Source organism: Aspergillus nidulans, chromosome III, assembly GCF_000011425.1.
Source record: "Aspergillus nidulans FGSC A4 chromosome III".
In the NCBI taxonomy this organism is placed as follows: domain Eukaryota; kingdom Fungi; phylum Ascomycota; class Eurotiomycetes; order Eurotiales; family Aspergillaceae; genus Aspergillus; species Aspergillus nidulans.
This window is the reverse complement of record NC_066259.1, coordinates 3,107,025-3,244,059: the sequence shown is the minus strand read 5'-3', so window position 1 is coordinate 3,244,059 and position 137,035 is coordinate 3,107,025. Positions and strand designations below refer to the sequence as shown.

The 137,035-nt window shown below is 52.0% G+C and overlaps 34 protein-coding genes and 1 pseudogene across 35 annotated transcripts, besides 3 other annotated features; 21 read left to right on the top strand and 14 right to left on the bottom strand.

Annotated features, from left to right (window-relative positions):
• Nucleotides 1-114,400: part of a sequence feature (contig 1.158 1..283337(-1)) that runs on past the window's edge.
• catA (catalase catA) lies at nt 3,216-5,639 on the bottom strand. The gene is made up of 2 exons (XM_676814.2): nt 5,067-5,639; nt 3,216-5,017 (listed from the first exon to the last, which is right to left on the bottom strand). Exons 1-2 carry the CDS (start codon nt 5,611-5,613, stop codon nt 3,330-3,332), a joined length of 2,235 nt encoding a protein of 744 aa, XP_681906.1. The 5' UTR covers nt 5,614-5,639; the 3' UTR covers nt 3,216-3,329.
• On the top strand, nt 6,161-7,076 carry ANIA_08638 (protein cetJ). The gene is made up of 2 exons (XM_676815.2): nt 6,161-6,552; nt 6,599-7,076. Exons 1-2 carry the CDS (start codon nt 6,211-6,213, stop codon nt 6,941-6,943), a joined length of 687 nt encoding a protein of 228 aa, XP_681907.1. The 5' UTR covers nt 6,161-6,210; the 3' UTR covers nt 6,944-7,076.
• ANIA_08639 (trehalose-6-phosphate synthase) lies at nt 7,848-9,410 on the bottom strand (the record flags this gene model as incomplete). Its single annotated transcript, XM_676816.1, has 3 exons — nt 7,848-8,248; nt 8,323-9,063; nt 9,128-9,410. The coding sequence occupies 3 exons, from the start codon at nt 9,408-9,410 to the stop codon at nt 7,848-7,850; spliced, it is 1,425 nt and encodes a 474-aa protein (XP_681908.1).
• Nucleotides 10,040-10,528, top strand: ANIA_08640 (protein conF). The gene is made up of 3 exons (XM_676817.2): nt 10,040-10,117; nt 10,176-10,331; nt 10,392-10,528. The coding sequence occupies exons 1-3, from the start codon at nt 10,077-10,079 to the stop codon at nt 10,468-10,470; spliced, it is 276 nt and encodes a 91-aa protein (XP_681909.1). The 5' UTR covers nt 10,040-10,076; the 3' UTR covers nt 10,471-10,528.
• On the top strand, nt 10,693-11,313 carry ANIA_08641 (uncharacterized protein). The gene is made up of 2 exons (XM_676818.2): nt 10,693-10,910; nt 10,964-11,313. The coding sequence occupies exons 1-2, from the start codon at nt 10,789-10,791 to the stop codon at nt 11,235-11,237; spliced, it is 396 nt and encodes a 131-aa protein (XP_681910.1). The 5' UTR covers nt 10,693-10,788; the 3' UTR covers nt 11,238-11,313.
• On the top strand, nt 11,729-13,070 carry ANIA_08642 (Gfo/Idh/MocA family protein; the record flags this gene model as incomplete). Its single annotated transcript, XM_676819.1, has 3 exons — nt 11,729-11,861; nt 11,916-12,229; nt 12,291-13,070. The coding sequence occupies 3 exons, from the start codon at nt 11,729-11,731 to the stop codon at nt 13,068-13,070; spliced, it is 1,227 nt and encodes a 408-aa protein (XP_681911.1).
• ANIA_08643 (bZIP transcription factor) lies at nt 13,197-14,481 on the bottom strand (the record flags this gene model as incomplete). Its single annotated transcript, XM_676820.2, has 1 exon — nt 13,197-14,481. One exon carries the CDS (start codon nt 14,479-14,481, stop codon nt 13,402-13,404), a length of 1,080 nt encoding a protein of 359 aa, XP_681912.1. The 3' UTR covers nt 13,197-13,401.
• On the top strand, nt 18,249-19,524 carry ANIA_08644 (bZIP transcription factor; the record flags this gene model as incomplete). Its single annotated transcript, XM_676821.1, has 3 exons — nt 18,249-18,947; nt 19,008-19,385; nt 19,498-19,524. 3 exons carry the CDS (start codon nt 18,249-18,251, stop codon nt 19,522-19,524), a joined length of 1,104 nt encoding a protein of 367 aa, XP_681913.1.
• ANIA_08645 (uncharacterized protein) lies at nt 22,167-23,555 on the bottom strand (the record flags this gene model as incomplete). The annotated part of the gene is made up of 1 exon (XM_676822.2): nt 22,167-23,555. One exon carries the CDS (start codon nt 23,553-23,555, stop codon nt 22,167-22,169), a length of 1,389 nt encoding a protein of 462 aa, XP_681914.2.
• Nucleotides 29,484-30,337, top strand: ANIA_08646 (uncharacterized protein; the record flags this gene model as incomplete). Its single annotated transcript, XM_676823.1, has 2 exons — nt 29,484-29,876; nt 30,149-30,337. 2 exons carry the CDS (start codon nt 29,484-29,486, stop codon nt 30,335-30,337), a joined length of 582 nt encoding a protein of 193 aa, XP_681915.1.
• On the top strand, nt 32,518-33,585 carry ANIA_08647 (nitrite transporter nitA; the record flags this gene model as incomplete). The annotated part of the gene is made up of 3 exons (XM_676824.1): nt 32,518-32,802; nt 32,875-32,995; nt 33,059-33,585. 3 exons carry the CDS (start codon nt 32,518-32,520, stop codon nt 33,583-33,585), a joined length of 933 nt encoding a protein of 310 aa, XP_681916.1.
• ANIA_11626 (putative extracellular exo-polygalacturonase) lies at nt 34,031-34,327 on the bottom strand (the record flags this gene model as incomplete). Its single annotated transcript, XM_050611837.1, has 1 exon — nt 34,031-34,327. One exon carries the CDS (start codon nt 34,325-34,327, stop codon nt 34,031-34,033), a length of 297 nt encoding a protein of 98 aa, XP_050467819.1.
• ANIA_08648 (uncharacterized protein) lies at nt 35,735-40,773 on the top strand (the record flags this gene model as incomplete). Its single annotated transcript, XM_676825.1, has 2 exons — nt 35,735-36,944; nt 37,238-40,773. 2 exons carry the CDS (start codon nt 35,735-35,737, stop codon nt 40,771-40,773), a joined length of 4,746 nt encoding a protein of 1,581 aa, XP_681917.1.
• On the bottom strand, nt 41,517-42,312 carry ANIA_08649 (uncharacterized protein; the record flags this gene model as incomplete). The annotated part of the gene is made up of 2 exons (XM_676826.1): nt 41,517-41,535; nt 41,654-42,312. 2 exons carry the CDS (start codon nt 42,310-42,312, stop codon nt 41,517-41,519), a joined length of 678 nt encoding a protein of 225 aa, XP_681918.1.
• ANIA_08650 (uncharacterized protein) lies at nt 43,486-45,365 on the bottom strand (the record flags this gene model as incomplete). Its single annotated transcript, XM_676827.1, has 4 exons — nt 43,486-43,880; nt 43,940-44,938; nt 45,156-45,246; nt 45,360-45,365. The coding sequence occupies 4 exons, from the start codon at nt 45,363-45,365 to the stop codon at nt 43,486-43,488; spliced, it is 1,491 nt and encodes a 496-aa protein (XP_681919.1).
• Nucleotides 44,302-45,784, top strand: ANIA_08616 (annotated as a pseudogene). Its single transcript has one exon. A coding segment is annotated over exon 1 (1,483 nt).
• Nucleotides 46,851-48,130, top strand: ANIA_11094 (zinc-binding alcohol dehydrogenase family protein). The gene has a single exon (XM_050611836.1). The coding sequence runs from the start codon at nt 46,907-46,909 to the stop codon at nt 47,951-47,953; it is 1,047 nt and encodes a 348-aa protein (XP_050467818.1). The 5' UTR covers nt 46,851-46,906; the 3' UTR covers nt 47,954-48,130.
• Nucleotides 48,400-49,145, top strand: ANIA_11096 (uncharacterized protein; the record flags this gene model as incomplete). Its single annotated transcript, XM_676828.2, has 3 exons — nt 48,400-48,666; nt 48,706-48,867; nt 48,945-49,145. 3 exons carry the CDS (start codon nt 48,400-48,402, stop codon nt 49,143-49,145), a joined length of 630 nt encoding a protein of 209 aa, XP_681920.2.
• Nucleotides 50,236-51,828, top strand: ANIA_08652 (uncharacterized protein; the record flags this gene model as incomplete). The annotated part of the gene is made up of 5 exons (XM_676829.1): nt 50,236-50,274; nt 50,433-50,581; nt 50,736-51,325; nt 51,366-51,504; nt 51,711-51,828. 5 exons carry the CDS (start codon nt 50,236-50,238, stop codon nt 51,826-51,828), a joined length of 1,035 nt encoding a protein of 344 aa, XP_681921.1.
• On the top strand, nt 53,203-55,327 carry ANIA_08653 (glutamyl-tRNA(Gln) amidotransferase, subunit A; the record flags this gene model as incomplete). Its single annotated transcript, XM_676830.1, has 4 exons — nt 53,203-53,494; nt 53,547-54,924; nt 54,962-55,077; nt 55,140-55,327. 4 exons carry the CDS (start codon nt 53,203-53,205, stop codon nt 55,325-55,327), a joined length of 1,974 nt encoding a protein of 657 aa, XP_681922.1.
• On the bottom strand, nt 55,837-59,204 carry ANIA_08654 (GcvT family protein; the record flags this gene model as incomplete). The annotated part of the gene is made up of 5 exons (XM_676831.1): nt 55,837-58,082; nt 58,161-58,467; nt 58,574-58,705; nt 58,918-58,999; nt 59,125-59,204. The coding sequence occupies 5 exons, from the start codon at nt 59,202-59,204 to the stop codon at nt 55,837-55,839; spliced, it is 2,847 nt and encodes a 948-aa protein (XP_681923.1).
• Nucleotides 59,900-62,664, bottom strand: ANIA_08655 (putative C6 transcription factor; the record flags this gene model as incomplete). The annotated part of the gene is made up of 5 exons (XM_676832.2): nt 62,232-62,664; nt 62,027-62,082; nt 61,563-61,972; nt 60,520-61,523; nt 59,900-60,436 (listed from the first exon to the last, which is right to left on the bottom strand). The coding sequence occupies exons 1-5, from the start codon at nt 62,403-62,405 to the stop codon at nt 59,900-59,902; spliced, it is 2,181 nt and encodes a 726-aa protein (XP_681924.2). The 5' UTR covers nt 62,406-62,664.
• ANIA_08656 (aromatic ring-hydroxylating oxygenase subunit alpha) lies at nt 63,168-64,569 on the bottom strand (the record flags this gene model as incomplete). Its single annotated transcript, XM_676833.1, has 2 exons — nt 63,168-63,636; nt 63,743-64,569. 2 exons carry the CDS (start codon nt 64,567-64,569, stop codon nt 63,168-63,170), a joined length of 1,296 nt encoding a protein of 431 aa, XP_681925.1.
• Nucleotides 64,750-67,175, top strand: ANIA_08657 (NAD(P)/FAD-dependent oxidoreductase; the record flags this gene model as incomplete). Its single annotated transcript, XM_676834.1, has 4 exons — nt 64,750-64,985; nt 65,370-65,584; nt 65,707-66,841; nt 66,914-67,175. 4 exons carry the CDS (start codon nt 64,750-64,752, stop codon nt 67,173-67,175), a joined length of 1,848 nt encoding a protein of 615 aa, XP_681926.1.
• Nucleotides 68,605-70,329, top strand: ANIA_08658 (uncharacterized protein; the record flags this gene model as incomplete). Its single annotated transcript, XM_676835.1, has 5 exons — nt 68,605-68,857; nt 68,952-69,298; nt 69,355-69,459; nt 69,594-69,965; nt 70,015-70,329. 5 exons carry the CDS (start codon nt 68,605-68,607, stop codon nt 70,327-70,329), a joined length of 1,392 nt encoding a protein of 463 aa, XP_681927.1.
• ANIA_08659 (uncharacterized protein) lies at nt 70,805-72,131 on the bottom strand (the record flags this gene model as incomplete). Its single annotated transcript, XM_676836.1, has 5 exons — nt 70,805-70,950; nt 71,039-71,116; nt 71,264-71,319; nt 71,355-71,449; nt 71,652-72,131. 5 exons carry the CDS (start codon nt 72,129-72,131, stop codon nt 70,805-70,807), a joined length of 855 nt encoding a protein of 284 aa, XP_681928.1.
• Nucleotides 74,134-76,877, bottom strand: ANIA_08660 (flavin-binding monooxygenase-like protein; the record flags this gene model as incomplete). Its single annotated transcript, XM_676837.1, has 4 exons — nt 74,134-74,229; nt 74,288-74,646; nt 74,896-76,803; nt 76,844-76,877. The coding sequence occupies 4 exons, from the start codon at nt 76,875-76,877 to the stop codon at nt 74,134-74,136; spliced, it is 2,397 nt and encodes a 798-aa protein (XP_681929.1).
• On the top strand, nt 78,943-80,580 carry ANIA_08661 (uncharacterized protein; the record flags this gene model as incomplete). Its single annotated transcript, XM_676838.1, has 5 exons — nt 78,943-79,080; nt 79,155-79,387; nt 79,496-79,730; nt 79,797-79,910; nt 79,993-80,580. 5 exons carry the CDS (start codon nt 78,943-78,945, stop codon nt 80,578-80,580), a joined length of 1,308 nt encoding a protein of 435 aa, XP_681930.1.
• Nucleotides 82,354-83,681, bottom strand: ANIA_08662 (uncharacterized protein; the record flags this gene model as incomplete). The annotated part of the gene is made up of 3 exons (XM_676839.1): nt 82,354-82,743; nt 82,801-83,043; nt 83,106-83,681. The coding sequence occupies 3 exons, from the start codon at nt 83,679-83,681 to the stop codon at nt 82,354-82,356; spliced, it is 1,209 nt and encodes a 402-aa protein (XP_681931.1).
• Nucleotides 84,326-87,893, bottom strand: ANIA_08663 (putative C2H2 finger domain protein; the record flags this gene model as incomplete). Its single annotated transcript, XM_676840.2, has 4 exons — nt 84,326-84,516; nt 84,584-85,938; nt 86,169-86,695; nt 87,661-87,893. 4 exons carry the CDS (start codon nt 87,891-87,893, stop codon nt 84,439-84,441), a joined length of 2,193 nt encoding a protein of 730 aa, XP_681932.1. The 3' UTR covers nt 84,326-84,438.
• ANIA_08664 (dienelactone hydrolase family protein) lies at nt 88,627-89,813 on the top strand. Its single transcript, XM_050611835.1, has 5 exons — nt 88,627-88,652; nt 88,716-88,835; nt 88,885-88,955; nt 89,004-89,051; nt 89,121-89,813. Exons 2-5 carry the CDS (start codon nt 88,807-88,809, stop codon nt 89,729-89,731), a joined length of 759 nt encoding a protein of 252 aa, XP_050467817.1. The 5' UTR covers nt 88,627-88,652; nt 88,716-88,806; the 3' UTR covers nt 89,732-89,813.
• On the top strand, nt 92,913-94,428 carry ANIA_08665 (uncharacterized protein; the record flags this gene model as incomplete). Its single annotated transcript, XM_676842.1, has 3 exons — nt 92,913-93,064; nt 93,494-93,531; nt 94,022-94,428. 3 exons carry the CDS (start codon nt 92,913-92,915, stop codon nt 94,426-94,428), a joined length of 597 nt encoding a protein of 198 aa, XP_681934.1.
• On the top strand, nt 97,658-98,888 carry ANIA_08666 (putative C6 finger domain protein; the record flags this gene model as incomplete). Its single annotated transcript, XM_676843.1, has 2 exons — nt 97,658-97,775; nt 97,837-98,888. 2 exons carry the CDS (start codon nt 97,658-97,660, stop codon nt 98,886-98,888), a joined length of 1,170 nt encoding a protein of 389 aa, XP_681935.1.
• areA (nitrogen-responsive transcriptional regulator areA) lies at nt 107,529-110,220 on the top strand (the record flags this gene model as incomplete). Its single annotated transcript, XM_676844.1, has 2 exons — nt 107,529-107,968; nt 108,030-110,220. 2 exons carry the CDS (start codon nt 107,529-107,531, stop codon nt 110,218-110,220), a joined length of 2,631 nt encoding a protein of 876 aa, XP_681936.1.
• ANIA_08668 (protein ipi1) lies at nt 110,992-112,337 on the top strand (the record flags this gene model as incomplete). Its single annotated transcript, XM_676845.1, has 3 exons — nt 110,992-111,039; nt 111,087-111,159; nt 111,331-112,337. The coding sequence occupies 3 exons, from the start codon at nt 110,992-110,994 to the stop codon at nt 112,335-112,337; spliced, it is 1,128 nt and encodes a 375-aa protein (XP_681937.1).
• Nucleotides 114,401-120,568: a sequence feature (contig 1.209 1..6168(1)).
• Nucleotides 120,569-137,035: part of a sequence feature (contig 1.159 662..58286(-1)) that runs on past the window's edge.

The window sequence follows — 137,035 nt, the reverse complement described above, 5'->3', positions numbered from 1 at the left end:
CTTATGAAGCTAGTGAAGGCGATGGCGCCTGATCGCATCCCGGATAACTGTTCCCAGCAGGAGGATGGGTATTTATCTCGATCAGGGCCCATCGTACGTAGGTTCCAGACTCTTGGTATCCTCCAACCCAAGGCCTTTGCTTCAAACGAAGCTTGACCGACGCCCGCACGCCAATCACTGACCGAAGGTGGAAGAAAGTGCGAGAGCGAGCCACAGAAGCCAAGGTCCCACGGAAGCTGCCGCCGACTTTGCAGCGTTCTCACTCCAGGTGATTCGGCGTACGCTTCCGCCAATCAAATCAAAGGGGTTTGGGCCCTTGGGTTCGTTGTAGGAGTGCCATATTCAGGTCAATTCCAGGAAAATTCCAAAAGGTTGATGGGATAAAGCGAATGGGAGACATTGCCCGATCCTTTTCATTAATGTGCCTGGTGCGACCCAAAATATCCCGTTTCCTAACAGTACTCTGAAAATGTCAATCAACAACCGATGATGTCATGCAAACCGCCCACTTTATATTCTCACCAATGGGTTCTTAACTTCGAGATCAATGCAGTCCACATGATTCCCCACAGGCTGCTAATAACCCGAGTGATGTCAGCCCTGGATCAACCAACACCCTTAACTTGGACTAACCTAGAAAGACCTTTCTGCAGTACAGGCCACGTCCTCAAGGTTCCACGATGTGCATGATCGAGTGCTTTTAGCTCGGGGTCTGTCCGCAGTGGAGAGCAACGCCAATCATTACCATTGGCTTATCTTGCAAAGGTACATCTAGCGGTGATGTCATGCCTTCGGGCTCCCAAACGTAGAGGGTAAATATACACCGCGGGGTATACTCGAGCTCAAGATCTCCAGGTGTGGGTCTTGGCGGCTATTGTTGATTGATAAAAAAAAATAAATAAGTAAAGAAAAAAAGGAGGGGACAAAGAGGGAAAAAGGGGGCGGGAAATCAATTCACATGCACATGCACATGCTGATATTTGTTCCGTCTGGGATGATTGGTCAAAACATTTAACGAGCCCCGAAGCAGAACTATATCCAATTTTGCAACTGACCCCTGTCTGAGACTAACAGATTTCAGAACAACGTCCCATCCCCTGAATTCAGAATCGGGCTCGATCTCGTCTCCGGCCGATTCTGGGCCGCAAGTTCCCTCCCGGCCTTCCAGGACCCAGCCTCCAGAATCTGCGGCAGGGATAGCCTGACATCGCCAAACTTCCCGCTCTCCAGGATCCGCTGGTGCAGGACATCCAGGAGCGCAACCGTCATCGCTCGCCACTCCACGATCTCGTCATCCCCGGCACCAAAGCAGGGTAAGGAGCCGCCCGAATTCTGGAGTCCTCGTTCCATCGCCTCGCGTTTCAGCGAAAGCACGCCCATGTCGACAAAGAGCCCGCCATTGCGGTACTCAGGCAGTCCAGTGCCCAGCTGCGCGTTCGCCCATGTGGTGCCCAGCAGCCGCTCGAAAGGGACTTTGAGTGAGTAGGCCAGCCACTGGGTCAGTTTGTGGAAGGGAGCAATTGTCGCTGTCTCGACCGGCATGCCGGCGGTTGACTCGTGCTTGCGTAGTGCCATTAAAGGCCAGGCGTCGCCTACGGGCTTTCCGGCTACCTTCGTTCGGTCCGACGGCCAGATCGGGATGAGGAGTGTCTGCAGGGTACTCCAGAGCTCGGCGTAGTCGAGGCTACTGCTTCCATTGCGAGTTAAGTAGTCTTCGCATGGGCCTGTTGTTAGTATAGCACTGCTCGCCCGCATCATAGGAGGCAGGCCGTGACAAGTGTTGACATACCGACAAGATCCCCTGGTCTTCCCGACGGTCCAAAAATATTCTTATTCTCCAGCAATGACGCACCTAGCTTCTGGAGAATTTCGACTCTCGCCGCGGCCCCGACAAGCGGATTTGTCTGATCATCGATCTGGAATCCGCGATAAAGTGCTTCGACATCAAACCTCTTCAACCCCTCACCGGTAACGAGATCCCCCCTTGCCTCTTTCCTATCCTTGTCACCCGCAAACTCCCCATTACGAAACATATACAGACTCGCAACCGCAATCCCCTCACTTCTGTTATAAATATTCCCGGTCTCCGGTTCAGTGAATTTCCAGGAATCCCCCGCTCCGGCATCAAGCAAGACCGATACAAAGAACAAATCGAGCAGACTCCGCACCTTCTCTGTATCGTCGTACCCGCGCTCAGACCATTCTGTCAGCAACCGATCCACTCGGGACACACCACCGACATCGAAGTGCTGCCATCGGCCGTGGGGCGGGATTGTGTTATAGGCGTTTGGGCCGAAGTCTCTCTATATTCGTGGAGATATGTTAGGGAAATTCTGGTGACGAATGGGATATTTACTTCTGGCGACAGACCTGAATAATCCCAGTTACATACTCGACTGTCTCGTCGAGACGCTCGGGGTGGTAGTCGAAGTGGTTAAGGGCGTTCCGGTTCGCAAGGTCAAGGACAAGATGTGCTTTTGAGCGGACGGCTTGGAGGGTGAGGAGGCGGTTTACTTCGGATTCGGCCATTGTATCGTGTTCAATGCTCTGGCAGTGAGTTTGCAAAATGAAGAGAAGAGGAAACAGGAAACGATTGATGTGAGGGTGGCAGGCAGCAGCACAGCTGGAATCGAATGTAATGTAAGGCTGTCCAACGTGCGGGGTTGGTTACAGTTGGAGCTTATCAGTACCTTATCGGTACGATATCAACTCCGGCTAGATATACAGGTTGGAGACGACGACGCGATAAGACCATATCCCGCTTGCTCCTTAGTTGATTACTTCATTGCCGGCACTCTCCGCAGCGGAATCTACCGTAAGGCGCTGTAATGCCGAGCTAACATCAAGGGTCGAGTCTAGTTGCCTCACCGAGCTATGTGCTAGAATGTCAAATAGTTGCACCCCCCTCGTGCATTGTTTTGTGACAGCGCTTAAAGCGCGTTCCAGTATGAAGAGGCGAAGTATCATGTTCTAAGCATATTATTGAGATCGTCGCACTTCTTCGCAAAAGGATGATCTCCTATCCTTTGCTCTAAGCGACTGGGATCGAGTTGCAGGAAGAGAAGCCGACGTCTAGAGACAGCTAGGGTGAGACTGAAAATTGTGAGATATTGAGTATTAAGAGAGCTGTTAATGGAGACAAATGGAGGAGACGGAATACTAATGTGACGTTCAAGAATGGCTAGTTATCGTGAGAAGAAGATTTGAGTATAGTAATTATGATATACTGCATTCAGTCATATACTTCGTTACGATACATATAGGTCGAAACAGCCAACGCCTGGGGGGTAATCCATAATAAAGGAAATACAAGTACCGAGGCAGTGAGATTAGAACGCAACCGTCGAAGCCAATCCATCCAACTCACGCTGCCAGTTGCGGTGCTGACTGATCTGGTAAAAGAACTTGCTTGTGAAATCACCGGCGTCCTTGAGCACCTTGAAGCCCTCACTGAGGCTCTCGGCGCTCTCTGGTCCACGAGCTGTAACAACACCATACCATTCGACGGGCTCAGCAGAGTCCGCACCGGCAATTTGGACGCCCATCACATTGCCCAGAACTTCCTTGACCAGCTGCGCGGCTTCGCCCATGGCACCGAGCGCCTTGAGGTGCCCGAATGTCTCGGCAATCCAGTACCGAATCTGGCCGTTCTTTTGGAGAGTCTCAATGTGCGAGCCGCCGGGGATGAAGGTCGCGTCGAACATGGTGGAGCGCATGCCGTCATACATGTGGTCGGGAATCACACCCTTAGAGCTATTCTTATCCTCGCCCTGTGCGTAGATGGCGGAGCGTTTGGTGCCAATGACGAAGGGGAGCGCTTGCGCGGCGAGAATAGCGGCCTTCATGCCATTGAAGGCGATCTTGTCGTAGCCGTCACCGATGATGATGGCAATGCGACGGCTGATAATGCCAGGAGCCTTAGGAGTGAAGTCGAACTGGGAGAGACGGACGGAGGTCTTGCCGTGGTTATCACGCAGTGCCTTCGTGGGGATGGGCGCGCCGACCATCTCGGCCACGGCTTGAGCCAGGGGGAGATCGATCTCTGCGAGGCGCTGGCCTGCGAGCCGCTCGTAAACGATCGGGTCGTCACAGTGGTCAAGCTCGAAGGAAAAGGCCTTCTTGACGTGCACCTTCTCGACTTCGGAGAGGGAGTTATAGAAAAGCTGCGCCTGGTTGTGGTATTCCTTGAACTTGGGTGTGAGATCGCGGCGCTTGCGGCCTGTAATCGGGGCTGGGTGCGACTTGAAGCCCTTGTCGCTAGCTGGAGGGTTGGCCTCGAAGCGGTTGGGCCAATAGTTCACCGTGCCCTTGGTGATGCGGTGGCGTTTAGCTCCGTCCCGGTTATGGTTGAGGAACGGGCAGACAGGTCGGTTGATGGGTATTTCTTCCCAGTTCACACCCAGACGACTAATTTGTGTATCCTGATATGAGAAGTTGCGGCCCTGGAGAAGCGGGTCGTCAGAGAAGTCGATACCAGGCACGATATGGCTAGTGCAGAAGGCGACCTGTTCAGTCTCGGGGAAGAACTCGTCGATGTTGCGGTTCAGTTCGAGCTCGCCGACCACACGCAGGGGCACCTGCTCTTCCGGCCAGACCTTGGTGGCATCGAAGATGTCAAACTCGAACTTGTCCTGGTCCTCCTCGGGGATGGCCTGGATGGCAAAGTCCCACTTGGGATAGGCCTTGTTATCGATGGCCTCCATCAGGTCCTTGCGGTGGAAGTCGGGATCCTGTCCCGCCAGCTTCAGGGCCTCGTCCCAGACGAGCGAGTGCACTCCGAGGTGAGGGATCCAGTGGAATTTGACAAAGTGGCGCTTACCCTCCTTGTTGACCAGCGAGAACGTGTTAACACCGAAACCCTGCATCATACGGTAGGACCGCGGGATGGCGCGGTCAGACATCGCCCACATGAACATGTGCGTGGCTTCGGGGTGCAAGTACACAAAGTCCCAGAAATTGTTATGGGCCGTCTGGGCCTGGGGCACTTCGTTGTGAGGCTCGGGCTTGACAGCGTGGACTGCAGGCAGTTAGCATCACTCAGTCGCGGTCATTTGGGGGGCACGTACCAAAGTCAGGGAACTTGATGGCATCCTGAATGAAGAAGACGGGGATGTTGTTGCCGACAATATCCCAATTTCCCTCGTCAGTGTAGAACTTGACAGCGAACCCGCGAACATCGCGAACGGTATCAGCACTCCCCCGGCTGCCCTGGACAGTAGAGAAACGCACGAACACCGGGGTGTTGCGCGAAGTATCCGTTAACACTCCAGCATAGGTCAAATCTTCGATGCTCTCCTTGAGGGTGAAATTGCCGTAGGCGCCCGTTCCACGGGCATGAACAACGCGCTCAGGGATGCGCTCGTGGTCGAAACGATGGATGCGCTCTCGCGCGATGTGGTCTTCTAGCAGCGAGGGGCCCGAGTGCGTCTCGTTGGTGACGCGCAGCCAGTGATCAGGGTCGGTGATCGCGACACCAAAATCTGTTCGCTGCTCCTGGTCTGTGTGGACATTTACTGTGTCGTGGCTAATATCGACAATCTTCTTGTTCTTGGTGGCAGTGTCCTGCACTGCTTGCTGGGCCTTTTGTAGGCCGGCGGTGATACTAGTAGCCATGAGGATCGATCAGATTGTTTAATGGGATAAAAAGACCAGATAGTAAAAATCACTACGAACAAAAAAACTGGCTGCAGAAAATTAAGGTTATTTCACTGCCTGGCGACCTTTATATCCTGTTGTTGCAGGATCTACGGATGGCTTGTCGTGACATCACAGCCCTAGCCCGATGATGTGAGGATGATGAAAAACAGCGGCAGGACCAGCTTCGCTTGCTCGATTTCAAAGACAGTCAGTTCCAGGCCACGGCAACCCATGCAGCCGATCAGCAGTAATTGTTTCTTGCTCATTGGTCTCCGCATCCGTTCAGCTTCTCCCGTTCGTGACGATGACGCTGATTAAACAGTCGGTCCTCACTGGCCGGCGCCGTACACCACCGGCCTGAGACGACTCTAGACCCTGCTCTCGCGATCGGATCCAGGCTTTTATTGAACCGAGTAGTTATCGCATCAGACAGGCACAATCATGACGTCTAGGGTTCAATCCTGCATAAAGCGCCCGTCGTGTGATCATCTGTAGCACTTTGAAGCAGCGTGTAGCGCAAGACCCAAATAAGAGATATAAACCAACCACATTTACTCTCCCAATTCTCGAAAAATGTCCATCCGCTTTCTAAACCCAACTCGCCCTCTCAGACAACTGTCTATCACTGCTCCCAGATACATTACACCTCTCCAGCAACGGTTCATCTCTCAGTCGCCCATCGCTATGACTCGCATCATCGACGCAATCAAGCAAGATCACCGCGAGATCGAGGACTACTACAACAAGATCCTCTCCGCAACCACCGAAAAGGAGAAGATCCAATGGCAGAACCAGTTTACCTGGGAACTTGCGCGCCACTCCATTGGCGAGGAGCTTGTCGTCTACCCGGTCTTTGAGAAGAACCTCCCCGACGGCCGCGCCATGGCCGACAAGGACCGACACGAGCACAACACGGTACGTCTCGTTCATTTCCTAAAGAAACAATACTAACAAACGACAGGTCAAAGAAAAGCTCAAGCAGTTCCAGAACATGAAACCGTCCGACCCCAACTTCGAGCCAACGCTCAAGTCCCTCATGAGCACGCTCTCTGAGCACATCCAGGAAGAAGAGAGCCAGGACCTCCCGAAACTTGAGGACGCTATCTCCAGCGAGGAGAGCGAGAAGCTTTCTAAGAGCTTCGGCCGCACCAAGATGTTCGTCCCCAGCCGCAGCCATCCCAGCGCTCCCGACAAGCCGCCCTTCGAGACCGTGGTTGGGCTTCTGACTGCGCCCATTGACCACATTTCCGATCTGTTCCGCTCGTGGCCGCATACGAAAGGGATGCCTAACCCTAGCACCAAGTAAGGGATCTACTGGCCGAATGGAATCGATTGGGAGCTGGGATGCGTACGGCGTTCTTGGTCGTGGCTTGTACATTATGTTGAAACCTAGGTGATTAGTGCTCGAATGAAGGTGCGAATTCCATTGCCTTAATTGCTAAATGCGTGTTCCTTGTCTACTATAGTAGAAGTATCCTGTTAGTAAATCAATGTACCTGATAAATAGAAGCATAGCTATGCTAAACTAGCTTACATCTGTTGTATCCTGAAGCTTATACTATACTAGTTAAGATGTATTCCTGGTTGAACAGCAACGATGCATAATCCACCCCACACGGCTCATAGAACAAGTATGTCAAAATTCATATTCTGAAATCCAGTTTCAGAGCTAAATGTCAAGGAATTCAAGCGCTTTTTAAGCCTAGTCAATGAAGTGGGCCAATACCCACTCTGCTGTCACCGTCCCGTCACCGCAAGACCGCAGGTTGGTGTCCACTGATTGGTTTGCTAAAAAATGCAGAAGGTAGCGCAGAAACATATTTACAGTGATTACTGACTTATTATTCATAACCTTACTTATCTGCGGAGGTTCGGGAGCATGTAAGAGTGAATGAACGATTCATAGTCAAAGATAGCAAAGAAAAAGCGCGCTTGGATCTTTGATGTGCATTCCATGTACTTCGTAAGACACCATGACTGAGTGCAAACATACTACCGCTAAGCTGGAACATCAAGTCTTGAGTTCGAAGGTGAGAATTGAATGTGAACTCAAATCCGGATTAAAAGGTCGGGCCCGCCTGTAGAAGAGAAAAAACAGATTCCGCAATGCCTGGTAAAAGCAAGTCAAGTCAGGTCGAGATTGAGCAAACAACATTAAACGCAGCCAGCAAGAATTTTTGTAAATGTCTCGCCCCATTTCGCACTACGTCTCACTGGTCAGTATACCACAACTGTTGGGCTGATGAGGTAGGAAGATGCGGAGCATACCTTGTATTGTTGGTAATGAACTCCTCCAACTGCAGGTACCCCTGCTTCTTCTCCTCAGGGCTCATTGTCGCTGCCTTGTAAACCGCGTCTGCCAGCTGCTGCGCACTAGACGGGTTGAAGGTGATGCTTCCCTTGCTCATGAAGGAGGCCGCGCCTGCAAGTTCCGACAGCACGAGGACGCCAAACCGGTCTTTCTGGCAGGCAACGTATTCCGCTGCGACCAGGTTCATCCCGTCGCGTCGAGAGGTGATGAGGCAGATGTCCGCGATGCGGTAGAGTGCCGTCAGGTCAGTGAAGGGGACGGAGTGGTGCAGGTAGATAATTGGGGTGCCGTCGGGCGTCGCTATCACTGTCAGTACACCATCTCCGGCAAGCAGCGAAGGACGGTCTGAGGGAAAGGAAAGGTTCGGTACGTACAGTGTTCTCCATTAATCTTGCCCACAAGCATACTCAGCTCCCTCTCCAACTCCTGGTATTCTTTTACATCCTCGCGGCTCGGAATGGCCACCTGGATGAGCCTCACCTTGTTCTTGAGCTCTGGGTGCTGCCGTAGGAAGTAGTCGTATCCCTGCAGCTTCTGCACAAGGCCTTTCGTGTAATCGAGTCGATCCACGCCCAGGATCACGGTCTTATGCTTGTACTCATCCTCAAGTTCCTTGATGCGGTTCTTCACCTCGGTAGTCTGCAGCCCATCCGTGAACTTGGCCGGGTCGACGCCGACGACGAACGTGCCCGTACGCGCTGTGTGGCCCTGGTAAACAATACTGTCATCCTTGACGCTGACGTCCAACCCGCGCGAACAGCACTCGATAAAATTCCGCTTATACTCGTCCGTGTGGAAGCCGATGAGGTCGCAGGCTAGCACACCAGCTAGCAACTCCTTCTGCACTGGCAGCGCGCGCCAGAAGTCCTCTGCTGGGAACGGCGTGTGCAGCGTGAATCCGATGGGGCACTTTTTGCCCTGCTTCTCGAGCCGGTCGCGCAAGTACGCTGGAAGCAAAAGGAGGTGATAATCATGTATCCAGATCAAATCGCCATCGGACGCCGACTCGGCGACAGAGTCGGCGAAGATTTCGTTGACTTTCTTGTATGATTTCCATGCGTCCTCGTTGAAGTCGACACCGGATTGGTAGTGGAGGATCGGCCAGGCGATCCCGTCTAGACAGGTTAACATTTCTGCTCATTTCCCCAGAACTGGAGGAGTGTGAGGGAGAAAACACACTTGAAAACACATTATAATGGCTGTGTGCCAGCGCTTCATCTAAAAAGATCCCAACCGCGTTGTTCTCGGCCAATGCCTCGTTGGCGGTCTTGCGCTCCTCGGGATCCTCGATGTTCGAGCCCGGCCAGCCGAACCAGCGCACGTTGGTAGACTTGCTAACGCCTGAGAGTGCGGTGACGAGGCCGCCACTGGAGAGCGTGGACTCGTACTTGCCGTCCACCTTTTGAAGTGAGAGGGGGAGCCGGTTAGAGATAATAAGCAGCTGGCGCTTCTTGTCAGCCATCTTCAGCTTCGGTTTTTGGAAGTGTGGGTATGGTCGGTATAGCTTGGAGATAATCGGTCAGGTGAGAGAGAGGACGATCAGCCTACGGGATTTAAGCTATGATTTGAATTTGTGATTTGAACTGTCGTCTTCAGAGGTTATGAGTGTCACTTTGTCAGGTTGGCTGGTTCTGGAAGATCTCCTTACGCCGGTTGTTGCCAGGTCATATAATAATGTTACGTGGAAAGCAGACTGATTGATGTCAGGGACTCAGATTATTCTTCACCATTATCGTATCTGTTATCATGCCCGTTATCCTGTCAACCTAGAATATTCTTGTCCTGACCTGTCAACGTGAGCGATGTTCTCGGTGCGGAGATGATGCGGGGATGACGTCACGCAGCATTGCGTGGTGCCACTCTAAACCCTTGACAGTACGCCGCACTAGGGACAGCGCTGGGAGTTCGAGGTGTTTGCAGTCCACAATAAAAGTATGGAACTGACGTGAAACTGACTGCATGACGACGTAGAAGCCTCAAGCGTACAGTAACCGGCAAGGTCAATTGTATATAACCGCCGTCCTTAATGGAAAAATAGATAATATATGCAACGCCATACACTCAATTTATACAGTACCAAATACCAAACCATCTCTATATTTAGCACCACTTTTTAGTACATTACAAAATGGCCGACGAGCGGATCAACCAGATGAGAGGCTACAAGGCGTAAGCTTGCTCCTAGCTCTGTCAAAATAATCAGACCATGCTGACCGAGCACGATCAGCACCCTAAATAATCCCCGCGTCTCTAACGAAGCCAAGGAGCACGCTCAATCGGTCCTAGACAACGAGCTTGGCGGCGACCAGCCTCATGAAGACATTTTGACAGCCCAGGGCGCTCGCAACAAGTCCCCAAACCGCGTAGCCGGGGGCTACAAAGCGTATGTTTCATTGCTTTAATCTATACTATTTCTATTCGCGGTGTCTGACTGATTGTGCAGGGCGATGCATAACGACTCCATCTCGAAGCAGGGGAAAAAGCAGGCGCAAGAGAAATTGGGCGAGATGCCGCAGGAATAAATGAATTGTACTTATTGGGATATTGAATTACTGAATAATGTTTCACGAGCATATTCTGCATCTGTTACTAATCCTCGTAATATTGAATGTGTGGAGAACTCGATACTCTGCGCATACATCATGACCGCTCCAACTATGACATCATTCCTGGTCATGCCATAGCTAGAGCTATATACTGTTCCCCGTCTCTCAACACTTATTTTTTCTCTTGACAAGACTAAAGAAAAATTCTGAACATCAATTGAGCTTTATATACAAACTCTTCACTTCAATTAACGCCTAATACTCCTTGACCATTTTTGAATCACTCATCGCACAATGTCCTTTACACGCACCCCCCTCCGCCTCTCGCGGGCTATCAAGACCACACGCCCCCAAGTCACCCGCCGTACATACGCCTCAGAGCCTGCGCCGCAACAGGGCGGCAACAACTCGACATGGTATGTACCAGCACTGCCCGCATCATACCAACTCTTGCATTTACACTATCTAGGATGATCATTACCGCCGCCCTCGGCATCCCTGCCGCGTATTATCTCTTCGCGGGTCGCGGAGATACCCACCCAACCCCCTCTGAGAAGGACCAGCCAGCGAGCCGAAAGGCTCCTGCTGGAGGGAACAGCATGTCGTCGAAGCAGGAAGGTCTGAGCAACAAGGATACGAGCAACCCATATATCAACGAGCCCGGCAAGAGTATAACGGGCGAAGGCGAGACAGAGTCGGCCAAATTCAAGGGGACGGTTTCGCCGCAGAGGCCGCAAAACTGAGCACGTGCTCTTTGTATGATACGAAACTATTGAGGGTCCAGTAATAGAATAAGCAATTGTACACATTTGCATAAACCCCCGGGGCTCTGCTCGGAATCTGGAGCATGCGTAGTTAGTCTTGACCCAGTAATCGATCCACAGCACCCAAGTAGAGAGGCTTGGGTGTCCCGGAGGGAGGACTTATCTTGTACCCACCATTACCACATCATCACGTTTGGCTGAGCGCAGGGATAGTAAGCGGGACTTACCAAGCTTGACGTCAAACTAGACTCGCGGTCCCTCAGTGTTGAACATGTCTGGGCGACCGTACCAACGTTTGTGCCGTATATTTAAGTCGTATGTTTTTGAATGGCATCACGTTAGCACCAACGTTAACGTCCAGCTCGAAAAACAGATTGATTTCTGCTAGGGACAGATTTCGTCGTACTTAGGTACAGCAACCGTACTCGTATACACAGATTGGAGAAAATCCCAACCGAGGAGAGAAAAAAATGGCCCTCGTCCTCCAAACCGCAACCTTTGCCCACCAGTATCTCAACTCCTTCCTCTACTCCCAGCCCAGGAAGTCCGCCGACGCCCTCAAACTAGGCGTCTTGTCGTCTGCTCAGATCAATGCGGCAGCCAGTAATCGTCCCTCCCTCCGCTTTCACTCTGCTGTGATGAACTAACAAATGCTAGTAATTCACCCCGTCGAAACGCACCCGCACATAACACTGTACGGCATCGCCTCTCGCAACCAAAGCACTTCACAGTCCCAGGCGAAGAAATACCACTTTAAGCAGGCTTATGGGTCGTACCAAGCTCTTTTGGACGATCCCGAGATCGACGTGGTTTACATCTCTACGCCAAACGGGCAGCACTTCGAGTGGACCACGAAAGCAATCAACGCAGGCAAGCATGTCCTCTGTGAGAAGCCGTTTATGAGTAATGGCGAGGAGGCGAGGAAAGTTGTCGAACTGGCAAAGGAGAAGGGGGTAGTTGTTGAGGAGGCGGTACTATGATATCCTTCCCCGTTCGCTTTTTGATAGAATAACGACTGATTAGATTGCTTAGTTCCATTGGCAATTCCACCCTGCCGCACACCGATTCCGCGCTCTCCTCGAATCAGGAGAGTATGGACGGGTTCTGCGCACCAAGGCGCTCATGACTGCATCACCAGGTGTGCCAGAAGGCGATATCCGATGGCAATATGATCTAGCTGGTGGATCAGCAATGGACATGACCTATGCGCTGTCATTTACGCGGTACGCACTGGAAACATCTCACCCAAAGCATATCCACAGCGTAGCTATGAAGCCATACAACCATGATCCCCGCGTCGACGAGGCCATGTACGCATATCTCACCTTCGAAGCCTCGTCCAATGTCGGCGGCGGCGACGTCCAGAGCCAGATCTATACGGACATGGCGCGGTCCTGGACGCTAGGTATCATCCCACGGTTCTGGGAATACCCGAGCATCGAGGTTGAGACGGAGAAGGCAATTATCTACTTCTACAACGCAATGATGCCGCATCTTTACCACTATATCAGTGTCAAGGAGAAACTGACGGGGAGAGTTAGTACGTATCGGCAGTATGCGGGAGGTCCCGTCTGGGGTTCCCATGAAGTGAGTGTTGGTGGGAAAGGAGGGAAGAGCGGGTGGAGCACGTATCGGTGGCAATTGGAAGCGTTCGTGGAGAAGGTCCGTGGGGGCAATCCGCCGGTTTGGGTTGGGAATGAGGAAAGTGTGGTACAGATGGAGGTTATTGATCAGTTGTATAAGGCCGCGGGAATGCCGGTAAGGGGAGAAAAGACTGGATCACAGAGTGGGGACCGGGAGAAGAGGGGGTAGACTGGTTCTTCCATAGTTACTTAGGACATTCTGGCAGAGTTGCTGGTAAACTATTATATTGGTCGGTGCTATAATGTAGATTCTGTAACCGGATGGTCAGTCCAACAGACGCATATGTAATGTATCAACCTACACCTATACATAAAGCGTCTATCAAGCTATTTACTGAATTCGTACTATATAATGACATGGTAGAATGGTAAGGGCCGTGATAATGTAGAGCCGAACGCTTTTCACACAGAGACATCCGCCCGCTAACCGTGTGCCGCATACTCATAAAGATCGTACAGAAGGTAATCCGTGAGAGAAGCCGGAGAGAATGGATAAACGACTAAGAAATGCTAATTTGCAGGTCGAAATTATTCGGATCATGCTGTGAGAACATCTGATTCATTATCGGTTTCTCGACGCCGCACGGCAATCCAGATCCATCGCCCATCCGCATGGGTCCCTGGTGCGCGTTTGACAGGTCCATACCGGCTGGGTTGAGACTGGTACGGGAATGGTTAAGATTGTGATGGTGAGGGGGTCCCTGGGTATGAAGGCTGGTCACAGTCTGACGCGGCGAGATACACTCTGAACCGTGACGCTGGCCAAACGAGCGGTCACCCTCGTCGTCCTGTTCTCTGCTGGAAGCTGAGGTCCCGCTCGAAGCCGACGAGATGGAATCATGCTTTGTTGCCTGCTTGACCATACGCCCCAAGTACAGGTGGATAGCCTCATCATCGCACCGTGAGTGCATGAGGATCTGGTCTTTCAGCGAAAGCAGTTGGCTGTGCAGTTCCTTGATTTCGATCTCAAGGGTGGACTTTCTACGCGACACCTCCTGGAACCGTGTCCGCAATTGGTCCGTCTCTCGCTTCTTCTTCTGACGCGACTTGCTCGCAGCGGCCCGGTTGCGCTCGAGGTGCTTGGCTCGCTTCTCTGCGTCTCCGGTCTGCCAGCGTAGTGGCGAGGATGACTTGTTGCTGCTGATATCCGAGTGCGGCGAGAACCGGAACTCTGGATCTTGTTCTGCGGGGTTAAAAGTGGTGGAAGTAGAGGAGAAGGATGAGAAAGAGGGCATTGGCCCGTAAGAATTGAGGAAGCCCGGCTGGTTGAAGTCGTCGGTTGAGTCTTTACGGGTGTCGCGGGGCGCTGGGCGGAGGGCGCGGGTGCGGTAGCGAGGACGCATCATGTCCTCGTTTGCATTTGTGCTTTCGCCCTGCATGGCCCGTACGGAGACCATAGCGGGTTGGTGGGGTGAGAATTGCATGTGTTCCAGCGGCAGCTCGTGATGATGCCCATCTTTTTCGAGTAGAGAGAGAGGAAGAAATTCTGGAGAGAATTCCTGGCCCAGAAATAGTGACTCGGGGGCGATCGCGGAATCCAGGCTGGGATCGGGCTGATAGAAAGTTGTTTGGCTGGTCATGCTGTTGGTTACCAATACTGTTCCTGCTCGATTTTGGTAGTCTTGATATGGATGTTTTAGCCAGCTGGGTCTTTTGATATGGTGCAATAGCACTTTCCCGGCCTATCGGGAGATGGTAGGGAGCGTTAAGGTCAATTGAGAGGTTAGAATGAAGAAAGGCTGTATTGATTGGGCGTTACAGATACTAAATAGCTGGTCTGAAGTTGCAAATGTTGGATGGATCAGCAATTGAATATGAAGTTAGAAAAGAAAAGCTTTAAGGTGGCCCGTAGCTTTGCCATGGAGCTATATACCGATCCACGAGGGCATCGAGTAAGCGGGGAAACCAGCCCTCAGCGCAGGTATTGACGTTTTCCAAGGAAGGATCGCGATAACCAGACTCAAGGAAAGTTGATCTTGGCTACCATACAAAATAGCAGTTCTGAAGGTCCATGGCTGTAAGTAGATCAGTGTCAGAATGACGCCTGCACTCCTGAATTCGTGCAGGTGTCATGTCTCGAAACAATCAGAGTGGCGGGAAGAGAAATACTGCTTGGGTCCCGCTGCGATTGGTACCTCCACTTTACTAGCACAAGCTGTACTAGGAAAGGTATATCGTAGCCTTGTGAATCAGTTAGTCTTTGAACCCTTCCTGCACCGGGTTTGGATGGTGCCATTCTGCCGTTTCTCGCGCAGCGGGTACCCGGGGGGGTAGCGATTCCGGCGACCCAGCTAGTGTAATTGAGCAGAATTGTGAAGAAGTACTGGTAAGTACTGGTGCAGTAATCTCGTAGGATCAGTCTCGGGAGAAACGTCCGGCAAACGTGCTGATGCAATATGACATAGAGCCCTGTAAGGCCGTTGATCTTGGAGTTCTTGTTATCATCCCTCGCTCAGCTCCTACCCCAGCAAAAGTCCAGACCATGTCTCAATCAAGCCACTGCGAACCTTGACCATTGGAGAGTGATGAGTAAACTTGCCACCTACCCTTTTGCCTAAAAGGTTAATAGCCCTGCATCCGCCAATCATGGAAAATAGATCGTGAGTCAGGCCGCCCGCACAACAAGCAGTGCCGTTGCCCGAATGCGGCGAGAGATGATCGATCCAAGCCTTGTAAGCGTACACTAGGCTTTAGCTTCGGCCAATGAAAAGCAGCTGGAAGTGGTATCCGGCTCATGAGGCGGGTTTTGATATTTTATCTTGACCCTGCCAACCGGTTGCATCACCATTCATTGGTGGGGCACCGGCAAGTGTCCAAGTTGATAACTTGTTTCCTGACCAATCCTGCAACTCACTACATCCTGGAATTCTCGATCCTTGTGCTGGGAAGACTCGGGGCGGGAATGTTGTTTGCCATCCCGGGATTGTGATCTATCAAATCCATGGAGACCGCACGCTATTCGCGTGCAACCGCTGGGCGACCCTGCCTATCAGCCATCACATTCCTGGGTTTGACGTCTTTCCGCCATGGACCTTTGGAATTTTTGGTGATTGTTCTTGAATGCATAGATGGCAGAAATCGAGCTTCTAGGAGGCAGGTCAATATCCCTTGGGAACTTTGGCTGCAGAATTCCAGCACACGGCTGTCTGGAATGTGAGAAAGTAGGAAAATTTTTGGAGTTATATTTTAACGGGCGCTTACCTTCTTCGATTCAATATCATCGTGATGGACAGAGGAGCTTTTAGGAGTGAATTATCTCCCTGCGGCACTTGATATCAAACTATACTGCTGAAATGGAAAGAGAATTGAAGGATAATGCGGTTGCAAGCAAGCCCGAGCTCTCGGTACGCTCCACCCAACATTTCTCTTTGAGATATAGTTAACCTTGCGACTCTTTTGAAATACTCAGAGCGACGTCATTGAAGCCAAACCCTCTGATTTTGCCTCAGAACAATCCGCGGTGCCAATTAGATCGCAACGCAGAGAAAGCACCTATTCCACATGCTTGAAAACTCCACGGGCCTCGAGACAGAGTCTGCAATCTCTGGTTACCAGTCCCCAGCACAATCCAGAGAATAACTATTACCGACAGCCTGGCTGTCGCGTGTTTCGGCGAGTGTCGCATCTCGATCATGCGACCAGCTCATTATGCCGTGACCCAGAGAGCCCATTGTCGCGAAGTCGGGGGTTCTTGAGGAATATGAAATCAAAAATTCGCATGCCGTCTCTATCCTTGAACCATCAGGACGTGTCGCAGGAGATCAAGCCAAGGCGTAGTAGGATGTTCGTTTTGTTTTCTTCTCGGGCGCTATTGTTTGCAGAGGGTCGCCGCGATTATTCCTCGAGGAGATATTGAGTTTATATGAGGTGTGCTTTTGGTGGTGCTCACAACTACCAACACTTCTTATATCGCTCCAGCGCTTCTGGCTTGCATCGAATAATCAGGTTGCCTCTGACACGCATTGTTGCTGGATTTGACATGCGGCATCACAAACTCGAAATAACAACATCCTCTGGCAAATCAATCAGAGATGTCGTAAGCTAGAAATAAAACCTGGAGTATGGTCTCGCCCTGCGTGAGCAAATCCAAACGACTCAATAGGAGTCGGGTTCAAGATCCTGTGTGGGTCATGTACGAGAGCTTCGCGTCGCAGAAAGTTCCTACGGCCTTGATTGGTGGAAGAGATCCAAAGAGAGAAATCAGTTCATTTTGGGAAACCAGCATCCAATGACGGGCAATCTTTGGGCGCTTTTCGCTAATTGAAATTATTGTGTCATTAGTGTCCTTAGTTTCAATAATGTCTTGTCGACGTCGACCACCCGGGACTTCCATTATCCGAGGCACGTGCTCGAGGGCATATCAACCATGGATTTGAGTCTCTCAACCACAAAAGCGTTTTGCCTCGCCGCATCAACAGTCGCAATGGGGAGTATCAGTGTCAACTGGATTTCCCAGCGAGTCATCGTGACTAGACGTTATTGAGAGCAGGCCATGGTTTTTTGTGGACTGCCGCAATCAACCTGGCCGCTTCATTTCGGGATTTGACACCATTAATTATCCCCCTCGCAGCCCGTAATTGCATGGCAGAGGCGTAACGCGAATCACGAGAGGCCACAATCCTTCGTATGTAGCTTGGAGTAGTGCTGGGGTACTGATTGAAGCCCGTAATAACGAGACGCCTATGGACTCGTGCCAGGATGCGCGTCACCGGGTTCTTCCGACAACCACAGCCACCGATATAACCATTATCCACATTGATCCATCCCAAAAAGGCTCAATGCGTCTTCGCGCGCTGCAGGGGCGGGGCAGGGTATCGTCGGAACGGGAGCAATCCGGGGTAGCTAATGGAGATTGAACGAGATCTGTAGATCTAGCTGGATCGATGACTCAAAGCAAATGCTTGCTATGATCAGGGATACGGTAAATTGCTTGATAATTCGACGGTCCCTAGTCGAGGCGCGAGTCAGTAACACGGGGCAAGCTAGGAACGATCGCGGAAGACCCGCAGGAACAATCCAAGGTTGGTTGATCAGGTGCTCAATGAAGGGCTGGCCAGAAGCACATACGTAGGCAGACTCAACTTCAAGGAACGTGAAACGGCATCAGGATCGAAATGACGTACGCGTAGAGAGTCCGAGGTTCGAATTTTGGATAGCCTCGTGAAGTGGAAGCGAATCGAGTGGTCGCCGACCGGAAGCCAAGCTGAGAGAACCCCGTGGGCAGCCAGAATGCGGGGTTGCCCTGAACCCGCCTGCAGCCGGGTCTTATCTAACTCTGGTATCCTCCACCTGTCTTCTCAGCCTTCTAGCTGAATCCAAGCTCTGAATCCGAGAAAGGAAGTTGAATATGGAGGTAGAACATTCAACGCCTCCCACGCCTACCGAGGGCGTTCAGAAGAAGCGTCGACGGACCGAAGCCCAGCTGGCGCGCAAACGACAGGCCGACCGTATCAACCACAAGGCCAAACGCGAGCAGCAGAAGCGGCAGATGGAGAACCTGGAAACACAAGTCACCAATTTACAGCAGGCCGTCCAGTCGCTCACCGATCAAGTTCGCGTCCTCAACGAAAGACTGCGGGATCAGTCGCGATATTTCTCTTGTTTTGATCTCGCGGAAACGCCCAGTCCCGTCGGTACCGCCGGCAACTCGTCCACCTCGCTTCCGCAACCGCGGCCGCTTCCCAACGCGCAGGACATGCTTCTCCTCCCCGCAGATAAGCTACCCATGCTCGTTCCTGCGCCAGTACTTGGGGAACCCGATAATAATGTCCCTGTCGACTGCCGGTGCGGAGTAGACCATCGCTCGTACTACGAATGCCTCGAGTACTCGACCTTTTCCATCCTCCTCCGCGCTCACCAGGGCCTCAACACAAGCCTCTCGAATCCGACGCGGCTTCCTCGCACGCCGTCTCTAATACATGTCTTTCGCCCAGCGTCGACCGACAATCCAGTCATCCAGATCCTTGGCCTCGTCTTCAGCCAAGTGCGCCCGGCAAATGTCCGTACTCTGTTTGCTTGCTATGTGGTGATGTATCGCTTTCTACGAGTAAGCTCCTCCTACACAACTGGCAACCATATATTTTCTCCCGCCTAACATCCTGGCTAGTGGCGCCTCTGCCCTGACGAAGAAACCCAACGCGATGTCCCAACCTGGCTATATCCAACCGAAATTCAAAAGACCATCCCGCATCCCGTTTGCATCGACTTCCTCCCATGGCCGGGCCTCCGCGATCGTTTGATACACAAGGCGCAGCAGATACAAGACCCCCGACACTCAGTGATGATGTACATGCGCTCAATCCACTTCCGGTGGCCGGGGGACCAGGAGTTTATCTACACCAATGAGAACGGGGAACTGATGCCGACGCCGAGTTTCGAGGCCGGCTTGTACGCGTACGAGAACTGGCAAGTGTCGCGCGAGTGGGCAGCAACGTTTCCGAAATTGAAAAAGTACGTCAACGTTGGTGATGACGAGGGTGTTCTGGTATGAAACGCATATATGACCATCCACATCGTCGCTGGCGTTGCCGAGCTTTCGGTCATCGTGGTTCTTATTTAATGTTGCCCATTGAGCAATCTGTGCAATCTACTTGCAGGTGTACATCATGGGTCAAAACAACTAGAATCCGCAAGTAGCGCTGCTGCAGAGCATGTACATTCCTCATCAAGCTTACCATGTTCTTGTATTTAGCTGCGGCAATAGCCTACAAACAACATCATTCTTACACCTTCAGGAATTCGTACCCGGGCGTTTCTGAGCCCAGAGTCATATAGTCCCGCTAACCTTATAAAGTTGCATACAAACTATGTAACCCCATTCCGGGCACCAACAGTGCCAGCAATTGTTTCTTTGAGTTTGGCGTGGCACCATAGCGGGGTTCTGAGACTTCGAGGACTAGACTCTTCGGCTTTGTTCCTCGTGGTCAAGTGAGCGAGCCTGACATGCATAGTTGTCCCGCAACGGTTGCAATAGCGGCTGTACTCCGTTTCTTTACAAATGGACATGGGTTCTTCGAGCCCGTTTCCTGACGGCCATCCATGTCTTGCCCAGCCATCTTAGTCTGGTTCTTGAGTGGCCACTCACATCGAGTGTTGTCTCACTCATATCACAACAGCCATCCATATCGTTACCAATCATCCTAGCCTTCTTTCCCTCATTGGCCACTCACATTGACTGCTGTCTTCCCTTGCGCTTGTCTTCGGATCCGCCAGTCTGATATTCGAGTTACAGCAGATAGCCCCTGCGCAGAAATGATCGTATGATCACACTCTCCGCATCGTGCACAGTGTCTTCCCAAATCGACCTGACCGTTCAGCCTGCCAGGGCGTCAGCTCCCTAGACGAAGAGTGTGCTAGTGTTCCTGCTTGAGGCTATGGTAAATAATCCATGCCCCCTGACATGAATCGGCGAACTTAAGTCCTGCATGTGTTGATTCAATTTCCCGAAGGCTTCGTTGAACGAGTTAGGGCCGTCTAATGCCTTAGATGAGGCTGTCGATCCACGTTCGCCGTCTTTATTCCAGCGGGGTCTGAAAGCCGGTGCAAACGTCGTTCAGTACCATCGCAATGAGCCTGTTTTAATGAAGCTCGACAACTCGCTGTTCAAACAGATAATGGCCGGCGCGTTTGAGAAATGCGGATATGTACCCCATCCAGCAGTATCAGGCTTGATTGTAGCCCTTTACTGAAGTGTTAAGTAATGAGTTGTCTGGGACGAACAGCCACACCATCAGTATGTTATGTTTGAGGAATGCCATTGGAGATTACGAAGGGGCTTTACATATTATCGTTCTCCTGTCCTGAAAGGGTAATCTGCAGAAAGCCACACAGATGTGATTCTCCCATTTTGTCACGAGTGAGAAACTTTGGAGATAATCCATTAATTCCTCGAAGTCATATCGGAAGGATTTAATGGTGTTTAGGGAGTAGAAAGGTGGCCCTGGATGATTAATCCCTCAAGCCCAAGGGAGCCACGTGATCGTGACTGGCATCAAGGCGACGGCATGAAGGTCCTTTCTCTCCCCTTCCGTAATCTGCCTGACCACATTTCACCCACGAAACCTCCTCCGAGATTCGAACGAATACAGGAACAATGATGCTCTGCGTGCTGTCTCAGAGAGAAGAGATGAATGAAACCCTTGCGAGTGCGGTTCGGCTGAATCCGCTGCCTAAAATCCAGTCTAAATCAATTCTAAACAGGCAGTACTTGCTCTGAGATGCAGAAAAGCTCTAGAGCCGCAGGGGCCACGATTTGACCTCAGCCTTGGAGAGCTTGGCAGAGTGCCTTTGTGACTTGTGCTGGTACTGGCACATCCTGATATGTCGCAAGGGTCGACTAAGCACGACTTTTTGTGATTCCCGGTTGCGACTACCATTTACCTTGAGCGTCTGTGAGACGACTATGGCCTGGTTCAGTTCTCTGCAGATAAGATCCCCTTAACTAGATGTGAATGCTCCAGATTGACCAAGTGTCCTCGCATAGCCGAGGTGTCAGTTCCAAGAGAGATGAACTATCCTTGAAGAGGGCCAAACCATGCATACGAATTCGATTGTGCGATTGGGTGAAGGGTGATTTGGCATCGAACCTAGTGATTATACGAACACTGAATCCTTGTCCACGTCGAAATCTGAAATTCTTAAGCGGCAAGATGCTGGCCTCGACCGCAAGGCAACTGGCCCATCATATTCTCACTTTGCTGGGACAAGTGTGTTATGTTTCCGCCCGAGGAGTGTACTGTAGAGCCCGCACAGGCTTCAGTATCTGTGGGTGAAGTATTTATCATGCAATCACCGGGCGTCTCCTGAACATTAGGGTCGCTTGCCCAGCGACACGGATAACCTGACATTTTTATCTGAACCCATACTGAAGATGTTATGAATATGGCTTAGCGCTTGGAGTTGGAGTAATTGCTTGGAGTTGGAGTAGTTGATACTCCAATATTAAGGGGCTATATAAGATGACACGTGTATCTCCCATCTTTCTGTTCTGTAACTAAGTCCATGAGCTCGCTCCCTCAGACAATGATCACTTAGTTCTCTCTATTCTATGCCAACTTCCTCTGACCAACTGTGGATTTCACTACAGAAGACAACGGCTCAGCATCAGTTTCCGGAAATAAATATCATGTTGTTTGAAGGAAAGAGTTGGATTTTACTGAACTGGTGCGTTTGAGCTCTGGTGGATCTACCCCAACCGCCCGCGTCGAAGTTGCCGCCCAATCTATATACAAAGGAATGTACCGTCAGCGTAGATATCTGTTCATCATCATGCCCGCCGGAGAATTTCGATTGTTTCAGAAGATACGGCGCGAAGGCGTTTACGAAGGTCATCCTCCATTTTGGAGAACGTGGAACCTGATAACGGCAATATGCGTCTCGCAGCAAGCAACGGGTTCTCAATGATGCTATCTGTGCTGTTGGGGCCGAAAGTAGAAGCCGGCGAAAGACACGACCTTAGGCGAACATTTTCTAGCCGTGATGCAAGGACGTTGACAAGCCGCTGTACGCGGTGTAATTCGCTCAAGACAAGCTGCGCTGCCATACGATTTTGGTTTCTTCCTTCAATAGAGTAACTGCCTACCGGGCCTGGCGAGCCCGGTAACTGCTCGTCGAATGGAAGGAATTGCCTAGATCTATCTGAATGCATAGAGACCTCCTGTCCCCAGCCCCTGGTGTCCTCCGTAGCGGGTATTTGTCCCCTCGCTGCGGCGATATACCTACCCATCACTTTCAAAACAGCAAGTGAGACAATGGATAGTATGTATCCGTCGTGAGAGCAAGGGCAATCCATAACAGCGCTGAGCGTGTCGATAGCCTCTCTATTATCTGACACAACGGACTCTATCGTTGGGGCCCTGCTGGAACTCTGCTGTCTATCGGCTTTCTTGCACGGCGTCGGCGTGTCAGCAAACACGTCCCTGAAGACATCCAATACAGAGATCAGACAGGACTTCACGTGATTTGATGTGGTTTCTGAAGTGTCTTCTGATTTCGGATCCGAAAGCGCTGGCGTCGGAAACAACGGATGCTCGGTGACCGACACAGATTCCCCGATTGCCTGAGCTGGTAGTGAGTCAATATCGCAGGTATCGAATAGGGGCGATCCCATGACTGATCCAAACAAATTTCCGACATCAGGGGGCATTGATATCAGCGACGACAGATCCCCAACATCTGGGTTGAACGCGCTGGGAGACAAGAAGGACCGCCAAACGTCTGGAGTTTGGGGTATGCAATGATCTGGAGAAGGCTCTGACGTCGGGATAGGGGTTATCGGCGTCAATAACGGGGTTTGCGATGGTCCGCTGGTGACAGGGTTTGATGGCAAGACGCTTGAGGTTGCGTTGCCGCCGGTATTTGCCGGATGGATTGCTGGGGATATTGTTAATGTTTCTGTCGTTCTTCCTGTGGATCCCGATCCCAGGAGCTGTGCTATGCTGCGTGAAGTACGGCCAGTCCGGCGGGATACTTTATACTCGCAAGGCAGCCGACGCCGAACACAACGACCGCAGATAGGCTTCTCCTTGTTGCACTTGACCTTTGAATTTGCACAGTGGATGCAGCTATCCCGGAGCTTTCGTGGTTGCTGTCCGTTGGGAAGGCGACGAGAACTCGACAGTGAGCAAACCGAGCTCGACGGGAAGGGCTCCGTCATCATGAATCACGACGTTTGCGGATGTCGGGGTTAGGTGAGTCTTCGGGGACATTAGACGACTGGGAGGATGACTACGCTGAAGAGGTAGGAATGAGCAACAAGAGGCTCGTGCCTTGTCGGCCAATGTATGGTATTGTGCTGTCCGAGACTAAGACAGCTGGGCATCACTTTGACCCGGGGCTCTCTTCCGTTTATCTGACTTCTTTGATAAAGTGGCCTTTGCTTCTGCTCACGAGGGAAACTCGATCCATGTTACGAAAAACGTGACTCTGCAATAGCAGGCTGATCTGGGATCATGGTAGGTCAATCCGACCTGGGGCTGCAGGTTTTGCAGGGGCTAACGCAAAACAGGGCTGATAAATCCCAAGACTCGAAATACAAATACCGGAGTTTGCTCTAGTCAGAATTGTTATCCGCTTGGTATTGATGAGCTGGCATGGGCCGCCATCTCAAGTCAGTGTCTCCTGTTGAATACAGCCACCTTGGCGGCAATGTGTCGCCTCCATGAGCCAACCTAGGATTGACTAGCACAGTATCTCAGAACGGCTTTGATAGTACCTGTTCTTTCCCTATCGGAGCTATGACCTTGACGCCACTAGTCACCTTCACTTCACCAGCCCAAAATCCAAAGGATCCATACTGTTTTGGCAAGGTATGCGTTTGTATGACTAGCTTGGCGTCTTTGTCGGGGAATGGAGGCCGCTGGATGGACCTCACTGCCTCGGTCCGCACAGTATCTGCACTCGTTTCCGTTATCTTTACAGTCAAATCGCAAACGAATTATTATCGCCAGCTGCACAGTCAACCCCAAAATACTACATAAAGAATACCGAGAACAATGGCAGCGAGATGCACTGAGCACAGCCATGGATATGTCCTCTTGGTATGCAGTATAAGGAAAAACAAGGCACGATTGGAATACCAGGTGTAGTCTCGCATCACCATTGGCCCTATTTTTTACGATGGAGCGATCGCCTTGGGCCCTCAATTCAGACCAGGAACAGCTTCCGGAGGCAGATCAATTTCGGGACCCCCAAATAGCTAGCCTTCTGCGCTTACCTCCGTCGCAGTTTTCAACCAGGAAAAGACAAAAATGATCGATGATGATACTTCACAAAAGATGTAAATAATGGATGATTAGTACGTTACTTACACTCTAATACAGCTTCAGCTTTCTTCTTTTTATTCTGCTATCACTTGGGGCACAGCGTCTCTATTGGAGTGCTGGAGGATCCGTCATATCACGTCAGCGACTTACTTTTGCCTCCAGCGTTACTTGCTCTAGCAGCATCCCAGAAGTACATCGTCGCTGTTCAACTGACCATAATTTCGGCTTTGAGCCCAACTACAGTTCGATTTCAGACTGCCCACTCTGGATATTCCAATCCCAATCGATGATAACTGCTTTGCGGGCAGAAACAAGGTCTGGACGCCAGCAGTGTCTTGGTGAGCTTCAAGCTTATCTGCTTATGACGTCTCCTGCATGATATCGCTGTACCGAGTGTCTTACGGCAGGATAGTTCCAAATGATCCTGTGCTATCCGTCAGACCGGCACTTTCTAAAGCCTGATTACTACTCTTTTTTGATACAGTTCTCAGTGTGAAAGTCAACGATGCTGTGGCTGGCCTCAGTGCCGCAGTTTCGATTTTCTCTTAGAGACCGAGTATTGTTGCACTGCGTCAGAGCGCTCAGCGGATTGACCCGCTGACATCCGGCAGCGAATATAAAATGCAGCTAAAATACTAATACGCTTACACTCAATACGCCTGCGAGCTGTGTATATCTGCTTCTGGCGCTCGCAGTAGCGTACAGTATTAAGTACTGAAATAGGCTCATCGGAGCCTGTGGCTGCAGATGACGTATCGAGGCGCACGCCCAGGGCTCATGTCCCACTAGCAATACTTCACCGAGGCCCATCCAGATCTTTCCCTAGCTACAGGGCAAAGACCGGATCAACGCAGAAATCCATGTCACTCCGGACTTCGTGGTGATCCATCCATGTTGCTTCTTTGACCTAGAAAGGGTCTTTGATGCTTGCGCATCCCTGACAAATTCTGCCTGAAAGTGTCAAGCACTCCCTGGACTTATGCAACCATGAGGCTCACAGCAGTGATGATACCCAGCATCTGATAAGTCTTTGCAGCATTCGAATGTACCAGCAATTTTTTCCTTATCAATTCGGCTACCCTATGACGCAGCGGGATTTGGTCCTTAGCTTGCTGGCCTATAGAGTTCACTCCGCCTTACTCAGAAGGTCATACTAATCACGACAATCACAATCTGCAGCAGAGCACCAACGAGGCGGGCCTGGTCCCTAGCACAGAATAAAGTTTAAGATATCCAGGTTCTGGGGTGGTTTGTGGAAGAAACTGCCGAAATTCCTGTCCGCCATGCGGAACTGATCCGCCTGGTAGGCATCGCGGCTATTATACTGACAGTACCTTGCATCACCTGGCACCTAGGGCTAGGGTTCTATTGGGTCATTTCTTGGGTGTCAAAACACTCGCCGCATAGAGTGCTGTTGCAAATCAACAAGGATGGCAGGACGAGGAACAGCGGCCCCGCGCCCTTGGTGTACCCAATCGCCCAAATGCGTGTCATACGCGGGGAAGGCGGCTTGCCCGTCAGGTCTGGACCATTCCAAACGTAGGGAAGGAGGAGGGAGGAGGGACCACTGGGTCTTGAAGATGCGTATAACAGCCACTCGAGACTATGTCTGTTCGTTGGCCATGCCACTAATGGGGCCACCGCCACTCTAGGGCTCCTGCAATACTCATGGAGGAATCTAGTTTTACGGCCTGACCGGTTGTTATCCACCCGCCTGGGCCGATTGTCAAAGCAGCGACCCAGGAATCCCCGTCAAGTAACCCCACTCCCCGCCAATTCCCCGAATATCCGATTGTACAATGGCCAAGGCCAACGATAGCATTGGACAGCTAGCATTGTGACCATGAAACATTAGGCGAGTAAATGCGCTGGACCTCATTGGTCATGGACCATTAGGAGCCCTGTACAACCCCATGACGATGTCCCAACAATAGTAACCCATGTCAAAGGACATCGGCTGCTTGAGTATCAGCCCGGAATTAACACTCGGTCCCTGCTAGACAGGAATGACTGAAACTATCCACACTTTCTGCGGTGACTTCGAATGGCTTGGCTTAGGGAATAGTATATTCAATCGCGGTTGCACAGCCAAGATGCACTTCGCCAGAAGGGGGCGTTGCCAGAATTTATCAGCTCAGGGGCTCAGCATGCAAACATCTGGCGACACACACTCCCGCTATAAGACTGCGACTGAGTAACCTCGCTCGACCTCCTGCCAAGGTCCCTTACATGTGCGGTGTGTATCGACGCTCAGAGTACTTTTTGGCGGAGGTTTGCCATCCCTGGCCATTCAGCTCATACCTAAGCTATCGATAGTTGTTTTATTCGGTGTGGTTCTGGGCGCGATCAATGACGCGTCTCAAGGACTTACGCCCATCAGTTGCTAGAAAAGCCGGTTAGGAACAACCTCCTTAGCTGGTTGTAACCACCTCCTGCAATCAGATGGTCAATGCTACGTGATGACCGGCCACATTGAAATCGATTAGCCAACGGACCCGCACTCCAACCATGACGAGCGGCTGCAGTCAGATCTTTGAGCTGCAGTGCAATATCCTCTCGAAGGCTGTAAGTAACGTCAGCCTTGAATAGATCAAAATAGCCGAGGATCAGCCATCCCTTGCGTATATTCATCTGTCGCCCTCTATCAGAAATTATATGACCGGTCCCCTAATAAGACCTTGCGGCGACAAGTACCACCTACAGCTAGGAAGATCTCGTTCGCTACTCATAAGGCGTCTGTGGAAAGCTGGAATTCGTTCTAATCAATTGCGGCATGGCTGGCTGTAAAGGTATGGCTTCGCAGATCTCTGTATTACCCGGCTGAGGATCACGACATGATCTTTCAGCATACCCTACAATTGACGCGGAGTCAGGGGCATTTGCCTTTCCCTATAACAGAAGCTCTCTAGGTAGTGGTATCCAGAGCTTAGGCAGCTGGAAATTCATTGCCTTGGGGTCGGCTGTCAAAATAGGGCGTACTCGTCCGCCTGTTTGAGGGAGCCCCAAAAAACGAATCTGCACCTCATCAGTTGGAGTGGTTTGGGCCGTCGACTGAGGAACATAGTCGCCTTGAGAGATATCTTGATGCTGTTTCACAAGTTCCAGGAACGAGGTTCTGGGTGTGCACTTGATGTCGAAAAATGAATCCGCCAAATTAGGCACTGATCAAGGATACTACCATCTTTATCGCCAGCCATCCTCCAAAATGTCCTTCTTTCAATTTTATACGACATAAGGGCCTGACTTCCCGACGACACTGCGCTGAAATGCTGAGCAGATCATATACCACTACTCTATGCTCCGGTAACCTCTAGCGAGATATAGGCAAGTGCCACTAGCCACTTTCCCCTGTGGACTATATGGCCAATCAATCACGGATTTGAGCATTAATCTGCTTCCCGTCAAGCCTGATCCGATGTCCCTGTGTTGACTCTTGGACTGGACTTGGCCGAGACAGTAACATAACGACGACCCATTAACGATGGCTACGTGTCTCAAGCCTGTGCTTGATACCCAGGTCGGGCATTTTTTTTCGTTTCAAGGAGAGAAGAAGTATGAGAGAAGCGAATCTGCGCCGGAAGGAATCTCTTTGTACTTTGAGCAGCCTTGCAGCCTTTAGGCAAGACCAGAGCCGCGTCACCCTCAATCCCTTACCTTCTTCTTCTCATACACTCCCTGTTGGTCTATTGCATTATACGATCTACCGCTGCGCCCAAACAAGTGTTTACGTCACTTTTGTATCTGAAGTGCCACTCCCGACTGAGCTAGGTTAATGGAGCATTTTTATGAGCATGGAGTGTTGAGGGTTGTAATTTTCGGATAGCTGGGTTGCGAGACGATTCTCCAGATTCCAAACCGTCTACGGCAGAGAGGAACAACCATGTCCAAAAAGGCCATTTCCGGGTTTTTCGGTTTATATATGTCAAATGTGAAGCAAACTACACGGCGCCGTGGAGATGTGTATACACGCCTAACTAGCCTGAAGGAGAAAGTTTGACCTCACGGTGCCGTTTGCGTAGCAGCAGTTCCGTAGATCATCTTTAGCCCAAGCGGAAGCTGGGAAGTGCGCGAGACTCCAAATCCTGACAGGACGGATATCAAAAATGAGACACCCTTTTCATTGAGCGTACTTGTCGTGAACCCTTCTCTCTTCGTTTTCTTGAGTGGTGCGCAATATCTTTTCCCGGTCGTTTTTTTCTGTGTATACCTTATCCGAAATAGCACGAGCCAAATGAGAGTGCCCTGCGGAAAGGGAAGCTCCATTGTTTCACGATTTCGAGACAAACAGAGCTTGATATTAATTCTGACGTCTCGCTAGGTATTTACCAAAAAGAAAAGATGGTACTCAGACGGGAGGGCTGGTTATGAGACTATGGAAGGCCGTGGCGGATGAGAACTTCAACTCCATCAGCCTCAATAGCTACCAAAAGATTGAAGAAAAGAGAATAAGCTCTTTCTTATCAGAGTATTTGGATACTTATTTTCGAACACCCCTGGCCTGCCCGCCAGCATCTGTAGAATGGAACTGCGCCGCGGGAACCCAACCCGAGAACGGCGGGAAGAGTATCCGTAAGTATAGAGACAACCGAGTTCATGCATGGGGATAGATCAAGGGCCAACCGAAGAGACAGACAGCCTCTGCATTCTCTGCCAAATCTGTATATTCCCTAGGAGTGACCTCATGGGCGTCCGACTGGGGCACTGACACAGAGGGTCGTCGCTCCATGACAGAGCGAATTAGTAACATGGATCGGTGCATAAAGCTGGCCGTATCCCACGGATGGAAGACGAAAGCAGCCAGTCTTCCGAGTTAAGACAAGATGTCCACTCAAATAACATCTCGTCGCGTCTTTCGCCGAACAGACGACGATACGCCTGGCACCCCCCGAGTGCAGCTTCTCACCGAAGCGCTCCCTGTTCTCTCCCCCACCTCCGTGCTCATCCAAGTCTACGCTGTCGCCCTCAATTACCGTGACGCCAATATTGCTAACGGCCGGAACCCGTGGCCTGTCACACCGCATGGCATCCCCTGCAATGACGCAGCGGGCGGAATTATTGCCAGAGGCAAGAATGTCAAGTCCATCTCCGTGGGCGGCAGAGTCGCGCCGATCATCGATACGGAGAACATCACGGGTCGAGAGCCCACAAGATCCTGGCTGGCTGCTGACGAACACAATGTCCTAGCTGATTATATCGTCTTTGACGAGTGCAAGGTTTGCAAGTTGCCGGCTCATCTAGACTGGGTCCCTGCCTGTATCATTCCCTGCGCTGGAGTCACGGCCTGGTCGTCATTGCTGGGATTCGGCATGGGGACGACAGTGCTCATCCAGGGTTGACCCTACCCTACACTGTGAAACGGTTAGCGAGCGCTGGCCTGATTTAGGAACTGGTGGCGTGAGCATGTTCACGCTGAAACTTGCCCAATAAGCCGGCATGAAGGTGATCATGACCTCATCTAGCGACAAAAAACTATTCAAGATCTCAGCACAGTTCCCAGATTCCGCCACTACTGACTGTCAACTATGCGACGCATCCCGAGTGGCATGAAGAAGTCCTCAAACTCACTGACGGGCGTCGACCTGGTCGTCGAAGATGGTGGGAGCAATTCGCTCGTCAAGAGTATGAAATGAACCCGTCGCGGCAGGACAATCAGCCAAGTGGGGTATCTGAGTAAGAGGGACCCAGCGCATATGGATGAGTTCTTCGATGTGCTGATTGGCCGGAGGATCATTCTGCGGTGATTCAAATCTCCTCCTCAATCGTCAGTGGTCGTTTAATGCTTTTTCATGTTATAGAGGCATCAATGGCGGGTCGAAGCATGACATGGATGATCTTTGTGCGGCTCTAGCTGCGGTGCAGATGCCGCTGGACGATATAATCTACTCGGTTGAGCCGTCGAAAAGGCGGATGAGGCGATCGAGTATATCTGGCAGGGGAAACAGATTGGGAAGCTTGTTCTACAAATCTAGATCAAATAATGACAAGGGGACGTGCGTTAGTAAAGTGCGTTAATAAAGTCGATATATCATGATAACACCGGCGGTGAGGGCATCGACCGATGTAGCAATTGTTGTTTCTACCTTGTAGACGCTGCGCAGTATCAGCAAAGTCATGGCAGATTTCCGAACCCAAACCCTCCCTTATCAATATGAGCGGGTCATATAGTCTTTACATGCTATAGGGTCTAGGTTCCCAAGCGCCGGTTTGATTTCGCATACCCAGCAGATCGCGCACGCCTGGCTGTCACGCCCTAGGTGGCAGCGCTAAAGACCTCTTTCCACCATTATCTATGGCCCAAATGGACGCCATCTCCGCTATAATTACACGAGAGAGAGACAAGCTCCTATACTACGTCCACATAGACCAGGCATCTAATGCTGTGTAGTCTTCTGGGCGTACAGCGCCGACGGCGGACTCGAGTCAGAGAGGCTTTCGGTTAGCTAGCTGTATACCTCTATGCTGCCTTCATATGAGGTAGCCCAGAACTGAGCTGCTGTCAGAATAGTTATCGCTTTAGGCGGCGTCTTATCCCCAGGAGCACCTTTTCAGGACGCAAAAGTAGAGGTATGGTTTCTTCATTGCGCCCCTTGAATCACTTTTATACCCAGTCTTGAGTGACTTTCGGCGGGAACGATCCCAGAGAAGGATGAGAAATCCTGAAGTATCTTCTTCAAGTTATCAGGGCCTTTCCTATTGTCTACGGAGATACTGTTGGGAGGTAGCTGAGCCCCAGTATCCAACAAATAAGGCTGTATATTGTAGCAGGTCGGATGGCAAATAGTCTACGCCAGCCATGGTGTTGATGCAGCCTAGATCAGCTAGGTTCGACCACTCGAGCGGTGGCCCTACGGCTAGAGGTGGTATCTGCATACACTGCGTGGATACGGTTCAATAAGTTGTACAGTAAGCGCGATACGCCATTGTATTACTTTATCTCACATCAATAGTTCGTCTGAAAATCATGTGCCGCAAAGCTTAAACCACTTCGCTGGATCCTCACGAGCTTATCAGTCCTATTTCCAGCTAATAACCACACCTATAAGACCCCCTTTCCCCCTCTTTTTGCGTTAGGTGAGAGCCAACCCACAGAACAGGCGGGGAAGACACCCCGTCAAAGCCTTAAATCATTTTCGAGATAATTTTAGCAATGTTACTGCTGGGGAATGCGTACTGCAGGACCATTCCCCTCGTCGGCGGGACGAAAGCCCTGAGATAGCCTACTCTATCTCGGCTGCTTTCATGGCTGATGCAAAAAGCTTCTTATCAACAAGCTTTACTTTGCACATAATACAGCACAGAAGAACAAAAGAAAGGTGCAGATATGGCGCCTGTGGCTGACAGCAAACATGATTCGGTATCTATGTAGAGGGTGATCTACCAGAGCAGGAGCCTGTGATCTGCAAAATACCATATATCTCTCCAATGGTTTGTCACTAGTTCTCGATCTTAGGGCTTCGGGCCCTATCTCTTATCAGTCCCTACAGTATAATTTTGTCGTGGATTTGCTTTCTCCGCGGAAAGAAGATAAGACCCCAGTCCCTCTTATCCTTTCTGGGGAAGCCGAACTCGGATTAAGACTGACTTTGGCGTTCTAGACCATGTCATTTGCTGGGGCCCCTGAACTTCCAGCTTTAGCTTTGTGATGGTTCGATATCTGACGATATTGTTTCGGACCCGACTTATTGAAGACCAACAAGATAAGCATCGCTACCCTCCCATTGGCCAACATATTTACACGCATATTACCGTCATTGCAGTGCTGAAGAGATAATAAAAGCATGTTCCCAGATTCCGCTCTTCTTCACCTACGTTGACCGTCTGTCTTGTATACGGGATACTAAACCAGCTGCTGCAATGCCTCCGTCTATCGATGCATACACGCCACTCGAGGTAGTCGAGTTTGTCTCGCGTGCCGGCTCAGTTAAGGGGCACATGCGGCTGGACAAGATCTTTCTCAGCTCTTTATCCGCCGGATGTCTGCTAGCACTGGCATGCGGAACCACTCTGAGCACCAACGCTAGTCCCTGGTTCACAGAGAACGCCCCCGGCCTGATCCGGACGATCAGTGCGCTTGTCTTTCCCTATGGGTTGGTCTTGATCATCCTTACTGGTGCAGACCTCTGCACTGGCTCATTTATGGTATGAGATTCATCCTGCAACCTGGGCAAAGAGACTGGTGAATAGTATACTGACTGCTTGTTCGGTTGGTAGTTTACGACCGTCGCTGCTCTCCATCGCCGACTTTCCTGGCCGAAAATGCTCCTGCACTGGTTCATAACGTTTTGGGGGAACCTTTGCGGCTCGTTATTCGTTGTCGCCATCATCTTTGGCTGTTCGTCTCCCTTCCTCTGTTTTACATACACCCTTCCAGTCATTGGCTGACACTGTCACTCAGACGGCGAAGTCTTCTCCGCTGACCCCTTCCGCTCCGCCGTAATCTCCTTCGCAACCAAGAAACAAGTGACGCCCGAATTCCACAGTATCTTCCTTCGTGGCATCGGATGCAACTGGCTCGTCTGTCTGGCGTGCTTCCTTGGTCTGCAGGGTCGGGATATGGCGTCTAAGATAATCGGCATTTGGCTACCCATCTACGCTTTCGTCAGTCTGGGCTTTGACCACGTTGTTGCGAACATGACATTCATCCCGTTGGCGATCTGGCTCGATGCCCCCGGAATCTCGGTGGGGCTGTATATCTGGAAGGGGATTATCCCGACCTTGTTGGGAAATATAGTTGGGGGTGGGTTGTTTGTCGGAACTTATTACTGGTATATGTACCTGCTTCAGACCAACCCGGTCACCCTTACGGGGTTACGAAAGACAAAGGCTGGTGAAAGCGAGGGGACTGTCACGCCTAGACAAGACGATGTCGAGGCGAACGCGGGGACGGTGCAGGGAGTTGAGGGGAGCAAGATGGGGGGTTGATTCGTCCCATACGTATCGAAAACTTACACCACTAGATGATCACCATGATGTACTTATGACAGATAATAGATAATGTTTATTCCGCCTCTAGCTTATCCAGATCCTATTCAACGCTATTTTGTCTAGCACCCATCCAGCCCAGTCGCTCCATCCTCCGCCGTCCATTTACACCTTCCCGTCAACTCATACCCATCCTGCGTCAAGACATCCCACCCTCAAAGCTATTATCAAAGCACGGATCCACTATGCTGCAATCCACCGTAAGACGGTTGCTTGAGCTCAGCGTCCCCGAGCGATTGACGAACCTGATCACAGAGATCTCCATATTGCTAGTTCCTTTGGCCGAGCTATTATTCTCAGCCCCGTTATCTTGCGTAACAAGCACCGCACGCTAAGCCCCCGTTACATCAATATCCTCAAGAACAATATTCCTGGCTACCCCTTATTAGCCTCCTTGTGGCTTGTAGTCAGACTCGTAGCTATCGGGTTGAGGCACAAGCTCGCCCATCCAAGTCTTGATGTATGTTCCGTATCTGGTCGATGGGACTCTGGCATGAGATATCGTAACATTCTTTACGCTGCTGTCTTCAAGGTACTGTCCTAGACTCCCAATTGCGATCCCGTTTACCCCGTTGCAGATAACATCCGAGATGTTGATGTTATAGGACCGCGGTTTGATTGCGATGCAGTCGTCTCCGCCGGTAAAGGTAAAGTTGTGCATGGTCAGGTTGTTGACGTCCATGGTATCTGCGGCTGAGTATTAGTGCTTTTCTTTTGAAAGTAGAGTCGTGCAAGGGAATTAACGAATCCACCCGTATTTTGTGCCCAGTTCTCGCCGCTCGGGGCAGCAGAGTCATCCACAGTCACCGTGATATTCGCGAAGTGCAGATTCGACCCGTTCATGATGCTGATGCTCTACAACTGTGGCTGGTTGATGGCAAAGTTTGAGACATGCACGTCTAAAACGTTCCAGAGAACAAAAGGCTGTGAAACGTCTATCCTTTGCTCTCATTATCATTTCTAATAAGTGAGCATTGCGAAGGAGAAATAGCGGTTTGTTCCGTATCGGCAGATCGGAAAAATCAGTATGGTTTGGGGGATCCTGTCCTGCTAAGTTCAAATGCTGCTCCTTCCGGCATACATTGGCATTGGACTCGGGAGCCAAGATATTTGAAGAGGAGCAATATCATGAATATTTTGCCCACGACCCGCCAGACTGTAGACGGGACAGAAAGGCCCAATGCTGGGGCCAGAAGTGATACTTGGCTATAGGGAAGTCCGTTGTAAGTATATAGTCTGGTAGTAACATATGATTTCTCACTATCAATGCCGATATCCTATATCTGCTCAGCCCACTACTGTCAACAATTCGGGCCAAGGGTAGAGAACCAATGGTTTCAGCTTCGCAGATCTATCGGTCTTCGAACACGTTCTCGTCTTGACGAATCGGATCTGGCGGTATTGAGCCAGATGAGACAATGTACACATAAGCGTCTTCATTCAGATATGGCTTTAAAAATTGTATACCACAGGCTGAAGACGATCAGTCGGACGACTTTTGCCCTTGTAGATCCTATGGATCATTCCGCAGTTGGAGCGGAGAGCTTGATAAGAGTTCTGCACCTAGGTTTCCATCAACGCAGTTGGAAGGAGACGCTTTTTCGTCTTAGCGCTTAATACAGCTATAAACAACTTGGTAGCAGCGCCCTATAGGTACCTGGCCCATATCACAAGGGCACGTGCCCCCAGAGCCCTAAGAGCAGGTGCCAGTCCCTACCCTCCACCTTCTCAGCCGGAGCGCTTGATAGTGCGACAGTCCACACATCTACCTGGATAAAGGGTCCGGCCCCTCCCCCCAATCTATAGGTAGTCGAAACGGGCATCTGCCCTCGAAGACCTGGCCAGGGCAGCGCCGGGTGCTTCTTCCGCTCATTTCCAACATATATTGTCCATAGTTGCTGCTTCAAACCTGTATCTAGCTAGTTCCTAGGCAGTTCTGTTTAGGTAGCACGTCCAGATGCCCCCTGGGAGGCCGCAGATCACGTGGGCCCCGTGATCCGCCGAGTGACGTTAAATAATAAAACCAAACCAAACACTGCTCCAATAACTGATCTCTTACGCTTTGCTCATCGATCATTCCCTCCACCCCATGGAGGTGGATGACTCCCCCCCAGGCGGAGCCCGTCCGGGGACTCCGCTCCTGGGTGAAAACTCTGAACCCCCCTCAGGACCTACCACCCCGACCCCCCTACCCCGGAACTCCCTGAAGAGAAGGGCCTTATTCTCCCCACAGAAGACTCCCACTGCAGCTCCGGTCCCTGTATCCCATTTGCCGCAAGCCCCATCGATCTGCGAGCAGGTCAGCATGGTAGCAGACGACCAGCTAGTCCTTCTTAATGATTGGAAACTAGCAATGACCTCTCTTGCTAAAGCTCTAGATCTAACTGTCTCCTCTCTACAGGGCCGCCCAAGAGACCTGGCCCGGGGGCTTGCAGCCAGATTTGTTTCCCTAGCAAAACAGGACTCCCCTCAGCAGATTCCTCTGATGACAGCAGCTGCACCCCCACAGCCATCCAGGCAGATGGAACAGCCAAACCAACCTCCCACTCCTGAAGCTTGCGAAGGCCCCCTGAAGAGGCGAACCTCGCAGCCTACAACCTGGGCATCCCTGACAGCCCCAAGAGCTGGTCAGGGGAACTGGCAAACTATTGCCCCAGAACACCGTACGCAAGCCAAGCAACCAGCACAACGAAAGCTGAAGCAGCCAAACAAGACTGACCACCGCATCTTCCTCCGCCTCCCGGCCTCCTCTAGCCTCCGGGCTATTGGACCACATGGCATCCGGGTCACCCTTGCAGGGAAAGTTCCGGACGGGATTGCACAGGTGCAAGTGATATCAACAGGATACGCAATCACTACAACTGAACAAGGCAAGGTCTTCTTACTGTCAGAGAAGGCTGCAAGCCTAGCTGGGGATGGATACTTTGAAATACCAACAGAGTATCACCAGGTTATTGTCCCCCGGATCCCGAAACAACTCTGGTCCCTGGATGGATGGATAGATACTACAATTACAGATATCAGCAATGAAGCAGAGCGCATTACTGGTATTAAACCACTCATGGCCAAACTCTCAAAGCACCCAGTAGAGAGGGACTCTATCACAGCAGTCATAGCCTTTCCAAAAAGGCTACAACACCCCTTGCAACTCTTTGGCCTGTCCGGCCTATCAAGGCCCACCCGCCCCAAGCAAAGGCCTTTGCAATGCACCCGATGCCACCGCTTCCATGATACACGAGCCTGCCGCTCCAGCGAACGCTGTATCTCCTGCGGATCCTCAAAACAGGAACACAACTGCCGTGTGCAGTGTATCAACTGCTGCGGCCCGCATGCAGCGGACTTCCAAAAATGCCCAGCCAGACCCCACGTCCAGAGGAACACTGTCACCCGCCTCTCAAAAGATGCTCTAGCTGCTATCCGCAAGGCAGGCCGGCTTGCCTTCCAACAGGAGCAGAAGAAAGCAGAAGAAAGCTCTAAACAACAAACAGATAATACCCACACTACAAACCAGCCTACAAGACAGCTCACCCAGGAGCTCTTAAACCAAACCCTGACCTCCCCTGAACTATGAAAATACTACAAGCTAATGTAGGAAGGGGGGGCGCTGCACATGACCTGCTACTCTCCTTTGAAGCAGATATCATTCTTGTCCAAGAACCTTGGACAAATACAGCAAAGCACCTAACCAAGACCCACCCACGATATCAGCTGTTCAGTCCCCCGACCCGATGGACTGCCAGACCCAGGACTCTAACATATGTACGAAGGGATCTCCCAGCCCATTCCCTCCCGGAACCAATCTCACCAGACATCACCACAATCTACACGGCAGGCCTTACTATCATCAATGTCTACCGCCCCCCTAATGACCCAGTTGCCCCTGCTGGTGCTGGCTCAACACCCTCTACACTTTCCACACTCCTAGGATATGCACCCCCAGAGAACACCATCCTAGCAGGAGACTTCAATACCCGGCACCCATTCTGGCAGCCAGATACTGAGTCTCATGCTGTCACACCTGGCGCAACAGGATTATTAGACTGGCTTGATGCCCATGAGCTGGAACTTCGCCTCGAGCCAGGCACCCCCACCCGTGGACCAAACACCCTAGACCTTGTCTTCTCTAACCTACCACTAAGGGCCCTAGTAGAAGACCATCTAAAGACTCCAAGTGACCATGCAACAATTGGAATAATACTGGAACAAGAAGAGCCCCCGCCTATATACAAGCTTGGATCCACCAACTGGGAGAAAGCCAGAGCCCTGGCAAGCCCGCCTGACCCAACCCTACCAATTGACCTACTAGCCAAACAACTGGTCCAGACATCCCAGCTTGCAATACAAGGCGCATCAAGATACAATACTCGCAGACTCCCCAGGACCCCATGGTGGACTCCAGAACTAACAGACATACTACACCAAACAAGACAGCAACAAAACCCCGACTATAAACAGCTCCGGAAGGCCATTGTACGGGCAAAGGCTGAATACTGGAAGCAGCGAATTGAACAAGCCACAGCACCTATAGATGCATTCAAACTTGCTAAATGGATACAACATCCAGACCAGCTCGCTGCTCCTCCCCTGAATATACAAGGGGCACAGGTTACTACTCCACAGGGCAAGGCAGACGCCTTCCTTAATCACCTCTTAGAGAAGGGGGCCCTGCTTCCAAATCAGACAGAAGAGGGACCCCCAAACAAGCCCCTGGGCTCACTACACCTGCCAACAAAAGAGCACTGCTGGGCTGCTCTCTGTGCCCCACCCCCGTCTGCCCCCGGGGAGGACGGACTTGCCACCACTGCTTGGAGGGAGCTCTGGCCCGTACTAGGGGATACAATCACACAACTGTACTACAGGTGTATGGAGGAAGGCTGCTTTCCACTGAGCCTGAAGTCAGCAAAGGTAATAATGTTACCGAAACCAGGAAAGAGGGGCTATACCCAACTCAATGCCTGGCGGCCAATTAGCCTCCTCTCTACCCTAGGTAAAGGCCTAGAGCGCCTCCTAGCACAGCAGATAGCTGTAAGAGCAATTCAGGCAGATGTGCTAGCCCCCTGCCACTTCGGGGCCCTGCCAGGACGCTCTGCCATTGACCTGGTCCAGGTTCTTGTTCACAGGGTAGAGGAGGCCTTTCAACAGGGAAAAGATGCTTCACTACTCCTACTAGATGTGAAAGGGGCATTTGACGCTGTAATACACCAACGGCTCCTTTCTCACTTACGCCTGCAAGGATGGCATAAAGGCTTACTCCAGCTACTTAAGGACTGGCTTACTGGCCGCTCTGTATCTGTTCATATCAAAGAAGGCACTGCCACAGCACCAATTAAAGGCGGACTCCCCCAGGGATCCCCCCTATCCCCAATACTCTTCCTGCTATATGCGGCAAGAATAGTCTCTACCTTAGAGGGCTCCTTCTGCTATGCAGATGATATGGGCATATTATTAACTGGGAATACCCTGGAAGAGAGCTCACAACAACTGGTAGAGGCCTACAAGCAAATTACTGCTCTAGGGACAGAGACAGGCCTCCCTTTCTCAATAGAGAAAACAGAGATACAACACTTCTCTAGAAAGCAGCAGCAGCATCTCCCCACAGTTACTCTACCTGGTATAGGGGAGATTACACCATCCCTATATACACGGTGGTTAGGAGTTCTTCTGGATACAAAGCTTACTTTTAAAGCCCACATTAATTTGGTCTTTAGCCGCGGGAAACGACTCGCCCAGCACCTAAAGAGACTTAGCAATACCCAGCGCGGCTGCCCAGTGGCCTCCATGCGGGCAGCAGTTATACAGTGTGTTCTTCCAACAGCTCTGTACGGGGCAGAAGTCTTCTATACAGGCAAACGACAAAAAGGGGTAGTTAACTCCCTGCTTTCTCTCTTCCGCACAGCAGCCCTGGCTATTATCCCAGCCTACAAGACCACCCCTACTGCAGCACTCCTCCGCGAAGCAGACCTACCAGACCCAGAAGCTCTACTCAACAGCATCCTCCGGAGGGCAGCAGTGAGATACATGAGCCTTGATACTAAACACCCAATTGCCCAAATAGCCGCAGAGACTACCGCGGGCAGGCCCAAAACCAGGCTTAAAAGGATCCTACAGCTCCTCCTCAGCCCCCTGCCAGAGCGCGCTATAATAGAGCTGCCTCTCCCTCCATTATGCATGCTCCCAACAGACAACAAAGGCTACAGCCCTGCCCCTTTACAGATTTCAGTGTACTCAGATGGCTCACGGACCAGCCAGGGGGCAGGGTATGGCTATGCAATCTACTTTGGCCCTATCCTCGTGTCCAAGGGACATGGTCCCGCGGGCCCCAGGACAGAAGTCTATGATGCAGAAATCATGGGTGCTGTGGAAGGCCTACGCGCAGCCCTGGGACAACCATGCGTTGGCTACTCCACCCAGCTAGTTATCCTCCTAGATAACCTAGCTGCAGCCTCCCTGCTAGCAAGCTATAGGCCAACCCCTCACAGACATGGTCTGTCAGAGACCTTTAGCCAACTAGCCGCCCAGTGGATGGAAAGCCCTTCAATCCTAACCATGCAACGGAAGCCCCTTCAGGTCCGCTGGATTCCAGGCCACTCTGGAATTGCTGGGAATGAGCTGGCAGACAAGCTCGCTAAGCTAGGGTCTTCTATATACAGCCCCGACATCCCCCCCTCCCCAGCATACCTACGACGGGAGGCAAAACAGTGGCTCCGTACAGAGACATATACAGCATATGCTAATAAGGCGCCTGAAACCTACAAAGCCCTGAATATCAGACCCCATACAAAAGAAAGCCGCTCCCGCGAGCACAAGCTGCCCCGGTGGGTACTTGGCCGACTCGTCGCCGCTCGTACAGGCCACGGAGACTTTACGGCATACCACCAGCGTTTTGACCACACAGACTACCTGGAGAGCTGCACCTGCGGCAAGGCAAAGACCCCAGTACACTTCTTCTTTTGCCCATATACCAGAAAACGCTGGAAGGATAGATGGAGATGTATAAAGGATGGCCCGTCAAAAACAATAGACTGGCTCTTAAGTACAGCTGCCGGGGCTGAGGAATTCAGCCGCATCGTGCAAGAATCATCCTTTTTCAAGGACATATGCCCGAACTGGGCCCGCCGGAGCGCTTGAAAGTGCGACAGTCCACACATCTACCTGGACAAAGGGTACGGCCCCTCCCCCCAATCTATAGGTAGTCAAAACGGGCATCTGCCCTCGAAGACCTGGCCAGGGTAGCGCCGGATGCTTCTTCCGCTCATTTCCAACATATATTGTCCATAGTTGCTGCTTCAAACCTGTATCTAGCTAGTTCCTAGGCAGTTCTGTTTAGGTAGCACGTCCAGATGCCCCCTGGGAGGCCGCAGATCACGTGGGCCACGTGATCCGCCGAGTGACGTTAAATAATAAAACGAAACGAAACGAAAACCAAACCAAACCAAACCCTCCACCTTCTCCGACTCCGCCGGATTCCGCTTTACTCCACCGCGACAAAAAAAAAATTTGGGTATTCTGAGGAGAGGGGGGAAAAAGTGAGTAGAAAAAAGACATGACCGACGCAGGGCTCGAACCTGCAATCTCCTGATTCGTAGTCAGACGCCTTGCCAATTGGGCCAGCCGGCCTGTAAATGAATATACCTTCTTAGCCTCTGGTTCTATAACGGAAGCCGAATGCAGAGTAGAATAGGTCAATTGAGGTATATTCATGGATGTCAACGGAGACTCTGCTCAACTAGTCGGTTCATGATCGCGTCGGTCAAATGCACAGTAAATTATGCGTCGTTTAATTTGTAAACACAAGACAACATCCAAGGAAATATGCTCATCGGGGAAAAATTGGCAATAATCAGACAGTTCCAGATAAGGTTTTTTAGCCTTCAAATCTGGCTTCCAATCCTAGCTAAGTATTCAAATAACCAGCCCTAGATCCATCTATAATACAGGAGAAAAAAAATATCATACATCATGAGGCATAACTTACGATCAACCCACGCTTCAATCCTGCAAGGCTCACATCTGCATCCCGTCCATGCCAAGGGCTTGTCCATTCGTCTGTTCCTGCGACCGTAACCGTTGCGCCTGCTCTATAATCATTCTCTTCTCTTCCGGACTGACATATAAACTCAACGTATACTCTCGTCCCTCAATCAAATCCGATTCGGCTTGCCCATCCCCAGGGGCAAGCACTAATCTGCCGACCCCGCAAAACCGGGTCCCATACCACATTCCATTTCCCCATCTATCACACCCCTCCCAGTACTCTGCATGGCAACTCATGCTACTTCCGATTAATAATGGGTTGAAGCCATTACACAGCGCCTCGGGTATATGCAGGACATTCTCAAGAACCAGAGTATGGACATTGGGGTCGTTGATCCCCCGAGGGACTGTGAGATGGACATCTCCTATACCCGCGACGAGCATCTCGTCGTGGGGGCTGAAGATGTTGGATTTTAACATTGCTGAGATCGGCGTGTAGGATGAGGGAACGAAAGAGGCCTTGTCGCGTGCGTAGTGCACGTTCCCGGAAACGATCATCCAATCACGGCAAATTTGTGTAGAGGGATGAACGATGCGGGTTTTTTTGCGACGCGTATCTTCTTCGGCTGTGTCGTTATGGAGCGGGTTGGCCGTTGTGTCGACATCGCGCATGAAGTCGTCGTGGGTGCGCATTGTGAGAGGATTGGCTGTCGCGGCGCGCAGCTGAGGTTTTGATCTGTTGAGTGGCTTTTGTCTGACGCTGAAACAAAGTGAACGGGGTCAATTGATGGAATACTTGTCGGGACAGGTCCTGCGACCGTTTCTGAGTTGGTTTGAGCGTGGATAAATTGCAATTGAAGCAGAATTGAACGAGGATGGTTCTGTGTCTCACCTTGGGTCAGTGACACCGCATGCGCCGAGGCGGCAGAATACGGGCGGTGCTTCGCTTTAGTGCGTCTCACCGCCCCGAGGCTCGGCAGCGCGAGAGCAAGCACGTGACATAGCCAGGCGGCAAGGCATGCCATTCACAAGGAGTTAAGGTTATAGCCCAGCCTTTCCCTGCAGTGAGCGCATGTTTAGTGCTTAGAGGCATTCAAGCGTACGCGATAGCATTTTAAGTACTGATATATATGTTCAGGGGAGACCGTCTTCACCCACGTTGTCGATTCACACCGTGACTCAGTTATTAAATATATATCCTGCTGAATGTCGCCTTCGAAAAGACTATAGGTTAGGTTGCAATGAAAGAGGCTAGGCGGATAATCAAGCACTATAGTTACCATACTCGGTAGGTCCTCATTGTACTTTTCAAGGGTTTGCACAGAATCCCATTTGCATAGAATTTCATGCGACAGGATTCGCATCCCCGGGAGAACTACGGTGTCACAATAGTGGCCGTTGCTGCAATCAGTGGTTATTCCGAGTAAGGTTAAGGCAGGACGGCCAGGACTGGCTAAGAAGTACAGTGCGGGGGCACAGAAGCCGTGAGAGCAAGCATATATCGACAACGAGGTTAGTTTGTTCCAGGGGATGGTCTCTGCGACTCTGGCAAGTTTCCTAAAGTGCAAGGACACTGGCATTTCTGCGGATTCATGGCCCTTCAATGCTTAAGTGAACCTGAGCAACCGATTTCAGGTATTTACCAAGGGTACGGAATTGAAACGGGGTTATGCTCCAGCTTCAGTGGCAGCAGAGAGGAAGGAACTCAGGATGCCCCCGTTATATGCTGGTTAGCCTAATGCTAGACCTCAGTGAATCATAGACGGAGTTTCAGGCAGATGGCAGCATAGTTGACCTAGGATATGAGATTGTTACAATTAGTCAGTGGAGCAGTTTCGAATCATATGTTATTGTAGAGACATCAATTCACTCAGCCCTTCCCTTGCCAACCCCTACCATTCCCAATAACCCGCTAACCTCCTTCATCCCCACGACACGCCAAACCTCCGTGTCATCTGGTTGAGGCTCCATTTCAGGCGGGATATCAACTGAGGACGTATACTCCGACATATAGAAGTAGACACCTGCCTCCTCCACAAAGTTAGGCCGATCTAACACAACTGCAAGAATCCGGCACGGGTTTGTGAGCATGCGCTCAGCGGCGCCCACGGTGTCAGTCAGGTACTGGGGGTAGATGCGGTGAATCTCGCTCGAGGAACCTGCAACGGTGATGGTGTGACGGGCACCGACAGGGAAAGGCGCTATGAGGGTCTGAATGAGGTGGCTGTGAGCAGGTCTGATGGAGGACCATGATGTCGAATCTGGGATGAAGAATTTTAGGTTGATGGTTTTGTGGGAAGGGAGGTGGAAGAGGAGTGACGATGAAAAAGGCGAGCGGTAGCTTTGAGGAGAGGTATAGATGAATGAGGGACGTTGCGCCAGTGACTGAGAAAGGGCGCGTAGACGAGGTATTGCAGGTCAGCGTCATCTCCCTCGGAAGTATTGGTAACAGTCACGACTCCGGCGTCATCATCCATGATGCGGAACGTAGATTCGACTGCATAGTTGATCTCCGTTGACTGCTTCTCCAGCTGTTCACGAATCTCTGCTTCAACATCAGGAGGCAGCTCTGCGTTGGCGAGAACACCCTCATCCGTATCCAAGGCATATTCAAGCTCCGGGCGTTGAGCATTAGGGAAGATATCTGCCACTATAACCTGGGAGACATCGATCTGGCACTGAATACGTTCGATCGATAGTTCGAACCCGGCGAGGCCAAGCTCATCATCACCGTCCGCTCTCCGCTGCTCTTCGACCACATCAGCTTGAAACCTGGAGAACGAGCGGTTGAAGGCAAGGTCGTCCGGAGCACTACCGGCTTCGATGTATAGGTCCCAGTCGCCAACATAGCCTAGACGGTAGCTGTGAGACCGTAAAAGGAGACATCGACCTATCGGTCTGTCGCTACATGCGTTAAAAAATCGCGGAATAAGCGGGGGAGGATTGGGGACTTTCAGACGATGCTGGGATTTGCGATATGCAATTTCCCGGCGGTTGTGTTCGATGCAGGCAAACGCATCGGGTGGACAGAATGAGTAGATCTCAAATAGAGGAAGGACTGCGTCATTGTAGAATCCTTGCAGGAGATACGCGCGCAAACTTTTGTGGTCTGTGTCTAAGAGGACGGTGCTGTAAATCTGGATGGGGACCAGATGGCTTGAATAGGGATCGTAGCCTTCTTCAATATATTGTTCAAGGACGACAGGATGGCCTAGGTGGTCTTTGTAATGGCGCACCTGCTGCCAGCCGGTGGCCTCGCTTGATTCAGACATTTGGACGTGGAGAAATGTAAGGACGCGAAACACGAAACGATCCTCGACTATAACGTTAAAATAATAACCCACTTATGTAAGCTCTAGGGTTGACCTAAAACCCGACTATTTAACTAAATAATTATACGGAGTTAGTACTGGACTGACGCGCCCGAACTCGTATAGCAGAGGTGTAGGCATTTAACCTCATTGTCGCGGACATGTCTTACATAACAAGCAGGCTCAGCCGCTCAGGGTCTTATAGGATGCAAAAGGTGGACTTACGGGGATCTGGTACTTCCTCTCCCAGAGACACCAAGTAAAGCCCTAAGGTGGCCAAGAGCATGATCGCGACAACCCCTGGATCCCTTTTTGGCTGGCCCAGTGCAGGCTAGGCTCATTAATTACTACACTCAGTTCCATGTCCGTGCAAATAATGTTATTTTATTTCCCCGTCTTACTGTTGAATGTGATTCCGGATGCACTTACAACCATGTTAGGGTTCCAGGTATATTTGGCCTAGTGACTATGAAGTTACCTCAAGTAAAAGCTATTAATCATGCTGGAGTACTAAAGACCAATGAACAACTAACCCTCACTGGCGACAGATGTGCTTCCACGACTAGCGATATTGCGGTCAACTACGACTACTTGGGCGATTTTATCCTGACGGGGTCATGAAGTTTAGTGGAAATATTACAACCGACGCAGCGGCCGACAGCCTCTCGATGAATCGAGAGACACAGGAGAAGAGATCTATCGTCAACGAGATAAATAGTCAACCGTCAGATCGCACCCGGCCCTTAGTAGGTTACGTTCGTGTAGGTGAAACAATTTCCTTCTGTTCCCTTTGAGCGTACATACGTATCCAAAGCACCCCCGGAAATTAAAGATATGCCGTGATGGGTTCTCATACCTTCCTGCGGTCAAGAAGGCAGGTAGAGACAAGTAGGAGTGTAGGGAGTACCGATACCGGGGGAAGTTTTGAGCTGCCAATAAGCGTACTGGTAGCGGAGATACTGTTAACGATACTACCACCGGGTCCAGAACGCTCTGCAGTAAAATCCAACCCAGCCCGAGGTCCGGATCCATGCCACTTTTCTTCTAAGAATTGTGTGCATCTTGTTTCCTTACTCAGGATGGAGTACTATAGGAAACAAACCATCTGTTAAAGCGTGAGTCTCGTACTATCAACCTCTTAACCGAACTTCCTGGTGACCATAATATGTTAAGCTGCTCTACCCATTATAGAGCTCCGATATGATAAAACTGGAGTTCTTGGTCTTGCTATTCCCAGCTTGACGAATCAGGATCCGACTACACATCGTCCCAGGTAGACATCGTAGGACGAGTGCTGCTCAGTGCCCATGGAAACATCCACAGGGCCTTCTAGCATGCTTGCTGTCACCTACACGCACTCCGGTCACGGGTCTACCTTGGTACTCCCTTATGTAAGGTCGTGAGTCGGAAAAGAGCAAGGTATATAGGGCATGGTACAACAGAATGCGATAAGAATCAGCCACCCTAATTTGTGCGTCTGTGTTTTTAGGATTCCCGCCGCAATTTACACGGCTGCTCTGATATCTCAAGTGCGTAATCGGGTATTCGGGGCAGTAAGCTGGCACTTGTGACGATTTAGACAAGACATTCGGCACAATTTCAGTGGCAGAAGACATGTGTTACCCAGCCCACCTTGTTAGTTAATATCCAACTGCCGTAGGGTTCATACGACAGTCCTCACAGCCTTGCTCTGATAGGCCAACCTGTTATGGAAACTATAATTTCTTCGGAGGATTATGGGTCCCATGGGCCGATCAGCAATCCATAAATCGCGGGTCCACTCCCATAGACACCGCTAGCAACAGAAGAGCAAAGAACCTTCCCACTCCCGTCCGAATTTGTAATCACCTGTCTCTTGGTTTCGTCATATATAGCTTCCTCCCACCGGAGTTACAACGGTAACATATAGCACATACTTTCCCGCACATACTGCCGATAATCTCACCTACCAGCCACTCGCCCACTCTCGTATCACCATGAGCACTCAGAAAGCCGTCGTGATTACCTCTCCTAAACAGGGAGGCCTGGTTACTGATCGTCCCATTCCAGCTCTTCGTGACGACTACATCCTCGTCAAGAACGTGGCTGTGGCCCTTAACCCCACTGACTGGAAACACATCGCATACCTTGCACCTCCCGGTGTCCTCGTCGGCTGCGATTACGCGGGGATTGTCGAGGAAGTCGGCAAAAACGTCAAAAAACCGTTTAAGAAGGGCGACCGCATCGCCGGATTCATTCATGGCTCCAACCAAGTGCAGCCCGAAGATGGCGCGTTCGCAGAGTACGTCGTTGCCAAGGGGGACATTCAGATGCATATCCCCGACAAGATGAGGTTTGAAGAAGCCGCAACGCTCGGTGTCGGCATCATGACTGTCGGCCAGGCACTGTATCAGAGTTTAAAGCTTGCCCTGCCGACTGAACCCACCAAGACGCCCGAGCCGATCCTCATCTACGGCGGCTCAACCGCAACTGGAGCGCTCGCGATCCAGTTCGCTAAGCTGTCCGGCTACACGGTGCTCACAACTTGCAGTCCGCACAATTTTGATCTCGTGAAGAGTCTCGGCGCGGACGCAGTTTTTGACTACAAGGATGCCAATGCCCCCGCCAAGATCCGCGAGTACACGAACGACAAGCTCCGTCTTGTGCTTGACACAATCTCGCTCGAGCCCAGCGCCAAATTCTGCGACGGCGCCCTCTCCACCAGCGGTGGCGAGTACAGCGCGCTTCTGCCCGTCAGCGTCGACCGCGCCAATGTCAATTCAAGAGCCACTCTTGCCTACACGGCTATTGGCGAGGAGTTCCAGTTTGGCGACAAGACGACCCCTGCGAAGCCAGAAGATAAAGAGTTCGCGGCGCGCTTTGCCACTATTACAGAGTCGTTGCTGCAGGATGGGAAGATCAAGGTGCATCGGCCTAAGGTTGGGAAGAACGGACTTCAGGGGGTGCTTGAAGGGTTGGAATTGCTGAAGGAGGATAAGGTCAGTGGGGAAAAGTTGGTTTACAGGGTGGAGGAGACGCCGTAGATGTGATTTATGTCTTTAACATCTATATCTGACAGGTCTGGCTCGTATCGTGTAAATAGATAGAATTGAGACCAGCAGAAAAGGAATAACTCCGCTTCAGAAATGCCTCCAAACGGCCAAGGCTTGGCCCTGAGAGTGCCTAAGAATTTTACTTGTTTATTTTCTTCTGCCAACCCAGTTTATTTCTCGTGGGAACGTACTATTCAATAGGCTTAACTGTTCCAATCTTATTACATGAACCAGTCAGTTAGGGTATGGGGCGCCACCGGCCCCAGTTAGGTCTAGACGCCGCAACCAAAAACCCCAGTCTCGAGGTAAGTGCTTGAAATGTCTCAAACTTTGGGTTTTTGGGATTGCTAGTCATACACGCTCACGACCGACGAGGCGGGACACATTCCCGAAGATTCTGCATTGTTAAACCCTTCAAATATTAAAGATCTGCAGATATGAAAGGCAGGAATGCGCTCTCTATCTATCCACATTGCTCTTCTCCAATTCTGTGTACTAACTTCGTATCATCATGGGCCTTCAAGAAAGTCCTCATTGTCGGCGCTACCTCTGGAATTGGCCGGGCTATTGCAACCAGACCGATTGAGAAAGGCATACCCGTCGTGATATCCGGCCGCCGAGAAGAGAACCTGCAGGAGTTTGTTCGCCAACATGGCAGCGACAAGGTCAAAAGCAAGGTCTTTGATGTGACAAAATTGGACAAAGTAAGGAGAAGCATGCAATGTACAAGGACAAGCTAACAGCTCAAGATTCCCGTTTTCGCCTCTGAAGTCCTCATCGAGAACCCCGACATTGAATGCGACTTCGTCAATTCGGGCGTCCAGCGCCCCTTTGACTTCTCCAAGCCCGACACTGTCGACCTCCCGATGTTCGACCAGGAGCTGGTCACAAACTACGCATCCGCCGTATACCTCAGCAAAGCCTTCATCCCCCACTTACAGGCCCGGAAAATCAGACGTCACTCATTTATACAACCTCACAGATGGCCCTTGTTCCAATGATGCGGTGCCCGAACTACGGGGCTTCCAAAGCTGCGCTGCACCACTTTATTCTCGCTCTCCGCACGCAGCTGCGAGATGGTCTGGTGGTAGAGATCTACCCGCCTCCTGTGCAGACAGAGCTGCATGACACGAAGCATCAGCGATCTCAAGAACGGACATCTAATTGGGATGCCGCTGGATGATTTTACTGACGAGGTGTGGGCAAGGCTACAGAACCGCGAGGAGCAGATTGCTGTCGGGTCAGCGCAGGAAATCTTTGACGCGTTTGAGATTAAGCGGCAGGGGCTGTATAAGGAGATGACGAAGATGTTGGCTGGGTTATTTAAGCAGTTTCTGAGGTAGATAGTAGTTGCGTGCTTGAGAAGAATGCGAAGAATTTGTTGTTTTCTCTTCTCCTTTCCTTCTTCTTCCCCCTCCTATTCCTTTTCTTTTTTACCTTGTCCCTTTCACGGTGGTGGGCTTGAGACGATTTGCTAGCTGTCTACTCGCCATATACTCTGTACATTCAGTCAGGCTCGGACTATTAATTCTTGCTACTATAAAACACTAGATATCACTGTTCCCCTGCCTCATACTACAAGAGTACGCTCCAGATTGATCCGATGCTCAATGTCACGAGTTACAGTCGTTGATGCTAACAGGTAGTATTAGACTAGAAGAATTAGCTAGAGAATTAAAACACAGTGACCGTTGAGCTTCCTAGTGTAACGGACCGACGTTGGTGCCAACCTTGATTCGTCATTCCGGAAGTCAGCAACAATCATACGAGAACTGGCCTGTACATGGCTTATCCCGGACCAGAGATTCAATTGGCAGTTGGTTCCTAGTGGACTGGCTCGTCTTAATTCGGGCAATGCTCGAATCAAGACTTCGGGCGTAGCTCGTCACACTCAACATAATTTCCCGCACTTTCTGAGTTTTTCTAAAAAAAAATACACGAGTTAAAAATTTATTTTGCAACTTCATCCACGCGTCTACCACCTTGTTGCTGCTTGAAGCTGAACTTTTCTGCCACTCCTTATGTGGCTTATGACTATACATAAAGGATATATGGGGGCCAAATTTGCGGCGTTATATAGATCTACCCGAATGAGCCCACAGTCTTGTCCGCATCTAGCTTAGTCTTCGCAACCCAGTGGATCCCTACGCGGCTGACGAATATCGCCGATTTCGCAGGCAAAACGTCATCCGTCCATAGTAGACAAGAGTCCTCGTCCGCTGACAACAGTCACTACAAAGCAAGTCATTCTGAGATACCAGGACCACAGACTTATGGCACCACTCGGCTACAGACCAGAGACACTTCGAAGGGTATGTCGAGCGTGTGCGCGCGGCAAGCGACGTTGCGACCAGCGCTGGCCATAATGTAGCAGATGTCTGGCTCGGGGCATAAGTTGCGAATATGCCAACATCCCTCTTACGGGAAATGACGCGGTGGTAGCTGTACCGTCTGACCGACCAGCACTCAGAGGCCTAGACCGTTCGCCACCAAAGACAACGACTACTACTGCGGCGGCGGCAGCAGCAGCTCCATTTATTACCCCTACCATCCATTATCCTCTGACTATGGAAATCCCCAAAGACTACGGGCAGAGTACCATTGCCCTGCTTGTAGAAGGTGTGTCGTCAATGCCACTAGAATTCGCGCAGAATATGAAAACGCACATCATCCACTCTGGGCTCTAGCCCCGTGGTTCACGCTCCGACACTCTCCCACCGGCGCCGATCCGGGACATGTACGCCGTTTGCTAACTGTACCCGCGACTCCACAGTACGACAACTTTCCGGATGCTGCTACGACAGAAGACGATGTATCTCTACAGACAAGTCCTCCGCGCCGCTAGCTTTGAGGCGGCACTCGCCTCGGCACAAGCCCTGCTGCTAGCCCAGTGCATGCTCATCGCTATAGAGGGTCCCGATGCTCCCTTCTCAGAAGCGACTAGTGTAATGCTCCTCAGTCTCGGCCAGAGGCTATACCAGCAAGCTCCAACGCAACTACGAAGTAGGCTCAGTCCGCGACGCGCATGGTTGTTTGCCGAGAGCGTGCGGCGCACGATCATCGTTGCGTTCGTTCTCCGGGGCGCATACTCGCTCAAAAAGCGGAATTACTCTGCCCGCACTCCGTTCATTGATTCCCTACCGTTCGACATGCGTACCGCGCTCTGGGATGCCAGTGCCGAATCGTGGACCGATGCAGAGGGTGACTCAGCTGACTCGATTGTCTCCCTTCACCAGTACTCCGGGATGCTGGAGAGTGGGCTCATACATGGGATCTCGCCATTTGGCGGGTTGATTCTTGCTGCTTGCAGGGGAAAGGCCATTGAGGAGGTTGCATATCCGTCGTTGCCTCTCGCTAGATCAGGTCAGAGTATTTGAATCACAAACGACCCGTGATCCGACAGCTCCTAACAGTGCTGTCTCTGTGGGTCGTTCATTATTTGCTGCGCTCCTTCCTTCGATCTTGACCGACCAGGCCTATGTTATTCGAACACTGGCACCCATCGGTGTCTCGTTGACGTATCAGGAATCTCTGCGGCTCGTGTATGTTTCAACCACAATCATGCATTTCCCTTCCAAGTTTATGTGGGTTGACCTGGCTCTCGAAGGATGGCTGTTACCATGTGGCCACAATGTTGAGGGTCCTGCCCACATACGTGGTCACATATTTAAGAAGCAGGTTGGTTTCGTCAAAAGCTCCAAGATATCAAGATGCATTAGAGTGCAAGCGTGAACATAACTGGCTCTAGTTATGTGTTTGCCCGGCTGGGAGCTTATGACATGAGCCAGGGATGGTTCATTCTCATATGGCAGATGAGGACGGCTCAGCCGTGCGCTCCTAAGGGGATTAATAGTCGCCCGCTCTAGACAAGGGCGGTATTAGTACTGGGCTCGGATCTGATATAGTTGAAATCACATGATGTATTCATACGCAAATTTCATGAGCGCAGGTTTGTGTTAGGCGGATGTCCATGGAATTTCTTACACTCCTGAGCCTTTAGGTTGTCCATTTAGTATACGATGGCTTGCAGGCCTAAGGCAGTATAGTAGACAGCTGCTGACATCACTATTGGCCATACACCTGGTAATCGTACTTGAGTATTCGCCTGCAGGATGAATGGCCTCGCCTGGAGCATATCTGGGGAGCATTATCGCATTTGAAGTCAATATACTTCTTCAGTCTTAGGAGTGCTGAGGCTACAGGAGTATCCCCAGATCTAGATGGACTGCTGCGCCGTCAGCATTCTTACATAGTCTACTAGTCCTTCGACTAAAAGGTCCGCTCGAGCTCTACCTTGATGTCGAAAGGGTTAATGATAAGGCTGTAATTTAAGGGTCAGTAAAACGTGAAGAGCCCTACATGTTTTACCAAACGCCAGGATTGGGCTGGGTCTGGTAACCTGTGAAAAACTCATGTCTGAACCTTCACTGGCACTGCCGGCTAATTCACCACAGCGCCAGAGCAACAATCCGTCTCTTCTTAGGCTATTCTACCTCTTCCCACTTAAGCTATCCTATCTTCTCTCTATTCTAATCTTCAGAGCCAAATGTGGACAGCCCCAGCCTGTGTATGGCGATGTCAATCTGGTACATGTAGGGATTCTAGGCGTGGAAGACGATTCGCTAGGCCATGTTGTTTAGTGCATTATTGTATTTACTATCTCGTTATATCTAGCATGCTATGTTTTACCAGTGATTTTCGTTCATGGGAAATATTACTTACTCAGAAGACAGGCGAGGCAACATGAAGAAAATCATATTAATTAGCTCCCAGATGGCTCTGATCGCGTACTCCCGGCTTCCTGACGGACGATATCCCATTTCATAGAAATGAAAAGTCCATTGGTTTCCAGATTGCGGTATCTATACACGTGGTAGGGCACATTTACTTCGACTGCTGTAGTGACCGACTCAACTTACGACTGCTTGGCCTAAGTCTATCAGACTCCCAGATAAAGATAACATTCAGGGTCGTTATCTCGTAAAAATCCGGCAAATTAGATAAGAGCTGGTCCTATCTACTCCAAATAGCCTGAGAACTCCAATGAACTCCAACTCCCCACATTTTCGAAGTCAGCAACAAATAACAGTGTAAGCCCTGGCCCGCTATGTGTATTTCAGCCCCCATTCTTATCTCTCATCTCTCCTATGCCTTGTCCTTTTAACCGGGCTGCTCCGCACAAACATCATTCAGGTACAATCACAGCCACCCGAGAAAGGAAACAAAGGTGAAGAGGAGGCATGGTTCTTGGTTACTTCAGTTGGGCGACGGCATTCTCGCTGCTAGCCAGTACTGCCGGGGCAGCCATCGTCAAAGGCCAGACGGTTGCGGTGGGCAGTAATACGTACTACGTGCCTCCGAATATTGTCACAACCCTCTCACTGAGCGGAAAATGGTCGGGCCAGGAGGATGGTCTGGTACCGCTGACGGTCTTTAGAAGCGATGCCAGAAACCTGAGCATCGCCGCCGTCAAGGATTTGGTAGATATCTACGAAAGAACAGATGACGTTTTTAGCACTGGCTTTTTGGAGAGTACGTTTACCTTTCCTGCAGTCATTAAGGCCACGATAGCTGACTGCAGCAGATGTCTACTTCACATACAATGGCAGCCATAAAAATCCAGTCCTGGATGTTTCATTGCCTTCATTATGGCCGACTCGATTCTTTGGCCATGCTGCCCCTTACAATCCCCAGACTTCCGTCAATAGCACGAGTGACATACCACCAGGCCCCTACTTCCTGGATCCAGTCACAGGCAACATCTACGAAGCCTACCTCCTCTACTCAGACGTCATGGGTTCCTTCACACAGGGCCTGATCGCCACAGGGAACAACACCTACGATGTCCTCCCTGCCAGCCTGCAAGGCTACGACTCACTGACGATTGGCGTGCCATCTCGCCTGTACTACACGAAGACGCCGGAAAAGCCGCTTGCCGGTGTCCGTCTGGGAGTGAAAGACATCTACGACATCAGAGGCGTAAAGACTGGCTGCGGGAACCGCGCGTACTATGATCTCTACCCGGTTTCCAACACGACTGGTCCGGCAATCCAGTCTCTTATCGACGCAGGTGCAGTTGTTGTGGGCAAAATGAAGACAAGCCAGTTTGCAAACGGGGAGACTGCAACAGCCGACTGGGTCGACTATCACTCCCCCTTCAACGCCCGTGGAGACGGATACCAGGACCCCAGCTCCTCCTCCTCTGGTCCGGGCTCAGGAATTGGCGCATACCCATGGCTCGATCTCGCAGTTGGCAGCGACACGGGCGGCTCAATCCGCAACCCAAGTCAGGTGAACGGATGTTTTGGAAACAGACCATCATTCGACCTTGTCTCTCTCGACAACGTCATGCCCATGTCTCCTCTCCTCGATACCGCTGGCTTTTTGACCAGGGATGCAAAACTCTGGAAAACAGCCTCGGAAGTTCTCTATGCTCCCTCCGGCCTGAAGTCATACACCAAATACCCCAAGTCTATTAAGACAATCGACTTTCCAACAGAGCCATCCACTGAAGCCAACAAAATCCTCCTCTCCTTCTTGCATAAACTCTCAAGGTTTCTCGGAAACGCTACAGTTTCTCCACTGGATTACGATCGCCTCTGGGAGCAGACAAAACCATCGACGGTCTCGTCGGACACGACCCTTACCTCTCTCCTGAACCTAACCTACGCCATCCTAATTACAAAGCAGCAATTTCCTCTCCTTGGTGCAAAACTCTATGAAGACCATGCAGCCGCCAATGACGGGCGCCGTCCATTTATCGACCCCGTCCCGTTAAGCCGCTGGAACTGGGGTCTCGGTTACGCGGATGAGCAGCTCGAGGCCGAGATTAATAATAAGGAAACCTTTAAGTCCTGGTGGAACAGCACCGTCCAGGTATTTGACGAGGAGACCTGTGCAGATAGTCTGGTGCTATATGTGGGCACTGCTGCAACGCCTACATATAGGAATGTATATCGCGAGTACGTGCACCCCTACCTAATATTCCACTTTCCCAAGGAAACCAACTGGCTACGGTGCCAATGCTAACGTGAACAGCATCCCCGGAATTCCACTAGGCTTCTCTGTATCCCGGATTTCTAACATGGCTGGTGTTCCGGATATGGTAGTCCCAGGTACGTCCCTTGTCTCTTCGCCTTCCACCAAGACACTGGCAACAATTAACTGTGTCATATAGTCGGCCAAGCCCGGTACAACTCTACTATCACTATGCGAGAGGAGTACCTCCCCGTCGCCGTGGACATTATTGCCCCGCATGGCTGCGATCTCATGGTGTTTAATCTTGTCAATGAGCTGGTGGAAAAGGGGATCGTGAAGGAGCCAGTGGCGGGGTCGACGATGTATGGGGATGAGACGATTTATTAATAATTGTATTCCGAACAGGATTGATTGTTTAATTGTTGTGCTAGGGTTCTGTAGTGATGTATATTGGGAGCTTAAGATGCATTAACATCTTTGCTATTCTCTGGTTGTTTCGGTTGATAGCCCGGTCCGGCCATAGCCTAGATTTAGTTTATGTAAATGCATGATCAGTACTCAATGAAGTCTTTATGCCGTAGACCTCTTGACTCTCTCCTGCGTTGTATAATAGGGACTTTGCTATCTCGACTTGGGCTCTCCTGCAACGATTATTCAACTGATTTACTACATATACTGTGGAACGCTTCTGCAAGATAGGTCGAGAAGCCAATGTATGCCTCCTGTCTAAATAAATTCTAAAACAATTACTGGAAGCTGATGTTGCATCTTGTAGGGTAGGCGAAGGTATAGCGGGCATTCAGGAAACAAAAACAGGCTAATATTCCGCTGAACAAGAATACTGAGTAATGACACTGCTTGTAAACCACTAAAAAACGCCGGTATGTCTGCAAATTCTATAGAAGTGACCTAAGCGGACTCTTCATCTTATTTTCCTCCTCAGCCGGACCAGCCAGTCTCTTCCCCTCCGGATCAACCACCGGCTCCCCAACAACAGTGGCCTTAATTTTCTTTCCAAAATACCCAATCTCGACGCCCACCCCTTCATTCAGCCCAGCAGGCACCCAGGCATAGACTACTGGCTTCCTGATAGTATATCCAAAAGCCGCATTCGTGACATATCCTACAGCATTCCCGCTAAGATAGACCGGCTCCTTGCCCATAACCATGGACATTCCATCATCAACCGTCAGACAAGTCAGACGGCGGGTTAGAGCTTTCTTGCCGCGAGCTCGTAACGCAGCCTTACCAACAAATTCCGCTTTCTTACTCGTGCCCTCCAGCTTCAAGTTGGCAATGGCGGATCCTAGCCCGGCCTCGTATGGATCATGCTCGGTGGTCATGTCAACTCCATACGTGCGATAGCCCTTCTCGATACGGAGGGCGTTGAATGCCGCCCGACCAGCGGCGATGAGGCCATGCCTTTTGCCTGCGTTGAAAATCGCCTCCCACAGGCGTGCGCCGTGCTCAGCAGAGGTCTGGATTTCCCAGCCGTATTCGCCGACGTAGGACTTCCTGAACAACGTGACGGGGATGCTTGCGATAGTGACGGCTTTGGCGCGCATGTAGGGGAGAGATTTGTTCGAGATGTCTGTCTCTCTAGGTAAGGGCAATGAGTGTAGGACGTCGGCTGCGCGTGGGCCCCAAAGGCCAATGGCGCATGTGCCGCCTGTCACATCTTCGACGTGGACCCAGTCTGCTGGGGATTTCTGCGTCTGGTACCGTGCCTTCCGAGCTAGATATGCCAAGTCTGTTGCTGTGTTGGCGCCGATCTGATAGGTAAAGCTGCCGAGTCTGGTCACGAAGACGTCGCTGTAGATTCCCCCGTTCTCATTCAGGAGCAGGGCATACACGATCGTCCCAGGCCGTACGTCCACATCGACAGTGCCAAGGCCCTGCAGGAGAGCGACGGCCCCAGGCCCCGAGACAATGAACCGATGGAACGAGGACATATCGTACATGGCGACTGCGTTGCGCGTCTTCCACGCCTCGACGGCCGCGATGGGCGAATAGAACCTGGCCGACCAGGCGTCTCTCTCTACTGGCCTCCAGTGCTCGGGCAGAGACTGCAGAAGATGAGCGTTCGCCCCGTACCAAAAGGGTCGTTCCCACCCTCCTAGCTCCATGAAGACAGCGCCGAGCTGCATCTGCTGCGCGTAGAATGGACTAACTCGCAGATTCCTGGGCGACTCCCTCGGCTGCAGGGGATGGATGATATCGTAGATCTCGACAAAGTTCTGCTGTGATGTCTCCTCGACATACGACCTGTTCAGCTGAACACGCTCAAACCGTGATAGCTCACACTCCGAAACATCAATGCTCGACCACCCTCTCGTGAGAATCTCTGCCATAGCCCTCGCCACACCGGCCGAGTGCGTTACCCAGACGGCCTCCGCCACAAAGAAGCCGTCGAGATTGGGCGCCTGGCCGACTAGGGGCCCACCGTCTGGCGTAAAGGAAAAGACCCCATTGAACCCGTCGTCAACCTGTGCGTTTCGCAGCGCAGGGAGAAGCTTCTTTGTCTCCTCCCATGCTGGCGCAAAGTCCTCACTTGTGAACTCGAGTCTCGATGGCATATTTTTTTCGTCAACATGCTTGGGTGTCGCACCGAGAGCCCTCGCGTCGACAGGCATGGGCTTGTGTCCGTAGTAGCCGATCCCAACTCGGTCGCCGTGCTCGCGGTAATACAGGTCCTGGTCTTGGTGTCTCAGGATAGGCAGAGTCGCATTGAGCCCGTTCATCCGGCTGTTCGCATCACGGTTGCTCAGTTCACCGATAGGACTAGTCTTTGCGTACTGATGTGCCAGCGGCAGCAGGGGGATCCCAACCCCAGCCATCCTCCCAATCTCGACGCCCCAGAAGCCCGCGCACGAAACGACATTGTCGGCGTACAAGTCCTCCCCACTGCTCGTCCTCACCCCCTTGACTTTGCCGTTCTCCTGAAGGATCCCCGTGACGGCAGTGTGCTCCCGATACTTCACACCAGCCCCCCTGGTCCTCTCAATCAGAATCCCCGTCGCGCGCGCCGCAAGCGCCAGCCCGTCAGTCTTGATATGCAGACCCCCGAGCACAACATCACTTTCCTTGTTAAGAAGCGGGTAAAGCCTTCGACACTCGTCTCCATCAACAAGACGGGCATCGACTCCCCACGAGACAGCATACCCATGCTTTCTCTAAAGCTTTGCCACTCGTTCTGGCGTCGTCGCGACCTCTAAACCACCTAGCTGATTGAAGCAATTCTGCCCATCTTTCTCGATCCGCTGTAACTTCTGGACCGTGTACTGTGCGAACCGCGTCATTGTCTTGGACGGGCTCGTCTGGAAGACGAGCCCTGGGGCGTGCGAAGTCGAGCCGCCCGGCAAGGAGAGCGGGCCTTGCTCGAGCACTGTGATGTTGGCTGCAAGCCATCCTTGAGCCAGGAGCTCGTCGGCGAGGTTGGCGCCGACGATGCCGGCGCCGATTATTATGATGCGTTGTTGGGGAGTGGGAAATGTCATTGTCATTTGCATATGGATTCGGTCTTCTCTCTGATGCAGCAGCAGCAGCAGTACCATAGCTATACCTATCCTGCCCTGATAGGAACTGTTTGCTTCACTTCGGTTCCACGACCGTGTGTCTCCAACGGCTACATACGGACACCGTTTCCGAGCCGACTACAGTGCTGCAGCTCCTGTAGGGCTCCAGCTGGCTAAGCTGGTTGGATCGATAAGGCGCGGAACCGGAACCGAACCGATTCCCCCGCACCGTGCCATGGCATCGCAGGTTCTAGACTGTATCATATCTACACTGTCCTGGAAGTCGGTTCCAGTTTTCCATATAGGGAATTTTTTCTTTTTTTTAAATTTATTTTCTCTATTTTGGGGGGGGGGGGGGGGGCTTTAGGCCATACATTGCATGACTCAATTATGGTCTAAGTCTGGATTGATGGGGCAATTGCCGTTGCTTATCAGGTGACAGATCTGGGTCAGAGGACTTACAAGCACGAGATGGCCAGTGAGAACGGCAGACCTGGGATTATCGTCTCTGTATCTGGCCCTGGTACCCTGATATCTGTGCCGACTAAGAGACGTTCAGATACATCACAAAGCGTGCGGATTCGAGACAGCAAGCTCGTTAGTTAGCTGGGTTCCAATGTCGGCAGCGCTACTCCAAGGTTAGCAATACGCCTAATCCCGCTTTCGCACCTGGAAGACCGCATCGGGATGGTGAATTGTGTATGTAGGCGATACCTATGACCTGGGAGGTTATATGTTGTTGACGGCATGGCGTGAATTTATCTCCAGCTTGCGGAATATCCGAACCACGGAGCCGTCAACGATCTCAGCCACTTGAAAACGCATATTAGTGAAAGCGGCCGCTAATGGGTGGTTAATTTTTTTTTTTTGAAAGTAGGCCATAGTGTAAGGCTGCGCATGGGCCAGGGCCTTCAGAGCATCGTGCTCTAGGCTTGGTATACGGCGGAAATGCGTATTTTTACTGACAGCACGTGGGCCAGTTGGTCCATGGGTGGGCCGGCTGATGTGTTCGCGTCGTTAATGGGCCTTTGGCAGTCTGGCTGCACGCATGGCATTCAAGTTTCATCCCTAGATATCGTCAACATTGGTATTCTCGAGGCTGCGTTGGGGCAGGAAAAGAGTGCATTGGGTATGGCGCTCTGGGTTTGAACTGCGATGTCTGCTGCTCGGCAACTCAGTCTCGGTGTGATGGCCGCTTGTATGGCTGGATGGTATGATTATTCTTCGTGTTGGTGGCAGAATGGGCCGCATCAGGATGTTGTTCAGGTCTGGCGCTTTGAAGAACGTCGACAAAAGACTCCGTTAGGATAGGACTGGGGGCGTCTTGGGAAGCAACCAAACAGTTGCAGTCTTGTTTGTGACCACTATTCGAGGACCCTGTCAGAAGACAACCAACGCCAATTAACCTGTATGATACGTTTGTTCATGCTGAACTCGGCCGGATCTATAGATTTCCCAAATTCCACCACGCGGACCCCTCCACATCCCCAACCACGGGCATCGAATCGTGATACTCAACCTCGTCCATATTCCCGGAGAACTGGCTCGAGTCCGCCCACAGCCACGGCGTATTCAGCATGAGACTATCAACGGGCGCAACAAGCGGGTCCCTCTCGCGGTCGCGGTCCCGATCACGAAGCGACGTATTCCGCAGACTCTCGGCCGTTGCCGTCGTCGGACTCCGATAAAGAGGCATGGGCACAGCCTGGCCGCCGTCCGCCGTGTTAACACTGACTTCCGGTGAGGCAGTGACGATGATGTCGAGATTCGAAATGTCGTTGGGACTAGGGGTCATGGTTGTTGGTGCTAACGAGGGGTGGAGGAGCCCTCTTCCTTCGGTTTCGAAGTCAGTAGATACGTTAAACTGCAGGATGTCCCACATTAATGGAATATTCAGGTGGATTTTGGACGGGACCCAGTCATCCAGGTCGATGATTTCGGTGCCCGAGGCGATGCGCGTTAGTGCGTCGAGTTTTTGGCTCTGTACGTATCGTTAGCAGCTCCTTCTCCCAGATGAATCTCCTACTTCTCAGAATCAAGAGCAGACTAGTAAGGGTAACATACCAACACCTCACAAGCCCTTGAAAAGCCTGTAAATCCGCGCAAAAAGTCACTACATTTGGCGAAGTCCGCTCGAGACTTGTACTTTAGTCTCGGGTCATCGGCGCAGCAATAGTAAAGCTGCACCGTTGCCGCGATGCCCGCCACATGCGCAAAGAACGGGTCTGTGAGTCGGACATTCTTCTCAGAGACCATGTCAATGAGCCTCACGATCCACGTAGCATGGAGGAGGACCAGCTCAGATGATCGACGCCAGAAACTGTTCGGAATCGCGAGGTTCGGGTTATGCTGTGAGGCCATTATATACAAGAACGGATGGTTGAGGACCGTCAAGATGGCGTGGTACATGAACTGCAGCTTGACCCAAGGAACCCAGTAGCTCTTATTCACTGCAAGCTCCTCCGCGGTCCGTCGATAGAACTGCACGTGGTCGTAGCGATGACACAACGGGGTGCTGTTTTCGATCTCGTTGAGGTCCGACAGCACCACCGCGTACATGGATTCGTGCCGCCAAGGCTCCGTCACACGGTTGCTCGAGCAGTGCGATACGTACGCGCGCACTTTACTCCACACCCAGCCGAAGTGGATGCTCATACTCCAGATCCCGGTGTCATCCGGGGATGCGCAGCCAACGGTGTCTCGGGGGATCGGGGGCGGTCGTGGCATACTGTCGTTGTCGGATGCTCGAGGGTCGCAGGAGGATAAGTAGGGCGGCCGCCATTTGGACGTGGGGATGCTGAGGAGGCCGGTTTGCCGGCCGTATGATTGTTCGAGGAGTTGCAGACTCCAGAAGAGACGCTTCTTCTGCTCCGCGTGCCGGTCCTGCTGGTTCATGTACGCGGCCTCAGTGTCGAGCATGGCGGCCCGGCAGAGCTGGAAGCCCATGCCCAGGTGGAAGCGGCCGAGTTGGAGGTTGCCATCTGTCTGTCCTGTCAACCTTGTTTCCTTTTCCTTTTTTTCTTCTTCTCCAGTTTTCTTTCCTTCTCTTTTTCTCTTTTTCTTTCTTCCTTTTTATTTTCAGAATAGAGCTGCTATAAGAGACTTACCGATAAAAGCAGAGTACGCAAGCAGACAGAGGCTCTCTATTGTAGCCAACTCCACCGTCCCATTCGCAATCCGCAGCATAATCAGGCTCTTTGCGCTGTCCGCGTAGCGCTGGCCCTGCGCGGCATCTCGGGTGAAGCGGCTTGTCAGTGCCAGGATACTACAGATGAGTTCTTCAGGGTGAGATTCGATATTGCCCAGCTCTTTTATGTTCAGACACCAGACCGGCTGGCGGTGGCAGCACTCAAGGTACAGGTCGATTGCCTTTGCAACGGCCAGCGATGAAGCCTGCGGGCTCGCGCCGTCGAGCCCGAAGATGGAGGGATACGCATTGTCTTGCATATACCCGACATCTCCATGCGTGGTGCTCGCGAAGTCGGGTGCCTCTTCAATAGTAGGTTGCTCGTGCTGCCTGTAGTATCAAGATGTCAGCATCATCACTTGGTGTCACTGCAGGGTGTCATACGCAGCGCCTCGCAGTATCTGATTGACCTTTTCTTCCAGCTCAGCGAGTCGGTCCTTCTGCCGCGAAGTTAGTCTGTCTCTCTCTCTCTTTCCTTTTTCTCTTTTTTCTTTTCTCCTTTTCTTTTCTTTCTTTTCTTTTTCTTTCCCCCCCCCCCCCCCCCCCCCCCTTTATTTTATTATTTTTATAGACCTGCCGAGAGACTTACATCAGGCCCACTTGATCCGCCCACTGCAGCATACGAACACTGCTGATTCAACCGAACACAGCACGAACAGGCTGGCTTCTCGCCCGGACAGCGAGTCTTCTTTCGCCTACAGTTGATGCAGGCGTGGTTGGAGCGGAGGCGGCGACGTGTCCCGCTGCCTTCAGGCGGCATCATCCAGTATCGCCCAAGACCAGATACCAAGACGGGTCAGGGGAGGATTCTCAGGGGAACGCGGTAGGAAAGCGGCTTGGATAGCGACAGAGCCGATGACAGAAACAGCGGATGATCCGCGACCAAAGATGCTTGAGGCGCTAGAACGCGCTGGTGCAATAAGAGAGGGCGATGAGGAAGGGAAGGAGAAGAGGGGAGGGAAACATCAACATGACAACACCGGCACTACCACTAGCAAGAACTTCGCACGCATTGGCCTTCCAGAGACCGCAGACAGACTTCGCCGTACGGCTTCCTGAGACTGAGCTTGCAGTGGCCAAGTTCCATGCGGGGTCGGGACCTATTGGCCCGATCAGGAACAGCTTGAGACGGTCATGTGCCCTCTGATAGGCTTTTCTATGGCCCAACCAATCAGAAGCGGAGCTACTGATAAGGTTCTGTCAATCCTGAGGTTGTGGGTGGTTGGGTAGTACAAGGGTTTTATCGTAATACTGGAATTTCAGATACATGAATATCAAATACATGAATACAGATCCATTTCTAATATCAATACTGAAGATATGGATATCGAAGATACGATTATCATAACTCTAATTGGTAGAACTATCCTATATCTAAATGATCATCGAGTATCGCAAATTGTATCCCAACCATGAAGAGCATCCATCGCTAATTAGAAAAGGAACAAAGACAATAATTAAGTGGGAAAAATGAAAGAGGAGAGAAAAGAGTAAGGGGGAAGTGAAGAGAAGAGAAGATAGATCTCTACCAGGCAACAGCAGCCGCCGGCTGAGCGCCCAACCCCGAACAGCATCCCCCAGCGCCCTCCTTTGCATTTGCTCCCGACTGGCAGCTCAGGCTCGAGCAGAACTGCATGTCCTTCTCACTAACGTCGCTCTCCTTGGGCAAGATTTGCCGAGCGGGCCAGATTTCGTTCTTTTCTTTCTCTTCGCGCTCAAAGTGCTCCACGACCAGATCCCGCACGACCTTCTGGAAATACAGCGGTCCCTTCTCCATCGTCGGGTGCAGCTCGCCGTTCACAAAGACACCTGCATTGAGGTTCTTCTGCGCGTATGCGCACAAGTACTTGTCCTCAGACATGATGCGCTTGTACATCTGGTTGACGAGGTCGAAGTCGGCGTCGGAGGCGTTCTTGTTCCGGTAGACTTCATACTGCATGGACGTCTTCGTAGGCGAGATGGGCACGAAACGCTGAGTGAAGAAGAAGTTGGGACTATACAATGGAAGCGTCAGTACTCAGCAGATCAAAGGGTCTATAGGCTTTTGGGGGGGAGGGTGTTGGAAGGGGCTGGAAGGGGTTAGAAGGGATCAAAACGTACGTCACATTCATACTGGCGTTCGGGAAGTAGTAAGTTGCCGCAACCTGCAAACCCGCGGCAACCTGCTCGGGCTTCGAGTGCGCGTCGTGTATGATACTGCCGTCCTTGGTGTCGACCGAGTAGGTCGACAGGTCCGCGACGGCGGGGATGTCCGGGTGCGTCGTCGCGCAGTGGTAGCACTCGTTGTAGTTATCCGCCAGGATCTTCCAGTTGAAGTCGCCGCCTTGCTCCCAGGTGTGGTCGAACACGTAGTCGTCCCAGTTGATATAATCCATGCGCGGCTGCTGGTCGATCCCGTCGAAGTCGTCCTCCCACGCGATTTCGGGCTCCTCCTTCGCGTCCAGGTTCACCCAGATGAACCCGTAGCGGTCGATGTGCACGTGGATCGGCAGCAGACCGTTCTTGCTCTTGTCGAACCCGTCAAGGTCTTGGTAACCGGGTGCCTTGGCGAGCTTGCCGTTCAGCCCGTAGCTCCAGCCGTGGTACTTGCACGCGAAGATGCGCGACGAGCCCTGGTCCTCGGTGACCACGGGGAACGCCCGGTGTCGGCAGATGTTGTGGAAGGCGTTGATCTGGCCCTGCCGGTCGCGGACGAGCACGAACTGGAAGCCGGCCACCTCGTAGCGCAGCCAGTCGCCGGCGTTGGGGAGGCGGAGCTTGTGCGTGGTCATGAGCCATTTGCGCGAGAAGATGGCGCGCCGCTCGAGCTCAAACATCTCCTGCGAGGTGTACCACGACGCCGGCAGGGCGCGGGTTGCGTTCGTCTTCGACGAGGGCGAGCTGCTGGAGGACTCGCGCAGTCCTAGATAGTTGAGTAGCGAGGACATATCCTTGTCTGTTGCAATGGAGTCAAGGCAAACGGGTCTTGATTCAGAAGCTGTTAAGTTTTGTTGTTGTTATTGTTTTTTGTAGTCTTTTCTTTGTTGTTGATGTCTTGACGTTCTAGCGGATTTGCAGCCCTCTATATAGATATCTACCACGGACACCTCACTGAGGACTACCAAGTCATGTTGACGATAGTCAACCACGCTTCCAGTCCGACGGTCTGGACTCCGGACGCCACCGAACGGCTATCAATCGGACGAGCTCAACTCCGTCCCAGTTCCCAGAGCTCGCTGGCAGGAGCCGTCTTGTTTGATACCCGGTCCGCCGTGTCCGTGGCGATGGCGGACCGGCTCACGGTTCACCTCCTTATCTCTCCCGATCTGGCCTGCAGCAACGCTGGAAGAGTCAAACAAGAAAGGTAAGTGCTCGTGTGATTACGTGTTGTTTATCGTGGTACTCAATGACTTGGTACGCGCAATCCCAATTCACAACCCCAGGCCCCTGTTCTTCTCGATATACTCTACGGTATGCATGACTCCCTCATCCATCTGAAGTAACAGTCATCCGTCCTCTCAATGTGCAGATTCCCAGTCTATTGGGCAGTCATTCCGGTCTAGCTATAAATACTGGCGAATTTATACATGGGAAATACATATACCAAAGGCACGATAACCTTATTGGTCAAGCAGGGTATAATTAGATTTAAACGGGAATAAACTATATATCTTTGTTAAAACATATAAAAATAGATTTTAAAAAGAAATGGAAAATAGATAAATAAACAAAAACAAGAAAAGAATAGGGCATCTACCGTTATCAAGGGTTGTTCTGGTTGTCCTGAAGCCCTGAGTGACCCTCACCAATCTTCCACGACACAGCGGAAAAAGCGACTCAGTCCAGTAGGTGTCACGCTATCTCCAGGTCTATTTTCAGCATGCGCAGCCATTCCAACCAAGTCTATTCCATCCCCGGAATCGCTAACCGACCCGGCTTATCTGCGCCAAGCCGGTCGAGACGGTTCACGAGCCGTGCAGGATGCGGGGAAAAGTCGGCCAGCCAGAGCTATAGCTATTGCTCCAGCTGTGGTCAAGCCTGAGAAAAAGAGCAAAAAAGGCTTCAGCTCGCACTCCCAAAGTCAGCATTTACGACAAAAGAGATGGACAAATCCCAACGCATCGTCGTTATCGGCGCCGGCGTCTTCGGTCTCTCGACAGCCCTCGACCTCGCTCAGAATGGGTTCACCAATGTCACAGTCTTGGATCGGAGCATGCCTCCCGTTCCAGACGGGTCGAGCAATGACATCTCGCGCGTAATCCGCTTCGACTACGGTGACAAGGTGTACGCGCAGCTGGGCAAGGAAGCATACGATCTCTGGAACACACCTGAATACGCAGACTCTTTCCACCAGGGCCCGTGTGTTTGGACGGCGCAGAAGAAGGGCGGTCTCGCCGGCGGGTCCGATTTCATTCGCAAGACAAAGGCGATTCTTGATGATCTGGGTCTCGAGTGGCATGATCTGAAGCACGTCGATGCGCTGAAAGAGCGTTTCCCGGCCGTGGCGGGCCGCCCCATTGGAGAGGACTTTGAGGGCTTCTACAACAATGCCGCCGGGTGGGCGGATGCCGGTGTCGCCATGACGGGGCTACGTGATCGCTGTATCGAGGCCGGGGTGGCCTTTGTCACTGGGCCTCACGGGCATGTCTCGTGGTTGGAGCATGAGAAGGCGAAGGACGGCGATGGTGGCAGCTCCATCACGGCCGTCCGCACCATTGATGGCGGGAGAATCACCGGCGACAAGTTCATCCTCGCGACGGGTGCCTGGACGGCGAATCTCATTCCCTCCTGGAACTCGATGGTCGCGACGGCACAGATTGTCGGGTTCGTCCGTCTGACACCACAGGAGGTAGAAGCACTCAAGGACCTCCCCATTATCTTCAACCTATCAACCGGCTTCTTCAGTTTCCCACCGCACGAAAAGACAGGATATCTTAAGGTAGCGTGTCACAGCTTTGGTTATACGCTCTCGACTCAGTCAGCGAACAAATTGGTCTCATCGCCTCCCGGCCGGGCGATTCCCGCCCGGGCAAACTTCATCCCCCAAGAGGGGATGGAGAGACTGCAGGCTGGACTGAGGGAGATACTCCCCGAGATTGCGAAAAGGGGCTTTGAGAAGACCTGTCTTTGCTGGTACAACGAGACGCCAACTGGGGATTTCATCTTCGACTATCACCCTGAGTATAAAAATCTGTTCATCGCCACTGGCGGGACGGGACAGTATGCCATCCCAGTTGTCTTGCACGCTGAACATTGAAGATAAAGAATAATAGCTAACATTCGCCTCCACAGTGCCTTCAAGTTCCTCCCTGTGATCGGAAAATACATCGCGTCAGCGTTCCAGCGCACCCTCTCCCCCGAACTGACACAGAAATGGCGATTCCACACCGAGTACCGCAATCAGCCCCGCGAGAAGCTCTTCACCGGGAGTAACAGCCGCAATGGAGGTGATGGCAGTCGAGGCGGGCCGAACAGGAGGGAGTTTACTGATGAGGAGCGGGATCAGTTGTTGTCGTTGACGGATGCATTGGCAACGAGGGGGGCGAGGATTTAGGGAGCAGGCTTCCCAGCCTTATATTAGGGTGAACTATGGCTGCAAGGGCTGAGGATAGGCGCCCTACCCTGGGATCTCCTCCAAAAGCAGCCATACACTGCTAGATAGCAAGAACTAGAAATCTACAAATTCCAAGTCCATCTCGGCTACGGTAAAGTGTAGTTTGTGAGTCAAATGCACCACAAGTGACTTGTTAAGTCTTGACATCTACTCGTCCATCTCGATAAATCAGGGTAGCAAAGCTAGAAATCCCGTCTGTGCTGTATAGAGAGGAGAAAGAGCTCTTATCTCCCGGCATATAGACGCAGCAAATCTGATGGAGAACTATACTTTGAAAAGCGAGAATAATCAGAGATCCCAAAAAAAATACCAAACTGAATGGGTGATTGTACTTTCCTCTAGACCTACTTGCAGAAATTACTCTCAGTCCGCAGCCTTAGAATGCCAGGTCCTAGAATCTTAGGCTTAGCTTAGGTCCTGGGCATACTAGACTTGATGCAACAGCTGTTGATTTATTCGACTTTCTATAACCTTCTCAGTTCCGGTTCATGTTATGACGGCTTAAACGGCCAATATCCCTTATTATGGTACAACTGGATCCTAAAACCATAGTTAATGGCATTGCATTTCAATAAAGCAGTATGATAGGCACTGCCTTCGGTCTACCTTGACTCGTTAAGACCATCATCTGCCGTGTATGGATGAGCTGGTCCAGCATCGCAAGGGACGATGTAAACAAGTCTACTAAGCCAATCGTTCCACCACACTTAACTAGCATTATTTTCTTCTCCGTTAAACGACCCTTGATTTCATATTTGCAGACTCGGGCTATGGCCGTGAACGAACAGGGTCAGGAAAACTGTCTATGATGAATACTATTTTCTCGTAATAGAAGACTCGCAACCTTCCTTCAGCGTACATGTTCGGCAGAGCCAGCGGTTATAAGCTGCTATAGCGCCCTTTCTTGAGCTTCTTTACTGAGTACTGGACGGCGTCTTGAAGGCTCCCTACACAACGTGGGTCGGTAACAAGCCAGCGACGGGGGTAGCTTGGAACTAGCTTGCCGACCTCGCAACGCTGGGGCTCTTTGCATGTCTCAGAATCAGTAAGAACGAAAAGCTGGATCTCTGGAGCTACCGAAGGTGAGTTGGAGAATTTGGAGTGCTGTTGGAGACGAGACGGAGTGAGATGAATTGGAGGGCTAGCAAATCACGGATCGGTATGATTGAAGCGCATCTACTAGTAACGACGGTGCTGGCGTCAGAAGCTAGTATCATCCACCATCCGTCAGCATCATCACCTGTCTCCTCCATCCAGCCAGGCTCGACGGATCAACCTCCATTAGCTGGTTATCGACATACAGTGACCTTGTCAAACCGATCAGCATGATTCCCGCCACGGGGACCAAAGCCAAACGGCGCACATCAAAATGATGACGGACAACATTGTCGCCAGCCTACCACTGGACGAATTACGCAGCATAATGCGCAGTCTTTTGACTATACACCCGTCGGTAACTCCAGTCTTTGAGGAGCAAACGCGGAACTACCTCGACGAGACTACGTCAAAGTACAGCAAGATCGCGAATGCAGCCTCGACACATCGAGGCTCTTTGTGCACTTACAGAACCGCATACGCTGAATGGTTGGGTGTGGACTATGCTACCAGGCTTTGCCGTTACTGTGCGAGCTTGTTGAGCGAATTCGGGCTCTCAACACTGTTGGAGCAGATGAATTCCGGGATGAGATTGCTTCTGTGGATGGGGATATCGTGCAGGCTCTGACAGCGATTCAGAAGACCTTGCTCATGCATACAGGGACAAGGGCCTCACGGTGGAAGATACGAAGTCTCTTTGGGACCTTCAAAGAGCCCTTCCATCCTGCCGTGAGGTATGGGAAGGCCGAGGAGGCCAGTTTCCCTCCCTCGTACGGATCGCGGAGACATTCACACTCGACGCCGACGTTCAGCTTCCCCGTATCTTCACGGGTCTATTGCAAATCTCTAGTCTGGCTTGGGGCTCTGCGTCGCGTGCAAATATTTTCGAGCAGTTTTCTCGCTATGTCTCGCGGGGATTCACGGCTTTCAATATGGCGGACTACTACGGCGATGCGGAGATCATATTCGTCAGACGCCAGCTTCAGCCCAGACTCCTGTCTATCCTTGTTCTCTGACATTTCAGGGTCGATATCGTTCGTCGAGTGCATACGCCGACTCGATTTTCGCAGCGACGAAATACTGTGTGTTCCACCCGATAACTCTCTCTGAGGAGGCCATGCGAGCAAGTGTTAGTGAACGGTGTCGAAGGCTGGACACAGATAAGATCGATCTCTTGCAGTTTCATTGGCAGTTTATGGGTTTTTTTTTTCTTTCCTCCCTCACCTCACAGGTTAGACTAGACGGACTGACCCACAGGGATAGTACGAAGACGACCAGTATATCATGGCCCTACAATATCTCCAGCAGGACCCACGGGCCCAGCTCCTCGGCCTCTGCAACTTTGACACGAAGCATATGCGACGAGTTATCGAGAGTGGCGTCAAGATCGTCAGCAACCAGGTTCAGGTTCGTACCGATACTAGGTATACTTCTATCGAAGCGAGCGCAGCTGACAACGACCAGTTCTCTCTCATCGACTCTCGCCCAATCGTCAAAATGGCAGGTTTCTGCTCAGAGCACAACATCAAACTTTTGACTTACGGAACCCTCTGCGGCGGCCTCCTAGCCGAAAAGTGGCTCGATCAGGCGCCACCGGATCTCTACAGCGAGAAGATAACGCCTAGTCAGCGCAAGGTACACTCCCGCGGTTCAATCCACTGACACGTAGCTAACTGCGTGGTAGTACTACGCCTCTATTCGCACATGGGGTGCGTGGCCGCTTTTCCAAGAGCTGCTGCGTGTTTTAAAGGTGACCGCGTATAAGCACAGTGTGACCATCTCGAAAGTCGTCACGCGGTGGGTTCTTGATTTCCCGTATGTCGGCGCGGTAATTGTGGGATGCAGGATGGGTGTCAGCGAACAGTCAGCTGAGAACCTGGCGAGTTTGGGGTGGTGTCTAGACGAGGAGGATAGGCAGATGATTGAGGGTGTGATGCAGAGGAGCCAGAGAAAGGCGATGTTTGAGAGTTTGGGAGACTGTGTCGGGGAGTATCGGTAGTAGAATAGTCCATGACCGACGCGTCGAACAAGTTTGATATCTTACTTTCAGTCATGGAGATTCTCTCCATGACCCAATGAGAAAGGTGCAATCCAGCCCTCAAGAGCTCATTCACGAGGCAGCACTGTTGGCATCTACCTGGGGCAGCGAGTTACGCTCGAGACACTTTCCTCTGTCCTTTCGTGGAGTAGCATTGCAAACAGATGAATCTACTAATGGGCAAGGATGGCCGTTGACCCGGCCATTTGGTTCACCTGTTCCTTTAAGACCTGGAAAATGCCAGATAGCCATACCACCTCACCCCATGGCATTCACAAACTTGTGCAGTCTGGATAGTACAGTCGACATTTGATTGAAACAGTAGGATCTCATATTACGCAGATGTCTGTCCCATTTCTCAGGCACTGCCCACAGCTAGTCCTGAAGCATTCATGGCACCCATAACCTTCCCTTTTCTGTTGGCGAAGACCTAACCCTAGAACCAACGAATCACCCTCTTCCACCAAGGCCACATCTCAGACTTGACCACGTACTCCCCGCTCGTCTTCTCCTGCTCGATGGCATCGAGTTCGGATTGAAAGTCGATATCACTCAGCGGAACCAGCTTGGACTCAAGGGTGACTTTGAAGATCTATAGTACTAGTGGGAGGATTTTGTTAGTCGAAATCAGCCTGATATCCCGATTAGGGAAGGACAGAGCCTGGCATACTTGCAAATATGCCGATGTTGAGATACGAGGTTAGAAAGCCAGACGCTGTGAAGTTGCCTTTCGTGAAGACGTCGAAGCCTGTGCAAGATCAGATGTCAATATAGAGGTACCAGATACACATGAGATGGACAGAGCATGCCGGAGAACAAAAGCACCATGACAACCATGAATAGCGTCGCCCACGCCGCATATGGTTGCATAAAGTTTCTGTATGGAAGCCCTTACCATAGCCTGGTATCAGCAAAACACCTTCCTTTTTCATAGAATACGCTGAACAACAACTGATAATGATTCAGACATACCACCTCTATTTTACCCCTGCACCTTCAGTCCCTGATAGAAACTCAGATACGTGGCCTCGTCCACAACCCATCCAATCAACCCAACCACAGTCGTGATGTTCACAACCAGCTGAACATTGTCGACGCCTCACTCCCGAGCGTCAAGTATCCAAGCGGAAGCAGGATGACTGATAGCCCTACGGCATAGACCGGCGTTCCAAAGCGGTTGCACCTCTGGAAGATCCGCGGGGCGTGGCCATTGCGACTGAGACCGTAGAGTGTCCGCGACGCGATGAATATGCACCCAGAGCCACCGCTGATCGCAGACGTACAGACGACCGCATTGATAATATGCGGCGGGACTTCGACGCCCGCGCGGGTAAAGGCCAGGACAAACGGCGACCGTGACGCTGTGCCGTCGAGAGAGAGAGACCTCGTTCGCCCGAGGGCACAATCAGCCCGACGATAAAGACACTCAGCACATAGAACAGAAACACCCGGACGAACGTCTTCCTCATCGCGCGGGGGATGACCGTTTGCGGGTTCCCGGTCTCTGAGCCCGATATCGCCGCGACCTGGATGTTCCCGTAACTGAACGCGGCTGTGAGCAAGACCTTCCAGAAGGCGAGGAACCGACTTGCATCATCACTCGTAACGTAAGTATCGAACGCGCCTGGCGTCGTCCAGTACTGGGACCCTATATACTCGCCGTCTGGACCGCCGCCAGCATTGATCACAATACCCCCGATAATGAGGCCTACAATGAGCATGATCTTCAGACTGGAGAAGATCACTTCAGATTCGCCGTACATTCTGGCGCCGCAGAAATTGATCACGAGGATGAACAGCGCGAACACGTTAATCTAGACTGCGATGCTGACGTCGACGTGCCAATATTGAACTAGTGTTGCGGCTGCGGTCACTTCCGCTGGCGCCGTGATGGACATTGTATACCCTGTAGTCCATTCATGTCAACATATAGCTCCCTGAACGGCCGCGGGGAAGGGGAGGGGAAGTGAATGTAGAAGTGTAGAAGTGATAGTAGGAGTGCGACTTAAGTGAGGCAGTGCGTACAAAAATTCCACCCCGTCGCAGCCCCAAGCGCAGGCTCAACGAACTTCGTCGCGTGCCGGACAAACCCGCCTGTGCTGGGCATGAAAGCCGTGATTTCGCCCGCCGCGTATGCGACGCCGGCTGTAACGAGGCCCATGGCTAGGTACGCGAGGAAAGCGCCGGCGGGGCCGGCGATGGAGATGACTTGTCCAGAGCTGAGGAAGAGGCCTGTTCCCTGGAAGGGGGCACTATTAGAGAATGCACTCAGGATTGAAAATGTGGCATGGTGTCCAGAGGTTGCCTACGATCATCCCGGCAATGGCGATCATGTTGATGTGGCGGGATTGGAGGTTGCGTTAATATGCTCGACTTGTCCATGTTGGGCTTGGGCTGTGTACATCTCGACATCTGCCTCTGCTTTCGTGTCTGTCTAGTCTTCTCGCCAGTGTGAGAGTCCGAGGTCATCATGGTGGAAGGTGTTAGGGTTTTGCAATGGTGCTCAGGGAACGCGAACGTATGCGCGCAGTTATTCAGGAACACTCCAAACGGTTACAATATGCCAGACACAAACAGGAGCTTCCCTTTCTTAGTAAAGGGTGAGTCAGGTAGATAGCGGTTTCAATCGTCTCCAACACACGCACCTTACCCCAATTTCTTGCGCACACCATATGCACGAAGGAGTGGCTAGTGGCGTCGGTGTCCGAGTGCGCAGATAAGACTGGGCTAAAGACTGGAACTTATAGACCGGTCTTTCTTCAATAACTCTGTCATTTTAAGGATAGCCTAACAGCTAACAAGCTTCTCCTTCAAACTGCATAAAATCAAAGGAAAGAAAAGTGCTGTCCAGCAGATCCAGTTGCCCAGAATAACAATACGACGGCAATACCATCCGACGACGCGTTTCCCCTCTACGACCTTTGCGTTGAAGTGATTGTCCCAGAGGGGAAACGTATTCTCTGTGGAACCAAAAAGGGCGACTACTTCACGCTCATTGGGGAGATGATGTTCCTGCCTGATGGGCAAGGGATCAGTATATACAGCCTAGGTACTCATCTGAGCTCCCTACCTGTCCTGGTGCCCATGAGCGCAACTAACACGATCCTTGGGACTACATTCGCATCTGTGCTCCCGCTTCTTGCTGCGAAACAGCGCATGACGCACGAGCACGACTAGATGACGACGGACTCGAGTATTGCGTGTCCGGATCCGCAGTCTCCGAGTCAGTTGAAGATTGCGCGAACCGGGATCACGATGTTCAGGCACTCAGAAACTACGGCTGTGCCGGTGACATGAGCGGCATCAAGTCTGCAGGCTGCTAAATGCAACGGGACTGGGTCGGCTGGCTGCGCTGGCTGGCTGCGCTGGCTGGCTGGCTCGACTTGCCTAGATATAGGAGACGGAAAACACCCAAGGAGAACAAGATGAATACTCAGGAAATACCACTAGCTTAAGCGCCTGTATGGATATTGAGGCTTGGGTGACTCGCAATATGGTTCTCGCCCTGTCCCAATCATGGCATGGATTCCACCCAGTAAAAGCTGGGCAACCACGCCCCATTGTTATTTTCCGGGTTACTTACTTATATAATTGATCTATTCTTGCTCTTCGTTAGCATATTCCATTGAGCACGAGTTTATGTTTTGCGGTGTACAGAGAACAGACGACAGGAAGCATTCTACTCCAGGGAGGGTTCCCTACCGATGCCGGTATCAGATTAACTACAGCCCACACAGTCTCATCGAAAGTTGTAAAGCGAGCCTGCTACCGTACTTCGTATAGCCACTGCATCGCCTGGCCGTTCGCGATGGCCACGTCCTTCTCGTGCTGGATGGAGAGTAGGGGCGGCATCGATAGGGACTATCCCATGTGCCTTCAGTCAATTGTCCCAAGTTTAGGACAATGAACTGTGACATACGCAGTCATCGCCGTGCATATTGGTGTCTCTACCGGTGCATCGATCACGCATGAGCACTAGATCGAGTGCAAGAGACGGCGTTGTCGGGATTTGTATACAATCATCCCTCAGAGTGCAATGCCAAGCAGCCCTTGATAGAATGGCACCACGGCGATTTTGATCAACAACAGCCAATATCGTGGACATGACTGTCGGTGTTGTAGAGGTTGTCTGTTTTGTGCCGCTAGCATGGCTCTCCTCGCTACACGGGCAGACTCTCAGGGAGCACCTGTAGCGATATGGTGACCGCAGGGCTTCTAGTATCATCATATATATCATCCCCATCGCGAGTTCAAGAAGCGCAGCTGACAAGTGAGTAACTGCGTTATAAAATTCAATTAAATCTAATTGGGTATGAGAACTATACACGTGTAACCAAGCACCTGCAGCACGCCCGCGCCACCTACCAAAACACAGCAGACCAGAAAGACCAGACAGACCAAAATTGATTGCTCTCAGTTTTCCACACACACTCCAACCTCGGGCCACACTGGGCTCTATGTGCAACAAACGCTCGGTAAAAATAAACAAAAGCCAATGTTAAGAGGCACTTCATATGCCCTTCTTACTCAGGCCAAGCCACTCCCCCACGATGCCTACATAATCTTCCACCCCATACGGCTGCAACCACCTATCGAGGAATCCGCCTGCTTTACGCTGCCCACTCAGGCCCAGATCTCTCAGCAGCATATCCACGTACGGGATGGCATCGAAGACAAAATCTGGGTTACGACGGCCCAGGCCACCGGGGTACCGGTGGACACCGAACTGCGTGTGCAGGGCTGTCTCGTAGAGGGTGTTGTAGTAGCCGTTGTCTTTCCCTTCGGATTCAACGGAAGGTTCAGTGGTGGTGGCAGCGGGTGTCTTGCTGTCGGTTTCGGTAGTAGGCGTAGTAGCAGATGGAGTGGCCGTCTTCTCAAGCAGTGCAATGAGTTCTTGAGGGCATTTCTCTGTTGCGATCCGATCGAGTTGAATCTTGCCCGAGAAGAAGCTACTGATCCACAATGCTTGCGTCTGGGCGAGGAGCGGCGTGTTGATCGTCATGGCAACACCCATAAATGCTACGCTGCGCTCCTGCGCGAGATCCGACGCCGGGATGAGGAACCGCGTTAGTCGGTAGGGGTGCAGACTCTGGCTCTCCGTCTGCGCGTCTGGAGCGAGGGGCTCGTACTTTTCAGGGCTGTTGTGGGTTGGCCGGTCCGTCAATCGTGGGAACCGGCGCAGGATCTCGGCGTCGGCGGCTTCGACCAGGGACGAAGGCAGGGGGTCGGCGGCATTGGGAAACCCGAGCCGGGAGGCGAGGGTAGGCGGACTGAAGGTGATATCTGGGGTCGGGGCCCAGCCGGATGCGACGACCAGCGCAGCGACATTCTCCAGGGCGGGCGACTTGGCCAGATGGACCGTCCCCTCGGACAGGTGTGTGATGTGGTCGACGTGAACGCGCACTTTGCCCTCGGTCACCAGATCGAAGAAGTTGGTGGGATAGTTAAGGATGGAGAGACCCGAGGCCACCCAGAACGGCGCGATCCACGGCTGCAGCTTCTTGAGTTCCGGATGGGAGTCGAACTTGTTCAGCGCAACCACATCGTCGCCGAGGACTTTCCAGAAGGAATCGGTGATCTTGCGGCCGAGCCACGTCCCGTGCAGGAACGCGCGGGCTCTGTTGCCCATCGCGTCTTCCGCCCCCGTTTCGGCCCAGATGCACGGGCTGAAGAAAGTCAGAAGCCGCGTGGTGACGAGCTTCTCCAGCCACTTCTTCAGCGGGGTCACGTACGGCGGCGCCATCCAGCAGGGCCCATGTCCGTTGTCGCGGATGATCCAGTCGACCTGGGCGCCGGCTGTAGCGGCCGCGTAGACGGCGTCCCAGGCGGACTTGGTGCCGCCGAGCACGGCGATGCGGTTCTCGGGCTTCTGGAGCGTGGACTCGAGGTATTTAGGCATCTCGACCGTGTGGAAAAGCGGGCGTGCAAACGCTTCCTGTCCGCGGATCGGGGGCAAGTACGGCTGCGAGGTGACGCCGGTCGCGAGGATCAGCCTGCGCGCCTGCACCGTCACAGTCGTTTCTTGCCGTCCTTCCTGCTCGCCTGACGAATCGACGTAGGTGACCGTCCACTTTACATCACCGTCGCCGTCGCTCTCGCTCTCACCCGCGGACTCTTCATTGTGATCAACAACGCTGACCCGACAGTTCAACCGCACACTGTCCATGACGCCGAAATGTTCGGCGTAGTTCTGCAGATACCGCTGCAGCACATAACCCGGGATATGCTCTCCGTTCTTGACGCCGTACGAGTCGTCCATCGGGAAATCAGAGTACTCGTAAGTCCCACGCATATTATTGCTCTTCAGGCCGTCCCAAAGCCGGTGCTTGGCCCAGACGCCGCCGACCGAGGACGCGGACTCGAGGAGACATACTGACGCAGAGGGGTGGATCTGGCGATAGGTCTTAAGCGCCGCAAGGCCGCTCCAGCCTGTCCCTGTTAGAAATCAAGTGCAACCACTAGAAGGGAGCGTTACCGGCGCCGATGATGAGGAGATCAAAGGTCTCCATTGTTGCAATGCGCTGTGATATGGTGCTAGTGCTGTGATGTGCTGCTAGTGCTGTGATGTGTTGCTAGTGCTGTGATGGTTGCTAGAGCTGTAATGCGTTGCGTGAGTGCAATGCCACAATGAACAAACAAGGACAATGCCAACAACAGACAGCGAGACGACCGACCACACAAGAATAGGACAGAATATGCAGAAAACGACACCCAGGAGAGTGATGGTCGAGACGGCTGCGAGGGGCTGGGAGGGGTAGAGGCCTTGGAATGGACAGAGAAGCTGCAGGGAACCCCAGACGAGACGAACGGAACTTAAAAAAAAAATTACGAAGCAAAAATAAACTCTGTAAGACCCGATCTATCTCCTGCAGAGCGTAGAGCTCGAATGCACCGCAGGATGCAGGTTGCAGACCGACAGCCAATCTGCCAGTCAGTTGTGTTGCTAAGTCCTGCTAGTCTCGCACCGCGTTCCCCATCCCGCGCAAGGAGAAGGCGAGCGGACGCACTAGCACCGACACTCATCTCCTGGACCTTGGGACCAGTCCCGCCCCATTTGACGCGCTACAACACCAGTCCAACTGCCGTCGAGACTTCCATACTTGCAGCGTACTCAGACCCTCTGCAGAGATGACGAACCCAGACTCGAGCGAGACCGTTCTCTGGTAGGCAGCAGGTTCATTCCGCGCGGCACAACGGCGCCCGCATCTCCACTGGCTGCCCCATAGCGGCACCGTTTTAGTGCTAGCCTCCTGTTATTTGCTATCCCTCTATAGCACTGATCTCGTCGACTCTTCTCCTGCAGCGTTGGGGGCCCGGCAATACGGAAATTAAGGATTGGCATACACTGCTCGGCAATGGAGACTCAGGGTGCAGAATGGACGCCAACCTGCCGAGTTCGGAAGGACTCCCTTTGGCAGCCTGACTGCTTCTGCTGCTTAGCTGCTTGGCTACTCGGCTACTTGGCTGCTTTCACTGCTCTGATTGATATGAACGCTTGGCTTCTTAGCTGTCTTATTTGCCTTACCGCCATACTGGCATCGTGGCTTACTGGTTTCACTGCTGCTTTGGCCTTGGCTGTGCTTGGCTGCCTCGGCTGTCTTGTGAGCTTGTGGTTTGTGTGTTTTTGTGAGCTTAAGTTTTGTGCTTGATGAGTCATCTGTGACCTGGCTAGAAGATCTGTGACGGATCGGGCGGTGCGTAAACTCTCCCCTCTACCCCTCCTCGACGACGGCGATGATGCATCCATCAAGATTACAGATTCCATGCAAAGTCTATGCAGAATCCTTGCAACTCCGTGCAGAAACTTCTGCCCAAAATAGCCCAACTGTCAGTGTCAAAGCTGCCACTGCTCGCTCCCAGTGGCCATTGGGCCAGGTGGCCCCCCACCGCCGATCCAATACTGGTCCAATCTCGAGTCTCCAGTTTTGGTGTCCAGTCGCCAGTATCCTGCATCCCGTTCCCAGTATCCATGGTCCACGGTCCTTGACAGCCCGGGGCCGGGCTGTAATGAACATCGACTCATCCACTCCGTTCGAAGGCCCCTTTGACTGTTCCAGGCCTCTGTGACCGACTCTTGCGATGGGCCGTCGCGGTCGGCATTGACTCCTCGAAAAGGCAGATACTGATACGACCTGTAATTTGATCGCCAGTGGCTACCACTGCAATCTTCTTAGCACCACAACGATACCCAGAAGATCCGCCATTCCGGATGACCGAACTCTGCTGCCGGACTGGCCTCGGGGTATGGTGGAGACCGTACTCAAGGAACAAGAGAGATACAGAGTATGATATGAACCGGTCAAACCCCTTAGCCTGGCCTCCGACTAGGTGGTTTATTTTCGACGCCGTTCCCGTGGCTAGTTCCTAGTTCCGAGTTGCTGGTGCTGGATGGTTCCTGGCATTCCCAAATGGTTCTGTTCTGTTTCATCTACATTGTCTTTTAATCTCAAGTTAAGTCGATCGCGTTCAAGCCAATCTGAGGCGAGCCCTTTGCGATTGCGACCAGTCTTCAGCCCGTCACGCAAGCCGGACGGCAAGCAAGCAAGCAGGCACGAAGGAAGGCCGCCAGCAAGTATGGCCCAGTTTGAAGTCGAAGCGTTCACGCTTCTGGCCCTTGCAATTGTCGCCATCGCCCTCCGCGTCGTCGCACGATGTGTCATTGCCGGGCCCAAGAACTTCCAGCTGGACGACTATATGATGCCGCTGGCGGGGGTGCGTTCCCTCCTGAGCCTGTTTTTTGGGTTCCCCCTGTCTAGGAGCTTCGATGCTAACCGGTTACATCTCAGGTGGTTTATGGGCTCGAAACCGGCGCCGCATACTGCGTCGGCGCATGGTGGATGGGTCTGGCCAACAATGCCATGACGGACGCGCAGCGCCTCGAGCTCTCGCAGCGCCCCGATAGCGAGGAATACCGACTGCGCGTCGGGGGTTCCAAGACGCAGGTGCTGGGGTGGTCGCTGTATACGACACTGTTGTGGCTGCTGAAGGCTTGTATGGCGGTGTTTTATTCGCGGTTGACGTGCGTCACTCCCCCTCCCAAAAATCCAACCTTCCAGCCCCGGCCCTACGGTCGTGGGCGTGGGGGCGGAGGACCTAGACTTTAGTGTGCTAACGAAGCTGGGTGCAGAGCTGGACTTATCAACATGCGGATCCGTGTACAGATCGCTTATGCCGTCATCGGCGCCACGTATATCGCCGTCATCTGCTCGATTCTGTTTGGGTGCCATCCCATGCACAAGAACTGGCAAATCTACCCGAATCCGGGCAATTCCTGCCAGCCTGCGGTATCGAAGATCGACGTCTACGTGACGGTAACGCTGAACGTTGCGACGGATATGTATCTGTTGAGTATTCCGATGCCGGTGCGTTTGGCGGCTCTCAAAAGAAGAGAACAAGTGATAACGGCTAATGCTGGCTTGGTACTGTAGATTCTATTCAAAGCGCGCCTCCCCCTTCGCGAGAAACTCGAGCTGCTGGTCCTCTTCTCCGGCGGAATATTTGTTATGGCCGCTGGCATTCTGCGCTGCGTGCTGATCGTCACGGTACGTCTGGTCTCCTAGCCCTGCCTTTCCTACCTCTCCTCCCATCTGCTATCATAGGCAAAGCTGACAGTAGAATATGTAGGCCGGTGCGAACGGCGCCCAGCAAGCAGGCTCCTGGGCGTGCCGCGAGACCTTCGTCGCCGTGATCATCGGCAATGCACCCATGATATACCCGTTCCTGCGACGCATCGCAAAGCGCGCGGGCATTTACATAACCACATACACCCATCGCACGGGTCAATCGCAATCGTACCCGCTGGGATCAGCCGACGACAAGATGCGGAGTGCTGGGAACGGGCGCAGCATTGGGATGTCGCAGGCATCCAAGAAACGGCGGTTCAGACATCCGCTCAGTATCCCGGACACGCAGTGGCGCGACGACGGCGAGACTGCTGTGTTTGATGAGGACGGCGATGAGATGGCGATGTTGAGCAAGAAATTCAATCAGACGCAGGGCCAATATGGAGCGCATAAGAAGATGAGCCTTGAGGGTTTTCGACGGGATGCCGGTGCTGCAGAGGCAGTGGTCACGAGTGGAAACGGAAGTCCCGGGTCGGGAACGAAGGGGCTAGGACTTGGAAGCCTGGGGAGTAGTCTGGAGTCGGACCATGGAGAGTTTAGCGGGATCAAGGTAGTACGGGAGACGATTGTTGAGAGGAGGGATGTTTGACGCATCTCCGTTCCTTACTCATTCATTCATTTTTTTGGGGCCCGTTTTTTCTGGTGCTTCTGGTGAGCATAACAATCTTTGCTAGTTTTCCTTTCCTTCATATTCTTTCATTCTTTCTCTTTCTCCATTTGTTGATGTCGATGTCTTCTCTTTATCTATATCTATGGCTAGGCCGTTAGGGTGGGTAGGCGTGCATTACGGTAGGATATGGATGGATATTTTGGAACACTTATGGTTGCTATATACCTCTTTGACAGTTTACCAATCAAGGAAGCGCTATTTTCCGCTGAAAATGCTCGGTCCAGTCCCTTGAGTCCTAATCTACCGATTCATCGAATCCTGGCTGCACAAGCGCTCAGGAATCCATTAGCCAGGTCACCCATAAGAAGCCCATCTGTCTTGCAATGGAAAGCCTTCCATGCACTTTCCAGTGCCTGGTGGTGAGCAGGCTCAGGCTCAGGCAGAGCTTGCCGCAAACATTCCTTTTAGATAGGGGTGGACCGATAGAATGCTTACCTACCCACAAACCTCCCCCGTCCTTTTTCCTAGTAACCACGCCATTCACTTTACAAATGCATCCTAGATGACTTGGTCGCTTGTCCGCTCGCAGCCACATTGAGTTTTGCTTCCTTTCGTATAGACTGCTACAGTCCAACGGTCCATCGAGCCGGAAGCTTAGGGCTTCTTCCCGCCTGAACAATAGCTACTAACTCCCTACATTACCCATCCTTAACTCTTGAAGGATATGGCGGTGATTAGGAGTTTAAACAGGAGATTTACCCACATCACCCGGTGTCTGGCCCGAAGGTCCGGATTCTGGCTTGCCTCTAAGTATCCAACCCTGGATATCTGTGCGGAGACACAGCTCATCTAGTGGTAGCCCTCGCAATAACGCTTTCCGCATAACATATCTGCTTGTCCTGATTCCTGATCTCTTCAGCTGGTATGGATATGTGAGTAAATCACCGTCATCTAGATAGGGACCGGAGATGATATACCTAGGTCTCCTGCCCGGCCAATAAGCATCTAGTGACAGTACTTGCTCAAACACTTTAGGACTAGATGGTCCAGCCTAAGAGGTAGAAACATACATATGAAGCCAGGGCTAGGCAGCGGTCTGTTTCAGACTAGAGCACACCAAGAGTGCATGTAGTACGCACATAGTCATTCACGGAAGAACTCTAGTTAAGATCTCAAATGGTGTAGGCGCTACGACAGCGTCCTAACAATGTTGTTCTCGGCGCAAATACGATAAAAAAATGCTTAATTTCATTATGATTAGGGCCCTAGGAGGAGGTCGCCGTGGGTCAGGTAGATATGAAGGTATTATACTCTTCAGGCAAATAGAACTCAAGGCACGTATATGTCCACTCATAGGCTAGAACAGCATGAGCTATACGGGTTTGCAAATTATATCCAAGGTATACAGAGAATAATTATAGGTCCAGTCCTAGATACACTACGGAAAGCCCGCCCAGCAACACTCGGCCAGGGAGTGCAATGTACTTCGAATATTGGTATTTAGGTTCTTGTACATGTAGGCAGGTAAGTAGGTAGATAGATGAATGGATAGTGAGATAGAGCACCTACAAGTACAAATACCTAGGTTTGTCCTGATCAAGTTCAAAATTGTATCCTATCTATGCCCCTCCTCTGGTTTATCTTCTTATAGTCCGTCTTCCATTCCAGTCTACTCACAGACATACCTAAGTACATTGCAGCCTCTCCCCTCCTCTTCTTCCTTTCAAGGCCATGTGACCTAAGCCACTGCACCTAATACTCAAACCTTTCGAAAATCGCACCACCCTCCTCATCATTCCCCTCCAGCACTCCCCTCGCCCGTCCGACCCATCGTACATGGCCCCCATTGCTCTCACTCTCTTCCATATCCGTCGCAACGCTAACTTGTGCCCCTGGGAACGCAATCTGGAACCCACTGACCGGTCCGCCCTCGGTCTGCTCAGTGCCAGGGTTGATTCGGACAGAGCCCGCTTCACACCCAGCGCTCACTGTCGTCCCATCACGACTGAGGAACGAGGAGACAATTTGCGCACTGGAATTGGATGGCGTGTAAGAGAGCCAGAGCAGCGAGTATAGCCCCAGATGCGCGCGGCCGCGGGTCAGCGATTTCGTCGATGAGGTGAAGGGCTTGGAGCTCCATATCTTTTTCCAGAATTTCCATGGTTAGCATGAACTGTACCTTATCACCTATCTTCCTACCAGCAGAGGAATCCTGTGCACTGGAATGTGGGGAGCAAGTGTAGTGATAGGGACCAAGGGGAGGCAACAGACTTTATCATGATACCCATAACCCTCAAACATCAGTTTCTCACCGTTGACGCTGACGTCGACGTGCGCAATTGCATCGGGGAGGATCCCCACCCATCCGAGTCCCTGGTCACCAAGAGCGAGATTCGTGCTGAAGTTTGCGGCATCGGAGCAGAGCGAGTGCGGCGGCGTGATCTTTATGGCCATATCAACATTAGCACCCATCAGAGCTCAGGTGCAGGAAGGGAAGAATATACCCGCTCCATACTGATCCGGCCCGTAACATTCACCTTCTTTTCAGGCTGCTGCATCCCAATCTCAACCTCGTACCCCTCCTCGCTCCCCATCCATCCGCCAACGCCATGCCAAATAGCAACAGACGAGTCGCCAGATCCGTGGAGGCGTGCGGAGTCGGCACGCTGCGAGTGGTGAAACTTCCTTCCATCAGGAAAGGTGATCCAAAGATGGGCCCAGATGGCGTGGTCCTCCTGCTCTTCCTGCAAGTGCGCCTCTGCCGCACCGGTACCATTACCGGGGAGAGAGCTGTTGGTCGGAGGGTAAGAGAGTGGAAACCCGGCCGGTCCGCCGTTCGAGAAGGTAATGGCCACCGAGGCGTTGGTGTTCTCGAGGGCGATGGCATCGAAGTGCCACCAGTCGAAAGTAGAGGCGTTGCTGTGACTGAGTTTGGGGCTGTCCAGATCGGATTGGTCGAGGCTGGCGGTGATGTAGTCGGCCGTTACGGGACCTGGAGTAAGCTTTGCGGGAAGATTGGCTGTGTAGCGTGCAGACGCTTCTCCTATCGTAAGGAGGGCGGCGGCCAGCAGGGGTAGCATTTTGGTCGAGTTGAGAGATACTCCAGTTGCTGAGCGAGCGTTTGGTGAGCGGTTGTGAGTGGATAGGAAGGATGGTGGGAGGTATATATGTCTCTTTGTTTAGAGTATAGTAGAGAAGTGTATGTAGTATAGATTGGAAAGAAAAAGTAATATAACAATGTAGTGCAGGAGACTTTGTCCGAGGTCATACAGACACAGAGACTGAAACACAACATAGGTAGAGTCAAAGCAAACAAATCCCAATTCCAATCCCAATGCCAGTGCAATGCAGTATGAGTGCAGTTGCAGTGCTACAGGTACATACATGCGTACAACATACATAGATAGAAAAGACGACACCAAACACCAACCCAGCCCAGCGCAAACTAATAATTCGAATCCGAAGCTCAAGTTATGGTGATCCCCGCCGTTCCACGTGTGGAATCAATCAAGCAATTCGTCTTTGGAATAAACGCCAATCGAACAAACATGCCATCGACTCGGCATATCGACAACTCCGTGTGCTTGTGTCTGTGCCTTTTGCCTGTCTTTAACCGCCGTGCCCACCGACCCCTGTCATTGTTTCCATCGACGGGTTGCGGCTTCATCTCCTGCGGCCTGCGACCTGCCTTCTGTCCTCTGTCCTCTGTCGTGTCGTTTCCCCTCCGTTGTAGGCATGGTGCAGTTTCACTTTGAGCGTGAAGAATAGCCGCGTCGTGTTCCGAGCGGGCACGGAGTCGAGTTCCGAATCACGTTGCGTACAAGTGAGGAGAGAAAATTAATGCTCGCCGCTCTCAACCTTGACCGATTTCTCCTGCTCGTTCGCGTCCTTACAACCCTTAACCAATTGATGGCGCTGAAGCACGTTAGTTCAGGCAACGCTCTCAAAACCGATACAAATGAAAAGGGAAAATTAAAGGTACCTTCAACGCATCCTTTCGCGAAAACTGCTTGTCGCAGCTATGACAGGGATACGGCTTGACAGCAAGATGGATCCGGCTGTGTCGCTTCAGGTCGTGATTCCGGTTGAAACTCTGCCCGCACTTGTCGCACTTAAACGGGCGGTCGTTGGTTGGGCCTACGCCCACGCCTACACCCACGCCCATTCCGTGCATCGCGTGCGGCGGATGCCCGCCGTACATCTGCTGCATGCTAGCCACCAACCCGCTATTGAAGCCCGGCAGAAGTCCGGACTGCGGCGGGCCCATCAGCGACATCTGTCCGCCGGGGCTGTGGACATTGGACATGACAGGGCCGGTCATCGCCGGAAGGCTATATGACGGCCAGGGCTGGCGCTGGTGGGGATAGGAAAGGTGTGTTGGTGGCGGCGGTGGAGGAGGCGGAGGATTCGACGCGACTCGGGGCGGATGATGCATGGCGAGCGGTGGCGGTGGTCCTGATGGCGCAGCCGGCGGGTATTGGTAGCCCGGTGGGCTGGAGAGGACGGCTCCATAGGCCGGTGCTGAGCTGGACTTGGCCATATATGGATCGTTCGACGGGACGGACGGGTGCGGATTTATCACTGGATGGCTGTGGGCCAGATGCGCAACTGGTCCCGGTGCTGTTGCTGCTCCTCCCAGCTGCTGCTGAAACGGAGGGAGTTGGTTCATATCGTATGCTGAAGGGATCGGGTCGGCGCCGGGGGTCGAGGTCGCCGGGTTACGATGGAGAGACGGGTTGAAAGAAGGCGAGAAGGGATCTCGATTTGAATATGACGAGCCCAGGTTGGGTGTCCAGGGTTGCCGGCCGGTCCCAGCGCTCCCACTATATGAGCCGGTGGCCCAGTACGATGTGGATTCCGGCGACGAGGTGACAGCGGTAGCGGCGGTCGTGGTCGCTGCTGTGGCCGCTGCTGCTGTAGATGTTGTTGGGGGTTCCGGCTGGGATGCAATGACCGTCGGATTGGGAGGAGGGAGATGCGGATGGTGCAGCGAGTACGGCAGCGGATGCGCCTGCGGATGCGCCTGCGCCGGGTTCTTACCCGGCGCCGCAGTGAACGTCGGCGCAGGCAGCTCAAAGGTCGGCAGTGGAGGAGCGCCGGGCCGTCGCGCGCTCAACGGTTGCTGGACCTCGAGGCCCGTCCCCATGCCCGGGGGGATCGCAAGGGTCGCCAGGTTTGCAGCGGCCGCGTCTCGAGTGGCCGCGACGGGCAGGACCGAGACGGGGACGCCGGTGAGCGTGGTGGGGGGAAAGGCAAGGTCGCCCAGCCAGAGTCGGTTCCCAGAGAGGGCGCCAGAGAGGTCAGGAGGATCCAGGGCGAGGAGATCGCGAGCGCGATCTTGGGGGCAGGCGGGCGAGGAGCGATCTCAAAACAGGAGACGATCTCAGGGTAGATCTCTGAAAGAGTCAAGGATCGGCCAGAGGGGCGGGAGAATGGAGAAGACGAGTGGCAGCTGGAGCTGACGCTGGAGCGGGCGCTGGAGCTGGGCAGCTCGGCTGCTGGGCTGCTAGGCTGCTTAGGTTGCTGGGGTGGGGGAGTGGACGTGGACTAACACACACAGGGCATACCCAGTGATGACAGGAGGGCGATCAGGACAAAGGCATGGCGAGATCGGTCGGTCAGAGAGTCAGATCGCCCATGGACGACGGCAGACAGAGCAGATAGAGCAGACAGCAGACAGAGCAAGCCAAAGAGCAGAGCAGCGAAGCAGAGGGGAGGGAGTAGGGAGCAGAGCAGGGGAGCAAAGAGCAGCAGAAAGAGCAGAGCAAGAGCAAAGCACGAGCAGGCACGAGCAGGCACGAGCAAGAGCAGAGAGCAAAGAGAGCAAAGCAGAAAGATTAGCAGAAAGCAGAAGGCAGAAGGCAGAAGGCGAAAGGCAAAAGCAGCAGACCAGCGAGCGGTCAGATACGAGAGGAGACCGGCGTCTGAGTCTGAGGATTGAGTCTGGTGCGGTCTGGGTCTGGCCAACGCGGGGGTGAAAAATGGAAAACGAGCAACGCGAAATGGGCAATGGGCGAAAAAGGCGAAAAAGCGAAAAAGGAGTCGCAAAAGAAGGAAAAAGAAACGAGAGGAGCAGGGCGACGGACGGGGTTCGCTAGACAGTGATAGTAGGTACCAGAAGAGACAAGAATAGACCCCATTATTACGGACATTAATCCATCGATTCTGAGTAGATAATCTATCTTACTGCAGACAGCGGACTGTCCATGATCTTGAGATCCTCGCCGCCGTCTCTCTCTGGATTTTTCCCTGATGATCACTCGGCAACGTGGTTGACAGGGCAGTCCCACCGTTCACGGGCCTACGGAAGAATCGATAGACCTCGACGGTTGTGAGACCAGTGATGCCAGTGATAACAGCGACCGCGCGATCGCGCGGTCGCACTCACTGCAATGACTGCAAGCACTGCAAGAACTCGAACGACGAGAATACCGTGACTACGTGACTACGTGACCGCTCCGCATTCTGGCATGCTCGCATTGAAAACCCGACAGCTGACCGAACGCAGGGCCAGTCTCGATCGATCAGCCAACGCTCGTATCCACGGTCAGACTCAGCGCGAACCAGGCAGGCCCAAAAGAATGGCATTCCCGCACAGCGAGAGAAACAAAGCGAGTGGTGACTGGCCGGTCAGGTGCCTGCCTGTGGGGTGACCGTCCCGTGATCCGCCAATGAGCCAGTAGCGGGCTAAGCCGAAACCGGCTTAGCCCGCTTGGCCTTGCTCTTCTGGGCGGAGTGCATGGTTGGTTTATTCGGAGAAATGCGGGCCTGTCGGGTCTCGCCCGTCTCTCGAAGGCCCTTGGCCCTCGACCAGGCTGGCCTGACGGACGGCCATGATCCTAGCCCGCCAGACTCGCGGCGGTTCAGTGTTCAGCCAATTCTCACGACCAAATCGCGAGTCTAGACCAGTTAACGGCAAGGCTCGCTCCGGACCATTCTGTCGGTGCCGGTGGGTCATGGCGGCCATGACAGCTCCTTTCTTTCAGGTTTCAGTCTCATCCCATGGTTGGGGCCCGTCCTCCAGTCGGTGGCCGTCTTGGATCGTCTTGTCGGAGGCACCTGACTGCGCGACCTTGATCGGTCAAACTCTGTCGGCCGTTGTCTGAACCTTGTTGGGGATACTCGTTGTACCCGTCAGCAGCGCAGCGCTGGCGGGTTGCTGGCTGGTCGACGGCTGGTCGACGGCCGTCGACGGCCGTCGATGGCCAGTGATGGCGAGTCGCTGGCCCGTTGTTGGTTGGTTGCTTTGTCCGGAGCTGAGCAGGCATTCTGAGACCCCCAAAGTTGAGCATTCTTGCACTCGGTCTAGACCTGCCGATCTCCCCTTACTGAGGCGCGGCGAGCCTGGACCTCGACCACGGACCGACGCAGGGAAATAAGATTAAACAAGGCCATGGCGGTGGCTGCACTGGGTGCACTGAGTGGCTGCGCTGGGTGGCTGTCTCATGGACTTCTGGGACGGCGTGGCGGTAGTTTATTTGACATTGGCTATGGGCTGACGCCGTTCGATGTTCAGACGAGTCGAGTGACCAGACGTAGTAGAACAGGGTACGCAGATAGTACGTAGAAAGTACCAAGATAAGTACTAGGAAAGTACTAGGAAAGTACTAGGATGAGTACCAAGGTAGGTACCACGATGAAGTACTCAAAGTTCTGGTACGTTAAGAACGCTGCGGACGATCGCGCAAGATCACTTGCTTGATCGGTCAGAAATATATATATCTGACAGCGGAGTAGACCGTCTAAGCCAGCATGGCGATGGGGATGCCTTTTTTTAAATTATACTTTTTCTTTTATACGCTTTATATGTTTTATGCTAGAATACTGAAATATGATCGATATAGGTCGCCAAATACTGAGATGCATGCTGACAGCAATCTACTGCATCGCAGGCTGACACATCCAGTGCAATGGACTGACTCCCGATAACCGTAGCCGATGAAGCCGATGACATCAACGCAACGCGGGGCTGATCGACCTCTCCTCTTCTTTCTTCTTCTACCACTCGAGCTTCTTTAGCTTCACTTCACTCACTCACACTCACAGTTCTCGTACGTCTTACTTTCGTCCTGTCTCATGTTCTCCCGTCCGCTTCTAACCTACCCGCTCCGTAGGTCCGTTCTCGCCTCACTAAGACAACGTCCACTCCCGAGCTCCCCGTTCCAGTTCCAGACGCAGTTCCAAGCGATTCGCTGCTCTTCCGCCATGTCCGGTGTTAGCAAGGCCTGCTGCTCGTCCGTCTCCCCCCAGATCCGTCGTCGGCTCGCTGACCCGTATCGACAGCATCCCCCCGATCGTTGCCAAAGGCTACCAGCCCAAGGGCGAATACAAGACCATCAATGGCCTCAAGACATGTTCGTCCAGCTATCCAGCGTGGAATCGAGCATAGCTGACGAAAACAGACGTGACCGGCCCTTCAGATGCCACTAAGGCCATCCTCGTCGTCTACGGTACGTAATCTAAATACCCAAACCCAATCCTTTAAACACCAGGACCTCTCAACCTGCTAACGCTGCCAGACATCTTTGGCTTCTTCCCTCAAACCCTTCAGGGCGCCGATATCCTCGCTACCTCGTCGAAACAGAAATACCGCATCTTCATGCCCGACTTCTTTGAGGGCGAGCCCGCAGATATCACCTGGTTCCCGCCCTCCAACGAAGACCAGAAGAACAAGCTCGGCAACTTCTTCCAGACAAAGGCGGCGCCTCCCAAGACCCTCTCCAAGATCCCCGGCGTCGTCTCGGAAGCAAACTCCTACGCCCCCTCTGGTGGCGCCTTCGAATCATGGAGCATCCTGGGCTACTGCTGGGGCGGCAAGATCACCGTTCTCTCGTCGGGTTCCGAGAACAAGACGTTCAAGGCCGCTGTGCAGTGTCACCCTGCCATGCTGGACCCTAACGATGCCAAGGGCGTGAACATCCCCATGGCGCTGTTGGCGTCTAAGGACGAAAAGCCCGACGACGTCAGCCAGTTCGGCGCGAACTTGAAGGTCGATCACTATGTCGAGACTTTCCCGACGCAGATCCACGGCTGGATGGCCGCCAGAAGTCAGTTGGAGGATGAGCAGGTGCGGAAGGAGTATGAGAGGGGATACCAGACCGCGTTGGACTTTTTGGCAAAGCATGCCTAGACGGTTGTGCTCAGTCTGGTAACAGATGTAGTGCGTAGTCTACGTAGGCTAGTAATTGATCTACTGTCTATCGATCTGCGTTGGTGACGGATATTCGCTCTTCATCGAGATCTGTGTATGGAGTTTGTGTACGGATCCAATCGAGCCTTTCACAATGACGATGTGAAACAGTCATCTGATGTTGGAAATTGGACCAGACCACTTAAGCAAAGAAGCGCAAAAGCAGCGTCATACCTCGACAACTGACAGGCTCAATCTACCAGTCCTACAAATTACTTCCAAGTTACTTGGGACCAGAACCTAAGCCTATCTGAAGCTCGTTACGATGCTTCTCCAGCAGCTCCCAATGAGTCTGCATAACTTAGGTACGTCTACTTCCTGCAGTAGATAAACAACCGGTCGAGAAGCTTGGAAGCTCCATCTACTATCTAGCACGCCAGTCAAACTCTTCAGTGCCCGCTATCCTATGACAAACATCACCTGTCGTCGCCCCAGGACTAGAGGTTGACGGTATCAGTAGGTGTTTGAAAACTTCATTGACATGATATCAAAAGTCTATCTTCCAACGGTGGCAACCCTGGCCTAGCCGGCCCCTAGAGGAAATTATGCCTAGATCTAACAGAGGGATCAGAGGAATGTTGTTATAATGATGAGCATAACATGGAAAGAGATTGGGTGAATGCTAGTCTGAAGGCTCCTGGTTGAGTACGAGATAGGGCAAGGGCGGGGTCAGCCCTGAGGTGCCACAACACGGCCGGCGGCCCTGCATGTGTTCGTTGGACTGAAGTCATGGACAGACGTTCATGCCATGCATATGCAGATGCACATGCACATACGTAGCCGTTGAGGCTCGGTTGGAAGGTTGTTGTATTTGTACGAGGACGAGGTGAGCTGGTTTTCTAAGTCGAGAGTTCGCTGTGGAGTATGGTATCATAGGGGGAAGCGACGTGCGAACAACCTACTATTCCCTCACTCCTGGCTCTGCTCTCCGTCTAGTCCCGCCTGGTGCCTTGCCCCCTACATGAGTATGACAAGTACCTGGTCTTATGTGTCACAACCGGGCTCGGAACACTGCCGATTGCAGGTCCGTTTGAGATCGCTGTCACGGGTGTCTACAGACATTACGTCGCAGGCACAAGGGAGGACGATTATTCCTGATTGAACAGGAAGGGGGTGGACTATATGTCGTGCGTCATAAACGCACATCCAAGGCTATGGTATGCTATCAGACGCGTAGCGTCCCTTTTACTGGAGAATCTATCTTAGCAGCTCGAGGCCTTGCCAACGGGGGGCGTTGCGTGCAGATATGACACCAGTTCTGCTAGATTGCTCAATCCTCGCTTTAAATATTAATCCTGATAGTATGGCAGGTGAACGTGAGGGTGCTGCAACTTCTCACAATACTCACGTGGTTAAATGTCTTTATACAACCAGGCCTAGATGGGAGACTTGACTCAAACTTTAGAGTGGTCGATTGGAGAGTTAGTGAATACGGAGACAATTCTGACGATGCGTCAGTTGACACCCCAGAATCTCCGTCTTAATGATGACCGGTGCAACTGCACTGCGCGGTAGGGAGCTTGCAGCGCTTAGAGTACCCTGTAATGGCATCATACCCGTCCCCAGAACCGCGGACCAAACATTCATACGGTTACGGGATGGAGTGTCCAGCAGGTGTAGACTAGTCACTTGGAGTCGTCTCTGACAGCCACATAAGCAGCGGAGCTGTGAAGCAGACCTTACTCAATCATCTTCTCATTCCCAAGCACCCTTCCTTATGCTGTGTCCCGGTTCTCCTCTGATCTGTTCGTCTATGACCAGCAGAGGGGCCTCTGGCCGTCTCGCATCGGTATCTGTTCTGTATACATGGAACATCTCGTTCGGAAGGCCAAAGTATCTGTTAAATGGCCACCGCCAACCGTACCAGGAGGACAGAGCTGATGACGACGGCCGGTTTGTGGTTCTCAAGAGCTGAAGGCTGTCCGATGCGAAATGTGGTAGACTACCTGGATGGTGGAATCGTGCGAGCCGTTGTGTACTGTCGTCGGGACACGTAGACGCATTGCTAGCGAAGGGTTAGACGCTTGAAATCGCTCGTCAGTCAGACCTGAGCAGGCTGAGATTGATTTGTGCAGCGACATTCGAGTCCAATCTATCCATATATTCGCTCCCAAGACACTCGCATTGCTCCGAGCAGAAACGAGGTAAAAATCAACTCGACACTCAGCAAGTAGGACGGCAATCCTGGCGACGCCTGCGGCTGGCTGACGGCAAGCCCAGATGTCTATAGGCGAACGCGCTCCGGCAATTCATTGCTGGTAGGTCTCAAGTGTACTGACTCCATTTCGCAAATCGCGCGACGGCCAGAGCCTACCAAGTCAGGCGTCTGGGGCTGAGGCAAGAAATCCATGTTCGGGTCATCCCTTCAAGAAGACCACTAGGCTCAGTGGACTCAGTCGAGTCAATTGAGCTAGTCCGGTCTCGTCTTCTGCCGTCTCCGTGAAGGACAACGAACAGGATCGTCCATCCAGCCGCCGACACCGTCCCAGCGAGCCAGCCGTTATACTCACCTTGCTGCCGAAGCAGGACATCTGTGCCTTGATCGCTCCACTTCCGACCGCGGGCGACCGACTCGAGTCGAGATCAGGACAAGTGGCCGTGCATCGTTCAGCTAGGGCAAGTTTATTTCAACGGCGCTCTCCCTGCAGTTGCCAGTGCTCGATATCCAAACGGCTACGTATCCGACCCATTGTCTGCTCCTCGCACGAGGTCCCTCGAGTGTGCGCTATTCGGCGTGGTCCTGTCAAGCAAGGCGAGCAAGGCGCACAGGCCAGGACATGTAGTCCTCGTATCCTATCATGATGGGGACAGTCGCAATCTCGAGTGAGACAGGCTGTATGCGAGTGGGACGACGCGGCCGTGATGTCTCAACGGTTATCCAACTTCGAGTCATGGACGAGCCTGAGCCTGAAGATTCTTCGAAATCAATAATCAATTGATTATGGAGTCACTCCAGTCTCCCAATTCATGTAGCGTAGGTCAGGTCCCATCTGCCGATGCGACATTCACATGTCTAGAAAAAATAGGGAGACGACTCGGATAAGAGGAGTTGAAAACAAGACGCAAACGCATCTTCACCAGAATACGCGAGGAGAGTTCGCTACCAGAACCAAGCATCAAGATGGACAAGATCGACCAAGGCTCATTTCGGGGACTGCAAGCGGAGCTCAGTATGATGAACGCCGTTTACCTACTCGAAGAGGCGAAGGCTGACAAACCTGAACCCACAATAGTGGACTGTTCCCACGGCTTCTCCACAAAGGATACTGCCGAGTGAGAGAGAGTTCTTTGAGTTTTCCGGTCCAGGGCCACAGGCGATGGGACCGGAACTTGACATCTTAGCAATCAGCGCATCGAGACTAGCCCAGAAAGGCCGGACGACCGAGGTAAAGCACTGAAGAGCCACAGAGCGCGCGCGCGCGCAGAGCCGTGGAGCTCGCCAGAGCAGCAGAATTCGAACAGGATGCACAGGCTCAGTATTCGGATCGTAGTTATACTGCGTCCCAGTTGAATCACCGGGAATATGCCGGAGAACAGGAGTCAAGAGTGCTGGGGAACGAACCAGGACCGCATCAGAGTCAGCATAGTCAAGTCAGAGTGTGATTCAGATTGATTGCTTGCGGGCATGGCAACGGGCAAGGCAACGGGCACGATAGCTATGGTACAGTACACAGAAGGAAGCAATGCTACTACGTATGCTAGTCTGTCCGAGTCAGTCAGTCTAGGGCCCGGCAGGACGCGTAAGATCGGGTCGAACCGTCGGGTTCAGGCAGTGGAGCACCACATGGTGAAGCTGAAACAGCTGTGAAGCCGGGGGTCTGACCGTCTCAGCCAGGGCAGAGGATAATACGACCAGGACCTCGCTCCCTGGGCCTCCTGGCCTCTTGGACTCCGTCCACTACACCATAGACAGTTGGGCCTAACCGATGGTCCTCGGACAGACCCTGAAACGGCAACGGCTGCGAGACGAAGGATCCCCGCTTGGCTGCCAGCCACGGAGATTATTTTCTGCTTCGGGGTCTGGCTGTTATCAGATTGCTACCTCGATGGTACTCCATAAGAACGTTAGATGTCACGATCTGGCGCGTCCAAGCAACCTGGTTCCAGACTCGCTCGGCTTATCATTGCAGGGCACGCAGCCTCCCCGTACGCCCCGTACGCCTCGTATGCTCCTATACTCCTATACGCTCCTTATGCTCTGTATGCTTAGTATGCTGTATGCCCTGTAAGCTCCCGCGCTCCTCGGGGAGGACACGCCTGCACTTGCTGCTTCCAGAACGGGACATCGGAAAAATGCCGGTTATACCGGGCTTACTGCTTTCCTGCTTACTACTTCCTACTTCACTACTTCACGCGAGCTGAAGAGTCGTGGCAAACACGCCAGACAGCAGAAACTGCTGGATCGCCGTTCACCAGCATCCAGATCTCGCGCCGTTGCGTTTCGACTATGGACGGTCACATCGGCTTTCGCCTTTCGGGGCCATTGGGAGGGTGCGGGTTCAGTTTCTTCACGTAGCGTACTAGGACAGTCTGAAATACGCGATCATCTAGAATCTGCGCAAAAGTGGAGTTATGCAGTTATTATGCATTTGCCTGTCGGGGTTAGTTCGAACTCCAGTATGGGAGAATGGGGATGAGGACCGAGCAGAACGGTAGCGGGTCCGCCGACCACTTGCCCTCTGGGTGCACCTTTCCGAGAGAGGCTATGGCTAAAGCAGCGAGCGATGGGAAGTGCCAAAAAGTGCCAAAAAAAAAGCCAAAAAATGCCCAAAAGTGCGAAAGACGTGCCAAATGCGAATGCCAATGCAAACTCAAACCCGTTTCCAGACGCCCCGAAGAACAAATGTGTCGGTCGGCTGTCGGTGCTGGACCCTGGATTCATGCTGCCCGGTATGCCAGCCTGGCCAGGGACGCCGTCGCAGCGCCGCCGCAGCGCCGCCGCAGCGTCGACGCGACCTTTCAGAGAACCTCACCTCCAACATCGTACCAGGGCTCATATTCCCGAGATCCGAGACGGTGGCTCCCAGTGGAATGCGCGGGTTTCATCGGATCCCAGTGAATCTCATTTGCTGATATAATTAGGCCTGAGGGTGGCCTGGCGCTGACTGGCGACTCGTCAGCCAACCCACTGATCGTGACCTGGAAACCGACTCAGCATTGAGGCGACAGATCGTCAGGCTGATCTCTCTGGTCGACGGTCGCCCAGAGACTAGAGCCAGAGCACCTGGGCAGATTTAGGCAACTTCCCCTTGCAGATGCATGCAGGGCTGGCTAGCCTGCTGGCCTGCTGGGCCTGCTGAGCCCAGGCGAGCAACCGGCCCACTAGGATGCAGAAATCGCAGAGAAATTGCAGTTGACCGTAAGCTGTCATCCTTAATTAAACCTTGCTGCTGGCCCACTGACAGCTCGGCTTGTCCACCGGTGTCCCCACGATGCATCGCAAGATCTTTCATACGACGTCTTGAACTGGATTCGTAGTACTACTTCTGTAGTGAGTCACTAGATGCGATGGTATCGTGCTCCTCGAGGGCCTGGGGAGCCGACGATGGCATCATGGTATGATGGTATGGGATCGCATGGATTGCATCAGAACAGGGGTGGAGACGCTGACGAGTGCAGTCTTCTCGAAGACTGGAGGGTCTGTTTCAAGTCTGCGCTAAACCATATCGGGATGCTGCTGCTTATGCGACGGCTCATGATTGGTTCCGGCTAGTATAATTTTCCCCACTACAATATCCAATCAGAGACCGTCATTGTACTCTCGAAGCACCACAGTGAAAATCGCAGGAATCGTCGCCTCTTCAAGCCTCTTCAGGCTCAAGTCAGGACCTGACAGGTCATGCCCTGAGGGGAAAAAGCACTCGGTTAATGTAACCCAAGTCCACGAGCCGGAGGTTCGCCTCATCTGCTTGCACATCTTGCATACTGCATATTGCATATTCTGCCACTTATACCTGCATACTCTGTAGGAAGCGATATGAACGATAGGAAATGGTAGAAGGTAGAAGTATACTCAAAGAGTAGCTACTCGGTAACCATCCTAGCTACTCTTAACTACTCAATACTCAGACTACTAGTACTGAGATGATGACATCCAGTCAGTCACTGGGAGCACTCAAGGATCCCCCACCCCCGCTAGCCGAATCCAGTCACGTCACAGATCTGGATCCATGGACATGTCGATGTTTGGGGATCCCAATTATCCTGGGATGGGTTCGCTACGCCAGCTTCCGGTCTGGCGTATCAGTCGTATATCGTTTGCTAAGTGGGCATAAGGTAGATAAGGTGGGAGAGAGAGCGGTAGGGAGAGGAGTAGAGTCAAGAGTCCGCGAGACAGGGAGAGTGAGACAGCGAGTGACTGACTGTGAAAGCAGATAGGTCATTTCTGCCACGCGGCGTTCAGGGCGACGAGCATGCGATTCATGGTTCCGCGGTGAACAAGCTCGCTGGGTCGTCCCTGGCATTGTAGAGATACGGATCGCTATTATCTGGCGGTTCTAGCAGTTCAGGCAGTTCGGGCAGTTCGGGCAGTTCAAGCAGTTCAAGCAGTTCAGGCAGTTCAGGCAGTTCAGGCAGTTCAGGCAGTTCAGGCAGTTCAGGCAGTTCAGGCAGTTCAGGCAGTTCAGTTGGCAGAGGCAGTGGCAGAGGCAGTGGCAGTGACAGCCCAGGAAATTACCTGGCAATGTCTCCTGCGGTATATGCAACGCCTCAACTACCGGAGCCATGCATGATCATCCCCGTTTCGTTCAGCGTCCTCTTAAAAGGCCAGAAATGAGCGCCAGATTTAGTAAGAGCACTGTAGCTATGCTCCGTATCGGAATGATAACCTTCCTGTCGAGTCCCTAGTCTCGTCCAGCGCTGCTACCACTATCCACTTTTTTTCTGTGCTCTTTGATGTCATTTCACAGCCTTATTTCTGCCATTTGTGCCATTTATGCCATTATTATAATTATTATTATCCTGGATTTTTTTTTTATTTTATTTGGTCATTTCCGGCCAAGGTGTATCGTCCTGATCCCACCAACCAGCCTAAACCCCCCTTTCCCACGCAGTTCCTCACAGAACCGCCAGACGCAACAGAACCCAATCTTAATCGTCTTAATCTTAAATATATAGAGAGATTGGTCTGGCAGACGGACTGAGAAAAGACTCCCGCGACATTGTCCTTCCCTCATCTCTCCTCTTCGTCTTCGCTTCCTCGCCCATTCCTTCCTTCCTTCACTTTATAGACCTAATTTATCTGGATTTTCCCGGTGGATTGCTGCTGCTTGTTTCATTTTTCATTTTTTATTCCCTGGTTCTGATTCCCAAGACTCCAATACTTTCTAATCACTCCTTACTACATATTCTATCTATCCTAATTAATCCTCGCCAACACTTTCGAGTGAATTTCTCCGCTGGACGTCCGATAGTGGAATCGGCCACGACGACACGAGACCACTGCAACCAACCAACAACGACTGGAATCGCGAAACAATATAGACTGCAGTCCTGATCCCTAGTGCCGGGTCTCGACTTAATTCGGTTGAAACACCTGCGCTGCCCCTCGATTTGAGAGTCAGTCCATACAGTCGACGCTCTTACTGCATCGGAAGGGTGGAGTACCGCTGCTGAAACGAGTGCCAACGATCCTCACGCCGACGCCGACGCCCACTCCCACCTCTCCAGCCATCGCGCACTCGTCTTGATCGATGCGCGACTTTCTGTAGTCGAATCGACACCGATTACTACCCCTCGTCCGTCATTTCCTTGAATGGCGGCTTCGCTCGCCCGCTCTATCCTCCAGCTCAGCTCCCGCTCCCACATCTTCCCGATCCCCGGCCTTTTGATGCGCCTGCTCTAGGGCTGGTCGACTTCCCCAGAAGCATGACTACGGCTGTTGAGTGCATGACATCGATCACCGTCTCTCAGACCGCCGTCATGGATCCCTCCGCCGACAAGAAGCGCAACAAGCTGGGATACCATCGCACCTCTGTCGCATGCGGTCAGTGGCCCTCCCTCCCCCATCGTGCCCCCTCCATTGCCTGTTGCTTATCCTGCTCCAGTCCACTGTCGACGGCGCAAGATCCGGTGTCTTGTTGCCGCAGACGACGCCCAGGGCCGATGCGAAAACTGCATCCGTCTGCGCAAAGAGTGCCAGTTCTTCCCGGTGGACCAACAACCGCCGATCGAGAAGAAATCCCGTCCCAATTCCCGCATCGAAACGATCTCGAATGATCCGTCGACGGCTTCGTCGTCGCCTCCGACTGTCTCGGGAGACCAGACAGACGCTTACTACCACTACCAGCATATGCCCTTGAGCGCCGGCCAAGACGTCGCGGCGTTCAACGCCGCGCCGTATGCGAATCCAATGGCTCAATTCGCGCCAGGTGGGTATCATCAGATGGAATCAGGGTCAAGTGTCTCGCCACTGACGAGGTACGGCACAGGTGTAGATGCGACATCGACCCCCAATCCGATGGACCCATCCGTCCCCTGGGACGAGTTCACTACGTTGCCCTCAGACCCGCAGCTGCTGGCGACGATGTCTGCCGCGGGGAAGCCCATGGTCAGCGTCAACATGCCTCACCAAGCTCATGTCTGGAGCCAGCCTGCGACCCCGATCGCCGCAATGCCACCTAATACACAGCTCCCAGGCGCGCCCACCGTGCCCTCACAACCACAGCCTTTGAGCCCGTCATCGCCCTACACAGTGCAGCCCGACGGCTCCGTCTCGGTCTGGCAAATGGCGCAGACTCCCACTCGATCGATGACGTTCCCTGCCCAGCCGAACATGCCCGCGCAGTATCCCAGTCCCGGCGGCTTCGCACAACCCATGCCGGCCGACCTCAAGCGGCGAGTGACCAGTCCCGGTCAAGGGTACCCTATGCACCCGCAGAGCCCGCCGGCCGACCTCCAGGGCACATCGGTTCCGGTTACATATGCCGCGCAGCCGACAGGTATAGGATACCCCGGGTGGCAGGATATGAGTGGCGTAACACCGGTGAATATGGTCCCATACCCGGTATACACAGACGCACAGCAAGCACAGGCCGTGTACGGCAGCCCTCTGATGGGGCCTGGCGCTGGACATGGACACCCGGGGCAACATCAATAACATCCGTGGGACGAACAACATCCAAAAATCGTACTTAGCCGAAGGAAGGGGACGATTCAGCGAGGAGCGACGGTTTCAATTCGGTTCTGTTTGGTTCCATTATACACTATCACCATCTATACCCGTTGGATATCTTGCATTATGCATTTCTTTGGGTTTCATACACTTCGTCTGGTGGGTTCATCTATACACTGGCTGGGGGTTCTACCAGCTAAGCATTAGCGGGCGCAATGGGGTTGGTTCAGTTTGGGTGGCTTTTTTCCATATCCATTTCCATTTTCTGTTCATATCATTCATGTTCTGATTTTCATCTGCCTTGTCGGATTAGAGTTGCATTATGTTTAGATCTCCCTGTATTGGATCCATGCTATGCCGGTCTCTCTTTCCTTGCGGGTTTCCCCGTTTGATGGCGGTCTTATGAGCTAGAGTGGAATTTCCTTTGTCAGCAAGGCAAGATGAGTCGTTAGATGTATGCTACTGCTCCTGTACCTTCAAACCCTATCTACACCATGCAAAGAAACCTATCTATTCTGTACGAATAGCACCAGATAGCGAGTATCTACTCATCCGAGCAGGTATTGAGTTCCCCTAGCACGAACATGCAATGTGGCAGGACTATCTGGTCCCTATATATGTAAAGGACGTACCTGACATAGTCAAGTCATGAAAGACGTTCGTCATCCACTCATGCTAATCCTATCTGCTTCTCATCTAGATCTAACCTCAAGGCCCGTACAAAATTGTGTCGTCCGCGCATGCTTGAGTCGTCCGCTGCATGCGCAATTGAAGGCGATACAGCTGAAGAGTCTCTAGTCCCAGAACATCTACGTCGATTCTAGTTAGGGTCCAGTCCCGCCTAGAGTAGGACTTAGGACAAAAAGGTAGGAACGTACGTGCGAAGAAGGCATCCAAGTGTACTGACTATACGAGGGTGCCACTGTCGGTACTTCCGGCATACTGTGAGTGCCTCCAAGGTCATGGATGCTACCTGCTTGACTGCCTAAGCTCTCGTGGTACGCCGGTAGATACCATGTAAGTAATGGAGGTACTGGCTTAACCAAGCTAAAATCTCAACCCAGTTCAGCTATCCCAGCTCAATGAATGTCTGGGCTCCTGATGTCGTACAGGACACTAGGTATTGAGCACTGAAGCCGCAGCTGGGAGTCTTGATAGCTAGTTAGAGAAGATCAGTTAACCGCCTACGGTAAGTACCAGTAGTAGTATCATTCACAGTTCAGATTGGAGCAGTTATTCTGTTTTATTCTTGATCTCGACAAGGTACAGACGAGAGGGCCGCGAAACCGGACAGGGGTGAATAAAGGATAGTGCAGATAAGTAGCTCTGGACGTACGTACATGTCATCTTCAAAGTCAGAAATAGTCTCGATAGTCGTCCTCTCCGTCCCCGGGCATCATGCTTCTGATCTGTATCGATTCAGCTTAGATTCTACACCAGTCGGGAAAATTAGGGCCACGGTGAATCGGCATAAGGCGTCTTGAGCACCGTCGAAAGAAACCGGCACTATTGAACGGAATCTAATCTAGCTCTTTGGAAAGCTTTGCGGTGGGAGTTGTAGGTAAATACTATGCTCTATCTTCAACATATGTTATTCTACAGGGCACTACACTCTCAATTGTTATTGAGACGTATGGGCGATGGCCAGGACGGGATAACCTGATTACTACGGTGAAATTTTTCACTGCTCTAATATCCACGGGCTCTCTATCTTAAATATGCTGATATATGGCGGAGTGAACCGGCAGCCATCTTCCAATCAAACTCCGTAGACTTAAATCAGACAAAAGGCATGGTCATGTCCGAAATAAGAAGCGCATCTGGCACCTGCAATTTATCCCGGCTACAGTGCTCGCCATCTAGCTCTCAGGAGATTGGACCGGGAATTAGTTAGTCCAAGCCATATAGGAGGGCGCATGATGTTGTCTCAGCTTTATGGACCTTTACTCTTGAACAGATCTTCCTTGTCTGATCTACAATAATGGTAGTTGCAGGGTCCAAGCTTCATGAGCACCTGTATCTCATGGATCTTGTACCGTTCATAAACAGCAATATTGAGCAGCAGATGGGTGATGACAGTGTATTGGCAGACAAAGCTGGGCAGGCATTCTGGATGGTTGTATAATCATTTACATAGATCACCTACTTGATAAGTGATGAATCGCGTATCCATTCATGAATTCAGGAACAGGAACATATATATACCTAGTTCGTTTGGCTCGGCCTGGTTACATCATACTCTCTTGCTCACAGGTGCTCTCGGTCCCAGTTCCTTACCCATCTTGAGACAAAGAAAAGCAAGAGCATATCTACAATACGATTGTTGGGCAGAACCTCCTTGTCACCTCATGATGGTTCCCCGCTGAATCCGTCGAGAGATTACCGCGTCGCTATGAAGTCCTCCAGTGTTCTTAAGACGAAGCTGAATCGTATGAGTATCGGTAGAGCATGGTGGACCTGGCTACAACCACGAACGCAGTGCATGTTGAACATAGCCTAGTCAAATGCCAGGAATCAATTCTTCCGATCCGTTAGGTCGAGGGAATGGATAGATAACCAAAAATGGTACAAGACATTTAGAGGTATAAATCCTTTTAGTGCCCAAAGGTGGCCGCGTCATTATGCTTAGTGCGCCGAATCAGTGATTGTAGAGCCATGCAGTTCGAAGTCGGACTCCCGTCTGAAGTCCAGATCGACGCATATGGTGATTGAGATTTGTCGAGTGAACAAAAGGTTAATGACCGAAGAAGCTCTTCTGATTAACCGGCTAGGCTGCTGCTGATTCTCAACGTCTTCCTGCTATCGCGCTCGTCAATATATTAAATCTTGAGCACCGAGTAGGCAACTCAATAATAAAGAATTGAAGGAGGGCTAATCAGGAACAAACAGAAAAAGAACCTAAACGCGATAGAACCTCTAACGTTTGCTCTACCAATTGGAGAGGGCAGGTTCAGATCTGTTGATCGCTGCGTCGGATCCGACCCCTGCTTATCTTATAATAAGCAGGGATGCTATGCCGGGTGGAAGACGGAATGACCACGTTTCTCCGCGGTGAAAGGCCGCGATAAGGAACCGACAGAGGCAGGTGAAAAGCCTTAAGAGAAGGAGCTCTCAATGCAGCGATTCCCAACGAAGAAACGAGGTGGTTTTGCAGTATTGAACAAAGTCACTGAGCTCGGGACGTCTGGGGTACGATTGCGGAGAGATCAACCCAACCGCCCCTACGCAGTCTGATTGAAATCCATCTCGGCACCATTGGTAGCAATTCGTTAGGCCAAGATTGAAATTGAGCATAGATAAACATGCAAAGCATATCATGCACGTAATCGGCCCTGACGGTTGCCTCCAGGTCCTAGCAAGGGTCAAAGGGACTAATCTGACGTGGATTTGCTGAGGCTTATCTTGACGCCGCCGTTAGCAAATGAAGGTGTTGTGTTGAACCGGTTATCTCGATAATCACGTCTTCAAGACGAGGGGCCGATACGCGGCTAGATAGATACGTCCATCGCTCGCAGGGTTTGATAGTGATTACGCTGTGTCATTCTCTTTCTCTGGGACTGCGGTTGGTTAGCGTTGCTTCTCTGACAGCTCGGCAGCAGTACAAAACCAGGGACACCCCCCTTGGATTGGCGAGCGTTGGTGTGAGATACCAGGAGGGGATCTCTTCGTCCTCTTGCCAGATCCCTGCGGGACGTAAAGGGTGAGCCGTACATATAAGGTCGCTTGATGGCAGAGAGACACGAGCGACCACCGTCCTAACTCAGATTGACGCCCTTCAGCAATCTGCTTTCTCGACCGTCTCCACGGATGATCCGCCAAAAGGACAGTCCGCTGTCTTTATACTAGGCAAGTGTTCACACATACGCTACTATCTCCACGGCCTTCGGCACTCCAAGCTCCCACGGCAGCTGGTCAGCATCCTGGACTCATCAACGGCGCCGACGGCATCGTAAGACGATCTCGGTCTCCGGCTACCGTTACGAGAGCGCTTCCAAAGGCGCTGAGGGCTATGGCTCACCACGCCAGCGCCGTCCGTCCAGCGCCATCCGTCCAGAGCCCAGCTCAGAGCTCACACCCGGTTCGTCGAGGTGCGCCTGCCCATGCTTATTACTATATTGCTGTCGTCTGCAGCGTTCTGCGGCCTACTCCGAGATCCGGGGCAGGGATGTGCCGTATTTCGTTTAGTACCCGGCTACCGAGCTTTTTCCCCATACCCGCCGCAGCCGCCAGAAAACATCCCTGTACTCGATTTCGAAAACGCTCCTGGTCGCGTCATCGAATCTGCAGGGTGCTCAGGTCAGGCAAATAATGTGGGAGTATCTTCCGTCGAGTGATCATGAAAGAGAAATACGCTGTTGGCGAGATGCATTTGATCTTGGAATGAAGATAATGTTTGTGATGACGATACTCGGTAGTTTACTGGAATGATTCTTCCCCATGGACAGCAGATGGTCCAAGTGACGGCCCGCGTCAGATCCACTCCATCCGCATACGGGGAATACGGTTCAAGCTGAGCCAACCCATCATGACGAAGGATTAATCATCCTGCTCCTGTTGGTGGACGTTGAATCTTGAGGTCAAAATACTGCCTGCGGGGTACGCGCCAAGACAACCTCTCCAGGTATTGTCTATGATTTATGGTGGTCTGAACCTCCCTATGGGTATTCTGAGGGCGTTTCTTGCGGATGGTGTCCGCTCAACTTGCAGGCGACACAGCGAGGCGGACAAGTCCTTGCGAGTCCACCACTTAAAGATGCTTTTTCATGGTGGGACAACTTCGCCGCATAGCAGGAGGGATTTACTCCGGCGAAGCCTGTCTGGCGAAGTTTCAGGCATGCGCACAACTGCTTTTTTCGGTCGGCCTCGTTCTTGAAACTTTGGAAAGCAAGATCAGCGTTCAGCTGGGGAAGGTAATGTCGACCAGAATCCTGGTCCCTGAATCAGGAGACGGGTCGTGAAGGTACCATGTGGCGCCGTCGTGCGGCGGAGGACGGTCATCAAAGGAAAAGAGCGCGGTCAAGCCGGAATCGCTACCGCTTGATCTTAATGCCGCGATTCTGCGAAGTACTGTATCCCCCCGGCTGATATGGGCGATCGCGACCGCCACCTCATCCACTTTGGAACGTCTTATCAAGTGCGCGGACTGCGTCTATTTGCCACCCGGAGCCTGGAAAATGGAAAATTGCCTAACATGATTCAGAATCTGACGCGTCCCTCTGCCGATGTCTGTCATTCAAGCCCGTCCTGCTCTTGTCCGTTGTTATTCTTAGCGGTGGACAAAGTCCCCGGCCTGAACTGCTGCACCATCTGGTCTCCTTCGCTGGATGGTTTTTGAGTCGTTGACCAAGGGTAATTACGCCGAGGTTCTTTTCCTATCAGCTTATCAGGACCACAGTGGAACCGCCTTTGTAACCGCGTGGGATAAGGTTGCCTGGCGAATGGTCGAGTGTGGATTGTGTCTGTGGACCTCATGCCTGGCTCCATGCCTGGCTTTAGAGTGTGTATTTTGCGGGGCCGCCAAAGTTCCCAAACTGCGATTTTTGGAGTCAAAGACGGGTTTATCAAATTGTTCTTCCGAGGCTAACTTCTCCTGGACTGCAGTGCTTCACGCGCGGCTCGCCACCAAGTTTGTGTCGCAGGATAATAATATCGAAACGGCTCTAGCACTGTCAGCACGGACTGTCTCCGACTTATTGCCCAGGTCCATTTCGTACTTTAGTGGCTCGTCGTGGGCCTGATGCTTCCTGGCCAACCTCACTTGGCCTTGGCAATCGCATTCTGCGCTCGTTCATTCGACCTCGTCACGTTGCCACAGCAGGAGCCGTCTGCCTGAGGAAGTATGGGGAGGCTCTTCCTGACGCGGACGTGATCCTCACCGGCTCAGTTTCCTCGAGACGAAAGAGGAGTGGAAATCGCTGGTTCGGTATGGATGGACACTGAAGCAGTCGTCCTGATACGACCGGATTACTGAACCCGGTACGGCTGACAAACGCTGCTAAACGTACCCAAGAAAAGATGGAACAAGGCTGGAACAAAGTTGGAACAGGGTTGGAACAAGGCTTGAGACTGTTGAAGCCATCAGTTCACTACTCAGGCTGACAAGGCACCCGCATCCGATACCGCAATCCAATACGGACTACTGTCAGCCTTGTTGGAATACGGATGAAGATGTGGACTGTCCAGGCTAAGCTCAAGGTTGTGTTGGTTGCTGAAACGGACTGACAGAACCGTTGTTTCTGCACTTCATTACGGTTTCGTACAGATCTCGGGTAAGATAGGAACCGACCTCACTACCAACTCCATCAGAACCCAATCTCTGGCAAGCCTCTTCGCCTTCGAACACCAGAACATCCTTGAAAAAACTTTGGATCGATGATGATGTTGCCCGCGAATCAAGGGACCAGCGATCAGACTCCGTACCGTCTCCGCGAAATCGCCGTTGCGCGTGTCATCAAGGCGTCGTCCTGCCTAGCTCCGCCCGATTTCGAGACTCCCGGTTTACAGTGTCGCTGCCGGAGCGTTCGGGCATCAACACTAGCCCTGTCCATCTCGGCATGCCTCCGGACCAGCCGGACTGCCCGATATCGTCCGCCCCGCTGCGTCAAGAGTTCTCGAAGCCATGTGCCGTGTGGATTCTGCCGTCCTATATCGGGAAGCTGGGGCGCAGCTCGACTCCGAGACCGCGTGCTCTGCTTACCTACTCTGCGTGCCTAGCTCTGTTCTACTCAGTACTACTTGTAGGTACTTGTAGTGACAGCCAATATATTTCAGAGAAATGCCTCCAGAGAAGTGCCGCTTCCTCGTGCATCCGAGTTTCACCCAGATTGCCGGCTTGTCTAGACTCTAGGGCCTTGGGTTTCCAAGGGAAATGTGTGCACTAACTCAGGGTCGGAGCCAATGGAAGTAATACGGCAAAATTGCGGCTAATGGACCAAGCATTGACGGCTCAATCGCACGAGTCACAAACCGAGTCAGTCGACAGCTAACTGTCAATGCGCTAGCCTGAATTACCGTAGCCGACATGCAACTGCAGAGGCTTGGATCTGCTTGAGTGCCAGAGGCAGCGATTTGCTTTTGGGATAGTCTAACGCCATTGGTGGGCCATCGCCCGTTGGTACCACCACTAGCAGGGGTAAGGCTGGGTACTTTCTGGTACTTTGAATCGACAGCGGAACACCAGAACACCAAGATGGTCGTGTACGGCTACGGAGTACAGATGTGCGGAGAACGGACCCAGATACAAGCACAAGGTACTGCGAGTTGCCAACGACCTAGACGATTTAGACGACCTAGACTATATCCGGTCTCCAATTGGAGACGGTCTGGGTATATAATAAGCTCGCATTAAAGTGGAATCGAACCCTAAGGCGTCCACTCGAGTCCTCTCCATCCGGGACGGAACCTTACAGCGTTCCCGGTCGCGACCGCGGTATTTGTATTACACTTACATGTTTCACACGGATATATTTTGTCAATGATGTATTGAGGTCACTTCAGTGGTTTCAGTCTTCACAATCTTCGCGAGAAAAAGGGTAAATGTGTACTCGATATGTAGAGACAGACAAGTTCATCGATGGATCTATTAAGGACAAAATCAAGCGTCTGCTTCAGCATTAGCTTGGTGTCGGTGCGGCACTGACGAATTTCGATTTCTTACGGCGGGAAGCCAAAAAAAAAAAAAGACCGTCTGGACAAGAGAAGAATCCGGAGTCCAGTAATGCAACCAGCTGCTAGTACTGACATGGGTCTTTTTCTATTATTTTGTCTATTACCTGAATCCATAATTCATCTGTTTATCATCTGAATGTGATCCTCTCTGGCTGGCCGCTGATCAACCACTCACCACTGCATCATCCATCCTCTGACTTGCTTCCTAATTCCCTTGTTCCCTTCACCCCGTAGTATAGACTACCCCTCTCTCATTCTTGTCCCGTCTCGCTGCCTCGCGCAAATTGCGATCGGTTGATTCAAATACATCGCAAGCCCAATGCGCTCCGTCTGTATCTACAGGAGCCTTGTTCGCGGTCCCGGCACAACCAACGCCAGAGCTGGAGCTCGATCCCATCCCTGCAACCCCCCCACCAAGAAAGAATAAAAAAGAAAAGAAAGGCACAGATCAGAAGCTGATCAGAGGCCCCGAGCTGAAGCAACTGCCGAGATATACGACCAGAATTATCCCAAACTCACCGTGCTGCTGGACCAGAACTGGGGTATGCATCCTTTCTGAAAGGGTTGTTATCCGGCCGTATTAATATTAATCATCGTGATCTCAGACCCGATCCTAGCTTCCGCTCCTGCACCTTCTTCGCTTCTTCCCTGCATCCTCGACCTTGCAACGCTTGGAGCCGGCCTTCTGGTCGTCAACGGCGGGTAAGCTGAATTTATTCCTCTCCAGGCTGTCCGAGCTGTCCAGGCTGACTTTCCTCCGCAAAGGGGCCAATTACTGTGGTTCCATTCCCCCTCCATTCCTTCCATCTCACTCCTCTCGTCGCTCTTATCTACCACCATCCCCTTCCCTGTCCTATCTATCTCGCTTCCTTTCCTGGCCTCTCCCCTTATCTATTCTTTTCTTCTGCCTCGTGGCCTTCCAATTAGAGGAGCCCACGAGATCTCCAGCCCACGGTCATGTCTGGGTTGACTCTCGGGGGTGGTTCTGGCCGTGTGCGACCGACACAAGCCGCTGCCGCTTTTCCCACCTCGCATGATTTCGCCGACCCTGATCGCTCGTCCGTCGCCCGCAATGCCAACCGGCCCTCCCGCCGTTTCGCTGCACCTCCGCAGCTGTCCGACGACTTCTCGCTCGAGTCACCCACTGATTCCGCTCAAGTTCACGACAACCTCCTCCAGGACGCTTTATTCCCCGAATGGAAGGCCAATTCTCCTCGAGGGGTCGACAGCCCTGATGAGATGCAGAAGAAGGATCCGTTAGCGACTCAAATATGGAAGCTCTATTCTAGAACGAAAGCTCAGTTGCCCAACCAAGAGCGCATGGAAAATTTGACCTGGCGGATGATGGCTCTGAGTCTGAGGCGTCAGGAAAGAGAGCGCGCCCAGCAGCAAGCCCGGTACGTCATCATTCCCGATCGGGGGTATTTCTTTTCTCTTTCTCTTGCTGATCTTCTATAGTGCCTCCAGCCAAAAGAGTCCTGTTCCTGGCATGAGTGGCATCGCTCAGCTCCGTCTGTCTGATCGTGTTTCCAATACCCCGACCACAACTGCAGATACTGTCTCAGATGCTATGAACCTTGACGACTTCATCATCCCTTTCTCTCCGTCTGACCACCCATCTCCCTCCACAACGAAAGCCTCCGAAGCCACTACTGGTGCTATACCTATCAAAGCCCGCAGGGATCAGTCCGCGTCGGAAGCCACCCCAGTACCTGCATCTTTCCCTCACCCGGCCCAGGATCAGCGGAGGGAGAGTGAGTTCGGATACGTACCGCGTAGAGTGCGCAAGACGAGCATCGATGAGCGTCAATTCTTCAACCTGCAGATTCCGTCCCGCAAGCGGCCGGCCGAGTCCTCGCCTCACGTACCGCCTGTGTCCACCAGCATGCTAGCTCATGACCCGGATTTCTCACATGCTGTACCGGAGTATACCTTGGATACTTCGCATGGACTGTCTCTACAGAATCAGATGAACGCTCAGCAGCTCGCCAATGCTCAGAACCACACCTCCCCCAATATGGCGTTCGCTCTGGATACTTTCAACCTGGGCGACGATCCTATCCTTCCATCTGCTGGTCCTTACCAGCAGCAATTCACTTTCTCGCCCAGCGAGTCACCGATGACCAGCGGTAACCCGTTTGCCAACCTCTACGCTCAGACTCCGATTGCCTCTTCACTCAACTCAACCGACTTCTTCTCTCCTCCGCCGTCCGGCTATCAGTCGACTGCTTCGACTCCTCAGCCTGCGTATGATGGCGAACACTCCAAGTATTTTGATATGCCCGTCGACGCGCGGTCGCAACGCCGGGTTGTTCCCGCTTACATTACTCAGCGATCATCGAATTTGTCTGCCTCGCTGCAACCTCGATATATGTACAACCAGGGTGGTTCGTCCCAGGATATTACACAGCAGAATGCCCATATGGGGGCCCAGTCTTCATCCATGCAATCCCCTGGCTTTTCTATCCCGCAGCATGTTGATCCAACGCAAGTGTTGAATCCGAACGAGTTTAACGGTAACCACGCCGCAATGTTCAGTTTCGGCGCCGACTCGGATGTTGAAGATGACGATGGGAACCAATTTTCGGCCGGAGGACTGGCAATGCCAGCCGAGTTCGGCGACGACAGTATCAGTGACATGAATAGCAACATGGCGTGGGAGACATCATATCCCAACTCTTTCCAGTCGCTGCCTGCTTTTGCTGCACAGCACCGAAAGCATGTTACCATCGGGTCTGCGGACATGATGGATACCCCGAGCGAGTGGAACCAGGGCGGAAGCCTAGGTCGAACTCACGAGTCGGCTGCGTCAGTCAGCGAGGTGCGCAATCGGGATCAAGACCCTCGACGGCAGAAGATCGCTCGCACCTCGTCCACTCCAAACACAGCCCAACTACTACGCCAGAGCATGCAGAACCAATCGTCCCACACGTCTCCCAACACTCCGCCCGAGTCGGGTCTAAACAGCGCTGCTCCATCGCGGCCCGCCAGTCCAGGCGGGACCAAGAACGGAGAGCAGAATGGTCCCACCACCTGCACGAACTGCTTTACGCAGACCACACCGCTGTGGCGGCGTAACCCTGAAGGTCAGCCGCTGTGCAACGCCTGCGGTTTGTTTTTGAAGTTGCACGGCGTGGTGCGCCCACTGTCGCTCAAGACCGATGTGATCAAGAAGCGTAACCGCAACAGCGCCAATAGCCTTGCCGTTGGCTCTTCACGGGTATCCAAAAAGTCAGCCCGCAAGAACTCGGTTCAGCAGGTAACTCCGACTGCGCCTACCTCGAGCCGGGCCCAAAGCAATACGACATCCGAGTCTCCCCCAGCAATGCCGGGTAGCTCCGGCCGAGGCTCTGGAGTCGTTCCTATTGCGGCTGCCCCGCCTAAATCTAGCTCAGCGGCGACTACGTCTCCGGGCACAAACAACGGTTGTGGTGCGGTACAGGTGGCTCCTAAACGTCAGCGTAGGCTGGAAAAGGCCTCTGATGTTGATATGGCGGAAAGCCCGTCCAGTACCTCGTCCGGTGGACGATCCAAGGTTGTTCCATTGGCGCCGGCTATGCCTCCAGCGGCCGTCAACCCAGCCAACCACAGTATCGCTGCTGGTCAGGGCGCAAGCCAGGAATGGGAGTGGTTGACGATGAGTTTGTAGGCTTCTAAAGGGGCCAACTCACGTGTGTGATCTCTTTCCTAACCCTTTTCTTTTGCGATGATATTTTATACGACATAGACCTGATGACTACCACTGAGCTGGGTTTCTCGCTGGAGCAGGCGTTTGGTGATCGAGCGGGACAGCCGGTCAAATGGCTTCACGATGCTAATTGATGGTTACGAGTGACGCGCTTTCGGTTCGGTTTCGTCTATGGTCTACGGTCTACGGTCTACGGTTCTCGGTCTTCGTCTTTGTCTTCGGTTCTTCGGGTCTTATTTACGTCTTAATCTGACTGACGATTCGAGATATGCAACGTTTGTCAGGATCGTCACGTCTATGTTTTGTGCTTGACTTGTGATTTTTGCTTGATACAACCGCGTCTGTCCGGTACCTGGCCTTCGTCTGTCTGCTTTTTTTGTTTGTGTTTCATGTGTTATGTTTGTTGTTGCATTCGAGGTCAGGCCGGGCAGAAGTGCGCATCTCCTTGCTTTAGTCTAATAGATTATGATGTTTATGTATCGATCATCCTCTGAATCAATAGTACTGTGTAGTTTTGTAGGACTGGCGGCAGATGCTTAGTCATGTGGGTCACGTGACAGTATAAAAATTTCCGGCATCTCAAACTGAAGAAATCATTGACCTACCAACACAAAATTCAAGTACGCTTTAATAGAACAATCAGCTCCATAACCATTATATTGGTCTATTATACGTGAATCTGCGGAGTTTGTGGATTTTAGCTAACAGAAATACTCAGAAAAGCTAGCCAAAATGGGCGCCAGCACCAAGAGAAAGAAGGAGAAACAGAAGGACTTCCAGGTACGTTGTGTTACCCATCTATGGAACTCGTTTCTAACGCACCGCAGAAACCAAAGTTGAAGGTCGGCAAGGCAAAGGCCAAGCCTGACAATTTTACAGATACAAGTTTCAAGTCGAAAGGTATGCTCGCCTTCTGAGGCTCTTTCCCATATCCGGGCTGGATCGACTGTACTGGACAGGTGGAAGAGCATAGTACGGCATAATGCTACATGCCTAGCTGCTGTCTAGCTCTCGCCTACTCCAGTCACAAACATCACCCTCATCTTAGGGCGTGTACTAATGATTCAAAAGCAATAACCCTGAACCAACAATCTCTAACCCTAACCGCCCCATCCGCAAACACCCAGTTCAGCCACCACCTATCTCTGCTCTCCTCAAAATCAGACTCTCAGCGCCGCGACTCCCTTGCACACCTAACAACGACTCTCACCAGCCAACCTACCCACCTCCCACCCCCGCAACCAGTAAGTGTGATCCTACCGTCTCTCCTTCCCCTCATCCTAGACTCCAATGCCTCAGTCCGCGCAAATCTGCTTAAGCTCCTCCGTGCACTCCCGCAACATGACGTAAAAGACCATGTGGGAACACTCATGCCGTATATAAGAGCCGGTATGACGCACTTGGCGGCTGAGGTGAGGGTCTCTAGCGTTGAGGTTTTGGGCTGGCTCGTCTCTATTGCGGGGGATGAAGTCGTCGGCGTTGCGGGGGGGTGGGTGAAGACGTTGAATTGTTTCTTGAGCGTGCTGGGGTGGCATGTTGCTGCGAAGAGCAAGTGGACCTCGCTGGCGACCTCAACTTCAACATCCGCGTCAGGTTCTGGCAATGGTACAGGATCAAGCACAAGCGGAAAAGCAAGTTACGGCAAAGCCGGCGCAAAGGGTCGGCCGCAGGTCCGTTTCCTAACAATCCTAGCGGACTTTCTTGATGCTGGTATCGGGTCTTCCGGTTCCCAATCCATGGACACAACCGCCGACTCTGCTTCCGAGTCTGAAAACCAATACTGCACTTTTCCCATAACGACATTCGCCTCACACCTGATACCCAGCAACTTCGCATCGCCGTATCTAACGCTGAATCTGTTCGGGACACCGCGCGATGAGGAAGGCGAGATGTACGAGACGCGCGAAGACCGGTGGCGCGTGTTTGTGGCGCGCGGGTTTCTGGGCGCTGTGGAACGCGGTCTTGAGACGGCTAGGGGAGAGGGAGGAGAGGTTGGACGGGTTAGTGCGCTTGCTGCGAAGGTGCTTAGAAATGCGAGGGACGACTTGGAGGGGGATGGTTTTGGGGATGAGTTATAGATAGGGCTAGGTGGCTTTAAAGGATGGATGATGAATTGACTGCGCCGGTTATAATGTCTGGATTCAATTGGTGTTCAAGGTTTCTGTAAGCAGGAAATGTTATAATTATGTAGCATCACAGGAATTTAGAGGGTTTGCGCTCTTATGTACGAATTTTGTTGCCAGCAAGCAAGGTGGAAGGGCTGGCTGGGTAATGGTCTCCGGCGGCATTTCTCAAGCCCTAGATAGAAGCTGTCAACTTGCTGTATTCTGACACTGGGACATGCACTGGACTGGGCAATACATATCATAACGAATTCAGATATGTAGGAATCTTGTCCGCTTTGCATGGGCAGGGATCGCCACACTGCGGAGGTACACCTGCCTGACGCAAGCCGATTGACGCACACTAGACTACGGAGTATCAGCAAGAGTAGCCTATTACTGCCAAATGGATATGCAACCAAAAATCCATTATATACTCTCCAAGTCACAACCGTATTCTGGACATGGAACCAAAGGCCTTCTATACTTACAAGGCATCCGTATGTATCCCACTCAGTAAACAGCAAAACCCTTCTCCTTCCCAACGCCTTCTCTCTTGCTCTCCCCCAACTCCTCCCTCCCTTCCTCAACTCCCTCACCTTCTACCTCCCTACCCTCATAAACCTCATCCGACAGCACCGCCCTCTCGATCAACGCCTCCCTTACTGGGAAGCCATAACTCAGGGCAATATAAACAAGACTTGTGCCCACAAACCCAAGCAACCAGCCAAATTGATAAGGGTGAATGCCCACGCCAACCTGAATCCGGCTATTCACGGAATTACTCAAACCCGGCAGAGACGGGATAACACCAACCAGAAACGCAACAACAGCGCGCCAATTTACCAGCCACGCGTTGAACCGGTAGATCGGCGTGTCGGGCTGATACAAAGCAACGGTATCATATTTTCGGTTCTTAATCAGCCAAAAATCCCACAGCATGATGGCGGCAATGGGCCCGAGGAAAATGGCATATGCAGACATGAAGTTCAGGAAATTGCTGGCACTCTCCAAAATCTTCCAAGGGACCAGAGCCCACGATATAACACCGCATATAATCTGGCCGCGACGCAGATCAACATATGTGGGGAATAGAGCCATGAGGTCGTTCGCAGCGGAAATCGAGTTCGCGCTGATGTTCACGCCTAGAGATGCGAGAGCGAAGGAGAACGCGCCGAAGAAGCGCGCCGCACGCGAGTCCCAGTGGGATATCAGCTCGATTGGATCCCAGGGGATGGAGGGCGTATTGTACCGCGTCCATCCAGCAGAGGAGGCGGCGATGCCGATGAATGAGATGAAGGTGAAGATCACAGGGAGAAGAGGGATGTACAGGAGCTGCCATTTTGCGGAGACCCGCGAGTAACGGGAAAAGTCGCTCTGTAGATATAGATATTAGTTTCAGGCCATCACTGTAGGGTTGGGGTAAGAGGCTAAGGGTCGAGATACAGTACCTGGTTAACACTAAGCGTGGCATAATTCCCCAGCACACTCGTCATACTCGCGAGCCAGACCCACGAGTACTGACTTCCAGACACAGTAGCCCTCTGCTCAAAGAGCGCGCCCTTCCCCTCTGCCACGAACGCCCAGATCAGTATGGCAATCCAAGCCGCAGGGACAAGCACGCTCTTGGTGGCGAACAGCCAGCGCACTTTATTCGGGTGGATGCAGAGGAACGGCATCTGCACGATCCAGAAGATCATGTACGCGATCATCGTATTTGTCTCGATTCCCTGGTCCTGAGGGATGGTATTCTTCATGCTAAGGAACGAGGGCCAGATAGCGCTGATCATGGCCTTGACGGCGTTTGCACCGTTGACATTCTGGATCGCAAACCAGAAAATGGCCAGGATCACGCGTGAGATGATTGCAATGTAGGAGCCCCAGAAACCCCATGAAGCGCGCGCGATTACGGGGAAGGGGATATGGTAGATGGAACCGACGGCGCCGTTGGCTGCGATGACGAAGGAGATGATGAAGAAAGAGAGGGCGACGATGCCGAGGGATTCGCGCCACGAAAGGCCTACTGCAATAATGCTGGAGGCGAATTGCCAGGTCGCAGCGTTGAAGGCGTCAGAGATCCAGTATGCTATTCCATCAATCAGTTCTTGCTACATTGCAAGTATACTGGGAGGTGAAGGGGCAGTGGTGGGTACAGATGAAACTGAGCGGGCCCCAAACTCGACCGGCGCGGGGAACGGGGTCAAGATCGAGATTCGTCCAGCGTGCGTTGCCAGATGCGAAAGCGGACCGGGACTGCTCAACGCGGAGGTGAAAGCGACCGAAACGCATCTTGGGTATTTCTCGATGAAGAGCCAGCAACAGGCAAACAGTCAATTGCGGCTGGAAGCCATGGGAAATCCAGTGAAGGACAGACCAGTATTGTATGCCACTGCATGGAGATAAGGAGAGATAAGCACAGATAGGAGACCTCCAGATACGAGATTCGGCGCCCACGGCCATTGGACGCCTTATCTCGTTATCCTGGTGCAGTGGAATTTCCTGCTATAACTGTCTATCATAATATACGGACAGACAAGTGGAAATAAATTCTTGGTCGCTAGCATATGCCAATCCCCGCTGTTCAAGCCACCCGCCACCATTCGCACAAACTTCACCTGGAAGTGTATCAGGCCATTGCGGAGTACTCCGCTAATTCTCCCCTGGAAGCCTCACGTCCTCCCATCCCCGTCCATCTCCAACGCCAGGCAGACTCCCCTTACGTCGAATGCCTTTCCACTGATCCATATCTATCCACCCAATCTGCTGCAGACCACCAAAACCCCCAATCCAGTATACCTGCGTAACGACCATCTTGGCCCAGAAGCTCGAATGCGGCGACCCCAGCCGCCCAGGTAGCCAGACCTTCGAATCTGGGTGAGCAGCGACATAGCAGTCCGTCAGTGCTTTCTCCGTTTCCGATGGGATCGGCGTCTCGAAGGGCTCAATATACCCGAACAGCGTGGCCCGCGGAAGACCCGCTGCGCTGAGCGGGAAGCCAGGAAAGACGGGCGTTGTCTGGTTAAGATGATCCCACCAGTCGATCGATAGCGAGATGTTGGACCCAGCAGCGGTGTTGCGGAAAGTCGTTGCGACGTGCAGAGCAAGGAAGGTTGGATTGCCGTCGCCGCCGTTGCCAGACCCGGCAGGGAGTGCTTCGTCACAGTCGGCGAAGTATTCTTTCAGACTTACCGAGTGGCCGGCAACGGTGTCTGGAGTACGGCTATAGGGTGGTAAGTGGTCGGGGAATATTGTTGAGGCCACGCCCGAGGTGGAGAGAGCGAGAAGTCGTCGTGCCATAAGAGTTGAGGTCCACCAAGAAGGCGGGAGGATCGACTCTGCATCCGAGTTAACGAATACAGCATCATCGCTTGGGGCGTCTACCGGCGAGTCATGAGATTCAGCGAGCGGAGCTTGGTTATATTCCTCGTTCGTCAGGCTCATCAGAGGAGTAGCCAGAATGCCTCGAGATAGGTTCCCGAGCACGCAGAGCCCGTAGGCCAACTTTGCGACGAGAGCCATGTGTTCTTGGAGGGCGAAAAGCACGCCAGTTTAGGTAAGAAGCACGGAGAATACTAGAGAACAGAAAGCCTGAGCAAGAAAACTGATATTCTTTGACTCCCACTGTTCACGAAGGAAGGAAGAAAGAGAAATGGTAGAAGAGAGGGGAAGCGGAGTACCACCTGCCTACATCCGAAAACACCCAGGTCATTACCTCTCTCGTCTTAGCGCCGTTATGGTCATGGGTAATGCCTTGCTTTGATCTTATCTGATGATGCTAATCCTGAAACAGCTAGCCTGAAATAAATCATGTGACACCTATGCGTATTAGATAATATATTGTTGCCTGTCTGCCTTCTGAGGCAGCAACAATTTCTGCCTCATAATTCAGGCAAATATCATCGCCACCTATCGGCATGAGTCACCTAAAAGACTTTTGGGAGTGATCCTTGCTGAATGGATAAAATCCTCCGATGCCGGTTGGGGAAGCTGGGGCGCAGTGTCGCAGTGAGTCATACGGCTTCAAGGAGGAAGGTTTGTCTCACGTCACCACGGATGGAACTTGGAGTGGGGAGACCAAGAAGCATCACCTGAGCGAGAGGCTCTTGCACGGACACTCTTGACCTCAGACTATCGTTGACGGCTTAAGGCGTACAGTAGACTCAGCTGAGCTATGCCTAGCCTTTAGTCTCTGAAACTCTGATTTGGTTTCTAAAACTCTGAGAGCCACTCCTGATTCTGAAACCTCGTCTTAGCGGGAGAAGAAACCTCAGTTTACTGAAGAAATGAGTTTAGATGAATGTAAAACCTGTTGAACTATGAACGTTTAGTTCTTGGCGTATAATTAAAGGACAAGATCAGAAACAGATTAAATCAAAACCTGTCAATACTCCGAGGGACCCCAGAAACTCCACTGAGTACGATGCAACGATCCCTTACTCCGTCCATGATGAGAGTCAAGAAACACCGCGGAAGGATGAGATACTCCAGTCGAAGTAAGATCAGGCTGCAGACGCATGAACCAATCCATTCCATTCCCTCCCAAGCACTCCGATACGTATGATAGAGCAGATCAAGCAAGTAAGTCACATCAAAAGAAATGGCAAAACGCAGTAGTCCACTCCAACGTACATCATACACCAGCGAACTGGACCAGGCTCGCCGCATATAGGTCAATGTCACTGTGAACTCCCATCGCCCGAGCCCAACAACGGCAGTAGGGGTATATACAATGAGTAGAAAAAAAGACACGCTTTTTTCCAAACCAAGTTCTTGAGAACTTTTCCGTCCCGTGTGTCCCTTTCTTTGCGCCGTTGACAAAATGTTCAATGAACAACTCCGTCGACGACTTACAGAGATGGCACCAAATAGAAATTATGCAATAGCAATAGGAGTAATAGCAACTTTTCCTTTTTTCAGAAAAAGAAACGCGTTTCAAACAGGCTATGGGCATAAGGAAATGAGAGTCTTCATGACAGAAACCTCAGTCCGTCAGTAGTCGACGCGCAAGCTAGGGTGGAGTGCAATTTTTCTTGCTTCGCTACCGCAGCAAGCACGCTTCATTCCAGCTGGGCCAGACAAGGGCGCACCTAACCCAAGGGCGCTCAGCGATGGGAGTGAGGGAGAAGTGTTGTCAGGCTGCGACATCCGAAGCAGCTCTGCCATGTTGCCATCCGGAAGTACTGTTCCTTCAGCTAGAGTGTCGGAGCGGATGAGGCTGCGCACATGTTGCTGTAGCAGCAGGTCGTCGGACCCAGTCCGGCCACGTTTGCGGCATTGCCGCCTTTGCCCTTGACCAGTAGACTTCTGACCCGACAGTTGGCACAGGCTCTGAGCAGCCTCGCGGGCGGAGGTCACGTCCACCGGAGTTTCCATAGAGAAGCTGGACATATCCGGAGCACGGCTGGTCGAGCCCAGGTAGCCTTCCGGGGAATTTGATCCGCTGAAAGTTATCTCATCTATTGGCGAGGCCATCGGCATGTGTTTCCGAGTTCCTTTGAATGAGTTGCCTGTGCATCGGAGGGTCGCCTGCATTGCTAGGCTAGGCAAAGTAGGCGCAGAAGTCCCAGACGCGCTAGAGAAGGAAGAGCGGGATGACTGAGAGGACAGCGTTGAAACATCCGAAACCATCGACTCTGGTGACGATGCAGATGACGTCGAACGAGCCAGGGACGACCGACGCATAAATGTGGGGAACCCTTCCAGTGCGCTGCTAGCCTTTGAGCACAACGACGGCCGCTGGTCATACATTGACCGCGCCGTGCACATGCTCTGAGACATAGCAGCACACATTTGACGTCGGTAAGAGGGGCGGCAGCCAGCACTCACAGCAGGAGTGGAAGCATTGCTCGTTTGCGGAGTCAACTGAGGGGTCGGCAGCAGAGGGAGACGGGGTAGCGACGGTAGGGGTGGAATAGTGCTGTCCGGACGGGATGGTTCCGAGATCTGAGAGATAGAAGGAAGCGCAGTAGGCTCGACATTCACCGAGGGGTAGATCGGTGGCCGCGCGCAGGTGCTGCGAGGCGACGGGGAATTTGACGCAAAACTACTATCGTATCCTCCCACACTCGTAGGAGTCATAGGCTCACTGTCGATTTCGTCCAACTCAGGAGTCAGCCGAGGGATGACAGTACGCCATGACTGCCCATTGACGGGGAACATGTTACCGGCACCCGGGGTGTACTTCAGGACAATGTCTGTCCAGCGTTGGAAGGTCGCTTCGGTAATGTGAAGTTTCCAGTCAACAGCTTCCAGGAATAGCAGTTCATTTTGGTTGATTTCTGCTGTGTTCAGACCAGAAATCTTGCTCCAGGCACGAGCGGAATAGTTCCGGTCCTGAAGATATTTTGAGGCAAGGATCAAAGCAGCTAAGAACATGCGTCGGCCACACTGCATGGCCCGGCAGACTGGTCTCGATCGCGACTGATCCTGCGTCTGTTCTGAACTTGGCACGTGCGCCTTGATCTTGATCAAGTAGTAGAGCGCTACCTGCAACGTGCTGTAGCTCGTCCGCGACCGGCGGAGTGTTTCTTGAATAAAGGTACGCAGAGGCAAGACACCCTTGCATCCTGTAGCTGAATCACTCCGCAGTGAGACCGCGGATAAAGGCCAGATGGTTTCGACGATCATGGAGGCAGTGTCTTATATCACAACTTAGCACGGATTCTTCCAAGTTCCTGTATTTTTCACTCACCCACAAGATTGTCGACAAAATTGACCTTCCGCTCAGACTGCCGTAAAAGACAGGGCGGAGGGCGCGCCCCAGATACGCCGGAAGGCTGCAGGCCACTGTTGGTCCGTCGGGGATGCTTACGCAACTCCGGCGGAACAGCGACATCGGCAGCTGTCGGGGCATTGCCCCTTAAACAACCACGCACACCGCCGGTGGTACCAAGTCTTCCTCCGGCCTGGTATTCACCTTCATTCTCCCAGATCACATCAACGGAACTTGTGGACGATGAAGAGATGGAGCTTTGGGTGGACACCGCATCTAGAGAGAAAACCGAGGAGGAAGAGGAGGAAGCCGACGATGAGATCGACGAGGCATACGGATGCGCATAGGATGCCTTAAACTGTATGCTTTGGTTTGAGTCTCTCAAACCTAACGCGTCAATCCCGTTCATATCCAATGTTATATAGTCTCGCGACCAAACACCTCAAAGTATGATCGTTTTGGCGTAAGATAAAAACAATCGAATATGGTAGCGATGTGGCGACGTTGTTAAAACCGTGAATTTGTCAAATATACCGTTGTGCAAGTAACCGTAAACGAGAAGCGATAAGACAAGATACCGTCTTGATTTCGCAGGCGACGGCGAGCCTTAAGAACAATGGTACTCCAGTTTGTATTAAGAGTATCAAGGTCAGAAGGTTGGGGCGTTAGATGAAGAGTCACCCAACGAGGTAGTGGCGAGTTAGGGTAGGTAAGTATAAGTCGAGGTAGGAGAACGTGACAAGGAGTGGAAGAGGAGTCACCGTCTAGTGTTCCGATCACCTATAGTAGGGTCCAAGTAAAGGCCAAATATCGTGAGGCAGTATAAGAGGCACGTCGATAGAGCTATCGTGACTCTTCTTTCAAGACAGTTGTATGCGATATGACTCAGTAAGAGACAGCAACCATGTCGGAAAAGCCTTTGATATCTGGGGTAATGGATTCTGCGATAGAGGTGACCGGAACAACAGACGAAACAGCAGGGTACATTTTGAAGAGAAGGCGAAATATGAAGTTATAGAGGGCCGATAGAACGGCGGACCGATAGGGCAAGCAGGCAGGTACAGGGTCCGTCCGCGCTTGTCCAGGCAGTCAGCTGTTGTATCGGGAGGCAAACACGAGAGATCAAGCGACGAGGAAGACAGTCGTTATGAGGCTCGAATAGGCTGATGTGAGAGAGAGCTAGTCAGCAAAGCGATTCCGCTAAATTTATGGAGCCTTTGCCGCCTGGTTATGACTCCTACTTGGAAGGGGAACGGGCAGAAACCAAGGGTCCCGCCGTCTGGTGACTATATGGCGAGGGCGGCGGAGTTTAAGGCAAGTGACTAACTCTTGGGGGCCCAGTCAAAGCAACAAAACGATGCTTGGGTCGGGCAGATGGGATGAAAACAGCAGTAGGGGGTGGCACTGAAGAGCGAGGAACAATAAGGGACGAGGAATTAGAATTACTTTTGCAAGCTGTTACTCACCGTGGTCAGTGGCAAGAGTGGCGGGACTGAGAAAGAGAGCGGATGCAGGGACCACCGAAGGCGAAAAAACCAGGAACAGAATAACAAGGGAACTAAACAGACGCCGGAATAATAATCATCGAGAATAAATATTAGAAATGAGGTTGTTGAGAAGTGGAAGAAGATAGAGATGTTTTGAAGGGCAGAAGAGTCACCCTGGGGAGGAAAAGAGAAGAGGGAGAGGGTCGGGGAGACAAGAGGCAGACGCAGAGGCCAGGCCGGGACGCTGGAGACGCTGAGCAGCGAGGACGGGAGCGGATATCGATGACTCTTTCGTCCTCTCTCTCCGGCGATAGCACACAGCCTTAGGCTTTTTTTATGGTATAATGGTTATAATGGTTTCTAATATCATTCCACACCTTTCGCTAATAAATTCACTGTACTCTGGCATTCCTCATTTCACTGGAACATGAGCTCCCAATCAGCAACGGCTCTGTCCATCAGATTTTTTCTTTACAAAGTTAGACGGTCGACTACTCTGATCAGACCTTGAGGCCCAGGGATTCTAAGATAAGTCACGATAGCGGATATACAGATCACTATGGTTATCGACAGGTGTCTTGTGGAGCCTTGGACTCTGGGAGTGCTGGTTTGGGCTGATAGACAACTCTGGGGTCGACTAGAATGGAAAGTAGAGTAGCGCGATATGGGTTTGCTGGGCTGCGATGACTATGAACGAGATGTGCAGTTCCTAAGAGAGTAATGAGACTCCATCCGCGCGCCCGTCATTCGACAGAGACCGCGACCGCGACCGCATGAACACCATGATGACCTGAAAGCGGCGAGCCAGTCGTCGTTGGAATGGCGTTGGCTCTGGTGCGGAGGTTGACGGCGGCCCAAAGAAAAATCAGAGTGGTCAGCCAACCACCACGGCTGGAATTGCCAGCCACGCCAGTAACGCCACCCCTGGCCATCGTCGTTGACGACGACAATGACCTCAAGGCAGCACTTCCAGGCAGATGCTCAGCCTCGAGTCGTAGTGGTCTATCACAACACCTGCTTTTAAGAAACAGAAAATAGAAGCCCGAAGACTCTTCTCCTAGCTAGATTTCACGACTAGAATTTCCGGTCGTACGCCCGCTGCATCACAGCATCATGACAACTGGCTGTGGAACCAACCAGGCAGCATCATCCAGATGGCTAGTTTACATCCAATCGAATGTTCCAGGAGGAGATACTTTGCAGGGCGCTTGACCTGACTCAGATCTTGGTCGGATGGTCCCAACTTTGTCAACACTCATAATAATCACGAGAGCCTTAAAACGCCCAACTATACTTGGCCCGTGGTGTGGTGTGCGATTCAAAGGAATGCAGTATGTAATAACATCCGACGCCGACAGCTGGGCCGCGTTGCCCAAACAGCATAAATCACATAAGTTTGATAGTCCGCAGATCTAAACTCCAAAGAGACGCGCACGCAGGCTGAGCAAGGCGGGCAGGGCAGGGCACGGTATCCTAAGAATAACATCGAGCTCACTGCCACCGCATCATTGTCCCCTCTCCATTCCAGCATTCAAGCCTTGTCGGAGCCTGCTCGGGGGCTGGAGAAGGACTGACGGAGTAATTCGGAATTCCGTACATTACCCACGCCCCACGTACTTTGAGTCATGCAAACGTGCTTGAATCCACCTACAAAAGTCCCAGCCAATGGCAATGGATTTATTGGTTCTCTGAGAGATACAAGATCACATTGGTTCCCCGCGGTGAGAACTGGGCAAACTTTACTCTGTAGTCAAGGGTATATATCCTGAAAAATATGACTGGTTATCAAGTACAAAGGCAAGGGAGTAACTTAGATTGATGTTCTGTTCATCTCGTACCTTTTTGCGGCCCGATATCGCGGCAGATGAACATTCTATTATGAGTTTTATACTCGGGAGCCTTGTGAATACTTGGAAATGGGCTAAAGACCTACTGAATGTCGAACCGGCCGAAAGAAGAAGCTCCAAGACGAGCCTTGACACATCAAGTAGCTACGTCAGCTCTAAGGTGTTGGCCAGGCTAAAGTCGCTTTACGAACAACGTATAAGCCTAAGAAATAGCGGGACCTGAACAGTATCATGGACATACTCTGGAGTACAGAAATCCAACCCTCACCCCTACTACGTACTGTACAGTCCTTCCGGTTTCATCCGGAGCACTGAGTCGAGATTACGAATATTTCCGAATGCTATTCACCGGGAGATGCTCCAAAAGCGGCCTAAATTCCTTCCGCATGCGGAAGGTGGTTAATGTGCCCAGGCCTGCCGCTAGTGGATCTTCATAAACAGATTGATGTCTCATGACTCAGTGGAAATTATGCATTTTGTTGTGTTAATCCGCACTAGGCCGGAAATGGATAACACTGCGTGACTGCCCAGATTGAAGGCAAGCTTTGCTTGAGAACATATTATGCAATAAGTATGTTTCGAGTTTGTTACGTTGAGAAGCTAGGTGGCCAATATGGTTATCGCCTGCGAAAAGATACCCTTATCCTGAAGTATTTATTGTTGCACCAATGACATGCACAAGATTGCTGTTTGACGATCATATATTTTTCGAACCCTTAATCTTTTGTTACTCTGAAAGAAATTCTCCAAACCACACATCTTCATATTTACAATTACCTGTATTTCAATCGAGGTATATCCCACTGGGCACAGTAGTCTCCCTCACATTAGGTGTCATCCACATTAGGCTAATCATTTATTCTACCTTGATAACCTCCTTGTCCCTAACCCGCTGCTCCCACTCCCACTTCCACCACTCCCAGCAGCACTCGGCGTTGCATCCTGCACAACGCAAAGCAAGTACCTCCTATCCGGCACAATTACAACCTCATGCTTCTTCGTCCTCAGTCGTAGCAGCTTCACCTCGTCATCGTCCTGCCCTTCTGAGCCATCTGCTTCGCCCTCGTCTCGTCCACTCCCATTCCCATTAACCAACCCAGACTCAAGCGTGCTATTCCCGTTCGCGTCTTCACTGGGCGGGTTTGAAAGCGACAAACTGAGACTCGACGCGGCCGAGACGAAAGAGAAGATCTGTGCTGCTAGAGCTTCGGCCTGGGTTGGTTGGTAGGGCTTCGATTGCGCCTGGGGTTGACTTTGCGCGTGTATTTGCGCTGAGGTGGTGCTGGAAGATTGTAGTTGTTGGGGTTCTGCTTCTGTGGGAGGGGAGGAGGGAGTCGTGGTGTCCGTAGCGGTGTCGGTAGGAGTATCTGTAGGTGCGCTTTCTGTTCCCGAGGTTGGAACCGGGGTTGATGCTCCGCTCGTTACGGGTGTCCGTTTAGGAGGAGCAAGGAGACCCGTCGTCTGGATAATTGAGCCGTCTTTGCGGGAGAGGATCAGGGTCGATTGGACGCCCGGGCGCGAGGTGAGGTGGGAGAGGAGCGCGGAGACATGTTGGGGAATTTGGGGGCCCTGGGTAGATATAACTGTTAGTCATATTTCATTCCCAGGAGCTTTTGTCTCGAGGAATGTGCGTACTGAGGTCGAGTTGGCCATGTTGTGGTGTTGCGGGGATTGGGCTTCGAAGTAAGGCACTTTGGAAAACTAGCTAGCGAAGATGGGGCCGCATTGAGACTGATTATGGCGCTGCTTAAGGTAGTCCAGGAATTAGTAGCTGTAAGTTTGACCCGCGGCGTGGGGTCGTTTGATTTGTGTGAGAGTGAGGCTGTTTGTTCTTCTGTTGTCAACAAGCTTGATGATCGGCCGCTGATAACTCAGCCTAAGTAAATGACTAAGCATTGACGTGTTGTCAAGTTAGGGCAAACGATGGGGTTCTTCTACAACTATTGGACTTCACGTGCCGCTAGATGGAGAGTAATGTGATATTTGTGGGTGAAATATTTCTGGTCTTGGATAATTTTGCCTATCTAATTGACAGTTTTGGAAGAATGGGTAGTCTATGTACAAAGGAACTGGACGGTTTGCAGAGATGATTTATAGCCGAAGAAAGGTAGAAAACACTATGAGGAGCATACTAAAACGAGAGTCCAGTCGTCAGGAAACCATGGCTGTATGAGGGACAATAATCATTCGAAAGTCAATTGAAGGCCAGAGTAAAACGAATTTGTGAAGGATGAGAAATAGAATCGTGAAATGGCAAGGAGGAAGCGCTGGAGTATTAGAGTTCACCAGGCTCTAGTGCATGGTGCTGGAGCGATCTGATGACCAGTCAAGATCGAACTCATCAATCATTTGCTCAAGCTCCCTAGTTTCAGCGGTATCGCTGTCATAGTTGTTCTTAAATGAATCAGGGCTTGCAATCCAGCTCTCAGGCTGGTACGGAACCTTCCCGTTCTGTGCGTGTTTATCCTGCCCGACCGAGGACGCCTCAGAGCCAGAAGTATTGGTTGTCGTTGAGAATGAGGTGCCAGTGAGTGGTGGTGTAGTGGTGGACGTCACCGATGCCCCTAGCAAGCTGGACAAGTCCTGTTTTACACCCACATCCAAGGCTGCAAGGAGAGCTGCTTGGAGAATTTTGTTCTGGCGCTCAAGATGCTCAATACGCCCTTCAAGTGTAGGATTAGGCTTGGACTCCGGTGAGTGGCGGCTACGGAGATCATAAGTGTGGTGATCACGCGAAGTGAGATGCGTCTGGGGGGTCTTCCCAATACTACGTCTGCTGTAGTTCTGTAGCGTTGCTGGACTCATGCTGTTTGTAGTTAAGTGTTTCTTCACCGATCGCCCTCGTTCCGGCACAGGCTTATCGACAATGATAGGTTCCGGCCTCCCTCTTCGGTGTCTTCTGGTGGTCTTACGAGGTGGGTTCCAGTATAAGTCCCCCACCGGCCCTTCATCGTCCGAGGATGGAAGGGGTGTTTCTTCTTCACACGGGGATTTTTGTTTCATGGATTTCTTCTCTGGCTTCATCTCGAAGTTCCGTACGCTATTCTTCCGATATAATTGGTGCTTTCTGCTGGCAGTGGAGTTTGATAGGTTTTCATAATTCTCAATTGCTGCCGCCATCGCACCTGCCGGAGGCGTACAGTATTGACGACCCTGGAGAGTATGTCGCGGTGGGTCTTGTGGTGGAGGAGACGTGGGAGGCGGCGAGGAAGGCCCGGGAGAGACCACTTTTCGATATCGCCCTTGAGCTCCTGAACCAGAATCCTCACTCTCGCGAGGTTGGGATGCTTGTTCCTCCTTCTGTAAGTCAATGATTTGACCCTTACTTGGGCTCTTCAAATGACGACTTCTAGCGAGGTCTTTCATTATCAACGAACGGACCTTGGCTTCGCGGCTTCGTCCAGCTTTGCCTAGTGAGCCGCGCCGAGGTTGGATAGGTACCGGGGGTCCTTCGGTTGTAAAATCGGTTGTCGCTGGGTCCATGGAGCCCAAGAGTCTGGGAAACGGAGAATCACGGCCACGCGAAGCACTGTTATTATCCTCAGGACTGCTAGGAGATGAAATACTAATGCCAGGAGGCATACTTCCTGGAAGCTCTGCAATATGCGGTCTCATATTAATAAGCTGAGTTGTCTGTTGATTCAGAAACGTCTTCTTGTTGACATCGTCAATTCGAGTGTTTGGTTCAGGCACTGTAGGCAAAGGTTTGGCTGGTGCGGGGATAGGAAAGGCATCGATAGCGCCCGGCGGCAGAGACGATGGACGACGAGCATGCTTGGTCTGTGAATCTTGCGGTTCGAGCCTCTCTCTAGAATTTGCTGAAGGTCGTTCCGGCGCAGCTGAACCAGACTGCTTTGTACCATGCGCATCCGAAACATGTTCTTGAATCTTGGGTAAGCTGTTGGATGAAGTTCGAAACTCGCGATCATTTGACTCGAAAACCGAAGGCAACGTTGGGGTACTTTGGGAGGCAGGGACCGAGGGAAGAGACTGCTTCGGCGTCGAAGATCTGCCGGTAGAGATACGCAGGGCCTGCTTACTCGAAGTACGGGGAGAGATGGCGTCAGGGAAAAGTTTCAGAACCGGCGTCGTCGGTGCTGAGGCACTCTTGGAGCTAGTTGAAGAGCTAGACTGAGGCGGCTTCGTGGCGACTGCTCCATTACGCTTCAGTTTTGACTCCAGGTTTTGGGTTTCATGCTGGTTGTCCATTAGCATGTTACGGCCAGCAGGGTTCTACACCGGTAGAATATACTTACGCTCAATCTCTCGCTCGACATCAATGGCTGGACAGATCGGTGGAAGCTTGAGGCAATAGGTAGTTCATTGGTGACCTTGCGTACTGAATTCTCTATGCCCGGTTCGCCGGCCGAGACGGCGGAATCAGATAGTGCATCGGACCGTGGCATCCGCTCAGTGCTGGGTCCTGGGGTCACAGTTGGCGTCGCGCACTGCTCTGTCAAGGGTTGGTATGGAGGGGGATCGGTATCGTCTGCCTGAGAGAAATTCACAGCCGCTTCAACAAACGATGCGAGATCACGGAGATCCAGCGACGACACTTGACTACTTCCCTTCGAGCCAGGCTCATCCCTTTTTTCAAGCGGGTGCTCCAGCCACGGCCGCCCAATGCCCTCAACATCTCGTTTTGAGCTTGATTTATAACTAAGATCAGTGGCGGACTTGGAGCTCGACGCCGTTGAAGCTGCACTCTGCTTGTTGCCCCATCTTCGGTATTGAGATCTCGGAAAAGAGCCCTGTTGTTGAAGTGCTGCCAGTTGACGGGATGCTTCCTCGGCTTTGAGCTTTGACTCCGTTCCTCTTTTGTTGCGGAGGGCCAGCTTGAGGCGCCTCTGTCCAGCCTTGATCATGTCCCTGGGTCCAGTCGATTGCGCGGGCGTGGGTACGTGGTATTGAAGGAATCGAACTATTTCCGTGACATTCTCATTGTCTGATCGCGCTTTGGTATCCGTAGACTGTATATCATCTGCCATTGACAGGTACTGCTGGTACTTTGGTGCGAGTGCCGACATGGTGTACGTGCGTTTGGATGATTGAGAACTGGGCCGGTATGTCGGGATGGTTGGACTCGGTGCCTCGAGGACCGTTCCGGCGTCGCTGCGCTTTTGCATTGAACTTCACGCCTAAGCCTGAGCCTGAGCCGATAGCGAGGTAGAATGAATCCGTGTCAAATGGTATGGAGGCTCAGTGTTTGACGTTGTCGGTGGGGCCCCTGTTGTCAAGTCAAGGTGTCCAACATGCACGTTGTTATTCTGAAAGTCTCGGAAGAGGAAGGGTCGTTTGCCACAAAGTCCAGCGAACCAACAATGCCCTGTAAGCGACTAAAGAGGTCAAACGAATACCATGCGTGAAGACAGTCGAAGGAAGTTGGTAAATTGGAATTGAGGACGTTGGTATCTACAAACAGCTAGCAACGCGATTGCGGTCCGGACTTTGCGAACTACTAGTCATCGAGGGAAAACGAAAAGCTCTCTGGGTGAAGAGGTACAGCAGATTCGCCCAGGTTTAAGAAGGAACTCTTCAAGAAATTGAGCTATCATATTCTTCCTGACTTCGGAGATATCTTTCGTCGAATGGGCGCTCGATGCAAAAATGTAGAGACAATGCAGGACCAATTGGAATCAATTTTAGTTGACTCTCGATAATTGAGTTATAATGTTGGACAAAAGAAGGACCATTAATCTGTGCGCTAGGAATCGATGCCACCAGGGCAAACAGAGGGGAGGCATTGGCAATGAACCATGCAGTGTCTACTGCACGGCGGGTGGATCTATTGATCGACCGCAGAGGAAGTTAGTCTTGGAGGGGACCATGGCGGGAAAAGCAAAGATTGCTAAACGACGGTTGAGGGGCGATCCTGGATCCCGGTTTTATTCATGCCTGGCGAGGAAACTTCAAACAGGGTTTCTTAAGGAGATGATCCCATGGAAGGTATTGATAGATTATATCATGTCCAAGCTCAAAGTGTTGCTCGGGAGTGATGGGCCCCGGAGAGAGACCGCAGGCTGGAGAGCGTGGACTCAGTTATTGACTTCGAACCTATTGTCTTTCAAAGAGCCTTCCTTTGCAGATGCTGCCTGCCGCCTGCCTCATTATTCAGGTAGTGCAAATCCCAAAGACACAAAGAGAAGAGCTAGGAGCTTGAAGTCGCTCCATAGAAACGATTCGCCCGCGCACGCGATGGGAACCGCATGGGTCTCCCCGTTGTGCAACGTAGGACTCGAGAGATCGTTCCTGATCGGGCTTTGAGAAGGCATGGATGTCCCTGGGCTCGACGTAAGGGACACCTGGAATAATTCCCGAACGCAGGCCGCAATGGGATACGGGTTCCCTTTTAAGAGCTTAATGGTCGATTGCTACAATTGACCATTAAGGCTCAATTAATCCTATGGCTGACGCAGAACAGATGTAAGTTTTCACGGACATAACAGCTCGGAGGGACGAGGATCGATTACCGGGGGATAATGATCAGAGTAACAAGTGGAGAGGGTGAGGACAGCTGCTCTCATTGGAGTCATTGCTCAGCCAGCTGGTGACTTGGAGCTCCCGATGGACCAGACAGAGCCCTCAAAAGGAGAAATGGAGAGACACGGCGCTGACGCTAACGGTAGTGGCAGACAGATGGAATCCTCGTCATGGTACGGAGTATTTTGCGACACTTGCATAAACTGGAGGAGCAAACTCTGTAGAGTGGATCCCCGAATCCTTAAAGAAAGAGATGAAAAGGATAATCGAATCAATATTGAAGTGTAGTGGAGTGATAGCGGGAGCGTAAGTTGGAGAGTGTTGGAGGGATCGAGATGCGGCGTGACAGATCACATTGCAGTTGGCAGTTGCTGACTGCTCCCCACTGGGACCACTTAAAGACGCCTCAATTTTCAGACTCATCCTATTACGGCAATAATTAGAGATTTTTGGCTCGAGTCTAAAAGAATAAAGAATCAGTAGTTCGAGTACTATAGGAAACAATTCACACTCAAGATATCGACAGCTAATACTGACCTTAAAGACAGAGGACCGGTGAGTGAGGCTGACGGTACAAACTATAGCAAATACAGTCAGCCTTCAGTTTGCTGTCTGGGCTGGTTGCCTAAAGCCTCGAGCGAACCTTAGGATTGCCGCCATTGGAGTTCATGTAATCAAGACAACGAATAGGAACCAATAAACAGGGATTGGCCTGGATTCCTGCAATATTGAAATGGTGTACAGTACCGATTGCTCAAAGGGGCAAGACAATGAAGACTCGACTCGATGCGCCGGTGAGAACAGGCCCCCTTCCCTGCAGCGATCATTTGGAAGCCATTGATCTGTCTCTCTAACCATGAGATTGGTCCCCAGAGTTAATATTCATCTGTCCCCGTCGAAACATCGTACGACTCGATCATTTACTGGTCTCTTTTGGCTCCGGCTCTTACTTTGCAGTCGGTGCAGTTGTAACTATGGCATTAAATTGTTGTTTCATCGGCTAAGCTGACGTTGGTATACGAGTCGTTCACTGCATTCTTCTGCAGCTAGACCGGGTGTGCCGTATGGTTCTTGGGATACGAGACGGTATAAGCTGTACGCGTCGAAGGATCGTCTAGCGCCGCTAGTTTCCTGTACCTCTTCTGAGTCTCGAGCTTCTCCAAGAGGGGAATTCACAAGTGGTGACAGAGCAGTAGAGCCGGTTCTAAACTTGCAAGTCGTACGCTCCTTAGACCAATGGCCTGTGAGCGAGCGTTCGGCTACTTTGAAGTCTGTTGTCGGCCTCAGTGCTGTGGCAGCTGCCGAGCCACAGGACTTGGGCCATACTCTATCTACGAGAAAGATAACCTCGTCTTGTTTAAGAACCGGGTATATGCACATGGAACCCGCCTCCCTTCCCTCTTCCAGGATCTGCCACCCAAGACCACTGTCCCAGAGACATGCAATAAAGAGAGGATCAGAAAGTAAAGGGATCAGAAAGCGATAACCCAAACGCCACAATATGCTTTTGCTGCGTGTATTTAATGATGTCATGTTTAAGTGACCGTCTGCGCTGAGTTTACATTCAGCACAGATCCATGCAAGAAACGAATTTGTGGAGCCTGCTAGTTACGGGCGATGCAGGAGGCCGGAGAAAAATTCCAAGCAGAATGCGTGACGAGCCAAGTACGCATTGAGGATTGAGGAGAAAATCTGGACGCAAGATGCGGGTGGGAGAATGATGCAGCTCTGGGGGTTCCGTTCCAGCAGCTGCATCTCAGGATATATGCATGTAAGGGGTAGTAACATCAAGCGGGCGATATCCCACTCACAATGTTTATCGACGCTTTGGCCGAATGAAGGGGTCAGCGTCTTTCTTCTTCCGCATGGGCTGGAGCGGTCGAACTCCGTTTCCTGGCCGTTGTTGCGGTGGACGAGGAGTAAGCTATGGAAAAGCGATACATTAGCATAGCCCGATTTGTAACCTGGTGTATTAGTTACTAAACATACGCTCGTAGGACTTGGGCCTGTCTGTGGACCGCCAGTTGGTTTACTGTCAGTTAGCGGAGCATACGCTGGCCCGTCACGTGAGGGCTTCATCAGATTCTGAGTAGGCGTCAGTCAGATCTGATGGAGTTCGAGGTGATGGAATATGGACTCACCTCTCTGCTTGGAGGAGGAACATCCGCATCGACTCTCCGCCGCTGGGTCTTCGGACCGCTTGGTGCATTCGGCGGCGCACCTTGATTACCCTTGCTCGTTCGTGGGGCCTTGGAAGCATTAGAAGAGGGCGAGTCGGTACGTTTGCGCTTGCTAGGGGCGTCGGAGCCCTGGGTTTTTGGCTTGTCCATGGACACAGAAATAACAGGCACCTTCGGGTCATGACCACCGAGTTGTCTGAGCCTTTGCTTTTCCGCGCGCTGCTTCTGATTCCTGGAGTGTTGGAGCTCCTCCCGCGAAATTTTCATTCTCTCTTGCTTCGACAACAATTTAGTAGAGCGACAAGTCTGTGAGGTATGGCCAAACTGTCCACATTCTGTACAACGTTCTGCCGTACAGTTGAATTTCGTATGACCAACTTCCCCACATCTGAAGCAGTTACCACGAGCTATTTCTTTCGACTCCTCGTTGTCGCAGTTAGGAGTCATATGGGCAAAGCTACCACAAATGCCACAATTGCGTGTCTCGTCCAAGCCATTACCGCCACCTGACGGTCCTTCAGGTTTGGTAAGTGGCGGCGTGTCCTTTCCTGACGCACCTGCAGAGACAGGCGACTCCGGCGGAAGATTCTCAAGAGACACCGAAGGCGGTCGAGAAACAGACGAAGCAGAAAGAGGCCTTGATGGTGCTGGAGAATCTGACGCATCGGCTTCAGCCATCTCAACGTTCTTGTAACCGGTGAACTGAGGCTTCTCAAGGAGTTTCAGGATGTCACCATCGGTGTAGACATTCCTCTGACGAGCATCCGTGACTAAACTGCGCCAAAATTCGCCCTGGACCAGCGACTGCGAGTTACCAAGAACCCAGAGGGATGATTTTGCGCGGGTTAGACCGACGTTCATACGACGAATATCGGACAAGAAACCAATTCCTTTGTTCGAGGCCCGAACGCAAGAGAAGATGATGACTTCGGCTTCTCTACCCTGGAAGGCATCCGTAGTATTGAAATCGATCATGTTGAAGATAGCATTCCCGTACTTGTTGGCAAATTGGGTTTTCAGCTCCCTCAGCTGTCCTTTATATGGCGTGATGATACCAACTTTGCCGCTAAAGTCATATTCTTTGAAATCCTTTAGTAGGCGCTCGTATAGCTGCATCGCAACTTTCAATTCTGCAAAGTTCACCAATGAGTGACCTTTCGGCGCGCTCTGGTGAAGACCCTGCACGTCAAAGAATCGATACGGACTGAGGAGCTCGCTTTGATGCCATGGGCGAGTACGCAGCCGAGCCATATCAGGACCATCTTGTAGCCTGCCGTCATAGAATGCTGTACGCGGGAACATACTGATCGCTGGATGCATACGGTATTGAATATCCAGCAAATGGACATCGTTGGGGTGATTCGATTGCATGCGGACGAACAAACTCTGCTCATACTGGTACTTCGATGCAACTTTGGATAGGACCGTAGGTGGCAATTGTTTGGGGTCTCCAACGAGAATACATTTAGAGCATCCGTACTTCAGAGGAATGAGAGCGCTAAGTTCAATCGACTGGGCCGCCTCATCAATCACAACAGTCTCGAATTCAATGCTCAAGTTTTGGAACATCTCGTGCCCACTACCACTGAGCGTGGCGCAAATGACATGAGCTCCATCAATAATTTCCTGTTGGATCCGTCGGCGATTAAGGTCGGCATCGCGGGCTGCAGAATGGTTTTTGTCTCTAGCGTTGTCAATCTGGTGACTCAATTGCGTCTTTTTCTTCTTGAGCAGATCAAATTCTCGCTGTAACTCTTCAGGGACAGGAAGCCCTTGGGCCCTGCACTGGTCCATTTTCGAGCGCACCTCCTTAAACGCAGTATCTGCAGCCTTGTGCTCTACGTAGATTTTCTGCAGATCCGTTTCACCAGATTTTTCCCCGGACGTCTGCTTTAACCTAGCATTCACCAGTTCGTCGAGAGTAACGTCCAGGACATTAGTATTGATTGCGTCGCTTCGTCCCAGGCGAATGACTGATAGCTTTTCGTGACGACCATGAATCGTCTTGACGCCCTCTTTGAATCGCATAACCAATTCATCCACCGCTGCATTGCTGGGCGCGCACACAAGGAGCTTCTTCGAGGTTGTTGTTCGTGCTCCAGGCCGTGCATTGATTGCCGCTGTTGGGCGTGTTATCACAATCCCCTGATCCTTTAGGGCATTGGTCAAAAGGGCTCCTACAAGAGCCACAATGGTTTTTGTCTTTCCTGAGCCCGGCGGGCCCTGAATCAGGGTAAAAGCATCATTGTCCATAGCAGATTTGATAGCCTTTGCCTGCGCAGGGTTCACATTGTAGTTATCCACCAAAGGCTTGAGGCTCGCATCCGAGTAGTTAAGAATAGGCGAAGGCCTGGCCCGGACAATCTCCTCGCAGAGGTCGTAATATTGAAGGGCCATAAGAGCACCGAACTCACGCTCAAGCGGCGTGAGCGACGTTATCTTTGCTCCATAGATTGTTGCACCAGGGCCCAGGGAATTGATGAAAGGATTACCGGGATTAACCCTGTAAGAAACTTCAACCACGCCCTTTTTCTTACTGATATTAGCAACCCTAGCTAAGCAGTGAGGCACCGATGGGTTCGTTGCAGGGTTGCTCGCTTTAGAAAGCAAAACCAAATCTGCTTCGAAGACACCAGTATCTTTGACGTCCATTCCTATCATATTCGTATTCACTTCCACGAATGCGTCAACAGACAACCGGGTTGCCACTTTGATTTCGAAAGTTTTAAAACCCCCTTCTTCTTTTGAAGCCTGGAAGCCCTGCCAAGCTTCAAGTATTAAGAGGGGCTCAAATGTCTTCTGATATTCGATGGGATCTCGAAAGGAGTTAGAGACAAGACTGTAATCGGTGCGTCCTGAGCTCGGAGGGAGATCGCCGGTCGCAAAGAAGTCCCAGGAAAGGAGAGTACGGTGCAAGGAGGAGAGATCCGGAGCTAGTCGAGCACGCATATCCTTTGCAGAACGTACTTGCTTGATCTTTTTAACAGGGCCTTGGATCTTCAATGATTTCTTCTTGCTTTCTTCGTAGGCCTTCACTGCGTCCGGCTTCGAGCTTGCTTTAGGCCCAAAGAGTTCCCTATCTAGTTCGTCCTCACTCTCCGATTCGGTCTCAGAGCCGGATGATACCATCATGCTATCAGCAGGAGCAGAGTGGTCCTTGCCCTTTACCCCAAGTCCAGTAATTGCAGAGCCTTGCATGGCCGTTTGCTCGGCGACGCCTGTTGGAGCACTCCTCTTCAGACGTGCCAATTCAGCCAAGTCACGCTTCTTCTTGGCTTCTCTTTCCTTCTCGCGCTTTTCTCGGAATGACTGAATAGCTAAACTCGATTTCATCGGCGCTGGAGTGGCAACTGGCTTGGGCGTAACAGAAAGTGGCCTGACAGGCTTTTCCGCCCGTCGTTTCGCCTCGGCTGTTGCAAATCTCTCCTTGCTCAATTCGACAGATCGGGAAAGTTGCAACAGGACATCGTCTGAAACATCGCTTTCGTTAAACTCGTCAGTCGCTCTTGAAGGGCTTGGCGAAGCTGAAGATTCGGCTGGCTTGGCAAATGCCGTGATCATGCTTTGCTTCTTGAGGCTGGCAGTTGATGCAGTCACCACAGGCTTCTTATAGTAGGCCTCCAGTGCTCTCACAAGTTCGGCCTTCTCCCGAGGGGTAATGATCGTTTTGACGGTGTTGTTGATTGCGACTCCCTCGATGAAGCTCAGAGCATCTTCTTTCAGAGTGGTCACATTTAGTTCGCCCAGGCGACGAAGAATCTTGGACACAAGGCCAACCAATGTTGTTGCAAGATACTCATCTTTGAGTCGAAGCCACTTGGCCATCCCGCTCATCGTCGCCGTTGGGGGCTTAAGGAAATTTTCTCGAGCAGTGGCCTCCTGAGTAGGATCTGCGTCGATAACTGCGCTCAAGAAGACACCATACTGACTGAACAAGAGATCAGCAAACTGGATACTGTCACGACAAAACTCCAGCATCACTGCTTTGTCATTACCCCGTCGGTGCCACTCTTCCGTTTCGTAGAATATGGTCGTCAAAGCTTGCCAAAGATATTCCCAGAGCTTTTGAAGAGATAATGTTTCTTTGCGATCCACAAGCTTCCGAGTTCTGAGAATACCGGTCTGAGTATCACAGAGGATATCCACAATATCAGTACCGGTGTGTATCATTCTCGGTGCCGAGGCAAACGTCTTCATATTAGAAATCCGTCGGAAGGACCAGCTGAGCCCGTACAACGTGGTAGTGAAGAAAGACTGTAGCAAGTGGGAGATCGCGTCTCTCCGAGCAGACTGGCCGCTAACATTCTTGATGAGGTCTACAGCGGCTTGATAGGTATTGTGGTCCGCTGCGAAGAGAGTAGACACAAGAGCACTGCCAGTATCCTGACTCTTGAAAAGTTCATCAAGATGTTCTGGTTTGAAATCGGCCAACCTTTCAATGATCTGGCACGAGATGTGAGTAAGATGACCGTATATAGTGTTAAAGTGTGTCTTTTCCGGCTTTGTCCCCTCTTTCAAGGAGAATTTCTCTAGACCGACCAGCGGTAGAATTCCTAGAAGGGCGGATGTCGAAAGAGCTAAATCATTCTCATGGAGGTGCATGATAACGGCATCCCAAATAGAAGAGGAATATGTGCTCACACCATGCTGGAGGGAACCATGCTTGAGGATAACTTCATAATCACTCTTCAGAGACTGACACTCAAGAGCTAATGTGTTGCGAATGACATCCATGCAGAGTGATTTTATTGCACGCTGTCGCCCCTGCTCGACATTGAACTGCGGAGGCTTCAGGATTGTGTTAATGTATTCGCTCACAACTCCTAATGTCTCAGAGAGAACGACACGTGCTACTGATTCTCTTGACGATTCATGGTCGGTAAAACTGCGAAGCGTATGGAGCAGGCTAACCAAACCGACCTCAAAGCAGTGGTACCTCGCTAAGTTTGGAAAACGTGTATCCTGCAGTCGATCAATGAGTTGATAGACTAGCGACCTGCATGCTGTAGGTTGGTGCGGCCCTTTCAACGACGACATAAACGGGTTGACCCATGAGAGCATATCCTTCATAGCCAATTTCTCATATGCCTGACCTTCGGTAGCTTCCATGAGGAAGGACTCGAGTTGGGGGTTATAGAAAACAACCTCAACAATTGCCTGTGGCGATATTGTTTGCATCGCATCCCAGAAATCTCCAGGAGTCTTTTCTAGAAAGATCTGAATGGTGTTGAGAGTCCATCGCAGACTAGCTGTTTGGAACGCGAGGTGTTCGACAGACAGGCGACAGGGGTCGATTTCCAAAGCACGTAAGTTGTGTGTTATTTGTTCCTTGTCCAATCTTTTGGCAATGAACTGCATGCCACGCCAAAGTCGCTGAATGGCAGCTATCTGTACCGGCTGCTGAGATGCTGCCCTAAGTGCATCAAGGAGTCCCTCTTTGATTGCCCAGTCAAACTCCGCCGCAGTAGGAGCTCGCTGGTACCGCATCCAAGAATGAACGGCCCAGTGACTGCGACTATGATTTGTACTAAAGAGAAACCGGGTGACAGCTGGGATGTAATCTGAAACCTTGAGAGTACGTTTTGTCTGAATCAACCTGAAAGGCTCGTCGAAGTGTTCCGTCAACAAGCTGTCATTGCGCAGCATAGCGTCGCAACTCAGAGTCTCAAAAATAGACAGTAGTGACGCTCGGTCAAGCACATGCAGCCCAATCTGATCCGCTGGTAATGCTCTTAAGGTAGCCGTCGCAGTCGCCAGGTTCCTCGTTATTCGTTTAATATCACACTCGTCTAGCATGCGAGAGAACTTTTCGATGTCTTCATCGTCGTAGTTCTCCTTGAGTTGTTCCATAAGCCAGATTTTTCCCATGTAATATTGTTTGATGCAGAGGTCACACTTCTCCAGCGTGTCGTCTATCTTCTGCCAAATCCATTTTTGTAGCTCCTCAACTTCCTCATTATAAGCTAGG

Coding starts and splice junctions, on each gene's coding strand:
- catA (XM_676814.2), bottom strand. CDS start 5,613: ATGGCTACTAGTATCACCGCCGGCCTACAAAAGGCCCAGCAAGCAGTG. Junction 5,018..5,066: donor CATCAAGTTCCCTGACTTTG/GTACGTGCCCCC, acceptor AACTGCCTGCAG/TCCACGCTGTCAAGCCCGAG.
- ANIA_08638 (XM_676815.2), top strand. CDS start 6,211: ATGTCCATCCGCTTTCTAAACCCAACTCGCCCTCTCAGACAACTGTCT. Junction 6,553..6,598: donor ACCGACACGAGCACAACACG/GTACGTCTCGTT, acceptor AACAAACGACAG/GTCAAAGAAAAGCTCAAGCA.
- ANIA_08640 (XM_676817.2), top strand. CDS start 10,077: ATGGCCGACGAGCGGATCAACCAGATGAGAGGCTACAAGGC. Junction 10,118..10,175: donor CAGATGAGAGGCTACAAGGC/GTAAGCTTGCTC, acceptor GAGCACGATCAG/CACCCTAAATAATCCCCGCG. Junction 10,332..10,391: donor GTAGCCGGGGGCTACAAAGC/GTATGTTTCATT, acceptor CTGATTGTGCAG/GGCGATGCATAACGACTCCA.
- ANIA_08641 (XM_676818.2), top strand. CDS start 10,789: ATGTCCTTTACACGCACCCCCCTCCGCCTCTCGCGGGCTATCAAGACC. Junction 10,911..10,963: donor GGCGGCAACAACTCGACATG/GTATGTACCAGC, acceptor TACACTATCTAG/GATGATCATTACCGCCGCCC.
- ANIA_11094 (XM_050611836.1), top strand. CDS start 46,907: ATGAGCACTCAGAAAGCCGTCGTGATTACCTCTCCTAAACAGGGAGGC.
- ANIA_08664 (XM_050611835.1), top strand. CDS start 88,807: ATGTCCGGTGTTAGCAAGGCCTGCTGCTC. Junction 88,956..89,003: donor CATCAATGGCCTCAAGACAT/GTTCGTCCAGCT, acceptor TGACGAAAACAG/ACGTGACCGGCCCTTCAGAT. Junction 89,052..89,120: donor GGCCATCCTCGTCGTCTACG/GTACGTAATCTA, acceptor TAACGCTGCCAG/ACATCTTTGGCTTCTTCCCT.